The following is a 120,000-nucleotide window of genomic DNA, read 5'->3' on the forward strand; positions in this document are numbered from 1 at the left end:
CACTTTTCCCTGGCGATTTATTTTGCACGGTAGCCTATAATTTAATGCAAACTATTCCAGTATTAAAACGACATAAATAACACATAAGAGAATGTTAAAGGTGTAACAAGGAAAACAAATCGCCAAGGAGGAGGCTCTACGAAGCTTCCTGTGGCCCTTAGACTACAATGCCTAGCCCAATCTTGCTCAATAGCAACAAAAAACTACTCCTATACAGCTGTCTTAAATCACTTTCAATCCAGCACATTACACTATCCCATTCCATCAAACTACACACAACACTGTACTTTTCGCCCTAAGAGAACGTGTGTGTCAGTGTTTGGCGCATTTTCATTGTAGTGAACGTTAACTTCTCCCAGCTGAGCGAGTTGGACGAATCCCTATGACGTCAGACCCAAATATGTGACATTTACCCTCCACGCCAGATTACCTGTTATACCTCTTGATTCTCTTGGGCACTTCCTGCATCTCAACAATTCGCACTTTGCGATACTCCCGTTGGTGTAGATGATTTTTAATATACATCTCAAAATCTGAACATAAATTGCGCCATTTCATGCGGAAGTGGAGCGTCGTTCGACTGGATTAAATAGCGCTACTTGGTAATTCCCCTCCTTCGCAACTCTCTGGTGAAGGTGCTCGTTTCTTTTTCCATCTTCCAGGTTATTATTCCAAACACCATAAAGTTCCATACAAAAAACAGCAAGCTTACGCTGTCATCAGTTTCCTATAAATGCATGGAAGCAGAACGGTGAAATCTCCGAAACAGATCTAGGTCACAGGCAGTGGAGAAAACATAGGAGCATGAGATTGGCAAACATGTGTGTCGCAAATGTGCCAATGTGTGCAATATGGTGGGAGGAGGTGATGTGTGGGTCACTGAGGTCGAGTGTCCAGTGTGCCGCCTCCCAGTGTCAACCAAATACCCGGAAGTGGATCACCGATACCCCCCTCCCCCCACGTGACAAATGTAGGACTAAAAGATTGCGGCGTGACTCACCTGTCGCCCCTCACCATGGCCCGATATTTTGGTTCTTTTGTGGTGGTTTCGTGAGTGGCACAACACAGCACAACTTAACCAGACTCGGGAGGAGACTACGCCTTGCTCCCCTGACTGGATTTTGTCGGGGAAGTCCGCTGAGGCAGGAGGTGGGGAGGAGGGGAGGGAGGAGGTGCAAACGGGGAATCCCCTTCTGACAAAGTAATAGTCACGTCGCTCTGGTTCCCAATAAGAGTGGGCAAGTCGGCCTTCCTTACACTAAACTTGCGCCAAAAAGCTATAAGCTTATTCACTTGCTACTTTTAGTCATTATATAAGCCGAACAGTTAGTATTCTAATTAGTCTGGAGGCTTTGTATCCTATCTGCGGCATATAACAAATAAATGGGCAGTGCGTAAGAACAGTGGCACAAAACCCCGCCCTACAGAACTGCACAACGTCGCACTGCCAGCCGCACAAACCTCACTGCCATGGCCTTATGACTGTGTTCTATCTGGGTATGGAGATTTTGTAACAATTCTTCCTTGAGGGTTTATTTTGTACATCACACCGCAGTAATCCTCCTGTTGGTTATTGATGCAAACTGTGTCGATATGGAGAGAGCGGAGATAAGCTGCGAAAGAAAATAAGGTCCAAGACGGAAAATAAATCGGTAAGGAAGAGGCACTACCAAGTCTGCAATGCCAGCCAGAATAGAGCCATATAAGTTGCATTCTCGTTGCCATTGAAGATTTCGTGGCACTTCTTCCCAGGAGATTTATTTTGGGTAGAAAACCTTATAACTGACCTACATATTTTTTATACCTTCTTCCTGTCACCATAGTTTGTTGGAGAGGGACGCCTTCATGTGGTGGCACTGATATAACTGTATGCTTAACTGCCTGGTAATACAGACGTCCCTCAGTTACTTCCCTGACCCCAGGAAGGAGGATGGTGAACCGTAGAAGGATAACTTAAGCCTGCAGTCCACCCAGTTCATGTTGCAGATGAAAATTGGGCAACAGCAAGAGGCAAAAAGCTGTGAGGGGTACGTTTTACAGAATCTGCCAAAGCAAAGATACGACTTTATTTCATTTATTTAGTTTTAATCGTCTCAAACTTTACTATACTCTTTTTACTTTAACTTGGCCAAGACTGTCAATCATTTACTCTAAGATCATACTCTGAGATCATTCAGTTCAGTGGAAGAGGAAGAAGAAGAAGAAAAAAAAAAACGCTGCTCTTCATCTTTGCCATAGCACTTCTACGTGACCAGCATCACACAGTATTCTGGTGTTAATCTCATTGCAACTCGGCGGTCAGGATGGAGAGATGGCAATTTTAGGTCAAGCTAGAAAAAAAAAAAAAGTCTCATCATCGAAACGACACCAAAATCAGCTAATCTGTCAGGTCACTATCGCCATTGTATTATCTGTTGCGAGTCCATTGTATAGAAAGATAACGATGATAAGAAAAACTCCATGTCGCGATTTTCATCTGTTAAAGACTAAAGCATCCCAAAATTCTAACTGTACCAATTACACACAAACTACAAACAGAATTTTACGTGATCCTATTTACAGCTGTATTAGCAGAGTTGTGGAAGGCCTCGTAACACCTCTCCCTAAGCGATTGATTCTTCTATATTGCCCATTAACACTCTTTTGTATGCTGTTTATATATCTGTACCATGGACAGATTGCATTACTAACTGTCTATCTGTCAATCTATTGCCAGACGCCTCCATCCTGTTAGGTGTGGCCATAAACAAATCACCTCCATGTCGCTCTGTCCCCCGCCATTTCGCTGGCCTCCCCTCACTTCACACCCGCCTCTCTCATATACCTCTCCATCCCTCCATCTCATCCTCGGCCTCCCCCTTCCTCTCCCCCCCTCCACTTCACTCACATACACTCCTCGTTAGTCTCTGACTCTCTATCCTCTCCATATGGTCAAACCACCTCAATGTATTTCCCCTAACGCCTTCTATCGCTAGCACACGAGGATACTGAAGTGCACTGTCCGGGATAAGTCGCTATGGAGAAGGTGTTAGGGTTAATCAGCTCACCGCCGATGCTACCCTTAGAATCTGATGATGTATTTTGTCTATTATAACGGGTAACTTGTATAATTTTTACTTCCACACCGCCGGGCTATACCTCGTGTTTTGTGGGGGCAGTCAGGGTTATCGGTATCTCCCCAGCACCATTAGTCATTCCCTCCTGCTGCCATCCCCTTGACCCCGTGCATCTATCGAGATCTGGCTACGTCACTGCCTATGACTCATCTCTCAGCTAAATTAAATCGCCTGGCTTTGACTGGAAAAGAATATATAGTTGCCCCGACCATGAGAGGGTTTGCCACTCACATATTTTGTTAAGGTACAGCATGACCCACATCCCCAAAACAGTGACATAATCGTTGCAGTGATACGAACTGGTAATGTCATGCAGTTCTTCCGTTAAGCTTTACTCTTGGACACGCAGGAACGCGCAGTTGTTATCATGCAGGAGTCTGGTATCATATCGCCACGTATTCCCGCTGGCTTTGGGAAATAGCATAAGGCCTTTTCCTTAGCGATTTATTCTGCACGTATACCTAAACATCCTCTTCTGTGTGTGTTCCCTCCATAGTAATATCTATCTATCTGTCTCTATCTATCTGTCTGTCTGTCTGGCTGTCTGTCCGTCTATCTATCTACATATATACAAACAGTTAAGAGCTTGGAGGAAAACTGCAGAACATCAATAGAAGACATAATGTTGCTTTCTTTTACTATGCTACATGGTGGTCGTTCTGACAAGTTCCTGCTAGGTTCGACTGGAGGGTGTGATTGGGGGGGTTGAACTTTCCCGGTTTTCTACCCTTGTCTTTAAGTCACATAATTGTTTTGCAGGTTATAATCTTCCCTATAATAGGCTAAACAGCCATGAAAGGACCAACAGGTCCTCTGTTGTTTGCATATCTTTGTCCTCCTCTGTGTTGCCAATGTATACCAAATCGAGATTTGCAAGATTTAAATGATCTATAGGAGAATATGGAGGTGTAATAAGCATAATAAATCGGTAAGGAAGAGGTGCCACGAAACGTCCCTCTAGAGTTAGACAACACGTGAACGTTCCAGCGATATTCTGTAAAGTCACACGTGTTTCCCGGCCACAGCTCCACCCTTGGATATGCAGGACAAGCCGCTGTTCTCCTGAAATTGCCACATGCACAAACAAGGCATATGATCTACACTCGATGCATAAACAAAGTATACGGTCAACACTATGCACAAAGTAGAAAATCAACATCCGATGCACAAACAAACTCGTATCTGCGACTTATTTTTGCAGGACAAGGAAGCCATCAAAACCGAACTGGCTTACGCCGAACAAACCTTACGACCAAAATAATACACAATAAGTTCCTGTGGCAACTTTAATTTGCTTTTGCAGGAAGAACAAGACATGGGAAGACGCTCCAGTATCCTTCGCTCGTCCTTCCTGCTAAACAAATCATAGTCACGACACGTAGGCTACCTCATGTTAAGTCCGTCAGTGAATCCGGGCCGTGCTGCAGTTCCCTATGTCATACTGGGACGCCCTCTCGTTGGCTTTGGAATTCCGTAACACCTCTTGCTCAGCGATTTGTTTTGTATAGTACACCATGATATCCTTTTGCGAGTCACTGATGTCAACTATGTGTAGCATTATCACTTCACTGCGATGACGTATTTTACAATTCATTCTTGCCATATACAGTAAAGACGATTTTGCTTAGCTTAGGGGACTTTTTGAACTGGTGAACTTGTATACAGGGCCCAAGGCTAAACTAGATATGAGGGCCCCTACCCAGGGTAAGGGGCCCCCATAGAAAGTTTTTAATGATTATCACTGGATGTCATATGATGCCCGCAGCTGTAATTTCCATCATTTATGCATTTATCTTAGATAAGTTTATATATATATATATATATATATATATATATATATATATATACTGTATATATATATAGATAGATAGATAGATAGATTGAGAGAGAGAGAGAGAGAGAGAGAGAGAGAGAGAGAGAGAGACTCTTCAAGGGTGGGGAGCCTAGGCTGCAGCATAGTCAGCAGAGTGGCTAATCCGGCCTTGCTTGAATAGCCTTCACTGACTCCTGCCCTACTTGATGTCCTTGCCAAGATGAATTAACTAGTCAGATGGTAACAAGAATTAATAGGAAAATACGTCACCGGACTGAAAGGGACCAACAAATATAGAGAAGACAGCAAAAGAATACTAAAATATGCTAGAGTCCTCACAGAGAAGACAGCAAAAGAACACTAAAATATGCTAGAGTCCTCACAGATTAGAAAGCAAAAGAATACTAAAATATGCCACAGAGTCCTCTGTGCCTGCAATTTTATTAGTCTATTGCTGCCGTTTTATTAGAAAATAATTTTACCAATATGGTAAACACTGGCATACCCATCCTCACTACCTGTTATATAATACGGACTTGTTACTCACTGCAACCCCTTCCCGTCCCTGTATACTCCCTTGGGAACCCGTTTGTCCTTGCGCCAGGGTTCTGCTATGTTAACAATAATTTCAACTTGTACTTGGCATTTGGTATACCTCTCACACTGCATTCATTCCTGTCTGGCCTTCAGCGACATCACCATCGTCACCACCACCACTACCACCACCATCGTCATCATCACTACCACCATCACCACTATCGTAACCTATATACCGGCCTAAAGACGGGGAGAGGCAGGATGCAGAAACTGGGAAAAAGAAAGTACAGTATGAACGTGGGAGAACTATCCAAAGCATGCCCAGTGAAAAGGTCCATACACGGATTCACAAACCATCCAAGTTCGTGGAATCCTGGCTCCACCTCACAAGCACATATTTTGTTTACTGTATTCTTTATAGATGAACTTCACGTATGTCTGCCAGTGAGTCATTCCTCGATTACCATTTATAATTTGGGGGGAAGCCAACAGTAATCATGTAAATAAAGAGTGCAAATGTAAAAGAGGAAAATAAACAAGGGGGAGTCAATACTAATCATGTAAATAAAGAGCGTAAATACGAAGAAAGGAAAAAAAATACTTTATCTCCGACTCTTACGGCTTACATAATTTGGTGAAGAGCACCCCGACTGGCTAAATGTAGGTGATGCGACGGGAAAAATCAGAGAGGCCATGATAATCGCATCCCGCCCAGCCCTCTGACGTCACAGCGTTCCCCTCCGCGCGCAGGATGAGGCTCGCGTGGCGCAGGTGGCGAATGAAAGTGAAATCCGAGAAAAAATAACAACACAAGGTCGATCGGGCACACAAACGCACTCACGCTCGTCAAAGAATGAGGGAGGGAGGGATGGAGAGAGGAAGGGATGAATCAGATACACAGAATAACTAAATAAAAGAACTTGAGGAAATACTAGCAGGCGGGGGTAAAAACAGTGATTTTAAAAACGTCCCCCCTGAACCTCCTCCTCCCTGCTCCCCCCACTTCCCCCCCAGCCCGCCTTCCACCCGACACATAACAAGTTTGGCGGGGGAAGTTACCTGGGTCACTCTCCTTCCCTCCCCTCCTCCTCCCCCTCCCTCTCTTTCTCTTTTCCCCTTCTTCTTCCTCCTTGACTCGGGCAAAGTCCCTCCTGAAGACGTAAGCACCTGTAATGAGCCGGTTTATGGAATGCGCAGGTTTTCTCCTCTGTCCATGTGACTTGGGGCCGTGTTCTGGGTGGCAATGGAGGCTTAGTAGCATCTTTTCTTTTTTCTTTAGCGATTTAGTTTTCATACTACAAGTAGACAGTTGTTTGTGACTATATATCTCGTTTTAAAGAGGCTAGGGATCGCCGTCAGGTAAAATAAATAAATAAATAAAAATAAAAGAAAAAAAGTTGTAACAATCCGAAGGTAAAAAATGATTCCCACATTTACGGGATCTCTTCTTCGGTTACAGAAACGTAAACAGAAAACCGTACTGTCCTTAGGTATCAAATTATGTATGGATTATAATGTGTGTACGTCTTGGTGTGGTGAATGAATGTGTGTGTGTGTGTGTGTGTGTGTGTGTGTGTGTGTGTGTGTGTGTGTGTGTGTGTGTTGTTGCTTTAAAGGTCATTCACATTATCCTACACGCGCACCAACACCCCTCTTAGTGGCTGTGTTAATGTATATACAAAGATGCACGCCTTCCTTTTGACAACCCCCTTATTCTACAGTGACCTTGTCCTTTCTTAATATATATGTTGTCAGAGTGGCAATGTTTACCTTGATTGCATAATGTTTTTTTGTGGAAAAGTGTCTGAATTGACTGGGATTAACCGGTTATCTCCCCACTCTCTCTCTCTCTCTCTCTCTCTCTCTCTCACACACACACACACACACACACACACACACACACACACACACACACATTTTTTCTGTAGCGCCATTGAAGGCTTCGTGGCACTATTTTTTTCGTGATTTATTAGGCTAGGCAGATTACACCCTGATATTTTTGTTTGCGTTATTCATGTACGAGTATTTTTAGCATCGACATAGCTTTCCATTGCAACGAAGAACAGGATAACACGGTATAATTTGCAAAAATAAATCACTAGGGAAGAGTTGCTACAAACCTCCTATATGCCACCAGGAATACGTTAAATTCTACTCAGGCGCCCAAAACACAATGTATTGATGGGTAAATAATCATGTTGAAATACTGTGAATATCTGTTTTGTCTCTACGTCACACCATCTCAACTTCCTTCCATCAATCTGCACTGTTATCCCTTCAGCTCACGTCCCTTCCTATCATTTAAAAAAAAAGTATTAAAACCTTGATAACATTGCTCTCCCCCTCGTCCCATATCCTGTCGTCTATACATCCTGTCCCATACACTCACAGTCCCTACGTCCTGCCATACCATACCCTCTCCCCTACACTTCCTCCCCTCCCCTTTTATCTCTCACACACCCCGCTACACTGTTTCCCCTCCTAAACGCCCCTCCCCCCTCCTACCCCTTCCTCTTCTCCATATCCTCTCCCTCCCTCCTCTCTCTCTCTCTCTCTCTCTCTCTCTCTCACACACACACACACACACACACACACACACACACACACATCACTGCCCTATACCATCTTCCTATTTTTTCTTATTGGTGACAGGAGGAAAGAAGACAAGAGGATTGGATGAGTCTGAAGTCTTTGGTGTAAGCTTTCTGTGTATTTAGTACGGTGTTTGACTTGTTAACACTCCCCACTTCCTCCCCCCACCTTCCCCCTCTCCCCTACACCCTACACACACCCATCCCCCTTCGCAACCACACCCTGTATCCCCCCACACACACCGCTTCCCCCCTCATCCCCACCTCATCGCACACACCCTTACCTAGGCCCCTACCCCATCGCAACCACACCCGCTACCCTCTTGCACACCCCTGCCTCCTCCTCCGTTCCCCTCCCCTACATTCTCCCTCCCCTTCCACTTCCCCTACGCCGTGACGTCACAAGGCAGGAAAACTTTCGCGTACGCCATCCAGAACTTCCCCTTTACTTTGGCTAATTTTTTACATGTCTTTTATTGCAGTTTTTGCCACGTCCACTGGCCACCCCTCCTCCCCCAGCTCTAGCACAACCTTGCATCCCGTTACATGTTAGTCCTCTCAATCCAATGACGTATTTTCTAGTTTTCTCTTGCTACTTTCAGGCAATTTTTATTTAATTTTGGAAGGATCTCGATTTCCAGGGGTTAATGATGGCTGTATTTAACCCCCTCCAATTCCAAAGGTCTCTCATTAAAATCGCTCGAAAGTAGAGAGGATTACTTTTAAAAATACGTCTAGGGGTTAACTTGATTCTTGGGGTTAATTTGATTCCTGGTGTTAATTTGATTCCAGGGGTTAATCTGATCCTTGAGGATTAATTTGATTCCAAGAGGTTAATTCTTTCAGTCCTCGTCCCTGTCCACCCAGCCGCACGGTTGGGGACCCGGGCATGATACTGAAGTAGTAAAAAATAAATGTTTAAAAAAATGGAAAGGAGAGAAAGAGAATGACAAGAATAGTGTAGTTGTTATCGTAGAAAATTCTGAAATACACCTTCACTACACTCACACCTTGAATCCTGTAGTAGCCATTTTTCGCTTCGTACTTGTATATTCTCCTGCCCCATTCCCTCACCACAATTCCAGCTCATTTCTACCCATTTCTCTGTCCCGTCAGATAAAAACAAATCAACTATAAGGCTACGTACAACACAGGCTGGAAAGTCCTGGACTGAGAGGAAGCTGGCAACGTACGAGATGTTAGCCATATGTCATTACCCTTTCCCTAGTTCTCATGGTTCTCAATTCTCTACCTCCCCCTCTGCGACTGCGGCACGGACACGGATTGAAACGTACGGCAGGATGGGGAGGATGAAGAGGGATCCGTTCTCATGTATCACGTACTGTACCAAAATAGTGATGATGACGAGTGGCCAGTGCAGACAGTCTTGAGAAGTCACATCCGACGTCCCGGCTGATACGTTTGGCGACACTCACTTCCTTGCTCCCAGACTTACTTACTCGACCGTTCTTGCTCTTGCCCGCTCACCCACTCTTACGCTCACACACTTACCCACTCACTCACTCGCTCACCCACTCATTCACCCACTCTTACACTCATTCAGTCACTCACTCGCCCACTCTTACACTCACTCACTCACTCGCTCACCTGCAACCAACCATTTCGTCATGGCCAAGAGTTGTTTGACTTTTTACAGTACTTAATTCCACAAAGTCAGCAGTATATCGCCTTTGACCTATTGCATAATTCTGGCGTAGGGCTGCCTCCCTTCTTTTTATATAAGGCCAAAACTGAGGGGCTTCCTTTCAAAAGCCAGTACACAAGTTTGATGTGTCATTCTGGATCACAATATGGGTAGCCTACACTTTGCCACGATGAATTTTTGAACTAACAATATATTTTACTTCATTTATTTATTTATTTTGCTTCCTACAGATCGACAGCTTAACGGAAGGTGGGGAGGAGGGGCTGGAGGGGTCAAAGGGCGTCCTGGGTCAATGTCATCTTTTGGCGGGAAATGTTTAAAGTGGGACAGGAGGATGAAGGCGGGGTTCCAGTGCGAGTAGGAAGCTTACTATCACCTCTTCCTTGCTGGTTTATTTCTGATTCTGCTCCGTTACTATATATTTGTGTGTTATTAGTGCAATCTATGTCCACATTAAAAAGATATGAGAAACAAAAAAGTGAACATTAATGAGCAGTTTGGAAAATAAATCGCTAAGGAAAACGTGCTAGGGAGCCTCCTTACCCCACGAAAATGCAGGCTTTAGAATTAACAGTTTTCTACCCATTTACATCCTATCTATCTATCCATCTATCTAGTTATCCATCTATCTATCAGTCTATCTATATATGTTTGTTATTAATACCGTTCTAGTAAATAATATATAAGAGGATACTGAGGTGTAATGTGCAAAATAAATCGATAAAGTACAGGCGTTACGAAATCTCCAGAATCATATTTGCATCTGCCATTCCAGTCATGATTTTTTTTCCATACGACGACCAACCTTTATTTATTCCTGACCTAACACACTACCCTGACCTACCCTGACCCCAAATGACCAACTAAATCTAACCTATACGATCCTGGGAACGAAAATGAGGGCAGATTGACTACAACTGTGTGTGTGTGTGTGTGAGGGCAAATTAACTACAACCGTGTGTATGTGTGTGTGTGTGTGTGTGTGTGTGTGTGTGTGTGTGTGTGTCCGGCCCCGGTGTGGGAAGGGCCGTCGGGGGAGAAAAGCAGCCCAAACGGGGAAACTCCTGTCTTGCTTTTTTTTTTTTTTTTTTTTTTTTTTTAACAGCCTACTGATACTTCCAATTACCACTCCTCGACCCGTATTCCCGTCGGTTAAGGAAGTCCCCTAACACATTTTCCTAAGCGATTCATTTTGTTTATTACACCTTACTGTCCAATTCTGTGCTATACAAATTCTTCTAATATCGCCATACTGTTCATACATAACGTGCAAAAGGAATATTAACCACTCATATCTAAAAATAAATCGCTAAGGAAAGGGTGTTAGGAAGCGTCGATTATTACACCATGCTGTCCTATTCTGTGCTAGACATTTTCTTCTAATATCGCCATACTCTGCATAAATAACGTACAAAAGGAATATTAACCAGCCATATCAAAAAATAAATCGCTAAGGAGGGGGTGTTAGGGAGCTTCTTTAACTGTCGAGCATACGGGTTTTTGGTTTCATAACTGACCGAAAAAAAAAACAGCATCATATTTATTCATTTATTTTTTATTTTTTTATTTGTTATTCATTATTTACTTGTTATTTATTTATTTATTTTTATTTACTGTTATTTATTATTTCCTGATTTATTTATACTTATTATTTATTTATTTATTTATTTATTTATTTATTTATAGAATCTTGTAAAAAGCGATTCTCTTCATCCTTTACTTAAAACGGCGCTACTTATTTTACTTGTTTATCTATGTATCTTTTTATTGAGGAGGGTTCAGGACAGTCTGCTAAACACTTCACAGCAAATTGAAGTGACTATACACCCCCTCTTGCTCGGAACAACTCTAGACATCCATTCACCTAACGTTCAATTTATTCTTGTGAGTCAGAGGTGCCTGGGTGAGAGGAAGTTAAAAAAATGTAGGGAAAAAAATGGAATGGTGATTTTGGAGATTGTAGGGAAGGAGATGCGATGGAATAATGAGGAAAAATAGCAGGAAAACAGACAAGGAGAAAAGGAGAGGTATTTGGTTTAAAATACTGAAACTGTAGGAATGAATCGCATGGCAGGATGTGTTGGGGAATGCAGAGTGAGAGAGAGAGAGAGAGAGAGAGAGAGAGAGAGAGAGAGAGAGAGAGAGAGAGAGATAATTAGTCTGCTTTAACAATTTCGTTCGAATATTGTTTCATTATTTACCTGATGATGATGATGGTGATGATGATGATGACGATGGTGGTGATGATGACGGTGATAATGATGATGGTGATAATGATGATGGTGATAATGATGATGGTGATGATGATGATTTGCGGAGGAGAAGAAGAGAATGTATGGAAATGAGGGAACACGGGGCAGAGGTGGAAAGAAAAGGATGAGAGACAGTGGAGATAAAGGAATGAAAACCTGATAAGGGTGGGAAGCAGAATGTGTGTTTGGTGGAGAGAGAGAGAGAGAGAGAGAGAGAGAGAGAGACACACACACACACACACACACACACACACACACACACACACACATACCAGCAAGCAGCCTACACTACAGCAAGCCACAACACACACACACACACACACACACACACACACACACACATACACACACACACATACCAGCAAGTTAGCCTACACTACAGCAAGCCACAACACACACACACACACACACACACACACACACACACACCAGCAAGCAGCCTACACTACAGCAAGCCACAACACACACACACACACACACACACACACCAGCAAGCAGCCTACACTACAGCAAGCCACAACACACACACTCACACACACACACACACACACACACACACACACACACACCAGCAAGCAGCCTACACTACAGCAAGCCACAACACACACACACACACACACACACACACACACACACACACCAGCAAGCAGCCTACACTACAGCAAGCCACAACACACACACACACACACACACACACACACACACCAGCAAGCAGCCTACATTTCAGCAGGCCACACTTTGTTCAGGCAGCAGTCAACTTCCATGCACAGAGACCCTTTGTTTCAGTACCTTGGATTCCCAGTCAGTGCCACAAGTGACGCTTCAGTTTGGGAAGAATGAAGGTGTCAAGAGTGGTCAGAGCTTGCCACCCACAGCAGCAGGACTCCATTTAGGGTAAAAAGATTATAGTTATCATCATCATCACTCTGACCCCTTTTTTCCCTCTTAAAATGGGAAGAGGTAAGACCCAGAAACAAGGACAGAGAAACTATGAGGGTGAAAAAACTGTGGGAACTGGGCTATAGAACAGTCACTTTGTTTTCATCCGACGGAACTGGGTGTCTCTCACAATTAGAATACTACGTTGCGATTGCATGAAAATCAGAGAGACATATTTATAAGGAAGGATTGATTTTCCTTGGTTACTAGTTAAATCATCCCTTTAATCTGACCAACATTAGGCCATCAACCAGGCCGAGAGAGGTCAGGGATTTTTGTCAGGCCGAGGGTCTGAAATTAGAGGACTTTTTCACATTTAGAACAGGAACAATAAGAGAGCTGCTTTAAAATATACAAGCTGGGGTCACAACGAACAATTAAAAAAAAAATCTGTAAGTGGGGGTCACAACGAACAATAAAAAACATCTATAAGCGGGGGTCACAACGAACATTATAAAATAGTCTTCTAACAGAGAGTATGGAAGATTGGAACAAGCTGGCAGTGGAGGCGGTTACAGCCAGATCAGTGCATGGGCAGGTTCAAAGCACATATACGAGTAGATCCATTGTTCAGGCACTAGGAAGAGCACACAGATCCATCGTTCAGGCACTAGGAAGGGCACACAAATCCATTGTTCAGGCACTTAGAGGGGCACACACAGATTCACTGTTCAGGCACTTGGAAGGGTACATATAGAGCCATTGTTCAGGCACTTGGAGGGGCACATATAGAGCCATTGTTCAAGCACTTACAGGGGCAGGTAATGAGCCAACGTCGACTTACTGCTCTAGTAATCCTTAACCCACCGTCCTACTAACCAGTGAGGCGGCACAGGTAAGAATAACTGCAAAAATAACTGAAAAGAAAACTACACACTGCCATCCACATCTTCCATGCCTGAGGAAAAACAAACATGTCCCTGTTCTCACCATATTAATAGGCTTTCTTGCAGCTCTTCGTAAACCACTGGGGTATCTTGTAAACTACCCTATAATAGTATACTTTGCGCTATTTGTATCGTTTTGCTCTCAACAGCGATTGTTTAAATAGCTATACAGAATTAAACTGCTATGGAAAACTTGCTACGTAGCCTCCTTGACCGATACGTGTAAGGTAGCGTTTCTTAACCTTTTCCGTCCTTAGCACCGCCCTGTAATAAGGTCCCAGTCCAGCACCCCTTTACATCTGGTTACTGGGACTACAGTTGCTACACTACTGCAGGGTTAAAGCAAAGGGAAGTGACGTACCGCCTAACAGCTTATTTTATACATTCTGAAAAAATCAAAGATGCCAAAACTAAGCAAAACCAATAAGAAAAAAAAACAATAATGCAGCATTTTCCAGCACCCCCTAAAATGATTTCAGCACCCCTGGGGGTGCTAGCACCCCAGGTTAAGAAACGCTGGTGTAAGGGATGTAATTAAAACACTAAATCTAACATGTTACGTGAAAAATTTGCAGCTACGGAACAAGTCTTTTGTTTCCACTGAAAAGAAAGAGAGACAGAATTGCGTAGTCAGACTAGCGCAGATGATTACAAGGTTTTTAAACCAGCAACAAAAGATATTAAGTGTGTGAGGTGGTGCGTGGGTGAGTTCGAGGATGAGTGAGGGTGAGTATGAAGGTGAGGGTGAGGGTGTGAGAGGCTCAGTTAAAGATGCCCCGTACCAGCGACGAGTGCCGGTCCGTTTTTTGGATGGTTTGGAGGGCTTCCATGAGGTCATCCATGGTGAGGGGGCGCAGTTCCTTATCGGGGCGCTGTTCGGGACCTGCGCTGCTCTCGGCCATGTAGTCCACCAGTCGGCGGACACTGGCGCAGCGACACACCTCCTGTAGGTCAGATCCGCTCATGCCCTCGGTTAGTTCGGCCAGCTCCTCTACATCCACATCTTGGGCCAGCTGTGTGTCCCGCAGGTGGATGAGCAGGATCTGTCGCCGATCAGCTGCGCTGGGTTTGGGGATCTTGAACTTGACGGGCAGGCGGCGAAGCACGGCGGGGTCGACGGCGTCCATTCTGTTGGTGGCGGCCAGAACCAACACCCGCGCCTCCAGGTCCGTCATGAGGCCGTCCCACTGCTGCAGGAAGATGGCCTTGAGGGCGGCGTGGGTGGCGTGGTCGTGCTCTTCGCGTATGGAGAGGAAGGAGTCCACCTCGTCCAGGAAGATGATGCATGGCTCCAGTTTGTGTGCCAGAGTGAACACCGCCCTGGCCAGCTTCTCCGTCTCTCCCTGCCACATGTTTCGAACCAGCGAGATGTCCAGGTTCAAGAAATTCGCCTGAACCTCCGTGGCGATGGCCTTGGCTAGCATGGTCTTTCCACACCCCGGGGGCCCGTAGAACAGCACTCCCTTGGGGGGCGCCAGTAGGGGACCCAGCCTGAAAGGGTGGAGTGCGGCGTATGACAGAGGGTAGACGATTTGGCGTCGCACCCCATCCAAAACGTCCTGGCACCCACCCACGTCTTCCCAGCGAACCCCCAGGAGTTTATGGGGCACGAGGAAGGCCAGCAGGCGTTTTTCGTGACTGTCCAGCCGACGCCTCTCAATGCCAAGTGGGTCCTCGGGCTCCCAGCTGCCCCCCTGGGTGAAGGGCGTAAAGATGCTAGACAGGGGTGGGGCGGCCATGTGGTAATGGAGGAAGGCCAGGCTCCCCCACAGCCCCACCATTGTGGTCAGGAAGCAGGTCGCTCCCATCACCAGACCCACCCCGATTCCCAGCCCTATCTACCCAATCGCTTTCATTAACCAAAATTTACTACTAAAATATTATAATTACAAACTTTATAAATAATTCAGGTGTATATTTACATTTATATATATATCAGATATGGGAGATAACACGGATGAAAATACCTACATGATGACAGTGGTTACAATAAAAACAAAAACAAAATGGACCTTCTTTTCTTTAGGCTGCCAAGTACTATTCTGGTTTGTAGAGGGCATTACTGAACTTCAAGACCTGGATGGCAGTTTTACTTGAATTACATCATCATCATCACCATCATCCCAGTCTTAGTTTCCACTTGAGAGTTGGTGTGAGGTAGTACTGAGAAATGAAGAAAGAAAGAAAGAAAGAAAAAGCATAGACACCATACTTTTTTTTTTTTTTTTTTTATAAATAACAGAACGGAGGAAGGAAAAACAAATGGGTAAAAAAAATAATAATCCATACACCAGATTACTGGTGTCCTCTGTTCATAAAATATCTGTAACAATTAGACTTGAACAGTTGTGGGTTGAAATTTGGAGGAAAACAACTCTGGGGAAGCGAGTTCCAGAGAGATAGTGTTCGGGGAATGAAAGAATTCTGATAGGCAGAAGTTCTGCAATATGGTTGAGTGACATTCCAGTCATGAGCGCTACCAGATGCCCGTGTAGCACGAGGGAAGGCATAGAGAGGTGGCACCATGGACGCAACTTCGTCTGAGCATTTGCCAAAAAAATATCTGTAAAATAATGCAAGGGAGGCAACATTCCTTCTTACTTGCAGGGGAGGTAGTTTATATGTAATGGCAGGGTTGTTAATGATTCTAACAGCTTTATTCTGAATTTTGTCTAGTTGTCTTAATGCAACCTCACCACAACCATTCCACAAGGGTGAGCAATATTCAAGCTGAGAGCGCACATGACTCTTATAAATTATAGCTAACTGCTCATCGGCGAAGAAGTTACGGACTCTGTACAATAATCCAAGTTTCTTTGAGGCGGTTTTAGCAAGTGATCTGACATGAGAGGTCCAGCTGAGGGCACTGTTAAGTGAGACACCAAGAATTTCAATACTTTTGGAGATGGGAATATTAGTAGCATTGAAGGTAATGTACGAATCTGGCAATATCTGTCTATTAGTAAACTGTATATATTTAGTTTTACTAGCATTAAAAGAGACAAGGTTGTTTTGTCCCCATTCACTGATTGTAGATAGATCTTGATTTATGGAGATGGCTGTACTGAGTTGAGAGGTAGAGATATTAGACTTTGTAAATGGATGTCTGAGTGTGAATGAACTATGTAGTGTTGAGTCATCTGCATATGAGTGAATGGAATTGTGAGTGACAGATAAGAGATCATTAATATGAACCAGAAATAGGGTTGGCGCCAGAACTGAGCCCTGCGGCACGCCGGCGTTAATTGAGTGGAAATTCAAATATACATCATCTACTTTTACTCTTATTTTCCTGTCACTAAGATAAGAAGAAATCAAAGGAACAAAAGACGTTAATCCATAGCAAGGGAGTTTGGACAGCAGGGAACGGTGCCATACTCTGTCGAAAGGTTTAGAGATATCAAGAGCTACTGCATGAGTTTCTCCAAAGAGATCAATAGATTGATGGATGGTATGAGTTAAGAGATTGAGTATGTCAATGGTGGATCTTTCGTGGCGAAAACCGTATTGTCTATCACTAATTAAGTTGTTGGATTCAAGATGTTTAACAATATGCTTATTAATTAAAGTTTCAAATACCTTACCAAGAGAAGATGTGACAGCTATTGGTCTGTAATTGGAGGGGTCAGACGAACTTCCTTTCTTCGGAACTGGGTGGATATTGGCTTCTTTCCATGAATTTGGGAATAAAGAAATACGTATGCATAGTCTGAATAATTTAGCTAGGACAGAGGCAAGTTCAGGGGAACACTTTTTCAAAACAATTGGCGGAATTCCATCTGGGCCTGGAGCTTTGTTGGTAGGTAAATTGTCTAGGATGGATTTTACATATCTTGTCTGTATTTTAAGTGGGGCAATTTCGGGAGAATCAAGTTCCAGTACTGAGACATTCTGGCTGGTATCATCTATGGTAGAGTTTCTGGCAAAGGTACTAGCAAAGATATCTGCTTTCCCACGTGGGTCATTTGTAATATTGCCATCTGAAGATTTTAGTGGTGGAATGGAAGATGACTTGTTAAAGTTATTATTGAAAGAATTAAGAGTTGACCAGAATATTCTATTGTCATTAGGGTTGTTAAGTAGTTTTGATGCTTGCTTTTGAAGAAAGTTTGATTTAGATAGATTTATTACAGCTTTTGCATGATTTCTAGCAATTTTAAATTGTGAGAGTGATTCAGATGTTTTTGATTTTAAGTAAGAGTTATATGCTAATGACTTTTGGGCTGTTGCTCTGGCACAATTGCCATCAAACCATTTTGGAGAGTTTGATCTTTTAGTGAATTGTTGACTTGGTATGAATAAGTCCATACCAGCTAGTATTAAGTCGCAGATGTGGGACTGGGTAGAATTGGGATCACTAGAGAAGAAAGACTGCCATGGAATATCAGCAAGATAATTTCTAAATCCATCCCAGTCTGCCCTGTCAAAGTGCCATCGGGTCACCCTGACAGGTTCAGAATGGGGAGGTGTAGGAGGGTTAACTAATGAGGCTTTGATGAGATTGTGGTCAGAGGATCCAAGTGGTGACAGTACCTCTATCCTGTATTGATCTGGATTATTTGTCAAGAATAAATCCAAGAGATGGGCATTATGGTCAGGATTATCAGGTATTCTGGTTGGTTGCTTTACCAACTGGGTGAGATTAAACGATTCCGCAAACAGCTCGCATTCTAGACCAGTGTCGTCAGTCCGGGCAGAATGCAATAACCATTCAACACTGTGTATGTTAAAATCACCCAAAATGGAAATTTCATTGTCAAGGGCAAGGTCAAGGTTACTCAACTGAGTGGATATGGAATCAAATACACTGGGTTCCGAAGAAGCATTGGGGGAACGATAAACTACACAGATATATTTGGTAATGTTTTGACAATTTAATTTATATAATGAGTAATCAAAACTGGATGAAGTGAAGTTTAAAATAGTGTCAACTGCATATTGGGATTTGATATAACAACAGGTGCCGCCCTTGTTACGAAAGTTTGTAAGGAGATGGTAACCGGGAAAACAAAATGGAGATATATTGGTAGAGGGCGAGATTTGTGGTTCTGTGAGGAAAAGGGCCAAAGGGGATATGGACTGAAGGAAAAAATGAACCGAGTTTAAATTTGTGGTAAGGCCGCGGATGTTGGTAAAGAATAAGGCCGCATCGTCACCTCCTCGCCGACGAGCATTCCCGGAAATACTCGTAGCAACAGTCGCTGCCGGCACAGTCGCTTGATGGCGACCGGGAGGACCCTGTGCCTCCAGCCCTACCCTGCCGGTGGTGGCAATCCGAGGTACCACCTCATTTGATATTAAGATTGCAGCGGCCATTACTAAAGATGTGAATAGAAGGTGTGATATGTTATGCGCATGTAGTGTGGTGTAGACAGTTGAAGGTAGAGGTATTATGTGAGCATGCTGGCCTACTCTCTGTGTAAATGAATGCACTGAAAATGTTCAGAAAAGGGAGATGGTCAGGATCAAGTCCTGAGGGCTGGTGAAACGGGAGCTCCAGCGCTCCCTATCACCAGCTTGCCATCAACCTCGGGAGTACTGCCCTGTTCGACTGGTGCTACAGTCTACTCCTCCATGATAGTTCCACACATCTTCCTCCTCCACATCCTTCTCCTCCTCTTCTTCCTCTTCCTCCTCCCCCTCCTCCTCCTCCTCGTCATCATCATCATCATCAACACCATCATAATCACTAATACCACACCCTCAGTTCAATCTAAGCATGAAGGTGACAGTTCTGTCTTATTCTATTCATAATTCTGACAGACTAATTGAACTTAAGAGAGATTTTTTTTTCCACGTAGCAGAGGGACGCCTTCACGTGGTGGCACCGATATAACTGGGCGGTGGACGCGTTAGCAGGTTATACGAAAGTCCCTCAACTCCCTCTCTGTCCCTGAACTCCCTCACTGTCCCTCAATTCGCTCTCTGTCCATCAACTTGCTCTTTGTCCCTGAACTCCCTCCCTGTCCCTGAACTCCCTTTCTGTCCCTGAACTCCCTCTCTGTCCCTGAACTCCCTCTCTGTCCCTGAACTCCCTCTCTGCCCCTCAACTCCCTCCCTGCCCCACAACTCCCTCCCTGTCCACGGAAGGAGGACTATCTCGTCAGGTAAGGAGGTCCCCTAACACCTCTTCTTTAACGATTTATGTTCAGAACAACCCATTTATATCCTCTTTTCTGCTTCTTATATCTTTTTAAAGCTCTAGTTACCATCTGACCGCATGACGCTACCAAAAATAAAAAAGAAAAGCTAAACACAAACGTTAGCTATCAGAAATCAGGAAATGTTCAAAGCAGGAAAAAAAAAAGAAAAAAAAGCCCAGGAAATCATAAGTCACTAGGACCTAAAATGCAGGGGAAAAACAACAACACTGAAAGGGGCGAACGTGAAAATATTTACCCCTTCTCTGAGCAGAATCGCCTTGGAGTGGCAAAATGAAAACAAAGGAAAGAAAGAAAGAAAATTAAAGAAAAAGGAAAGAAAATGGTGTACAATAAAGCAAAAGAAAGCACACACACACACACACACACACACACACACACACACACACACACAAGACCTCAAGGCACTGCATGGTTAAAGGCAAGTTATTTTAAATCCCTCCCAATAAAGATGCTTCCCTTACGGTAAGGAAAATCGCCTGACAAAAGCAGTAAATAAATAAATAATTAAATAAATAAATAAAATCGACGTCACAGTAGTAAAGAGGAAAAAAGATATTATTCCTAACCCTTTCACTATTGAGTTTTTTTTCATAATTAATCAAATGTGGTGATGGGAAGAAAATATATGTAATCACACTGACAAGGCCAAGAACGTGAGAAAACTATGAAGATAAATAAACTGCTGAGAAGTTATGAAGGTCTGATGTCTTTGTGTGTGTGTGTGTGTGTGTGTGTGTGTGTGTGTGTGTGTGTTTTGATTTAGTCTTTCCTGCCAGCTTTGAGAAATTTCGCCTTTTGCTTATCTCATCAACCCAAGAACGTCTTTCATATCATATCGTTGCTACCATCAAGTAATTTTATTCAGCACGGCATTCTTTCCATCATTTTTTATTTTCTCGTTACTATCACCATTTGTTAGTGTTAATTTCTTGTTACAGCTCAGTATTCAAGATGGAAAGACGGTAAGGCCAAGTGAAAGTGGACTGAGTATAGTGGTGGATGAGACTTGAGATTGGCGTGTCACATAACTTTTATAATTTTTAGCACTGGTAAGGGTTATATGCGGGTTTAGTCCTGATTAACTCCTTCACTATTAGCGTCTTCCCAAACTGAGATACCGTGATCGACCAGTTCCGCCTGTTGCTCTAAGCTCTCTCTTCTTCCCTCTCTCATCATTCTGCCTATTTTCCTATTCATTCCCACCCTCAGGCCCAGGCTCCTTTCCTGACTTCCCCACAGCTTGTGTTTGACAAAAAAAAAAAAAAAAATGTTTCCGGTTAGCCTACGGTATTAATGCTTATGTATAAATCTCACTGTAACTTGCTGAATGTACATTTTTGACTTCTTGGTTTATGTCTTTAACCATGTCACATCTCGTTAGCCGTCCAGCCAAGAGCCAAAACGTGCCGCGGGTGACCGCCAGAGGGAACTCACGTGCACACACCATGCACACCCTACTATACTGATGTTGTAGCCCCTGGTTCATCTGAAAACGTGAACCCAGTGGGCTGACTGCTGAAGCTGCCCTTCCTCCGTAGTCTACCATTCTCCATCGGTGGCATCACATGGCGTCCTTCTCTAGCACCTAACATAATGTAGTCTATGGACAGTACAATTATTCGGCATTACATGTTTCAGTGTCTGAACGACGATGTCTTGAAAGCAAATAGAACCGTAACTGTTTATACAGAAAGTGACTGAGTTTTGCTGTTGAATGTAGACACTGAAATTGGTGAAAGAGTTCAAGCACCTTGGTGCAGTGCCAAGCATGAGGGGCAAACGCGTAAAAGGAGTGGACAGTACTGCTGTTGGTGCCATGAAAGTCTTGATAATTATGCAACAGAGGTCTGAGTACTGAGGCTGCAGGAAGACTGTATGAAGGCCACATTAACGTACGGGTGCGAAAATTTAGTAAGGGATGAGCATGAAAAAATCAAGAGTGTGTGCGGGGACATGGGATTGTTGAACGTTGTATAGTACACACACACACACACACACACACACACACACACACACAATGACCTTCGACTTGCTTCTACCTGGCAAATCGTCAGCGCACACGTGCACACACACACATACATACGCAGTCAGTTACGCACACATACACACACAATGACTCAAGTTGCTTTATCTCGCACACATACAGTACATGCGTATACACACACACACACACACACACACACACACACACACACACACACACACACACACACACACACACACACAGACGGAAGGACAATGTGCTCTTCTCGCCTCGCCCTTCCTACGAACATCTTAGATACGACACGAAAATTGTCTTAAAGTTAATGCGTGAATCCGACACAGACATACCCAGTTCAAGTCACGCATTAGGGGTACCCAGTTTAAGGACATTTAAGAGGCACCCATTTTAAGGGATAGATCACATCTACCCAATTTAAGGGACATGCAAGAGGTACCCAAATTAAGGTACAAACCACATCTACCAAGTTTAAAGGACATGTAAGTGGTACCCATTTTAAGGAACATTTAGAGCTACCCAATTTTAGGATTATCACAACTACTGTATACCCAATTTAAGGAATATTTAAGAGTTACCAAACATAAACGATTTAGTTAACTAATTTAAAGGACATGTTAAGAAGCATCCAATTTCACGAACATATAAGATCTACCCAATTTAAGGGAAATATATCAATCTACCCAATTATGACGACATCTCAGAGACAACCTAAGTGACGTGACGCAAAGATTGACGCATTTCACGTTCTCAGAAAAAGAAAGAGAGTTTGGACATTGTGACGGCTGTGGCAAAAACTTCCTACTATGTGACGTGGCTGAGGTGTGTGTGGGTGGTGGAGGGGGGAAGGGGAGCGCCACACTTCCTTCCTACTATTATACTTCAACTCCACACTTCACACTTCCTTCCTTCCTACTTCCACCATCATCATCACTGCCGCGCTTTTACAGACTATCAGACACTACTACCGCCACTACCACTACCACCTGACACATCCTTCCAGTCACCACACACACACACACACACACACACACACACACACACACACACACACACACACACACACACACACTTCCTACCACCACCACCATCGCTCACTACAACTACCACCATTAAGCATCACCACCACCATCACCACATACCAGTACACCCCATCAACACCACCACCACACATCAGTACACACTTCCTACCACCATCGCACACTACAACCACCACCATCAGGCATCAACACCATCATCACGCAGCAGTACACACCATCAACATCACCACCAACACCACCACACACCAGTACACACTCCCACACACCTCTAACACACACACCAGCATCTCTGTCACACATCACCACCACAGCCACCACCACCACCACGACGTTACTCCTCATGCGGCAACACACACACACATACAGCACCTCAAACTCTTCCCTAAATAACGGTCCTGCCAACATTTTCTACCTCCTAGTATAATATCTGCATCAGGTAAGATAAAACAAGTGCTAGTATGTGAAAGTCTGCTGATCCACTGGTCCAAATCACTTGTCCGGGTGAAGGTCAAGTGTTGTGAGCTTCATTCAGAATAGCTAAGAGGTGCCTTCTGTTTTTTATTTTTCTATAAGAGGAGTAGGTCAGTCACCTGCCCTTGAATGTTCTGGACTACAGCAACCTACCATCGGACAATTATATATTGTACGTGGAATTATCTCACTCAATATTCATGCCTCAAACTTTAAATTTCATTCCAAAGTCAGCGATGTACACCAACATGTCCTTTCCATGATTAAGTCGCTCTCGCAATGCTTGTGAGGTAGACTCCAGTCCATCGGCTGCTAACTCCAAAACAACGGTGAGTAGAGAGCACAGCGACACTGGGCCTTGAACTTCCGTGACCTTGCCTTCCAGTCGATCGGTACCTAAAAGGAATGACTTCTTTCCATTCTCACACGCAATGTATGAGCCAACTCTGATCCAAACAGGATCAGGCATTCATGAGATAACACCGCGCTTCCACCTTGGCCCATTACCCTGAACTTTGATCGATCTGTACAGAAATCAAAATTTCTTCCCAGATGCGAACACAATGTATGTACCAATATGTATTCGAATCGGATCAGGCATTCATGAGTTATACTGTTAAGATACATTCACAAACAGATGTATTCAGAGAAAAGAATTCGGTCACAATAGCTTCGCTTCCGACGTTGCTAAAAGAAAAAAAAAAAAAAAAATGGACGCAACTAATTTGTCACGTGCATTTCCATACTGTACATATTTCATTCATCCATTTCTATCCATCATCAGTCCTATTGTTGCCTCATCTCATTCATTCACTTCCCATGCCTGATAATCTTGTCTTTTCACGCTTCCTTCCGCCCTCATTCTCATACCAACTCATCACCATAAAATGGCCTATACTCTGTGGGACCAAACCATCCAAACACACTCTTCTACACTTTCACGAATCCTGCCGTGTGTATCTTACCCTTTGTAGTCTACATAACCCACAGAGAATCCTTAACCTCTTTAGCCCGCGGACTTTTTTTTTTTTTTCTCTACACTGCATTTTACTCAGAATTAAATATACTTTGTTTAACTGCATGGGTTAAATGCAAACGTCATTAATTCCTCCATTGCTTCGTGGCTCTTTTCCTATAAGCTGGATGTATTAGTGTAGCCATAGCAAGAACTAAACACGAAAGAGAACTCAGGGACAGTGCAACATTCACGCCCTACAGATGGTCAAGGACGCTCCAGCACTTCTTCCTGACTAGCATAACTTTGCACATGCCACAATAATACTGCCTTGTGGGATATTCAGGCAGTAAATAAAGTAGTGCATTATAAAGAATAAAGTCACCTGGATTTAGAAAAAGTGAGAGAGAGAGAGAGAGAGAGAGAGAGAGAGAGAGAGAGAGAGAGAGAGAGAGAGAGAGAGAGAGAATGGCAACAAACAAAAGATACTGTTGGACAAGGTGCTGACACGAAGACCTTGCATCACAACACACACACACACACACACACACACACACATTTTCGGACAGATCCCGATAATTTTTCCCCGCGTGAGTAGGATTTGTTTTTTGCGGAAAGAATAAGGGATGGAAAGAGTCCCCTTGTCCTTCCTGCAAAATGAGGAAGAAAAAGAAGATGAAGAAGAAAAAAGAAGACTAAGAAGAATAAAAAGAAGAAGAAGAAGAAGAACAGAAGAAGAAGAAAGGAAGAAAAAAGAAAAATAATGGGATAAACTCACGAACAAAATCTTACGCTCATTTCCCTTTCATAGCTCGATTTTTTTTTTTTTTTGGGGGGGGGAACAAAAGTATGAATCAGCGCTTTTTCTTGTTCTTGCAGTCACTAATAATAATGATAATAATAATAATAATAATAATAATAATAATAACAATTTTCCTCTGAGAATAAACTTCCAGGAATATTAAAGAAAGATGAATACGCATTTTTTCTTATTTTTAATTCTTCCCGCAAAAATCAGTTCTGAAATACGAGACGGCATTAAGTTTCTTTGTGAATTCCGATCCTGTACTTACGATAGGAGTTCGTTGTAAGTATGTTCGTGAGTCTCTTGTAACTGCACTCGTGAATCCCAACCCAGAGAGAGAGAGAGAGAGAGAGAGAGAGAGAGAGATCGCAACAGCACCTGACAGCGATAGAGATACGCTACAGTGACAGGCAAGATATGGCGGGAAATAAAAAGCGACTTCATCTCTGGGTAAAACTAACTGCTGGAGTGACTCAGGAATTACAGGAATGGTTCACGCCTTCGGTAGGATGTCATAATTCTTTTCCTTTTTATTTCCTTCAGCCCGAGGACGTCACCCTACTGAAGGTGTTCATAGGGATTACATATAACACCCATGACGATGAAAGACCTCTTAAAAGAGAAAAAAATCTGCCAGGAAAGTAGTAGCAGTAGTTGTAACCCTCGGTACACCTGAAGTACGAACCCAGTACACTGCAAGCCGAAGCAGTCCCCCTTCCTGCATCCATTTTCCTCCTTTCAGGGGATAGGGACGGGGATGAGGGGCCTTTGCATAACCAGGCAGCGGAGCCACCCAGCTATGTCAGTGCCACCGAGCGTGGGCACCCCTCTCCCGCACCAGTCATTGTAATGAACATTATAAATGAGAGAGAGAGAGAGAGAGAGAGAGAGAGAGAGAGAGAGAGAGAGAGAGAGAGAGAGAGAGAGGCGGGAAGTCCCCCTGGCAGAAGAATAGTCACGGCGTCAATAGGAAGGTGGCGCTCAACCCCGCACCCCCGTGACTCATTTCAGACCCGTGCTTTCTTCACGTTAATTTCACGCACTCTTTTCCTAGGCATAAATGACCCTGCTTTATTCCTTTGTGTTGAATAATCCCAACTCTCACCTTTTTTTTTTTTCCTACAAGAGGCTAACAGGACAAACTTAAAATATTTTTTACCGTTTCAAATTACAATATTTTCCTCAATACCTGAAATTACTCCACTTTCATCCCAATATCTGATGAATATTTGTTACTCACGCTTTTTTTTTCTGTATGTAACTTAAATGACTACTTCCTTTCTAATATCGTATGAATGATCCCTACGTTTACATTTTTTCCCCTGTATGTAAATGGCCCTACTCTGATCCTAGTATGTAAAAAATAATCACAGCTAACAATTCCTGTTTTTGTGCTGCTTGTACTCCCTCCTCCTCCTCCTCTCTCTCTCTCTCTCTGCAATGGCCTTAACTGCTCTCGACGGGCTAATTCGCTACTTCATATTATTTTTATTTATTTATTTTTTACTTCGCATTATCTGCTAGGTTGCTCTATATCTTTCCCACCCAACACCTCGCTCGGAGTGGACAAGATGGACCTTTCTTTTTTTCGGGAGTGGGAGGAGGAGGAGGAGGAAGAGGAGGAGGTTCTAAGCTAAAGAATTGTCATAGTAACCGGGAGAGTTACAGAAAAACGTTTTAGGGCTAACTATGGTATGATTCAATCTTCGCACTCAGGTTTCACAGTCTCCTGCTGTGGCTTGAAGTTTTCTCGTTCTTGTTCCATCTCTAAGTAAACTCTCTCATGGTGGGGACAACTCTAGTACTCCATCCCAGCTAACGCCAAAGGTGAATTACGGGAGGGTGAATCATGGGAGCTGAGGGTGAATCATGGGAGCTGAGGGTGAATCATGGGAGCTGAGGGTGAATCATGGGAGCTGAGGATGAATCATGGAAGCTGAGGGTGAATCATGGAAACTGAAGGTGAATCATGGGAGCTGAGGATGAATCATGGGAGCTGAGGGTGAATCATGGGAGCTGAGGGTGAATCATGGGGGCTGAGGGTGAATCATGGGAGCTTGGATGTCAATATTACAGGGCGTTTATTTCCCCCTGACCAAGATTCCTAATTTCAGCTTAGTTGGTGGCCAGATGTAGTCAGATCGGAGAGAAAATTTGACTAGTAACCAAGGAGACTCATTCCTACCTCCACGACTTAGTATCTTTGGGAGTGACCTAGTTCCATCAGATAAAAATAAAAAAGGTTATAGTAGCATTATCCCCTCATGATTAGTACAACTCTATTCTACTCCCGCTATTATTATTATTATTATTATTATTTAACATACAGCAATTGATCATCTTTTATTTTACCTCTGTCAAGTGTGTGTGTGTGTATGTGTGTGTGTGTGTGTTTAATTACTCCTTTACAAATCTGGAAAGCAAAATCCATGAAGCGAAATTCTAACGCTTCCGGAAATGTTTGGCTACCTATAAGCAAGGTCTAGAGAGAGAGAGAGAGAGAGAGAGAGGTTACGTGTTTCATAAAGTGTTAATAATTTAAAGAAAACAAAACAAAATAGTAAGAAAAGACGGGGCATTGCTATCATGACTCACTGCTGCACACACACACACACACACACACACACACACACACACACACCATCTACCTGCCTATATCTATCTGTCTATATGTATGTATGTATGTATCTGTCTATCTATCCAGCTATTTGTCCATCTATGTATCTACACATTCTCTCTCTCCCTCTCTATATACGTATCTATCTATTTTCTCATCTGTCTGTCTGTCTGTCTGTCTCTCTCTCTCTCTCTCTCTCTCTCTCTTCCAGCCACACTCAGCCAAGCATAATGCAGCAATATTCCTCAGCAGCGGCCAGAGCAGACCCGGGAAGACCCATATCCTGGTACACACACTCGCATATAACTGTTGTCTCCAAGGAAAATGAAAAAGGAAGTGAAAAAAACAAAAATAAGAAAAGTTGCATGTGATGTACTCATGGCAAGGTTACATGGGTTATTCAATGTGCGTGTGTGTGTGTGTGTGTGTGTGTGTGTGTGTGTGTGTGTGTGTGTGTGTGTGTTGATGCTGACGGCTTTGTGTTTGCGGAATATTGTGTGCTTACTGGTATGGATGAGTGGTGATACATACACAAATAAACACACGCTCCCACAGTTATATAAATAGAAATGTGGTACATACGAGTAGTAGTACAAACATACATGCAAGTAAAACGTGAAAATAATATATATATATATATATATATATATATATATATATATATATATTATCTTCTTTTCCCCTACTTCCCCGGAGCTGCCTCAGTTCAAATAATCACAGCCAGGGAGTAAAAGGCCAGTATAAAAAAAACCGGATGCATCCCCCATTGACGTCACAAGTACGTCACACGGAGGGAGGGGGAGTGTAAGATGCGTACATGACAGCTTTTTTGTTGATTGCTGCTGCCGCCGGGTGATTATACCGGGCATAGGTAAGGGGCCGGGGTGGCAGCAAATACGGGTTACCTTCCTTGCCATATTACTTATCTTTGTTTAGTCTTGATACCGTTACACGATTTAGCCAAATTACTACGATGATGCATGTTTTCTTGCAATCAACCGTCGATCTCATGGATCTATAGTTGACAGTTCGAACTAGTGGAGTGAGATGCAACCTTCACTATCCTCTTCGCAGTACTAGAGCTGTTATCGGTTGGGACGAAATTCTCACACATACTGTATTACCATCGATTCCCAGTCGTAACTTACATATGTTTTTTACAGGAAGAACTAAATAAGGGAAACTTTTACACCCGTTTCCTTGATCTTCCTGCAGAAAATTGTTAAAATCTGCTGTAGTTCCGTGCCATAACTTAAGCATTCCAGAAGTTAGGCCAGGACAAAGAGGAAGATTCTGCAGCCTCCTTGTCCCTCCTGCATACCAAAACCTGAGTAACGACAGGGAATGGGTCGTAGGTGGGTTTGTGTATCCCGATCCCGTATAAAATCGTCTGCTGCGGGCAAGTATAAACTCCTCAAATAAGTCATCCGTCTGAGAAGTTAACAGGGTGGGAAGTGTGGGTAAGGAATGTGGGCGGTGAGTGTGGGTGGAGAGTGAGAAGTGTGATTACCTACCATGACATCCTTGTGTTTATTGATGGATACTGTTTATTTCCTTTTGTAGAGAGGGGCGGTTTAGTTGTGTGTGCATGTGCGTGTATATATATATATATATATATATATATATATATATATATATATATATATATATATAGATATAGAGATTTTGTATAATACCATGTCCTCTCTCCCTTTCTCTCTCTCTCTCTCTCTCTCACACACACACACACACACAGGAGAGAGAGAGAGAGAGAGAGAGAGAGAGAGAGAGAGAGAGAGAGAGAGAGAGAGAGAGAGAGAGAGAGAGAGAGAGAGAAAATTAGTATTGCTACGCTGATTATCAAACTTAGCAGAAGAAGGCAGGTCACTACAAGAGGAAGACTTTTTTTTTTTTTTTCCTACCATGGGCTGCATTTAATCGGCTCAAAAGTGGGGTGGGGGTGACACGTGTAAGGTTCTGCATCTTAACTTTTTTTTTTTTTTTTTCCAATACTAATGCTACTGTTAGATAATTTTAGATCAGGTTTAGACAAGGTTTAGAGGGCAGGTGTTACACTTTTTTACTACCGTACGTATGATGGCGTCCTTTTTTTCATTCTTGTTGCTGCCCGATGACTGAAGTGGCTTAGGACAAGAGGGGTGAAAACCGGCATTAGATTTGCCACACTAGCGACAGAAAAAAAAAAAGTAAAAGTATAAAAATACAAATACTCGTGCCATATACCCTCCTACCTATCTACAGTATATGTACAGTACAGTATATCTATCTGCAGTATATATATATATATATATATATATATATATATATATATATATATATATATATATATATATATATATATGAATTTCCAAACCAAAACGTTTGAGATTTTTCCCGGATGGGTGATTCTACAATCATTCCTCATTATAATCAAGGCGTTGCTTTCAAAATATCACAGCTTTTTTCAACACTACTGAACTGGCACCATTAATCTGGGAAACTGGCAAAGCATCTTCAGGCACAAAAATGGCACTTTAATCCCAGGAGCAGGTGACGCATCCTGCTCGTTTATTCTTCCTGTCACCACTCGGTTTTATCCCTCCAGCGGGACAAATTTTGCAGTGAAGGTCGGTGAAAGATGGGTCAACTCCCACACCGCAGTTCCAGAAATATATTCAAAAGTGAAAAAAAAAAAAAATCGCGTGGACTTTCTATATGTTTGTCTATAGCCAGACACCTTATTGCCGCAAGGGGAGGCCACAAACAAAACACCTCCATGTCGTCCCGTCCCCTGCCATTTCGTAAGGTGTGGACGTCGCAAGAATGAATTAAAGATGAGGACAGTTACCCAAATATTTTACTAGTCTTATCACACAAACCTGATCTTAAACTGCCATCTCTTCATCTTAAATGCGAAGGTGTAATGAGAGAGTAACACTTTAACATGATGCAAGTCACGAGGGAATGCAATGCAAAGCATTTAGAGGCGCGTATTGTCTTATTCTGCCACTGATCTACGTGAAATAAGCTACAAAAGGACGAAAATATGGGCCAGGCCAAAGGGGTAAGGGCTACAGTGCCGCTTGCTAATGACGTATCGTGTACCAGGTTAAGTTCAGCCTTTCAGTCCGGTGACGTGCTTTCCATTTTTCTTCCCGCTATCTCCAGACAATTTTATTCAGCTTTCTGGAGAAGCTTTTCGTACTACAGAAGTTAGGTGCGGCGGCCTCAATCAATTCTTTCAGTGCTAGAGCCGCAAAATAATCACTGGAGAAAATCACCTGAAGGAAGCAAGAGTAAGTCCAAATAACGTCACTGGAGTAAATTACGTCTGAATGACAAATTTTGGTTATGTTGTTATTTTCCTGCTATGCTACGTTGCTATGTTGTTATTTTGCTGTTACACGCCATGTTACTTTGCCGTTATGTTGCTATGTTTTGCTGTTACGTTGCTGCGTTATTCTGCTGTTACCTTGCTATATTATTTTACTGTTATGTTTCGCCTGCCGGTTTAATGGGTATGGCGCTCCAACCGGATTGAGCCTGTAAGTTCTCTATTCGAAGGGTAGTTAGAATTTATTGCTCATATAATGCTGGTCACCCCCACCTTAAATGTCGGGACTGAGTAGCCTAGCCCCGGACTCCTGCGCTCCTGACTGGACAAAAAGAACTGGATGATGGCTAGATGGATGGATATAATTCTTTAACTTTAATTTGGCCCAGATTTTCGTCCAATCGCAGTTTATTTTATATCGCTGTGTCGGAAAATGACAATGCAGTGGCTTTACACGTTTTCCATATTACTTCTTCGTGACTAGTAATATATTCTAGTGTTAATCTGCTCTTTTAACTCAGAATTCAAGATGTAGAGATGTCAATTTTCGACCAGATTAGAGTAACAAAAGTATAGGTTTATTAGGTTAAATCATGTTAAATATGTCGTTAGGTTTGGCCACAGTTTATCAGCTATGTACAGTATATGGGCCAGAACATGCTTAGATATTAAGATCATGTTAGAGCAATTGGGTTAGGTTAGATCCTGTTAGTTCTGTTAAATTAGTGTTGAATGCTACCCAGGGAAGGCACCCGAAAATGATTGGGAACTTCAAACAGTCGGGTTACAGGAAGCACGTCATGATAGGCTGTTTTATTTTATTTATTTATTTATTTATTTATTTTTAGCTAATCGCACTAACTTCCGTGAGGCGGCGATGTATTTGCACTCATTGAAAACCTTCTTTCTGGTAACGAAATTCTTATTTTACTCTACCACCAGAAATTATTATTATTATTATCATCATCATCATCGCTACTACTATACTACTACTACTACTACTTCTACTTCTATTACAACTGGAGGTGTTAAACATAGCCTTCACGAACCCCTTTATATCTCTACTTAACTCAGGGATGTACAGCTGACCAAAACTATCAACGCACACGTTGCCTAAAAAGTCTCACCACATAGGATGGCTATTGTGAAATCCCAGATGATGCTACCCCTCGTTAATAAACTTGGCTCTCGGATGTCATATATATCGCTTGCTTGACATTTCCGAGTAAGTACTGCTAACATATGCTTATTCAGATGATAATAGCTTAAACGGTCTGGAACATCACGAGCATTGACCATTTCGAATACCATTGGACCCCTTAGCCGTTATAATTTTTTTTTTTTTTTTTTTTTTTTTTTTACCTTATCTTGGCACCAGGGACGAATCCTTCCTTTGCCAACCTTCATGTACAGTTTTAATATATATATATATATATATATATATATATATATATATATATATATATATATATATATACTGTATATATAATTAATCTTCAGGAGTATAGGGGCGCGCAGGAAAGGTTACTTTAGTACTGACATCTAATTAGGTGACGGAGGCCGAGCAATAAACACACAACCACTCCTCGGGCTTCAGCTTTTATGGACCATATCTGGTATGAGCACCTTCACCCACTAGACTACCAGGCGCTCATCTGGTTATATGGTTCATTTAGCTTGTCACTAACAGAAGTATCACCTGAACGTAACACTAAATCAAATGAGTGGATGTTGGGCGTCCGAATCTACTACAAGTCCATTTTCAAACAGATATTAGAGTACTACTATAATAAACAATCAATTAAAGAAGTAAAGTCCATAACCTTTTGTGTTTTATAATTACGATATAGTTGCAGTAAGAAAATGCAGTCATATTACCACCATCATCGTAAAACCACTCATACAGTACGGTATGTATAGTTATCATCAGGGGTAAAAAAAAAAAAAAAAATCACATCGTTAATTCAGTAGTCATGGCGGTACAACAGGTCAATGCTTACACAAACCGTGGACTTCACATTTGTGGGATGCCACATCTGAGCGACAATTGACTTCTGAAGTACTGGGGGAAAATGTGAAGCATATGAAGGTTCTTCAAAATCGTTCCAAGACAAAAGTAATATAATTAAATACTCGTTTCTCGTGAAAACTTTACTACACGGGCGCGGATGTCTTCTTACATTCTCACGTTCTTAAGGAAATTAATTTTAGAACAGTGTGCTGCACAGATATGTAACTGTTTATTGATTTTAGACTACAAAACGTAAAGAGAACAAACTAATTTTACCTAGTTTAGGGGGACGCTGGTTGGATGCCCGCAGCAGCTCCATACTGGCGATCTCGTCAACCTCCTGTGATTTTAATCATCTAGGATTGCCACTAAACCTAACGTTGGGAGCCCCCAATTATTCTTATCTGACCAAAACTTGTAACCCAACATCCTGATCAGCCTGAGAAAGACCCATCTGAATAGGAAATTCGGAAGACCTGCACCCGTGTGGTAATTAATGACCACTCTTAATTCTTACCTGTCACGCTTACTATATCCCATACCGACAAACTGTGAAATCCATTCCTGGAACAAGCCGACTGCACAACTGGGACGTTACTTTTTTTTTTTTAAGCGTATGACCACAAAGTTTAGTGCAAAGTGTGACTTTTCTGTATCTTTTTACCGTACAGCAGTTGCATGGACCACCATTCATAAATATGAGTTTCTAAAAAAATCACGATACATTTATAGGGTCAAACATACACAACTCAAAATTACCATACACTGGACCTTGATACTGTTACAAACACCATTATTTTATAATTATTGAATAAAACATTACTTACTTATACAGTATATGGAGTCACAGGGTAGGAGGGATTATTCCCCCGGGCTAGACCAGTAGCCTTGCTAGGGTTACACAGAGTGCTACCTCTCCCAGCAAAGGCAGCTACCTGGGCGAGGCGCATACGCTCGACCTCGCGATCTCGAGTCACACGCTCAACCACTGAGCCAGCCCGCTCCCCATCTCACAGTGTACTGTGAATAAGACTTAAAGTGCCAGTTGCATGAACTTCCATCCCCTTTTCCGTGTGCACGGAAAACAGACGTCAACAAACTTCCGTAACCTCGCATTTCGAATTAATTTTTAACAAATATTTATTTTTCGTTTGTGAATTTTATATTACCAGTAAAAAAAAAAAAAAAAACTATATTAACCGTAGGTTGTAAGAATCTAAATATTTTTTCATACTTTGACAAATTGAAAAAGTTTGAAAACTTGTATTCTCAGGATTTCATCTCTCCAGAGGACACCCAGGCCCCCTTCTACTTCCTAAGCTCATGACGCTGTCTAACACCAACAAGAATAAACTAAAAAAGACGTCCCCGAATGGAAGGGGTAATGATTGTGTAGGATGAAGCAGATTGTACGGGCTATTAAGTGACAGTGTGCTTAGGTCAGGTGAAACCTTGGATGGCTGAGAGGCTGTAGCTGTAAACCTATACTGTAGCCTACTCAGGTGAAATGAAATGAGCTGTCTGACGGTTAAGGATGAAAGACATAACACGTACACACACATGGGTGTAACAAGGATCTCTGCAACTTTGCTAAAAGGGATTCATTACAGGCTGATAAACGTACTACCCCTAAAACGATGAAAAATGACTGCAGAATGGCCACGGCAAATGCTCGTAAAACATGTAGTCTGGAGAGTTTGTCAATAACGTAATATTGTGAATAGGTGGTAGGTGGTGGCGACCATCATCCACTCACTTCATGTAGTGTTCCCCACTTCTTCCTTCACCTTCGTCATTCTTTTTCTGTCTGCCCTCCTCTCTTCCTGTTTCTCCCATCTTTCCTGTCACTTTTCGTTACTCCTCTTTCCTTTTCAGGTAGCATTACATTGAATGACAAGCTTTATGGTTACTTGTAAGCCAGGAAACCATTTACAGCATCGGGTGGTAACCGTAAAACCAACCCATACGTGTTCCCTACGTGTGAACAAGCAGTTTGGAGGAGGGTTAGTGTCCCTACCTGTAAAACAACTAACTTAAAGACAAACGGCCACCCATTACGGGAATATGACGTCTGGCTATATATAAATAGAATACACGTCCATCCATCACCCGATCCTACGTTGCCCCATGAGGAGCGTAGGAACCCGGGGATAGGCAGTTGGTCCCGACATACACGTATTGTGAATTAATTTTAGTGGTTGGATTGTCCGGTGGTAGTGCGGGTGTCACACAATCAGAAAATTTAAGAATGCATGTACATTTTGCTATTTAACTCTAGTTCCGCTGCTCTACCAGCTGTCCTCACTTTCAGCTCATTTTCTATGCCAAAATCACAACGTAACACAATAACGTGCCCTTATCGTTCACCTGCATTGCTATAGTATGCTAAAATGGTCATTAAATTTCTTTAACACCATGATATCTGCACAGCAGTCCTCATACATGAATTTTGATGTTCTTGAACTCTCTCCTCCACCAAATAGGCTAATTGTTTGCCTAACCAGTCCACCCTCATCACAAGCCTTCTCCAAATCCATATATGCAATATACAACTTCTCAACTATTGCCCTCAATGTAAACTATCTGATCTAGCATATACACCCTCTATCCTTTCCAACCCTACTCTGTTCTATCTATCTATCTATTGCCAGACGCCTCAATCCCGTTTGGGGTGGCCACAAACAAATCGCCTCCAAGTCACCCTGTCCCCCGCCATTTCACTCCCCTGCTCCCAACTCACACCCCCCTCTCTCATATACCTCTCCACCCCATCTCTCCATCTCATCCTCGGCCTCCCCCTCCCTCTTTCCCCCTCCACCTCACTCACATACACTCTCTTCGTCAGTCTTTCACCCTCCATCCTCTCCACATGGCCAAACCACCTCAGTGTGTTCCTCATAACGCTTCCTATCACATCCACATCCACACCACAACGCTCCTTTATATCCTCATTCGTCAGCCTGTCTCTCCATGTGACTCCACAGGCTCCTCTTAAATAACTCATTTCCACTGCTCTCACTCTTGACTTGTGTCCTTCCAACAACGTCCAAGCTTCACTTCCATACGTTAGAGCTGGTATCACAATACTGTCATGTAGTAACTTTTTCACTTCCATGCTCACTTCCCTGTTTCTTATCACTGCTTTCAAAGAACCAGCAACCTTTCTTCCCTGCTGTACCCTTTCAAGCACTTCACCCTCCAAACCTCCATCCTTACTCATCACACTACCCAAGTACTTAAACGTACTCACATTTTCCAATTCCTCACCATCCAACCTCGCTGTACATTCACTGACTTCACCTCTCTCAAAGACCATCACTTTACTCTTCCCTACATTCACCTTTAGATTCCGTTTCTTACACACTCTCTCAAACTCATCCACCAAGCCTTGCAGCTCCCCTTCGTCTTCACTCAACAACACGGTATCATCTGCAAACAACAGTACAGGGAGTTTCCAAACACTATCCTCTCTCACCAGGGCCACTCCAACATCCACTACCCTACCTTGTACCTCTTTTATTACCCCATCCATGTACAGATTGAACAACCATGGAGACATGACACATCCCTGTTTCAACCCAACTTTCAAAGAGAAAAATTCACTTAGTTCACCATCCACACGCACTGCAGCCTTCGCACCATCGTACATACTCCTCACAGCATTCAACAACTTCCCATCTATTCCATATATTCTTTAACACTTTCCACAATCCTAGTCTATCCACCCTGTCATATGCTTTCTCCAAATCCATGAAAGCCGCATACAACTTCTTTCCCTTCTCTAGAAACTTTTCCACTAAAGATCTGAGAATGAATATCTGATCTACACAACCTCTGTTACTCATACATATTATCTTCTGTCATGCTCGAACCTTCTTCATATATAAGCTACTATACACCTTACCTAGTATGTTTAATAAACCAGTCCCTGCATAATACTTGTACTCTTGCTTACTATCTTTTCTTCTGTACAAAGGAAATATTACTGCTTTTTCTCCATCCAATCCCTGCATAACTCTTACACTCTTCTTTATTTTCTTTTGTACAAAGGAACCATTACTGCCTTTTCTCAATCTTCTGAAACCTCACCACTTCTTCCCTAACCTCACCCACTTGTGTCGTCTTTTACGAAGTTTCATTAATTGCTGTACAATAAGTGCTTCCCTTCTGCAGATTGTTTCTGATACCATTGCTTTGCCATCAGCCTTCTCCATGCACCAGAAGGTAACTACTGTACAGTCTTTTTCTTATCAACTAGTCACTGATTAAAATGATCTAATTATCTATTGGCAACGTCTTCAAACCTATAGAACACAACCACGTAAACTTCAAACATTTTCCCCACCTCTTCTTTTGTACATATAGCTCTCTTATCTCAGCATCAAGGTACATGAACTCCCTCGCCAGTTCAAGTTCCTTGTCATTCATCAGCATCACAGCGAGTTGTCTTCTCTCACAACAACCATCACTTTATTCTCACCTGAATTTACAGTCAAGGAAAAGTGCTCACACACATCAGCATGGCTCTGCACCAATCTGCACAGCTCCTCTTCATTTACCACCGAGTAGCACAGCATCACCTCCATGCATCAGATTTGAGACGCTCCACCCTTAACTTTTCATCGCAATAGTGTACAGTACTAAACACATCCCTTTCTACATACAGGGTTTAGGTAAATACTGTAGTTCTCCACTCAATTAAACAAACTAAAACTATGCAACAAAATATGTAGAAAGGAATGACAAAAAAGAAAGAAAAAAAAAAGATTATTTGTGATTTATTTCAACATATACTGCTGCATTATTTTCACATGGGAACATAATTACTTTTCGGTTATTCTTTACATCCAAACTAAAGAGCAGTCATGGTACAAACTTTCCAGTTCAATCCCTTACATTACATTGTACGTGACGAATTTGTACACACAGTCCCTCAGGCTACTGCTAAATAATCTACCTTAATATTACTTCATGATTACTATTACTCTTAAAGCAAATGCATAGTATAGTGTGCTGTTTAGTACAATCCAAACTGTAAAACTGAGTGAGATCCAGTTTCATCTTTGTATATAATCATAACCCTGTTTCCCACTGACATGGGGTAGGGAGATCTGATGCAAAGTTCCTTATCTCTTCAGGGATACATGTCACAAGAGAAGAAGGCCCCAGTTCCATCTCCACTGTACAGACAGCCACTGTGTTATGTCCTGAGGATGTGTTCCTTCGTATCGCAACTTTATATACAACTGGGACAGTACACCAAGGAAAACTGGTAAATCAAACTCAGAGGCAGCACCGGAACATAAAAGGGCATTTTTTTCTCTTATTCATTCAGGACTTGTATGACAAAAGGGAACATGAAAAAAAATTTGACAATGAGGACCTACTGAACACTGATGTTAGTGACAAGGGTATTTGTGCCTGAAGTAGTGGGTGGTGAGGCAGCTACAATATACAGAGGCCAAACTTCTGCACTGACCTCCTTTAGTCATCTTTCACAACATACAAGGAACAAAAATATTAATATTACTCCCCTGGTCATTGGGTGTTAAACGGAAGTTATTATTTGATGTAACTAGAGTGGGGCTAAAACTTTCCCCTCAAAGTGACCATCACTGTACCGAACAGTGCCCTAATAATGCCAGCCAATATTTACAAACCCAACACAGCAATATCATTCACACTTCTGTCTAAAGTTATTTTAATACTGTGTATACCAAAGGAATACAAAGAATGGTGCTTTTAACAAAACGTAATTAAGCAGGTGCCTCCCAAATCGTACAAAGTTGGATGTTTCACTTTACAAGAACTCCAATTGCAAAATAAATTACACTATTTAGGATTTTGACACAACATTTGTTTACATCCAATCAACTTTGTTGTAACAATACTAGTAACTAGCCAGTGTTTACATGCGTGACAAGTACATAACATTACCGACCCCTCCATTATCAGTAAAAGGTTGCCAACAAAATTTCTTTCTAAGGGTGCCTACACAGTATAACATATATAATTAGATATGTATCAAACAAATTACACAGCAGTGTTTAAACATTCTTGGTTTCTACAATGTTAATGCTACAATATCATGAACTGCAATACAAACACATCAATATCTACACACTGCACCCAAGGTTAACTGGACCTTGTGATCTTATACAACTGATACAACCATGATTAATACAGCAGCATTAACAGCTGACATATATATATATATATATATATATATATATATATATATATATATATATATATATATATATATATATATAATATTTATTTATTTCTCCTTGCACATGATACACAACTGAATTACAGTCCACACAATAGCAATTACTGTATTTCAATACACTACCAATGTGAATTAACACTGGGTGCAACAAAAATATGTGCAATGATAGAGGCACAGGACAGATGATCGTAGGTTTACATTTTAAAACACTTTTCAAATGACAGACATCTCACCTAATGTATTACAATAAAGAATAGTAACTCTGGAATGTACACAAGGCAATTAATACACAAGGGGCAAATTTCATTAACTTTCTTAGCTGGTATAACTAGAATATATAGGTAACATATTATTCCCCTTGTAACCTGAAAAGGTTAAGACACCCAAACTGTGTACTGCAATTCCAATGATAATTATACAGGTCAGACCTGATACAAGTTAAGAGCACTGAATACCATCAGACTGCATAAGCTTTGTGACGTTGGTTAGTAGAGACAGTGCTGCCTAAGATCACCAAGCACAGCAATACACCAACCCCATCACATTCAGCGGAACCCATCAGTGATCTCTCCATTTTCAGGGCTGCCCTCCCTGAAAATACAACTACAGGATTAGTGCTGAAAAGTGGCTAATGAAGATATATTAATTCGCATAATTTTCCTGCCCTAGGATAAGGTCTGGTAAGGTCTACGAAACAAGGAAAAGGAAGCACTCTAGAGGGAAAAATACCAAGAGTATGGCCAGTGATGGTCCATGACATTCACTCACCATTCAAGGAAATCCTGACTCTACCTCACAGGTTTAAGCATCTGCACACACAGTATTCAAATATACAGAAGTCAAGTCAACTGAACAAAAAAAAAAACTTTGCATCACTAACTGGCTGCTGATCCTCATTACTAATACTTGCATACTTAAAATGTGGTTTATATTATGCCTGTTCTACTTTCCAAGCTAAATCCTTAACCCTCTTAACTATACAGTAACCCCTCCATTTGCGCAAATTCCATGTGAGTTATTTACCATTTGACTGGATGGACGAACCCTACCCAGATTCAGGTGAGGGGAAAAAAAATAAATAAATAAAAAGTGCAAGAAATTCCTGAAACTGGCTTCCAGAACACTGGCCACTGGGTGCTGACATTCAAAGTCCCTTGTGGTGATGTATGTCAACATAGCCAGAGATATTTAAACTGATTCTGCTACTCTCAGTCATGAACAGGTGACCCACTTCTCTCATATTTATCATATCTAGACAACCAGCATTCTTAACAATATAGTTCTATCAGAGAATTCAAAATTCTCACAATAAACCACTCCTAACCACTAATTTCTGTTCTTGTGAACAGGACACTTTTCATAAAATTCCTTGTTGTTTTAGTCAGGTTTAACCTTAAATAATTCTATGACCACTTTACTTAAATCTTAATTACTACCACAGTCAGATTAAAAGCTTCCTAAAATCATTGGTATCTACTGGGGCACTTCATAGGTGAGTGTGAAATGCATAAAGCATTATTACATTTTGAGATTGTACGTGTGTGTATGTCAGTCGTTGTGGGGAACATTATTACCTGGTAACTGATAAATAACCAGTGACCTACTGCACCGGCTGCCCGTATGTTCACGGATACTGTTGCTCATCCATCTGGTTGGATTGGTGTATTAACAGCTACCGTACTGTATTTGGGAGTATTCAAAGCAGTAAGACATTTGTATTGTGCTGAAAACAAAAACAATAATGCAGGTTAGTTGTTTATTGTGGTGTTAAATGCACTGCAACTTGTGCAATGGCTTCTGCCCAATCTACTGTGGCTACTAGTGGAGATAGAACAGACCTCAGCGAGTTCCCATGTTATTCCATTCCCTTATGGTGATTACCACTTATTTACCACCTTGTACACTCTAATTAACCCTTTTTATGCCCAGTGATGTTCTCTGAGGCTGCATATTTACTACACAGAATGCTAGGTATGACTGGGGGAAGGGAGGGGAGGGGGTTGTCAAAAATTTTCTATTTATCTGTCTATAGCCAAACACCAAAATGCTACAAGGGGTGGCCATTTGTCTCTGAAATGGTCGTTTTCCAAGGAAGGGCACTAACTCTCCACCAACCCACTTGCTGACTTGTAGGGAACATGCATGGGTTGTATACATTAAATATTTGGTGATAATGGATGCTTATGCAAGAGGTGGAGTCAGGATTCTGGAAATTTGAGTGATGAATGAGTAAGTGTCCCATTTCAATGGAAATACAGTCAAACCTCCAACTTCCCTGCACCTTGCCATGGGAAGGATCCTAGTTCAACCACAGTGAGGCACAATCTACCACGAAAGGGCACCAGTTCCCTACATGGTGTATGTACTGTACTGTATGCAGGTCCTCTGAAGCAGTTACTTACCTATGGGCAGTGGGTCTCCCCAACCAGGGGTAAACAACCACCACCAAATATAATACATTTACCACCATTTTTCTCAACCATTTCCATTAATCTACGATTACTACTACTACTATTATTGCCAGACGCCTCAATCCCGTATGGGGTGGCCACAAACAAATCGCCTCCACGTCGCCCTGTCCCCTGCCATTTCACTGCCCTGCTCCCAACTCACACCCCCCTCTCTCATATACCTCTCCACCCCAGCCCTCCATCTCATCCTCAGCCTCCCCCTCCCTCTCCCCCCTTCCACCTCGCTCACATACACTCTCCTCGTCAGTCTCTCATCATCCATTAATCAAATTTTAAATTTATTCTTTATATCTGCCTTAAGACAGGGTAAGATATGTTTATAAATTATCCTCTCTGATGCCTTGTTCTCTCCTGGAACCCCTTAGAGAGTAGGGGATGGTTATGACAGAACTGCCCTTGCATACCTCTAACTCTCTTAAACACTCCTCTTTACTTCCTTCTCCCCCACCAGTATGCTTTGCCATGATCTACTAACATTACCCCCAGTATCACTTCCACTAACTTTCTTTGGCACCTTATCAATGAGCATTCTTGTACTGTACAGTATATGACCATACCATATACTGGTATAAGTCCATATCCCCTCAATGTACTTTTTTACTTCCACTCATTAATCCCACATCTCACAGCTGTTGCTCTTCTTCTATTCTCTAATACTCAAATTTCACTGTTACATCATCCACTCTTCTTATGCCTAAAGCTCTTCTGGGAAAGGTAATCTCTACAGCATGCAACCCATCACATACAGCCCAGATTTCACTTCCATACGAATGTCAGCAACCCTATCCTTCCACACCAGGCTCTCTTAATACCCACACTAACCATCCTAACCTTTAAAAATACAACCAAGTTCCCCAATTATCCTTCCCCACTGAAGTAATCTCTCCTTAACCTAACACTCCATTTTGCCATATTTACCCTACATCCTCCCAGATAGTTAAAATTCAGCCTCCTCAAGCATTTGTCCACCCATCCGAGTCCTGCAATCCACTGTGTTTCTTCTCTCAACCCTGTACTGCTGGCCAAAACTACCATGTCATATTCCTTAATTTCATACACCTTGATATAATTATTTTTCACATTCACTTTTTTCTTTCCATACCATCTCCATCAAACACTTATAATGCTACCGTACTTCCCACAGATGGTTGTCCGTAAGGTTGTGGTAGGATTCCAAGACAGACAATGTCTGAACGAATCCATGACCAATGTTCACTGGGAAAGCTCCTGACAGTTCTTCTACTCTCATTTCTTCCCTTCATTTGTAAATCCTATCTCTCCCTATTCTTTACATGCAGGTAAGGGTCTGGGATGATATATCAACACTAACAATGAACTGCTTTCTCAAACATCTACTCACTCTTATACTAGCTTTGCTCCTACCACAGAAGCACCTCACATCATTCATCATACTGCACTTTATTTAGTACCATCCATACAAATTTCAAATTCAAATAAACCTTGTACCTACCTGGCCTCAATCTTGATTTCTGATACAGAAGCAGCTGTGGCAGGATCTGGACATGGATGTTTTCTGTCCTCGCTTCGTAATGTCCTGTCACGCTCCCTCTCTTTATCACGGGAGGGCGATCGCTCCTCCTCCCGCGACCGAGATTTGCGTGAGTGTCGGTATCGCTCGTGACTCCTCCTTCAAGGTGTTCAGCCAGATTAGGTGTGACAAACTTAGTGTGTAATGAATCACCACCTTCACAATAATGATGCCATGTGGTTGAGGAAGCACTATGACCAAACAGCAAACAAAATTGATTTGACATAAGTTATCGAGTGTTCACTACCAATCTTCTAAAACTACTAACTGTGTAACCCCTCTCATCTCCCAAAGTTATCTTGCCATTCTTTGCGATACAAACCAACTTAGATTAAGAAACTGGAATTATGAATATTTTATTGACTGCATGAACTTAAGGACCTTCTGCATAACAACGCCCTTTTAATATGCTAAGGTTAATGTTAAACAATGCAGTTTTATTCAAAGGAAACAGCTACCAGAAAAAACAAGTCATTTTCTTCACTGAAAACATTCAACTTTCTAATACTAAAATGAACCTCTCAAACTTCTACCTATAACCAAACTAGGCACAAGCAACATTATCATTAATGACTAGAAGACAGAAACTATAACACAATTTTTTGATTGTTGCCTCCTTGTCTTAGGCCTGGTGTTTACTGCATCAATTTTCAAACTTCTGCAAGCCGCTATGTCAAGAGCATCTGCTTATCATCCCAACCTGAACCTCCACTTTGAGATTATGCCTCTGTTTACACTAATGTACTGATATAAAAGTTAAACTAATCTTTCAAAATCGTAACCAAGTTCTATACTTATGTCAGTGCTGTATATATAGTATTTAAATGACCTACCATGATGTCAACCCAAAGTACAGTACAGTCAGCTCTCCTAATACACGCAAGATCCTTGCTCAGGTCCTCAGAACTACTGCAACACAGACCGTGGGCTTAAATATGGGATTATGTCACTCCATGGACATATTTCCCACTGCACAGGCCACATGACTGCTCAGAGGCTCACAAGTGTGGTGCAGTGTGATGGCCTATGTGACTGTGATCTAACCCCCCCCCCTTTTTTTTAACTGTTCATCACTGTTTTGGCACATTTAACCCATTAACTGCGCATTAGGTTTCGGGGTCGATCCCCCCCCATGCACAAAAAAACAGGATTTTTTTTTCCTCAAAAATTATTTTTGCTCTTATAAGCTAAATGAAAGAGTGCATGGAAAAGAATAGGAAAACCAGATATGAGTTCATTATTTACCATAGTTTGGCCGTTGTACGCTATTTGTGGACATTTGGGTATAAAAAAAAAAAAAAAAAAAAAAAAAAAAAAAAAAAAGATCACATGATGTAGGTAGCAGTTGCATGCTATTCTTCAAATGATGTAAGTAACAGCTATTGGATTAAGGCCAGTATGAGGTTGGCAGGGTAGGCTCTGTGAGGTCATTAGGGATGATTCATGGAAGGGGCCTGACTATAAGTCGTTTCCATTGGCTCTACAGTTCCCAGTTCGCACATTTCTATACCACTGTTAAAGTTACTGACAAATTACCTGCATTATTGGTGAGCTGACTGTACTACTGTAGCAATGCACTGCAACAGTGTATCTAAGCTAGTTTGAAGTGCATTCTGTCTTGGAAGCTGACTCTAATTACTGAATGTAGGTTTGGTACTGTACTAACTTATGAATTAGAAGAGTAGGGTGAATGATAATGAGCTCTGCACATCAACAATAACCTCTGATGATGACAAAAGTAAGCCAAGCAAAAGTGTCATACTTCATGGGAGCTGATGTGCACCACTTACCCAATAATATAAATGCATCTCTAAATTTATTTTAAAGGATATTCTAAAACTCACTCTTGGTCTACTATGTTTTTATTAATGAATAACACTTTCGCATAAATACATGTGTCTTCATCAGATTAGCTTTTTACAAGTAGAAGTTTCCTGTTAAACAGGAAGTACTCGTAAAATTTAGGTCAAAACAGTAAAATCTAATAACAACAAACTAAAAAAAAAAAAATAAAATAATAAAAAAAAAAAGAAAGAAAAAAAAAAAAATCTAAGTGGAAGTGCAAGTTGTGATAAAGTAGGGCAAAAGAACAAGCTGCACTTACAGGGAAATGAAAAAGGACTGGTAGATTGGGTGATATGGGAAAACAATTTAAATGACAAAAGAATTGTACAGACAATTATAGTGATTTTCCTGTCTTGCCTTACACTGGCAAACCAGCTTTAATATTCACTGGCTTAGCATTATGGTATCTAAGGAGCTATAAATACACGGGACAGCACTTGTTAGGTCTGAACAGTTTGTGTTTACTGCTACTTAAAAATCTGTGTCATTACTGGTACTGAACAAGCCAACTGTTATCATTACCACAATATCAAGGTTCTTTCTTATACTGTACTTACGGCAGTGGCAATAATGAGTTCCATTTACTGAAACCACAACAGCTGCATGGGGGTTAAACTCATCAGTACCATCTTACTGAAAACACATCTCTGTGATAACTAGAATAACAGACCTTGAAAAGTCCAACATTTATTAGTTTACCTTCGATCACGTGACCTTGACCTTGAGCGTGACCTGTAATAGCGATCACGTGACCTGGAACGATGGCGGCGTCTCTCACGTGATCGTGAACGAGACCGTGACCTGCGGCGCCGCTTGTTCTCCCCGCTGCTGCCTTCACGGTACCGGTCACGACGATCCCGATCACTACTTGCATTCTCTCGGTATCGGTCTCGTTCACTTCGATCATGGTCCCTGGTCAAAAAATGAGTTAAAAAACTTACAAATACCCAACCAAAGATTCCACTGCTATTTTGCAAAGTCCATGTATATGAGATACTAGTAAGGAACAAATGAACCTTATGACCAAAGTAAATCTCCCTTGATCAAAACTACAGCCATACAAAAACGATAGTAACCCGTGCAATATGACCTGCAATTGAATGGGGCAAATCATCAATACTGTAAAACGAACATAATATCAGCTTCCACCATCTTACATGCTATTCATGAACATAAAAGTCAAGTGGTATGAAGGAAAATTAAACTACTGATGGAAAATAAAGGATAAGGAATAATGTGATTCATGAAAGATGTGGGGCAAGGCAGTGTGGGGACACCAGTGTCAATGTGTGCTTTGATGGCGTGGTCATGTGGAAAGAACCGGTGTGAACAGTGATGAAAAGGATATAGCCTAACAAGTCTGAAGGTGGGAGGAGATCTGAGATGCCAGAAAAGAGGACACAAAGCTATGGAAAATGGATGTGTGAGAAAGAGAGGTAAGGTGATATCACTAAGGAACAGACATGCAATCAAGATGGAAGGATGAATTTTGTATGCAAGTGTATGACCAGGATTTGGTCCCCCTCCCCTTTGATTTGACAGTCGCTGGACTGACTTTCACATAAGCTCACATGTAAACAATGGTTTAAGTAACTGCTGCAGGACCACAACCTGGGAAACTGTTGTGTGTTAAATTGTAATATGTGGTTCCTGTTAGGCAGCTTCTCTGTCCTGTATCATTGATACCTAAATAAATAAAATGTAAAGCAAAGTATTTATACTATCATCTTGCACCTTGCAAAGTATTTTATTCCCCATCCCATTCCAGATCCTTCTTGTCATGAGTCAAACTAAGTTCATCAACAATTCTGACTCATTACACCAACTGTTAAGAAAGAAGAGTAACACTTAGCACAGTGTATGTCATGATCAGCACAGACACCTTGGACAGTGTACAATACAGTGTGAAATTTCCAAGTTCATTCATTCATTCATTCATTGCCAGACGCAATGTATCCCAAACGGGGTGGCCAAGAGCTTAGAGTTAATTGTTTTACATGGAGGGGCACTAATCCTCCACCAACCCCACTTGACACGTGCTAATTATTAATACTAAAATTTCTTAATGATATTTCAAGAAGAGCATACTTGCATTACTGAATGTAAGAGGAAAGTCAAGCAGACACTTATACAAAGCAGAAAGACAAGTTGTAGGTACGGAAAACAAGGTTCCTTTTGTCCTAGTATAAAATTAATACATAAACCAGAGATCGGGTATGCCACTGCTTTCCCTGTTTGTTGCAGTAACTACTGTGATGGACTCTGCTAGAGGCAGGTGAAAAAGTAATGGAATAAGCCATCAGCATGTACATGGATACTCTTAAATGTATGCAGTAGATGGTGCAAAAGGAACTGCCAATTACATACGGATGATGTAACAGGTACCTGGGGAATATGAAATCATTTTGGAGTTTAATGGAATACCTGAAAAAATGGTTGGATGGTAGGTCTAATCCGCATCATATGTGTGAAAGAACATTACTGTTGATGAAAGAACGTTATTGTTGATATTGGAGAAAAGTGTAGAAACTGTAAAACTCTTCCTTTTTATGGACAATGCTATTTCTGACTTCTCTGACTGATATACACCCAGAAATGAAAATTGTGTTTTTGCCAACCAATATATCATCAGTGCAACCATTCTACTTATAAATTATCTCTAACATCCTGAATTATTGTCGGGAGTTTCAGATATCTCTGTGATAGGTGGGGGCGCTAACCATCTACTCACTTGATGTGGTGCTGCTTTCAGGTGTCAGCCCTTTCCTCTCTTCCTTCCTTCTTTCCTCTTGTCTTACTTTTCTTCATTCTTTCCTCTTCCTTCTGCCTACGGGTGACTTTACATTCCCCTACTGTCTTTCTTTCTTTCATTCTTTCTGCCTATGGGTGACTCAACACTGAATGACATGCCAAATGGTTTCCTGTACACCAGGAAACCATTTATTACACTGGGTGGTAACCATATAACCAAATTATGGTGCCTGGCGGTTTAGTGGGTAATTAAGGAGCTTCAATCGGAATGAGCCTGTGCACATTTATATCCAAGGGATAGTTGGGGTTTATTGCTCATGTAATACTATTCAGGGATGTGTGAGGTTGGTCACTCTCATCTTAAGTGCCAGGACCAACTTGCCTAGCCACGGGTTCCTATGCTCCTCATGGGGAAACACAGGATTAGATGATGATGATGATGACTTTTTAGATATCTACACATTACCATATGCTGCTAAATGTCAAAACAGAGAGTAAAGTTAAAAAGACATCATTCCAGGGGAGAATACCTGGTGAACCTGGCAATCTTCTGAAGACTGGTTTAAAGGTAAGATGAAAGCTATCTTTCACTTGCATGTGTACTTCATCAAAAACTTACAAGAGTATCAAAAGATAGTGTTTAAAATAAAGACCACACACGCAATGACCTCCACTCTGTATGTCTCACCTAGTCACATCATAGTCAGCAATTTCACCAAAGCGTGCAGTCCTCTCCAGCTCTCTCTCTTCCCGACGCTTCTCACGACGACTCTCCACAGTTTTCTGTTGGAATTATTGAGCTGTCATTCAAAGGAAGTTTGCAGTCTTGTCTATGCATGACTAATACACTGAGCAGTAAAAGTATCATTACAAGGATGTTACTTCCACCATCTTTCATCTGGCAGCTCTGTATCAGCAGCAGACTGACTATAATTACCAATATATTCAGCCACAATTAAAACAATAATTTCTTGGTAAGAAAGCAGCAAAGTTCAAAGGCATCAAAACACTTTCAAACTGTTTCCATGCATGAAGAAATGGAAACAAACACATTTGCTAAGAAAAAATGATTCAAGAATTACACCTTGAGTAGACAATATCTTGCTGTCACAAAAAAAAAAAAAAAAAAAAAAAAAAAAAAAAAAAATCCATACACCAGATTACAAGTGTCCTCCATTAAAAAAAATCTGCAACAGTTGGACTTGAACAGCCATAGGCTGAAGTTTGGGGAGAAACCACAAGTCTGCCATATGATGGTTGTGATATGAAATCAGTGTTTCATGAGGCATACTCTTCATCATACACACAATACCACAGTTGCATCCATTAACTACTGCCTTCAGCATCTGGGGTGTTTTGAATGCAACAGTCAGACCTTCGTTCATACAAATAATAGCATTTGCATCAATTAAGCCAATACAAATATACCTATACGTAACAAAATGTAATTGCATCTCAGAAAATCTTCCTACAGGTTCTCCACCAGCATTCATTATTTACCTTGAGTTCTTCCAGCTTCTCACGGATTTTGATGAAACCAAGATGGAGCTTGCCACCAAAATGGTCTGCCAGACGCCGGTCATTGTCATGAATACCCAGATAGGCAGAACAGACCTCACACACACGCAGCTTCTGTTGTTGATAACTGGAAGCTGGCATGGAGTTGCGGTATTCCTGCTCTGCTGAAGCCTTCCTCTTCCGTAGGTCTTCCACTTCTTCCATGAGCTTCATGCTTTCCTGTTATGGAAAAAGATTTCAGTTATAAAATGAGGGAGGAAATGTCAAAAATTTTATACAACTAACATCATCCTAACTCAGTTTTTAAAGATCTTATGGAATCAAAACATCCCGAGCAACCCTTTGACTATATGAAAAAAATCAAAGAAAAAAAGGTCCAGGTGCAGTTTCTCTCATTTTCCAGTACGAGGTGAATAATGCATTTCCTTCCATATAATGTACACCCCTGATTTGGGAGGGGAATTAATTTTTTTTTTGGAAAAAAAAAAAAAAAACTAATTATTCACATTCAATATTCACCCATTTGCAAGGGAAAGCAATTTTACATTAAATTATTTAATATGGGGCCTGGTGTTAAGTGGGTAATTAAGGTGTTCCAATTAAATTTAGCCTGTGTAAGCTTATATCCAAGGAGTGGTTGGGGTTTTCGCTCATATAATGCCACTCAGTGATGAGTGAGTGGTCACTCTCATCTTAAATGTCAGGACCACCTTGCCTTGCCCTAGCTCCTACGCTCCTCATGGGGCAACGTAGGATTGGATGATGGATGGATGGATGGATATATACATATCTGAATAAAAAAATAAATAAATAAATAAATTAATAAAAATAAAAATGCTCACAGCTCTTGTACCTTGGAAAGTAAATATTAAACCTAAGTCATACCATTGGTGGAACACTGCCTGTGTGTGTGTGTGTATTTACCTATATGTAGTATACAGGAATTGAGCAATGCTCGTGTTGTCCTGTCTCCATATCCACATTTATCAAGTCTACCTTTACACACATGAATTTTTTCTCAGGCACCACCTCTTTGTCTAAGTCATTCCAAATATTTAAGTATTTACCTAATATACCTAATTGTGATATACACAGAATGTACTATGCTCGTGGGTTTCCGTCGCTGTTTCTCAGTAAGTCAAATTTAGCTTTAAACTCGTTTAAGTTTTTAGACTGGACGATCTCTTTGTCCAGGCTATTCCTTAAGTCTATACTTCTGTAAGGAAAGCTATATTTCTTGATATCCTTCAAGCAGCTTGACTTTTTCAATTTCATTCCGTGTCCTCTTGTTGCTCTCTTATCCCATACAAACAGATTTTCTTTGTCAATTTTATCTACTCCCACCATAGTCCTGAACACTGCAATCATGTCTCCCCTCTTTCTCCTTTCCTCTAAGGAAGGCAAATCCAGCTTTTCCAGCCTCTCTCTGTATGACAGGTCTGCCAGACTGGGGACCATCTTGGTTGCTGTTCTTTGTATTCTCTCAATCTTGTTTATATCTTTTTTTTTTTGTGTGGGGACCACACTACCGCTGCATATTCTAACCTGGGGCGGATCATGGCCACTATCAATTTTTTCATCATCTCCTCATCCATATAATGAAATGCTACTCTTATGTTAGTCAAGAGTTTATAAGTCTCTCCAACTATCTTATTAATGTGCTTTTCTGGTGACAAACTATCTTGGACCAGCACTCCCAAATCTTTCTCTTCTCTCCTTTTTGTGATTAATTCATTACCCAACAAATAATTCAGTGATGGTCTCTTGGTACTTTTACCCATTTCCTATATTTTACATTTCTTTACATTAAATTTCATTTCCCACGTCCGGCTCCAATCGTGTATCCTATCCAAATCCTCCTGCAGTATTTTACAATCCTCCTCAACCTCTACCTTCCTCAAGATCTTTACATCATCAGCAAACAGACTTGCATAACTGTTCACTCCATCTACCATATCATTTACGTAAATCAGGAACATTACTGGCGCCAACACCGAGCCTTGAGGGACTCCACTTGTTACTTCCCTCCATCCAGACATCCTATCCTTTATTACTGTCCTCATTTGTCTCTCTCAAAAAGTCTCTCATCCATTCCAGAAGTTTCCTCTTCAGTCCTCCTATATATTCTAGTTTCCACATTAGTCTCTTATGAGGTACCTTGTCAAAGGCCTTCTCTAAGTCTAAGTACACACAATCCACCCAACCATCTCTCTCCTGTACCACGTCAATCGCTCTTGAGTAAAAGCTCAACAAGTTAGAAACACATGACCTTCCACTTCTGAATCCAAACTGACATTCAGCCAAACTATTCATCTCTTCCAGATATTTTATCCATCTATCTTTCAGGATTCTCTCACACAATTTTGCGACCATGCTGGTTAGAGACACTGGTCTATAATTCAGGGGTTCTTCCCTGTTTCCTCCCTTATAAATTGGTACCACATTTGCCCTCTCCCATTCTTGTGTGTGTGTGTGTGTGTGTGTGTGTGTGTGTGTGTGTGTGTGTGTGTGTGTGTGTGTGTGTGTGCATACCGTCTGACTCGCATGTTTAGACCTGTCTGCCACAGCTCCATGAGAAACACTGTTATGTAGGTATTTTTCATGTTTCTTTCTAACCATGGTGATATAATATATTCTAAATATTCCGTATTTTTTAGTTCATCTATTTCACCATTTACAAGTCAATAAAATCTGGGATATGACCATATCTTTGAAAAATAATTACAGCCTTAGTTCATGCCTAAAATGGTGCAGAAATAAGTGTAGGGTCACTGGATCATTGGGTAAAACAAACGTCTATATATTTTTCATAATTATACAGTCGATTCCGATTACTGGATAATTTTTACCCTCCAATACTGATACTGAAACTGGCTTTTGCTTGCTGATTTACGGCACCAGATATGAGTAAAACTGAAGGCAAGCAACTAGCTACGTACGTTTACAAAGGAGATGGCCTGGCGTCATGCATCTGTGCGCATGTTTACATAAAGATTTTATTTTCCTCACGAGTTACAGGCCCAAAGAATATATTCTTATTTATGGTACTAAAAGTGAGAGTGGGATGCATGGATATGAGGAGAACAAAGAGCAGGTGACTAGGCACTTAAGTTACAAAATACTGCAGACAACCTGGCACCATGCATCTGCCTGAATATTTAAGTACCACACACATTTTATTATTTTCCTCACAAAGAGCTACAGACTCTAAGAATATTTTACTATTTATTAAAAGTGACAGTGAGATGTGTAGATGGATATGAGTTTAACCGAAAGCAGGCGAAAGCTACGTAAGTTACATAAGACAAAGGGGGCAGCCAGGTGGTATCACCCTGGCAACGTCTGCATGCATATTTACAGAAACATTTAATTTTTCACAGATGGAACAACAGGTACTAAGAGTATTTTATTTATTAAAAGTGAGAGTGATACACCATTCCCCCACACCCATGCATTGCTCCATCCCCAGTCATAGTAAATGATCGCCATTTATTTACCATTTTGTACACTCTAATTAATCCTTTTTTGTGCCCAGTGATGTCCCTAGAGGTTCTATGTTTACCACAATAAAAATTAGGAATGATCTTGGGGGAGGGATTTTTTTCAAGAGGGCAAAAAGGAGGACCTATCGATGAACATGGTTTATCGTAGTTTACCACTGTTCAACGTTGCCGCCGATATTAATAAACGTAGCCGAGGGGTTTGATTAGGCAGAAAGACTGTAGGTGTACTGCAGATTAATGGCTTCCCCTCTATCACCAGTGGAGTGTAACGTGGGCCGCTGCTAAGTAAAATTGTATTTTGTCGAGAAAAGTGAATTGATAGCTCTCTCTCTTTCTCACATTCCCCCTTTGTGTATCGTAAGTAAGGTGAGTTACAGAGTTTACTGTACACAGCTATATCAAAGTGCTGTGTGGGTGGTGGCGACCATCATCCACTCAATTGATGTAGTGCTGCCTACTTTTTCCTTAGCCTTTATCATTCTTTTTCTGTGCCTGTCCTCCTCTCTTCCTACTTCTCCCATCTTTCTTGTCACTTCCAATTGCTGTTCTTTCCTGTACAGGTGGCTTTACATTGAGTCACAAGCCAAATGGTTTCCTGTAAGCCAGGAAACCATTTACAAAGCTAGGTGGTAACCATATAACCAAACCATATGTGCTCTACGTGTCAACAAGTGGGTTGGTGAAGGGTTAGTGCCCCTCCCCGTAAAACAAATAACTCATAGTTAGGTGGCCACCCCTTACGGGATTATGGCGTCTGGCAATAGACAGACAGATAGATGACTGACAGCTTAACGTAGAGTGATGGCAAACCTCCCAGATGACCCTATCTCCTGCCTTCTGCCCTCGACTGTATTCTTGGGCTCTCTCTAACCCCTTCTCTCTGGCTCTCTCTCTGGTTCTCTAAGCCTCCTACATGTGATTTCGGACTTATATCCCCCTCTGGCTTCCGGCTAAAGTGTGTGGGTGTAAGTGTGCATGTGTATGTGTCGGTCATATATCCGGCACCTGATTAGAGGGGTTTGGCATTCTTGATTAGCCTAGACCAGGGGATGTGTTGCTGTTGCTTCCTGGAGGACTCAGACATAACTACCTGTTTCACATATTGTTACCTATAGCTATCTAGTTATACAGTTACATATTAACACCTGTTACTGTCAAAGATGAGGGAGAGTGGCCATGTGCAGTTTGCCACAAGGGCGTGGGAAGTAATTCCATCTTGTGCGGCGTGTGTGATAAATGGGTGCATAAGAGATGTAGTGGTATCAGAGGTAGACTGCGAGATAATGCTAATTTTATGTGTACGGAGTGAGCAGGTGGAGATTGTCAGCCGTGAAAGGATTGAACTTGCTGGTGAATCTCTTGAGTGTGTGGAAGAGTTTTGTTACTTAGAAGACATGTTGTGTGCTGGAGGTGGGGCTAGAGCTAGCTCTGTGGCTAGAAAGAGAAGTGGTTGGAAGAAGTTCAGGGAGCTCTTGCCTCTCCTGACATTGAGAGGACTCTCCTTACATGCTAAGGGGTCTTTGTATGCAGCATGTGTTAGGAGTGTAATGCTGTATGGTAGTGAGACCTGGGCAGTGAAGAAGGAAGATATTCGCCGGCTCAGACGTACAGAAATGACAATGATTAGGTGGATGTGTAGTGCGTCCCTGCGTCCAAGACCTAGAGGGGCTGGGTTTACGATGGAAGAGTTGAGAGGTAGGATGGGACTGGAGTGTATTGGTGTTGTGATGAGGAGAGGTAGATTGAGATGGTTTGGACATGTGGAGAGGATGGGGGATGATAATTGGGTGAGGAAGGTGAGAAGTGTTAATACTGGGGGTGGGGTTATTAGGGGTAGACCGAGAAAGACATTGGACGAGGTCATTACGTGTGACCTCAGGGTTATGGGACTGAACAGGGAGGCTGCAATGGATCGTGCAGCGTGGAGCGCCGCCATTAGGTGACCAAGGCCGACACATGCAAGCATGTTGGAGCCTTTAAAAACGAAAACGAAACATAACACTGTTGTAACATATTATGCCTACAGACTTTGGGAAAATCTTTTGGATTTCACCCTACCAATTAGCCTTATAACATGGGCTTCTATGGTACCATTTGTGTGAATTCCATTTCCACGGAACAATTCAATGGTACAGTAAGCAACAATAACCGTGTCGTGAAATTTGGTGAAAACATATGCTAATGGGCTAAGCGTCTGGTACATTCCGTCGTCTTTCATACAGACGGTTCATAATGTTTCACGAGTTACATTTAATCTTCGGACAAAACCACGACACGACTATTGTTGCTCACTGTATTGAGCCACATAACTGAAGGGGTTATTGTACACATTAACTATAACCATCTAACTTCTCAGTTTATAACACCACCTCCTAATTTCAAAATCACAAACACTCTTTCACCACTCTATCTCATACATGCTTAGTTAACTTTGCAAGGTATCACAGGGGTTGTCACAGAAGCTACAAAGCTGAAGGTGTGGACTGGGAGTTCTCCAATCCTCTAAATCTACCTTGCAATGATCTAAATGACCCTTTTATGACATGCAGGGAACTCATGTAAATATACCCTTTAACAGTCCCATTACTACTGGTCTCACTCTTGACTTTCACTTTCATGTCATTCCAGTCATACACCTGTATGTTAATGTCACTCACATACAATCTTCTTGCAGTTTCCATTCACAGTCCACTGCTTTGTATCAAGCCCTTCACAGCACCCACCAGCCATCTTCCTTGAACCACTCTGTTCTCTCCTTAACCTTATATACCATGCCGTACCAACCTCAACCATTCCATCAGCTCCAAGGGACTCTGCACGAGCCAACTTCTTGCCTATTTGCTCTGCCAGGTCATGAACTTTGTTGGCCTTAGCCGCCACCTCCGCACTCAGCTCCTCCTGCGTCTCAGCCAACCGCTTCTTGGCAGACTCTGTTCGTCTATCACAGTCCGTGATGAAAGACTGCAGGTGTTCCATAGCCTGTAGTTGAAAGAATATTTCAAGAGAATATTATGAGGTAAGATACAAAATAGTGGCCAACTACAAATACTGAATTTCTGTCTTTCTTATAAATGCCAAATACATAAAATAATTTCTTTAACCCCTAAAGACCTATGGCTGTCAAACGACAGTTATGGAAAATGTAGCATACAGTCCTATGGCTGTCGATGGTACAGAGGCAGTAGGTAGCACCGCCTCTTTTATGACATACATGGGACCTGGGCAATAGGAACTATGAGATCAGGTGGTGGGAGTTATGATCTGACCCCCTCCCAGGGTGTGGTGACCCCCCCCAGGTGGTGGGAGTTATGATCTGACCCCCTCCCAGGGTGTGGGGACCCCCCCAGGTGGTGGGAGGCATGATCCAAAACCCTCCCAGGATGTGGGGACACCCCCCCTCCCCAGGCCATCTCTCCACCTCCCTTTGTCCTAATGGATCCTGTACAGTCGCTACTCGTTATACGTTGATCTGGTATACAATATTTCGCTACAACGATAACAGAAAAGTTCCACCCCAAAATCCGATTTGCGATGAATTTCCTGCTATAACGATATCGCCCTTGGAAAATTTCGTACAAAGTGCCAGGCACATGCAAGGCGACTGTTGCTTGTCTCAGGCAAGATAGCAGCCCCACCATGCAGAGCATTGTTTTGGTTCAGTTGCGGTCCCCCCACCCTTTCAAAACCCTGTCTTTTCCACTCGTTCACGTGTGTCCCCGTTATCGTCACCTCTTAGCCAAGCATCGTGCTACAGTAGGCCTATACATTGCGTAGCACCAGGCCAACCTTACGCGTGTGACTGTTGTGTTGTTGCAACGATTAACTGTATGTGAGTAACGCTGCCTGTATTGATGTGGGAGTGTTTGTTTTGGTCGTGGAGATGACTTGGACCGACAGGAGGTGATTAAGGTGGGCTGTCATTTTTGTTTTGGGGAAGGTGGCTTTGGGAAGTTGAGTTGATGCAACCCCCCTTTTATAATGTATTTCAATCATCCAATTAATGATAAACTCATTATACATTAAGGTATGACCTGACGTAACCCCACCATATAATGAGTAGTGACTGTATTCTGTCTTCTCTCACTCAAACTACCCCCCCATACCCCCTCCAGACCATATTGGGTGTGTGTGACAGACATTCCCCCCCTTTCCCCCCCTCCTGATGTCCTGATGCCTCCCCACACTCCCTCCACCTTCCTATTCCCCCTTATTTCTCAATGACATCTCATTCTTGCTCAAAGTCAGGAGTGACTTTTTTTTTTTTTTTTTTGACAGTCGATTGTGCAGTAACCATTAGACATATGTGAGTGAAATATACATTTTCTGGTGTGTAAAATCATGCTCTTCAAATCTGTAAGACCAAAATTTACTTTGGTGCATTTTTTTTTTCTCTCTCTCTCTCTCTCTCTACATTATATACAAGGGATAAAAATTTTTATTACTGACATTCTTTGAAGGTTGATATTGCGGTAACCGTATGTCACATGAGTGAAACATACGTTTTCAGGTGAGTAAATTCAAGCTCATGAAACCTGTAAGAACAAATTTATACCTTGGTGAAAGTTCAAAATCGAACCCTTTTTTGCGATTTTGGGGATAGGGGAGCTGGGAGATTTATGGTCTTTAGGGGTTAAACAAGAGTATTATAACATGCTACCAGTACCAAATTCTGGTTACTGTACCTACATCAATATCATAGAAGTAATCCTTCATCGCAGAAGCCTGCTCGTAGTCAGCTCGCAGGGCCAGGTCATGGACTTTGGGGCATTCACCCAGGTCCATTCGCTGTAATTAGAAAGTGTTAAATTAGTTACTGAAATGGATTACGCAAATGCATGGGAATCTATAAGTAACATAAATGTTCTGCTAAACAACACACCACTGTCATAAAATTATCCCTGCTAATATGATTACCAGTACATCAGTCCTGAATGACACACCTACCATATACAAGGTCTGTCTAAAAGAAACCAAACTTTCTGAATATTGCACCAACTAACCAGCTTAGTGTGATCACAATGGGAGTGCTGCGTAGCGGCAACACTAGCCACATCATGCCATGTCACTTAGTCATCGAGATACAAGCACTTGAACGAACATACTTAACCGGCACCGTCCTGGCGACGTGAATTAACGTCTGCACATGATGTGCACTCATGTCCCAGTGACGTGAATTAACGCGGCAACATTGCAAGGTCCCTAATTTGCACAATTTTCAATTTTCGCAAGTGATTTTTGGCACATATACACGGGACACCTTCCTCTATTCCTCTACAAGATGCCAAGCAGGAATAATGCCTTACACCGCATAACCTCCCCCCCTCCCCTGTACGCCATTGTCTCGGCAATTCACCTGTTACCAGTGACCTGGCCAATAAAGACATTCAGGGGCAGAGTGATTCCCCAATCGATGACAATGTGGAGGACAAAGTTTACATAGCATTAGAGGAAGAAACAGTCAGAAATGATGATCAGGTAATGTGGAAAAAAAAAGGTCATGAATGGTGAGGAGTTAGTGAGTGAAACAATGCTTATAATGCCTATATTACTGTTTGAAAACCAATATACTCTTGTACTACATATAAATTCGTACCAAGTAAATAAATAAATACTGTTTATGAGTGGATAAAATAGTTACCCTCCCATAGAACTCGTTTTCTTTGGTGCCAGCCTGTTAGAAAACCCAGTCAGGTAAGGAAGTACTCGTACCTAAATCGAGTATTTTAAACCTCAGGTGAGCGATTTCTCTATGAATTTTCAGTGTTTCTCACCAAAAGCAGATGTTTGAGCACCCAAAAAAAAAAAAAAAAAAAAAAAAAAAAAAAAAAAGGTCCAAAAATGTCGGGACTGGGGCGTACCACTGCCCAGAAAACGTCGGGATGGGGCGGGTTAATGCACTTAGCAATTTGTTGCAAGCTGAATAATGAAGGACTTTGATGACCAACATGTATGCATGAAATTCTGTTTCAAATTGGGAAGAACTTTTATGAAGACTATTCAAATGTTGCAACAGGCTTACAGGGAGGGTTGTTTGAGCAGTAAGTGTACTTGGCAATGTGTTGCAAGCTGAACAATGAAGGACTTTGAAGATCAACATGTATGCATGAAATTCTGTTTCAAATTGGAAGAACTTTTATTGAGACCATTCAAATGTTGCAACAGGCTTAAGGGGAAGATTGTTTGAGTTGTACGCAATGTCACAAGTGGTTACAGTGGTTCAGATCAGGAAGAACATCCACCAAAGACAATCCCAAATCTAGATGGCCTTGCAGGTCAATAAACGATGATCATGCTGAGAAAGAATGTGCTGTGATCTGTGAAAATTGTCAGTTGGCTGTCCGTGAAGTTTCCAAAGAAGTAAGCTCCACACGATTTTAACCAAAAACCTGAAGATACATTGTGCTGGTGCAAAATTTGTGCCACATCCGCCGGCAGATGAGCAAAAAGAGAACAGTGTCAGTTAGGAGCTAAATGTCGTACAAGGTGATGAAATGTGGGTGAACGGCTACGATGCTGAAACAAAATGGCAACTGTTGCAGCGGGTTGGAACATCATCACTATGACACTCACACACAAAGTCACGCCAATGTGAAGGTGATGTTAATCATCTTTTCTGACTGGAGGGGAATTGTTCATCATCAGTCTGTTCCACATGGATGCCCTAAAGTATATCCGGGAGGCAATGCAAAAGAAGAAGCCTGAGGTGTGGACAAACAAAAACCAGGATGCTGCACCACAACAATGTACCTGTTAACGAGTCACTCCTTATCCGTGACTTTTTTGGCGAAGCATGAGACAACTATTGTCCACCAGTCACCCTACTCTCTGGATCTGGCCCCTGTGGACTCCCCCCCATCCCCCACCCCACCCTGCTGAAATCCATTCCAAAAGGTCACCAACTTCAGACAATAAAGAAGATAGAAGAAAATTCACCAAGTGCACCAAACACATGTTCACAGCACTTTAGTGTTAACATTACGGTACCCACCGTTGATGAAAGGATTTCATGGGGGCAGCAGGTGAGAAGGAAGCTCTTGCACACCTTAGGGTCAGTGAACTTGAGGCGGTAACGTGTGTCGTCACCTACGGAAGAGATTGTTAGCAATGCATCAGAAACGGAATGCCTTGACATGCAGCCAGATATCGGTGCACAAAATTATATATACGATATAAGGCTGATTGAAGGCATAGCTTATGGTGATATGAAGTGTTATTATCTGATTTTAATGAAATTTTCAATTAAATGCATAAAATGGAGCTACAACCCAATTACTATATGACTATTGTACTTGATTTTCCTATTACATTTTTTCTTAAATTCCATCTGTATATATGCAACACAAAAACTATAGGACACTTTCCCATCCAGTCATACTACCTGAACTTCAACATCAACCTACGATACTGAATGTATTCTGCTATGCACTATTTGAATCTGCATATTTGTCCCAAACAAACTCTGAGTGCTTTTTTCTGAAAGTTCAAGGAAGGCTCAAGTATGCAATGCACTGTTACCTTTTAGTAAATTTTTCTTAGCCTGGTGCTGTAGTGGGCTCAGGTGCTTTAAGGCACTCTCATAGTAAGGCAAAGAATGAATAACACACAGAAAAGTATGTCTCTTAGCCACAAACTTGGTCTGAATTCTATTTGATACTACTCCCAACCCTTTAAAAATGATCCAAGTAAACTCCTTGCTTTGGACTGATTCAGCAACTGTAAACATCCCTACCAAGCTTTTATAGCACTGATTAACACGTTCGCCGCGTTTAGCAACCCTGCACTCTCGCCCTCCCAGCGTCAACTTCACTTCACTCCCCTGCCAGTGTCCGTTGGACTTTCGGAGGGAGAGGAGGTATGATTCACTCTTAGAGGGTGGTGCATTGGTTAGAGCCGTAAAAGTCGTGGTACATATGTATACCGAATCGCCGACCACTAATATATTTTTCTCCCCTCGCGTATTGGTGCATCGATGTACCGAGGTTGCCTCGGTGCATCTGGGTACCAAAACGCGACCTGCTGATGATATCTTGTTGCTCTGCGAATTGGTGCATTGATGTACCATTTCATTACTTTAGAAAAATGTGCATTTTCTAATGTATATACCTATTAGTACCTATAAAATATGTCTTATTATTTCAATAAGCTGCACATCTCTCTCTCTCTCTTTCTCTCTCTCTCCAAGGAGAGTATCAACCTTCTGTGTTGGGTGTGATGGACAACCCCACCTTTGTATTTCATGTTTCAATGAAAAGCATGCAGCTTCATACTAATAGGTTATATAATACAAGGCAAAAATTAGATATTTGGATATTCAGTTTTGCAAATTACGAGTCATATAGTGTAATAGTTAATTATTTTTGTATGTTTTATATAACCTTCATTTATCATAAGATTTAAAATTTTTAGATTTTTTTTAAATTTAGCAGTATTTTCCTTTACAGTTACTTACTGTTACATTATGTAATTCATTTACTTTGTTTATAAATTGTTACCAGGCTTCTTGTGCATCTTGGAACTATGTTTTATATTATAAAATATTATCTCAATTTTTTAAAAACAGAGTGTTGATTTTTTACTCTTTATACAAGAAATGCATTCATAAGTGTTATATTTGATACCTGCCTTTCTATGATATTGATTATAATGCATTTGAGCTAACTGTATTGTGTGAAAACTGATTTTGTATAAAAAATGATGAACGAAAAACAAATGAATTTTTAGCTGACTATTAATCAATAACTTACCTATGTATAAGTATTTTTGTATTAAATAATACCATTGCAGCACATCTGTAGCTTTAATAAATGCAAATGGAAATAAATATTGATTATATACTCACGTTTTCAAAAGTTTTTGAAAAGGGACATTCGGGTCAAGGATGTACCAATACGCTGAGGGGGAAACATCTGCTCGGTACATCGATGGCCCGATAAGCGGTGAATGTGTTAATGGCTGTATATGCAAAGTGTTGGTAGCTACTGCTTAACAATCTGAGATGGCTTTTTCTCTCATAAGAGTCACAATTTTGCTAAAAATTTATACACAAACAAATTTGCATTTAAGGGCTATACCAGAGGACTATTGAAATTTCCTCTTGGCCATCACTTCAAGGTTATGCCTTAGAAAACCGAAGTCACCGACAGACCGGAATGATGATCAAACTGAAATTAGTTGTCTATAAAATTTTGGGTATATATACATTGCCAAGGCTGCTCTGTTTTCCAACTCCCACTAAGTGATGCAATATACAGTATAAGTAGCATATGCACTTATGTTTCAAATTCATGTAATTATGAAGGAGAATAAATAACAATAAAATTCAGTGTCACCAGAACCTGCAAACTGGATGGGAAAAATATAACTTAGACACTCTGCAACGAAATAAAGGAAATGAATCCCCCCTACAATTATCTTGAGAAGTCTACAGTAAAACCAGACACTGGTATCCCAGGTATCCCTAAACTACACCTTAACCAATGCCTAAATTTAAAAAACTGTCAAAACAATCAAGATTTCTTTGTATGTGTTACATCTACAAAAACATTATTAAGAGTGAGCATAGCCGAATTTCAAATTGCTTGAGAGCAGGGCATGATATCTGGCCGCACATTAAATAATAATCCATCAGTTCAGCTATTCTAAACCCTTATCTGTTACAGAGTGAAGCAAGACCGTGCAGAGTACAGCATTCAGTATAAATTATGAACAGCTTTGAAAAATCAATGAAAGCAACAATAAATCTAAAATACTGTTCAATATCTAAAAATACATGATGAGAATGATTTTTTTTTATATATGTGCAGGGTCTTGATCACACTAGGTCACATCTCTCCCTGAACTAACACTTAGCATGTGAGGGTGTAACCTGAGGTGCTAATAAAACTTGCACTCACAACTCATCATTCACTTGAAATTGTATTCTGGGAAGCTTAGGAGGTTTTCAACTACAGTACCTCTTCCTTAACACTTTTTTTTGGCTAATAATACACCTTAATTTTATCTTGCGTTGTGACTAAATTTGGGTAATGCAGACACAGACTGTATAAATAATATGTAAGAGAATATAAGTCATATACACTAATATGCTGGTAAGGAAGACATGCTAAAAAGCCTCCTTAACCTACAAGAATACAGGCCTTGCATACAGGTAAATGACAACACTTACTCACTTCCAGTACTTCCCAACACACAGGTTACACCACACCCTAAACATTAGTGACTTCTTTAAAACTTCAAGATATTATTATTATTAAAAGACATAGGGCTACAAGATATGGACATTACGCATCTACAACTCACAACCGGACACCCCGACTGGCCGAAAGCCGTAAGATATCTTCTCGGCCGCTGGATAAAGCCTGGAAAGTATGCCCAAATTCTGAGCATTATTGGAAGACAGGGTTAGAGGATCTTGTTAAATGCACTATGCAATTTTGCTGTGTACCATTTTCATACAACTTTTCACAAATAAAAAAAAAAAAAAATTGCTTAAGAAAATATGACATTAAATTATCTTGTGAAGCTCAGACTGGCTACTGTTTACATTACATGGCCAATCTCTTTGTGTTCCTACTAAAGTTAAACAACAATATGAATTCTACAATACCATTCTGGCAAAATGTCAGAAAAAAGATAGTGAGATCAACTGCAAAACTTTGTAAACAAGATGAGAGGACAAATGGACACTTTGGCGAGAGAAAAATAGGTTTATACACACGTGGTCGCAGTGATTTCCACCATGTCAAGTTAAAGCTTTGTGGCGATCTTTGCTCCACCCTAGAAGAAATTAGGATTATCTCGTCAATAAACAGTCTGCAACACCAGGAAAGTCGTGCATCATTTTCCTAATGTATTCACCTGAAATCCTAAAAACTGGCAGTTCTAATAACACTCTTAAAGAAACATACTTCATGTATCTCTTATAATTTTCAGTTCTCCTGCCTATTAATACTGACCAACATTATAAAACAAAACTGTCATGGAATGTTGCAGGTACAACATTAGGATTCCAATTCAGTAAGTAACCATAAATAATATACTCCTCAAGATAAAATCTGCAAAATCAATTTTGCTGTTGTTCAAAAAAAAAAAAAAAAAAAAAAAAAAAAAAAAAATGAATGCACTCACCTCTCATGAATACCTAAATCAATATGAAAACGAAACCAGAGTTAGCATAAACTGCTGACCATAAAATGACTGGGACTATATTACACGTGAAATAATACAGTATCTTGGGTAAGTGGCTTAGTTATGAAAAATTAAACATTATCTATGTATCAGCAAAAAAATAAAGTAATACAAAAATTACCAGTACCTGTTTCAAAGTACTGAGCAAGTACGATAAAACTTGGTTGTATACCACTGAAAGTGTACTATTCAGTGAATTATGATGGTCACCTAGAGAGAGTGAAGCTTATTCATTTGTATACAGTACTCCCTGACATTCTGGTGATAAATTATCTTACTTTGGTCTGGTATACTGCATGAGGCCCCATGTTTCCTATGAAAATTTTGTAGGCTTACAAATATAGACAAAACTGAGTGGCATAGTGCACTGGTAACTCTCGCTCCTCAATTTACAAAATGCTAATACAGTACCCTTGATATAACGAACCCCAGTATTGCGAATTTCAGATACCGTATAGTTAACAGCCAAATTGTGACCGAACTTCCCCTGAATTTTGCAAACAAAGGTCACTAAACGTGGGGAAGTTCGTGAATCAGACCACGGTGACAACAGCATCCCTTCCTGGCACAGTAAGTGTACTATAACAGTACTACCAGTACATTATACTGTATTCTTATTATAGGTCTTGCATTTATATGTACAACTTCATACAGTATTGTATTTACACGTACAATTTCATAAACCATTGAATTCTCCAAGTAAAACTTCTTAGAGTTAGTTTAGTTTACGTTAGAGCACGTAGGAATGAAAGACTCCCCTTTGGTAATGAACTGAGTTCAGTAATCCCACGGAAATACCAAACCCTTCATGTATGGTGAACTTTCAGGTATAGCGACCCATCCCTCCCCCCAGTTAGTTCTTTAAATCGAGGGTTCACTATACAGTAATACAAAACTATCAAGCATGCGAATGAGCTAAATACTGTACATGAGCAACCAATGAGCAGGGGTACTAACAACTGGTACTGATAAACTGAGAAAATTGTACAGTACGTAGATTTATGCTAGCTATTTGATATTTTGAGTAATATGGTCAACTTGTAGAATACAAGGATGGCTTCAAATACGAAAAGCATGGAAAGTACTGTTATGAGTTACCAGGTATTTTAAATTTTGGTAACTAATAAATTAACAGCAGTACAACATTAATGCTTACCTTTAAACAGTCCATTCACCAAATGACACAAATAGGATCAACCTGGTCATGCAGGTACATCACAAAATTGAAGGGCAATTTCCCTGTACGGAAGTGATATCTGGTAATGCAATCATTAATTAGAACTATCCTTCATGTCCCACAGAGCTTGTGAGCTTGCTTCAACTATTATGAGGTTACATATGCTTATTTTTCTTACACTTATTATATCTTGTTGAACATTTCTTTTCACAAAACAACTGCTTGCCTTGTATCTACCATGGTGACATAAGCTACTGGTAACTATTGACAAACCCTTTCCTATCTGTATAGGAAACACTTTCATCAAAGGCATCTTTAGTTTTCTATATAAGCATTTCCTTGCCAGGGGAACTGCAAACAGAGAAATAGCAATTTTTCCCCTCAAAAATGTCTGCACTGGAAGGAACTGGCACTCGCACTCTTGCTGTTTAAGAGTTACCCAAGCACTGGCCATGTATCCTACTGTAATATGTATTTAATTATAATGAAGTTCTTTATACTGCTTAACCCCTTGGGGTTGGGCATTGTTTATAAAACTGACTGTCAGGACTGGTCATTTTTTGCAAAAATTAGGTGATTTTTCAAAAATTGTTCCTATGAAAACAATTAAGCCTACCATAAAAATCTTTATACCCAGCAATGTATAACTCTTTAGCTTCAAAGTAAGTGTTGTTCCAATATCTTATGATTATTATAGAGCAGTGGCTGAGGACGTAAGAATGTCTAAACGTTCTGGAACGGGGACTGATGTCCCCACAACATGTTCCAGAACAGGGACCAACCTTCAGGGGTCAAGAAGTTAAGAGTTACACAAGCCATGCATCCAAGGCAGGTTAACATTTATTACTAGTCTACTTATGCCAACTGGTGACCCATACAGTATTGCTCTTTAGTGTCCCACACAATATCCAGACCAATAACCTGAATTTTATTATCCTTAGCAACTTGACAATGACTTGCAATAACAGTAACAGCTCTGGCTGTCTTGGTTCCAAGAGTTAAATCTTTTGCATACAGTACTATAAACGCCAAACAGTACTGTACTGTTTCTGTCTCATCATAAATTGTATCTATGCAGCAGCTAAAACTGCAGTTACTTTTAATTCAAATCAGTGTTAGTACTACACAGTACATATCTATTACTCATATGAAATTCAACATGTGATACAAAATGTAGCTATTGCACCTCTGCCTAAATAACATCTTTTGTTAGAAAGTTACTTAGGACTTCACTGATTTTGAATTTTATCTATCAATATACAGTATGGAGAAATAAAACAGGAGGGTATTATGGTCATATACAATATATATATTACGTAGGTGGTGGCGACCATCATCCACTCACTTGATGTAGTGCTGCCTACTTCTTCCTTAGCCTTTATCATTCTTTTTCTGTGCCTGCCCTCCTCTCTTCCTATTTCTCCCATCTTTCCTGTCACTTCTTATTGCTTTTCTTTCCTTTACAGGTGGCTTTACATTGAGTGACAAGCCAAATGGTTTCCTGTAAGCCAAGAAACCATTTACAACACTGGGTGGTAACCACATAACCAAACCATACGTGCTCCCTACGTGTCAACCAGTGGGTTGGTGGAGGGTTAGTGCCCTTCCCCGTAAAACAAATAACTCAAAGTCAAATGGCCACCCCTTAAGGGATTATGGCATCTGGCAATGGATGGATGGATAATATATACCAGTATATTATATATAATTATTCATCACACCCCCCCTTCCTCACTTCTGCTGCTATACACAGCATGGTAACCAATGAAACACCATCCAATACATACTATAATATACAATATTCACTAAAAAGGCATGGAAGGATGACCATCTATGACTGCCACTCACCCAAAACACTGTAAAGTAACTACCACCTATTTATCCAAACCATCATGTCCTACAAGTTCCCAGTGCTGGCACCAACCTCAGTTCCAGGTATTCAAAGGTTGATACAGGTGCATCAATATTTAATTCCTACAATGTGATGATGCATATTTTTTTTCTTGCTACATCCAGACAGCTTAACTCACTTTCAGAACATCTAACTCAAGGGGTTAGTGAAGATAATATCTAAGTCATGTAGTTCACTCTTCCAAAAGTTGCATACAAACGTCAGGAGGTATCAGGAAGCAATATAAAAGACATCAGTGTACTGAAAGTGTTAAGGATAGGTGGTAATATATGAGCTCTGTCAATGAATTATGTCCCTTGTTGTATATAATGGTTGTGATGAACACTGGTGCTTATTTATTACAGGCAAACCTTGTTTTACGATTAACTGACTAATATGATCTCATGATTTTAGGACCATTTTCCAATGAACTATATGAGCGCTATTTTTGCTTGTACGATCCCCTACAAAGCCAAAGCAGTCTCCAACAAGCAAGCCTACAGTCATCAGTCTGTGCCAAGATGGCCTTCTTATTAAGTCACTCTCAGGTGTGTCAGCATCAGTTATTGAACCCAACAGTGTGGTTCTGAGTTAAGTAGCATGTGAAATGCAGTAAAGCACTAGTTTGGGCAAGTTGGAAAACTTCCTGTTGTGTAGACGACCATTTCCAAATACACATTTCTACTGAACCTGTTATAATGTGTTTGATTTACGATTATTATCCTACCGATCCCAATCGTAAAACGAGGTTTGTCTATACTGTACAGTAGAACTCCATTTAACCGGCATTCAAACGACCAGCAGATTCAAGAGGACATTCTTCCAGTGAGTTTTTGTCTGAATACAGTACATTTTGACTAGACCATATTTATCACGGCTCTCAACCAACTTTAGGTGTAAACAATGAGTTATGAATATTCTTTTGGTTATACATTCTTTCACTTTCATACTAGCTACAGTATTTCATATGCCCTACTGTCAAGAAGATTTGTAAATGTCATACAGTATGTAGCAGTCCTGCCACTGTATTAAAAGAAATATGATACTGTATTTGATTAACAGGAAAATGTGTAGGGTAAACCCTTGATATGTCAACGCTGCAGAAGGCAAAATTTCAGGTAAGTCAAATTCTGACTGAGGTATGACAGTGTTTATTCAAAGGGTTACATTTTAGCTTCTTATATTCCATGTGCAACATTTTAGTTTATTATACTGGTATTCCAAATGTTACATTTTAGTTTAACGGACTGTACAGTGAGGTAAATAAGTGCAGAATCTTATGTAATTATGTGACTGTTGCACCTCTCCATCTATGCAACCTCCTATCCTAGCCTAGTCTATGACATGGATCAAAACATTTTTACTGCTTTGTAAATGCTTCTATAGTTTAGTGTTACTACACAAGTAATCACATATAATTTGTGATTATTGGGGGGGAGGGTAATACTGCATAGTAGTTTCTTTTGCAATTATTTCCAGTTAGAAAATTCAGTGTTGAACTACCCTAGAGACCCATATAGTTCAACTTATCAAGGGTTTACTGTACGATTATCTAAAGTGTCTACAACAACCAGGGGCAGTTAGGTCCATTTTAGAGTTCACACTGCTACTCCTGCCCCATGCACTGACATAAAAGCATCTCAACCCACATGTTTATGTGCCACTGTACAGCAATCGGACAAGAGCATTTCGTAAACAGCCAACAATGTCGTTGACAGATTCCAAGAAGCAGGAGTGTGTGATAATGTTATGTTTGAGATTTGTAAGCCAAGGAGTGAAAATAACAACTAGATACAGTAACCCGTAGCACAGCCTTGTCTCAGGAGTATCACATGGTCATCGTTATTTACCAATTCTATTACATCATTGAGGAGCCACGCTGACAAAGCGCCTACATGTGGTGGCGTTGTGCACCCTGGGTGGAGCTAATTTGGTGCAGTGTTCACTCAGCAGCTAAATCTTATACTTCCCTGTACCTTGTTGTGGGGAAGGACCTTGGTCCAACCCTAGTGAGGTGCTGGTTATCACAAGGATATGCCATTTTTCTGCACAGTGAATGCACTATACCATAACTGTAGGACAGCCCCACAGAAGCAGTTGCTTACTTGTGATCAATAAGTCTGCTTGGCCAGACAGACTGTGATTATGCAACAACAAACACTGTGTTGCCACAACACCTTCACAGCAACTTAGTTCCATGAAGGTCAGTGTAATGGGTTGGACAGTGCAATACAAAATAGTATAAAGTAATGCTAGTTCTGATGTCCTTACAGTTTAAAGTATTCAGTAGTAAGGTAAATTACCCAAAAAAGTGAACAGTATATCACATAACTGGAAATCTTTATTCAGTACTTTGTAATTCCCCAACTGCCGGTTAACAGGTTCTACTGTATTCATACATTGAAAAATACTTTAACCAAAATGCTCCAATATTTAATATAAATGTACTGTAGTTTTTTTAGTATGGACAATTTTACAACTCTGAGCCAGTAGCTATAACTGGAAAAATCAACTGAAGCTAAAGCAAAAGAATGACCTTCTTCCCCTGGATACAGTTTGAGCTAAAACCATCCTGATTATGCATCAATGATATGCTTTTTTATGCAGACTTTGCTGCCAGGAAATTAATGTATGTAACCTAACCCATTACCAATGTGGGTCTTGGCAGGGGGCGTAAATGAGATAAAAAAAAAGGGGCTTCTGAAAAAATTGCGATAAACCTGAAAACATCAGAACTACAAAGAAATGACTTTAAAATCAAACTGCATCTTTCTGTACATTTATCATATTCTGACCAAAACAAAGACATCTGTTTCTAATTTCTATTTATTGCCAACATGTTCTTAGTGTTGGCATTTTGTCTGTAACCTGGGTAATGGAGTATTAACCCCATGACAGGAGCTTGTGGTCCTTCCTTGTTTACACTGGGTTCTCATGACCACATTTTTCTCCTATGAGGCTTATATTAATGTAAAGTATATCTACAGTACACCAAAATTAAAATATTAGAGTAATTTTGTTAGGTAGCTTTCAACATAAGGATAAAATTTGTGTTGTTTTTAGGCAAGGAGTAAATTAGGCTGATCTGCATCTGATAACCTCACTTCCTACATATGACTTACCCTACCATAATCATTCAATCAATCTGCCTATCATAAAGTATCATTAATGTTTGGTGTACTAGCCTAAACATCACCAAAGGCGAGTATCACGCTACCTACGGTACTGCCTAACTTTGGTTTGGTTGCAAATGGTTGACATACGATGGTAACCTAAGCTGAAATACACCAATACTCAGCCATCGATCGTGTGTAGAGGGAAAATTCCAGCACCATGTTTGGCAAAAACTCGTAAGACAATGAAAAAAAAATTGGGGCAAAAAACGCAACTGAAAAATCCAGTGGGAGGAAATTCACTCACACACGGATCGCCATTGTTAACAATCCCTTCCAGCGCTGCTTCACCAACTTTCTACCTGTCCCTCTTAACCTGTGAACAAAACCACGGACGGATAATAACAACTCACCATTCCTGGAAGTGCCCATAAGCTGGTCCAACATGGCACGCATCTGATCGTGGGCGGACATGATGGCTTTTATGGGCTAAGGCGAGACAAAATACGCCACACTCTCACTCCCTCCCTCACTCGTGTTATGTGGCTTCTACGTTCTCCGCTGAGTCGGCTCGGTGTCCGCTCTCCTCTCTCCAGTCTGCCTCCCCCTCCCTAGCCCTCCTTGGTCCCTCCCTCTCCTCGCCACCTTCTCCTCGTCACCCTGGCTACAACAGTCAATCTCTATCTTGGGTTGTGTGCGTGTTGTATTCAAGGGGCTATTTTATTATTCATAGCTTATTGAAAGAGACATATGTGGAATCAGTAATGTATAAATTAATCAAATGGTACCGCCTAAAATAATAATTTCGTCACATTCGGACAGCCCTTAATGATGCGAAATATATTTCATTCAATTGATCAACACGTATTTTTTGAATTTCCAAATCCGTTGCACCAAATTAAGATCATGCAGACAAACAAAAGGAAAATAATTGTTATATTTTTAGAATCATGATTCAGTCCCAAGGTGAAGATGGTAATGCATACTTCCTCTTCACCCAACGCTTCGATCGCTGCTCCCACACTGCATCACCAACGTTAGGCGAGCATCGCAGCCCGCATTATAGTATGTTCATTTCTAAAGCCCGAGTACAGAGTACATAATACAACAAGAGGTGGTGGGCCTGTAACTTAATTTTGCTGCGCGTTACACAGATTTCAAACTCATACTGGGTAATGATTTTTTTTTTTTTTATAGAGCAGGCATCGTCTGTATGGCATTACTTATACGTGGCCTATGTTTATGGGTTATTATTGTTATTGCTTTAATTATCATCACTAATTATTATTATTATTATTATTATTATCTAATCCTGTGTTACCCCGTGAAGAGCGTAGGAGCCCGGGGCTAGGAGAGTTGATTCGGACATTTAAGGTGACCCACCACCTTCTTTTGTTGTATTAGCAATCTGTACCTTTTACAACAATAAATATTTCAATTCAATTCATTTAAGATGAGAGTGACCAGCCTCACTCATCCCTGAGTGGCATTACGTGAGCAAGAAACCCCAACCATCCCTTGGATATAAACCTGCAACGGCTCAACCACCAAGCGCCATAATTTAGTAATATGGTTACCACCCAGCGTAGTAAATGGCTTCCTGGTGTACAGGAGACCATTTGGCTTGTCACTCAGTGTAAAGTCACCCTTAGACGGACAGAAGAGGAAGGAATGAAAGGAAGAAAGACAGAAGAGGAAGGATGGACAGAAGGAAGAGAGGAAAAGGCAGGTACCAGAGAGCAGCACTACATTTATTATTATTATTATTATTATTGTTATTATTATTATTATTTCACTCTCATCTTAAATGCCAGGACCAACTGCATAGCCTCGGGCTCCTACGCTCCTCATGGGGCAACGTAAGATTAAATGATGGATGGATGGATGGATTTTTAAGGCGGACAATTAACCCTCCGCAAACTCTCTTCGTCACTTACACGATCCTTGCGGAAACGTAGGTATATGGTTATTAGACGGAAAATAGCTTATTGTCCTACCTATTTAGTACTATGATAGCAAGTGTAGGAGTTTAAAGGCTGAAGTGCAAGAAAGGGTACGAGAGGGAAGGAGGGCTTCAGGGAAGCACGGAGGTAAGGAAAAAAAAAAAGTTCTATCAATAGCCAGACCAGATGGCGCACAAACGAATCACCATTTCATTCTGTTCTCCGTTATCAGGCTGCGCTTCCTCTAACATAAGAACATAAGAAGAGAGGATAACTGCAGTAGGCCGGTTGGTCCATGCTAGGCAGCTCTAGAAGAGTAACTGAACTTCGATCTCTCTTTCCTTTCCTTCTCCATCACTCACACTCCTAGTCAATCTCTCATTCTTCATATTTCGCAAATAGCCATCTCAAGGCACTTCCAGTATATGCAGATGAACACTCTAATGCTCCTTCACTTCCTTATTAGCCTGTGTCATTCCACGAAACTCCACATGCTCCTCTCTCTCTCTCTCTCTCTCTCTCTCTCTCTCTCTCTCTCTTATATTTTCGAGAGTCCAGGCTTCATTTCCGTTTGTTGGAGTAGGAGTACAATAACGTCACGCAGCTACGTTTTTACTTCATAACTTCCCTAGTCTATATCACTGTTCTCGGTGCCGGAATCTGCAACATTTCTTCCCTTCTCTACCATTTCATGCACTTTATCCTCCAAACTTCCATTCTTGCTCATCACCCTCTCCATTAACTCATTATCTGAAGGCATCCACATTCTCCATTTCCTAACCACTCAGTCTCACTATGCATTCATGACCTCGATCCTCTCAAACTGTACCGGACTGGGCATTTTTTCATTCATATTGGTTCACACTTTCAAACGGTGAAAAACTGTGCGTGAGTGACTTTGTGGGGATGAATGAGATTGTGACTGAATGAATGAGTGAATACTGTATTGAATGTGCTGAGTCTTAATGAGTAGTATAAGGCTGCTTGGAGAGGTACAGCAGGATTTAAAAACATTCAGTGATGTGTTGAGAGGGTTGTTTATATCCAGTTTCTTGGTGGTGCGGATCATGCAACACACTGCTTTACGGATGGGTTGGATGCTGTGTTGAAGTGTTGTGTTCCCCGTACGTTCATGTGATCCATAACTACGATTACTTTTGTTTCTTGGTGAAGATCTGTACTTGTGGCCTTTGAACAGCCTGTGACGATGCTTTTTGTTATAATAATAGGTGTGAAACTCATCCAAAGTGTGACAGGTGTGGTATTGGCTGTCTCTCTCCGCACCCTCTCCTGCCTCCTCTCCCCCTCTCCTGCCTCCTCTCCAACCTCTCCTTAGTGGATTTTAAACAAACAGTGTAGAAAAATACTAGGGAAGACAGAGAAGGGCAAGAAGTTGCTTCACCTCATACGCAACAACCCATGGCCTGCCATGATGTATGGTCTCCCTAAAACACACAAGCCTGGCATTCCCATGCGACCAATCACTTCGGGAATCGGCAGTGCACCACACCAACTGGCTGGGAGACTGGCCAAAATGCTTTCTGCTAAACCTGGAACAATAAGCAAGGCACATCTCAAACACTTTGGTGACCTTAAGATGAAAATAAAAGACATTAACGTCAAAAACAGGAAACTGGCCAGTCTTGATGTGAAATCCCTGTTCACAAAAGTGCCCACGGATAAAGTAATACTCCTACTGCATGAAATGATAAGTGATAATGAAACTGACCTGCCCGTACCGAAAAACGATTTCCTAAAATGGGTCGAAATGTGCATATACCTTAATTAGTTTAAGTTTCAGGATACCTTCTACAAGCAAAGTTTTGGAATGACAATGGAGTAACCGCTGAGTACTGTGTTAGCTAACCTCTTCATGGAATCGCTCGAGTCTGGTCCCTACAAACGGTTCGTCCCGAATACCGTCACGTGGCTGCGGTATGTTGACAACATCTTGGTCATTTCACCCAGAGGTTTCGACATAGACAATCTGTGGGACAAAGTTAATGAAGTGGAACCGTCAGTTCAGTATTCCATTGAAGAAGCTGACGGTTGCTTGCCCTTCCTTGATACACATCTCATTAGGACCGACAATAAGTTAACATTTAAAGTGTATAGGAATGCCACAAATAGGGATGACCTTATTCACTATTATTCCAGCCATAACGTTAGGATAAAGAAAATGTATTAACAGGCTTCTACCTCAGAGCCTTGAGGATTTGCAGTGAAGATCATTTGAAACAGGAATTCCAGTATACAGATAGCACATTTTCTACACTGAAGTATCCAAAACACATGTTATCCAGGGCCAGAAAACATGCCAGGGCTATCAGGGAACGGGCAAAGGCTGAGAAATCCAGTGATGAGACACGTATAATCCTGCCCAATAACAGTACGAGCAATAACAGTGCTTGGTTTTAAAGAAATTCAGGAAATGAGGTAGCTTTTAAGACATCGCAGACAGTGGGTGATCTGGTCAGACACAAGCAACACCGGCGTGAGAGGTGTTTACCCCACTCCATGTACAGTATGTGATGAGGTCTACATAGGTGAAACACGGCGTGATTTGGAAGAGAGAATAAAAGAACACAAGTATGCAATGAGTCGGTACAACACCAACAACGCATGTGTAGCTCACAGATTAACTACAGGTCACGTAATGAAACGGGAAAACGCAAAAATTTTGTACAAGGAAGCAAACTTAAAAAGACGCAAATGTCTGGAGACAGCTGTTATAGTATGTTCCAATACCACTGAACAGAACAGCGGATCTTATCACCTATCGAATTCTGTGGCCAAATATATTGCCAATAGGACAGCCTCCCCACACCACCACCCCTAAACTCAAAACATCACCCCTCTTTCCTTCCCATCCATCCTCATCCCCTCTCATCACCCAGCTGCTTGCCCACATATGCAACACTGGTGCACACACACACACACACACACACACACACACACACACACACACACACACCTGTGCTGGGATCGGTAATCCCTTTCCCCTTGTGACCTGTATTTCCTTACCCAACATTCCTTCCCTCTCCCTATGGATTTCCCACTTCACTTGTTCCTTGTTTCTCTCCCTCCTTGTGCCGTGATCTGTAATCCATTTCTCCTGGACCTCATCTTCCTTGTCCTACTGGCCGCCCCTACCTCCCCTAGCCAATACCTCACCCCTCCTCACACACCCACTGCCTTCTGCTATATATACAGGAAATGTGGTGTATATTCAGCAACTGTATTCTGAGGAAGCCATGAGGCGAAACGTCATTACACACTAAGTCCCACATCGTGTTTCTTTCTCCAATTTGTCAACAAAAAGTGAATCAATGATAAGTGAGATGGTATTGTGGGCCACTGAAGCCAAAGGAAAGGGTTTTGTACGAGTAGCTATCTCCAGTCACCAGGTAGCGTAGAGTGATGGCCAACCTCAACCCAGGTGACAATGACTTCCTCCAGGTGTCCTGCTTCTTAATACGGGAACCAACCCTTTCCAGCAGTTCCATGAACATGTTGTCATCCACTCGAAGAAAATTCCTGAAGCTATGGAAGTCCTCTAATTTCAACTCTTCAATAAGTTTCTCGTACTGGCCGTACATAGGACATCGCAGCAGCCATAACCTACTCCAAAGGGTTTTTTGCTTCCTTTTCCTCTTCTCAGTTAACAGCCAACATATTGCCACACTGATGTCGGCCGCATCACATGCCAAATCGACCTGCAGCTTCAGTAGCTTCAATTTGCGGGCACCTCCGGCCATGGTCGTTGAGGATACATAGGTCTATGCTGAATGCAGGCTCGCTGTTGAATGAGTAGTCCACCTGCATCACATCCTTCATATATATAGATAGATAGATATATATATATATATATATATATATATATATATATATATATATATATAAGTTAACATTTAAAGTTTTTTTTTTTAGTCGTGGTGACGATGTTCCACCCCACTGCGACGACTGACTTTTTGCTTCGATATCATAGCCATACACCCACGTTTCACCATCTGAAATTTTTCAGAAAGTTATCGTCAGCATCTGAATAATCAAATATCTCCTGACTGACTGTGACATGATTCTCTTTTTGCTCATCTGTCAGTAGACGCAAAACAATTTTGCGGCAACACGATGCATCTTCAGTTTTTCGGTTAAATCATTTGGCTCGAACTTTTACATATACCTACTTCTTTGGAAACTTCACGGACAATCAGGCGACGATTTTCTCGGATCGCAGTATGCACTTTCTCAACGTGATCATCGTCGGTTGACGTGGAAAGCTGTCCAGATTTGGGATCGTCTTCGGTTGATGTTCTTCCCTATCTGAACCGCTGGAAGTACTTGTGACATTAGGCTACATACGGCTCAAGCAATTCTCTCCAAAAGCCTGTTGCAACATTTGAAAAGTCTGTAAAAGTTTTTCCAGTCTGAAACAGCTTCTTCATTTTTCAATTTGCAACAAGTCACCAAGTACGCTAAACACACGTTCACTCAGGCGCATGTACCTCGATGATTAAGTGACCTGGAGTGATGTGACTGATGTTAGACTAAACTCAAAGTCGCTGCTACACAGAGATCCCGTCGCAAGCATGCTATACCGGCTCGTTGGTGAGCTATTAGGTTTCTTTTTGGACAGACCTCGTGTAATTCACCGGGTCGGTCAGGATCACTTGATGGTCGTGATCGTCAGCTTTTACCCTCCCGGAAGGGAGCTGAGAGCTCATATAGTCCGATCTAAGTGTGTGTGTATATATATATATATATATATATATATATATATGTCTGTGATAATTTAACTGTTTTGCCTAATATCTGCTATGCCCATGTTTTGACACGTAGGCCTACTGTTTCATTCTCTGTCAGTAAAATATATCTGTGAGGGAAACTGGGGGATTGTATTATTTTGTTTTAGTCGCAAAATATCAGAACCTTATAACATTAGCCCTGGGCACCGGCCCTGCTATGGTAGATATCAATCTGCTGTCTGTCTAAATTTGTACATTGTTAAATAAGTCCACTTGATTCAAGTACTTCACTACTTTTTATACCCCTGAACTTTGCTTTCCCAGTTTTATGATGAGCTAATCCTCTATTTTTTAAAGGACTTTATAATCTTATAGGTTATTTCTATAAATTTCGATCCACTGAAGATAAAAGAGGTGAATAAGTGGAAATGTCTGGACACAATAAAGATGCTGTTTGTGGCCACTTTTGCTTTATTTTTCCTCTGCAAGATGTGGTTCCCTCAGATCTATCTCAAAAATAAAAATGTCTAAGGACACTTCAGTTTCTTGAAAGTGACAGAATGAGCTGGTGAATACAACCCGTATGATGCGCGTTTCTGCGTGTAACAAATGAGCGAGTTTTTGTAATTGTTTTCCCTTAACAGTGGTATGGTGCAATAATGGTTTCATGAATCATGAAATACAAACGTGAGTTGGTTGACATAGCATCAAAAAAAAAAAAAAAAAAAAAAATCACTGTTCAAGCTTCATTAGGTAAAAAAAAAAATTATTAGCCTCTGAAAAGCGCATTGGTTGAGTCAGACCTGGTATTCTCGGTCTTTCACATCGGTATTCTCAGTCCTTCACGTTGGCAAGTGGCCCAGTGTCTAAACAACACCCAGTAAACTGAATATAATCTTGTTTCCCTCGAACTTACTTCAACTTGAGGATATCCTTATTATTATTATTATTATTTTGGCGACAGCAATTTTTTTTTTTTAATATGGTTTAAGGGAGACATTTTGTTGTGAAAGGGCTAATGAACTCTACGTATAAGCTCTCTGTTTTGACAGGTCTCTCAAACTATAATAAAATCTATTGAATGCGGAAAGAAAACAAAGCAAAACAAAATCATCCCCTGAATATAAAGGCACTGAAAATACTGATGTGGCGGACAAGTATAGGTCAAATAAGAGTGCATGTATTCTTCATATTTTATTTACAGTTTGTACAAATGCACAGAGACGCTACGGCCAGCCAACAGTTGTGTGGCGTTCCTCTGTGTCCACTGCAACACAAGAGAACTACTGACACACACACACACACACCAGGGACACTAATGTACAGGATAATTCATATATTGGCCACCTCTTGACACTAGATGGAGAATTCTTGTGTGTTGCTAGAACGGCTCATTTTTCGTTACCAGTGTCTACCCTGCATCATATTCTACTCCCCATAACCCCTTTCCTCTATAGATGCTAGCAGTTTATACCTCCACCGATTTCACTGTTATTTATAGAAGTCATGAAGCAAACAAAATGCCTGCGTTCCCCACAGCAGCAGACTGAGCCGTACCCGCAACACATAGGGGAACACAATATAGGCCTCATCCCCTACTTCTTCCCCGAGGGTGGAATGTGTGCCAAAAGTCTCTCATTTCTCCCACGTCCTTTGAATATGGCAGACGAGTGCACTGGTGGAGGATAACAGACATAAGTAGTTTATATAATATGTACACGCTGAGAAATAATCTGTATATGATATTGAGTACTCGTTATTACTTCCACTGGTGAGGTTTAACTTCTGAATGCCTCTATAATGTAATGCATATGGTTATTATTTGTGTGTGTGTGTGTGTGTGTGTGTGTGTGTGTGTGATCACCCTAGCAACGAGTGTAATCTAGTAGAGTGAGAAACAGGCAGTAGGTCTAAAAGTTACCATAGTTAGGAAAGGGAAAACAATGCTAATTAAAGATCATAGACTCTCTCTCTCATACGCGTAACAGAAACACGTAAGCTCTCGCGATCCATTCAATTATATAAGTGCATTAAATATAAATAATACACAGTTGAATCAAAGGTGAGAGGTTTGTTACAAGGAAGGGAAGCCAGGACCGTTCTCGGATACTGTACTTCAAAGAGGTTAGTGTCAAGAAGGGAGGAATGTAAGGAAGATCTAATACGAGGGAGTAATGGAGAGATACCTAGTTTGTTCTGGATACATGGGCGTGAAATATGTCGAGAGTGAGAGGGTTTAGGGGTAAGAGTATAATCCCAACGTATCCTGGAACGTTGGTGTGCTTAGGCGCGAAAGACGTCAAGAGCTATGAGTGTTGATTCACATGAAAGATGAAGAACGAGTGTGGAAAATGGAGGAATCCGGGACCGTTCATGTATATTTAGGCGGGAAAGACTGGAACCGACCGAGCGACAGTCGGTAGTGTATCGTAACATTATGTATTTCCTTCACAACAATGTCCTTACACTCTTGCCTTACGTAAGCTGCAGTCTTACCCAGACAAGAAATCTCATCCGAGACATAAACCTGAAGCACATCAGTTCGAGTAAATGAAATTTCAAATTAGTGTCATCGAGATAATTATGATAAGGCATAATTTCTCTTTCCTGGCTGCATTTAAACTGAATGACTTAATACATGTGACAATCTTCTGCACAGTTTTAATTAGACTGATTTTTGCTTCCTGAAGGAATTTTTTCGCAATAGGAAACGTAAAGATTTAGATTAACTGAGAGAGAGAAGGCATTCCTGTGTGAAAAAGTCGGGCAGAATTTGACTCTAAAAACGATGTGGAATTATTGGTATTACTGACTCTGTGATATGGACCACCAGTGACCTCGTAACAGCAAATTGTTATACCTAACATTTCAACATACTTTACTGAACATCAAATATAAACACAACAACGACCCTGTGTGACATTCATTGTGACATCCGTCAGCTGTGACTCTCGGTTAATATTTTGCCGACGTCGTTTTGCAACCAGATATTCCAAACTCATTACTTCTAAAAACTATAAATTTTTTGTGACTTACAAATATCCCGTACGGTCGGCATCTAAAGTCCCGTTGCCTCCCCTGTTTTTTTCTCCATGAAGTTTGAAAATTAGTTTTGTGAACCCACAGCAAGCGACACTAATAACAATGATCTGTGCCCCCCCTCCCCCCACCAAAAAAATATATATATATATATATATATATATATATATATATATATCAGTGTCGCCTGCTTCATAATTATCACCCACACCTACTTTTGAAACGTATAGAAATAAAAGCTGGAGACGACGACAGGGCTTTTGATGGCGACAATACAACATAGCTTCTTAATGTACTATATTAAATAATAGACACATAAATGATAGCCTGTATGCTCACCAGACATCCACTCTTACCACTCATGTCACAGCCTCCCGGATCCGAAGCATCCAGTGAGCTGCCCCAGCCCTCTTACGTGACTAATATTGTATGAGATGAACACATGCCGTCGACGCAGCTGAGTGAAGGCGTTATAAACCAATCATCATCCACCGTGAAGAGTGCAAGAAATAAACCACCGCCCTGGAGGGATTCACAAACGTATTTACGACCAAATCCCTCTCGTAACTAGTATTTGTTTTGTTTTGGTTTTCCGAGAAAGACATTAGGAGTGTATCATCTTGTGTCTTTTTTGTTTTCTTAAAACAAACAAACAAACAGATTTTTAGTTACTAGACGGAAATTATCATAAGCTTCTTTTCTTTCTTCTTTTCCAGAAAGAACAAGAGAGTACAAAAACTTCCTTTGTCTCTTGTTCCCCCTGCAAATTCAAACCAGCTATACGAAAGGGAGCTAATCGTAAATATGCACAAGTTTCCCACCCCTGACTCAGACCAACGTATCCACCTCCCAGCATCTCTCACGGACTTTCACTTCATATCCCCCCCCTTTATTTTGACCTTTTAGTGGAAAAATAAAGCTTACAAATGGATACATCCGCGTTATTTTGGCAACGGTTCTTTGGCAGATAATATTAACTCCTTATGCAATGTTCAAACTGCACATACGCACAGTGCCTTATAATAATTGTAATAATATCTGTAGTTTAACCAGAATAACATTGCAAATATATGTAAATACATTTGATAAATCCATTAACAGTAACCCGTTTGTGGCATGGTAAGTAGGTACAATATAGCTAAGTTTTTCGCAATATAAAAACTATAGATAAAGGTACTGACATTGTTTAAAACAGTCTACGGTACCGAATCAGTAGCCTACGCCGAGTGGACTTTTTGTAACCAAAAGCTAACACTCTGGACAGTCGATACTTAACATTACCTTGCTGTTTTGTTTAATTTACCGCGGCAGGAAGGTTCTGACTGGAAACCTAGGACACATCAAGACATGGCCCGGTATTATCATGGGCCAGAGAGGCTCCCTGACACCTCTGCCTAACCTGTGAATTTCTGTCTACTGTATACCACCTTAATACCTCCACCTACAGTTATTATTGTTGTTGTTGCTGCTGAGTCACCCCGGTCTGTTTGGCCGAGAAGACCCATCAACCGTAGCAAGCAACTGCCCCTGCATGACCGCCCCAAGCAGCGGGTCGATGTTTCTTTGCTGCAGACAGCACCATGCCACAGCGAGAAGCGGGGAAGGGTATGGAGGTTTGGCTCCCGAATGGACGTTGCATTTGCGTCTCCCCATCCAGCTAACAGGGGCACCGTAGTCGACTCCACGTTTTTGGTGTAGCGATAAGTGCAGCTGTCTTCAACATGGTAGGCCCGAGACTGACTAATATCTCCTTGACAGTCAAAGTTGTAATTCATACAAAAGATAGCACTTTAGTGGGATGTGCAAAATAAATGGGTAAGGAAGAGGTGTTAGGAAGCCTTCTTTGGTGAAGAAACTGCCGACCATGATGTTGGTGTTGCATCCTCCCTAACAGTGTAGCACCAAGAATGACAACCGGGCAGGAAGTGTGAAGTTACCCTAGCATACCTGCGCCAGGAGGCACTAACAAAGTACCATCAACTCCCTCCCGTAACCATGTTTTTTCTCTTTTCTGCAGGAAAGACATGAACACTGTACAGTTTGAAAAAATGGACGAAGTATTTGCAAAGTCACCAGAAACTTTTCAAGAATGTGTATGTCTACTGTTTTTCTTTGATATAAATACGGCTAAGCAGGGAAATTTATTTACCATATGAAAGCAGTATCTGTTCATAAATATATGCCTTAAGAATCAATGGGAACCTTGACAAATTCCAATGTGAAACCGTAGTGGCCGAGGTGATAATGGCTACCCTTATTATATGCCTGACTCCCTAAATATCTGTGGGAATATCCCTGCATCCCCAGAAGCTGTTTTCTTCAGGCCATCTCATAGTTCGTTTGTCCATTCCTTGGCCACCCCATTTTGTAAGTTCCGGCCACGATCACCTGCCTGGAGATGCATTTTTGATCCAGTGTACTGCACAACATTTCCAGGTCTCTTGTGCTAACTGAAAAAGCAATCTTAGTTGCGTGACGAGAATGTGCATGAGTTTTCTACATCTGAAGGAATTACATAGAATAGAGGGTGCCGAGTATTGCCCCGTCCCCTGTTCTTGCTGAAAAAATGGATCTTGAGTTACGTGAGGGAGCTGAATGTAAGTTTGTTAGCAAGTCCTGGCAGTAACACTGACGCTTAGGTCTACTTGTACAGCACATACCTGACGCAACAACACACACATGATGACTGAATCGCATAAGAAAAGTAACATCACAACGCTCCTCATTACACATCATCATCACTTAGATTATTAAATTCAGTACAATCGTCTCCGCATACAAGTTCCACAAAGGGTGCTGTGCTGGAGGTCGATATGGCACCAATATATCTGTTTACGTCGCAAGTCTACTGAACAAGATTAAACACGACGACCCTTAGCTCTAAAATGGTGTTGGAAGCCGTCTACTCGGAGGTAAAAATAAATATCAACCCCCAATACACCAAACTTTGTCGTAATTGTAAGTGAAGGCGATGTTACATACAAAACCATAGCTTATATTATGATCCTTACGTAACAAAACCCGAAGCAGATCAATATGACCTAAAATATATAACCTTTTTCATCACCCACCTGAATTATAGAACCTTCATCACCCACAGTCAACAGAGAATCTAATTCGGGAGCTATTTCCCCAATGTATACACAGAACTTCATATCAAACTTAAGTCTGTCATCACTGGAATTCATTTATGATAAGAAAATGAAATTAACTCCAAAACTAAGCCACATATAAGAAACACGCAGTCACCACCATCATTCTCCTTGTACAAAATGCAGTTGGAATAATATATGCCCATGACACATTATATATTAAAAAAAAGTCCGGGCAAGTTTCAGGATAAGCCAAATTGACTCCTTATAGATGACACGGGCACGTATTCTTGTAAATTAAGGAGGCCATCTTGCACTTCTTCCTTACTATACTTCCTTCACCTTAACCCGGCCTGAGTCTTCGTCCTTTTGCAGCTTATTTCACGAGGTTCAGCGACAGAAAGAGACAATGCTACGGCTCTACATCCTTTCTGTGGCACTTCTTCGTGACGAGCATCATATTCTAGTGTTACTCTCTTGGTGTAACTCAGTATTCAAGAAGGAAAGACGGCAATTCTAGGCCAAATTAGAGTAAAAGAAGTATCATTTTTTTTTCTCCTGGGTTATTAAAATCGTGTGTGTCTACATGGAAAAATATTTAAAAATATAAGTAAAAAATAGATGTAATATGGGAGGTGGAGAGAAGGAGTGGAAAGGTGTGTGAATGAGGGTGATCTGGGTTGAAGGGAAGGTAACCTGACAGCAGAGGACAGTGGCACATGAAGGCGATTTGTGCGTGGACACCCCCTTCAAGATATAGGTGTCTGGCAGTATTTAGACAGACTGATAGATAGATGGATAGATAGCATGGTAAGTAGACGTTATAGATAGACAGATGCCATAGGTAAGTAGGTAGGTAGGTAGGTAGGTAGGCAGACATATGCCTGTACATAGATAAATACGGTAGATAGATAGCCAGACAGACAAAGAGACAGAAAGAATCCGAGAGATAAATCGTTAAGGAAGAGGTGACAAGCTACTCCTTAACTCACCCCAATACGTCCCGTTGTGTTAAGTCCCTCACTCAGCGGGAATTCACTCGCCTCTCAACCACCTCGCTACCCACACCTACTTACACATCATGAAAAAAATAGATATGCGTATAAAACTGACTAGGCCTATGTATAAACTGAGGAATGTGTGCTTTTCAGGAGATCAAATGGGCAGTGTCCCTTTTTTTTAAGAGGTATTTTCTGTTTTCTAAGTCGTTTTCTTTGCGTTTGGAAATAGCACTGCCTTATCTCCATTTTCTTTTTTTCATAGCGAACGTTAGCCATATTAAACGCAGTGATTAGGTATTTATGGATATTTTTTCATCATTACCTGCACCTAATCACATATTATTTGTCCGAACCCGGGATATTTTTCATCATGACTTCCACTTAATCACGTATTATTTGTCTAATGCATCACATACGTTCCCTTCATCTTTCGTGGGGAGCAACTTATTATTCTCCGGGATAATGGCATGCTTTAGGGGTCGCTCTAGTGTGTAAGACCCCTTGCTCAGACTTTTCACTAAGATATTATGGTCTCTTAATGAGTAAGGCATGTTCCTGTGAATGATAGTGAAGTACAACCAGGGACGTGAAGTTCGCCTACTATTCCACTGCGTCTACTCCAACATTAGGGCATGTCTGTCACTTTCCTCCCTGACGCGTCATGTCAAGGAGAATCATCTATGGACAGGGAAACATACCAGGCTTCTCCCAGCATAGGAATACCTGACAAATGAGGGAAATGAGACGTAGAAGAGATCAAATACTAGGCGAACTTTTGTCCCTAAATATACAGAGTGTTTTTGGTGACACATGTACTCGTCTTCTTATTCATGGGCACATCTGGACATAGCTTTACCTTGCTTCTAGCAGGCAAGGTCAATTATATGGCCATCATTCAATCCCCCTATTCCAGAACGGAGGTTTAGGAATTTTGATGTGGCGTGTTCTGCTTGCATCCACTTCACTTTGCGTTTTCACAATCTTTCCTTTCTGTATCTTGCATTTGTACCCGAATCATACTTTTATTTCATCTTTGCAGAATAGACATGATATTGCTTTTAACACCTTGAATCCGATGAGATCCTTCTAATTTTATTCTTGGTACCATCAGATCATTTGAATAATCTTAAGAGAGGCGTCTGACAGCGTGTGTAGAATAAACTCCACCATCATCTTTGCTGCGAGAAATTCACCCTAAGCTGAAGAAAAAAACATCCGTGGTAACATGAATAAAAATGAAAAGAAACCATCGCATTTTAAGGGTTAATTTGCCCTTTGTTTGCCATCGTCATCATCATAGTTTTCAGTGTATCTTTCTTTTTCCATGTTGCAAGTCCAGCACGCCATCTACCCAGGTGCCCGTGATTGACCCCCACACACCATCACTCTCCCTCATATGGTCCACACCTGAACTTTCTCGGCCACCACACACCAGTTGGCGTGGTCGTAGTAGGATGAAATGATGTGCAGGTTGTGGACATACTTCTCGATCAGCTGGTCCAGTTCACCCTCCCTAAACACATGGTAGTATCTGTGCAAGGTTGGTGCCCCACCTATGTCACTCTGAAGGGAGTCCTGAGAGGTGGATATGTCACGACTCAGGCGTCCATTCTCGTCCCTCTGGCTCCTCTCGGCCTTCTCCAGGTCAAGGGAGCCACTGCGGATCAGAGGAGGGGTTGATTTGGACGTCTGAGCTTCCTTCTCCTTTGCGGAATCGAGGGAGCCCTGTGACCTCAACTCACCTCTAACGTACCCATCTCCTCTGCTCTGACCATTACGCTCCTGTCCGCCTGTGTCCGTCTGTCTCTGCTTTTCTTGTCTGCTTGAAGTCAGGAGGGATGTGAGTTGCTCTTGCTTCTTCCTTTGCTGCCTCTTGTCGTTTTCCCGCGCACACAGTCGACACTTACGCTTTCCACCGCCAGCCTCGTCCTCTTTCTGTTGCAGGCTTTTGGTGTCCTCAATACGAACTTTAAGAGATCCAGCATGTGACCGTTTAGGTTTGGTGGGAGCAGTGCTTGATTTCTCATCTTTACCCGTGCTTGTCTTATCATCCTCCGTAACAGGTGAAGCCTGAGACGTTTTTTGCTTATCACCCTCTTTCCCTGTTTCCTCAGTTGCTTCAGCTTTTGCCTTGCTTGTTTTTTTAGGTTCCTTGAGAGCCAGAGGTTTTACTGGCTCTTTAAATGTTCCATGGTTGGCCTGTGTCTCCTCTGGACTAAGTAGGGGTATACTGCTCTCACTACGGTTCATCTTAAACACGTCCAGAGAGAAGGGACCACCATCACGAAACAGAGACATAGCAATATGTGGCTCAGATCTGGACTCCCCACTGCTGGTGGAAGGTGTAGGGGAACTGAGGAGTGGACTGCGGGTGCCTGGGTCTTCCCTCCCAGGCAGATCAGCGCGAGTAATGGATGGGGAGGTGGAGGACACACTGCTGCTGGGGGAGAGAGCCGACCGACAGGGGGTACCAAAAGGCAGATCTAGCCCACCCTTTCTGACATCCTGGGTCTTCTTTTGCATTTGAGTATTGTCAAAATCTCCAATTCCCTTCAGCACACTTTCCGGGGAGTATTTTGCCCGCCAGGAGGACCCAGATGGTGGCATACTGACGGTCTCAGTAAGAGGTTTTATGGCCATCTCGGCCCAAGGTTTCATATCTCCGCGACCCATGGCCTCCATGGGAGACAAGGCCTTGCTCTGCTGAATGCGACCCCTCAGTCCCTGCCGCTCCAGTAGAGGTTCGGGGCTCCTGGTGTGCCTCCTGGAATCTGGCCTGTGGTCCGCTGCAGGCTGGGTTGGCAGCGGCTGATCCAGGTGAGCAATGGTCAGCTTTCGTCTGCCTTTTGGGCTGCGCTTGGTGACCACTTCTGATGTAGAGTCCAGAGATGACGATGATGGGGACAGAGCCATGGCAGAAGAAAGCAGCAGTGAGGAAGACGAAGACGAGGATAACGATGAATATGAAGCCATGAGGGATGAGGCAGAGGTTGATGATGAGAGCTGTGACCTCCTCTCGCCCTCACTGACACCACTCATGCTGACAGATCGCTGCTTCAAGGCGTCCACCTCACGCCTCAGCCCGCCTGCAAACCAATACATCATTAGATTTCACCAACACAAAATGGTAAATAATTCAACTGTGTGCAGATTCCTGTCTCCATAGTCAATATATTCCTGTACAATACATATTATTCATTCCAATATTAACACTCCAAATTCTTGTTACTGGTCTCAGTGCCCCTGCATTTATTTTTCCTTGTTGCACCACTCATGTAACTTGCTGCCCTGAGTACTGCCATGGTCTTTTAAATGATAATAACACTCTTTCATCACTTTAATCTCATCTGCACAATAGTCATATTCATTATCAGTGGCGTAGGAACCGAAGAACACAGACCCCTTTAATGATTTTGCATGAGGACTAAACTAAGCTCGCGTCCCTACATTATTTTCACAAGATATTCTACTAACACAGTACTTAAAATGGCTTAATGTGTCCTAAACAACATTAACAATACTTAATACATGACGCTGATTTTATTTATTTGATAATACTCATGCATCATGGCACAGTTATTAAGTGTGATCTATTATGATTTAAATGTCTGTGTTTCTATTGTCAGACGCCTTATTCCGGTAAGGGGGCGGCAACAAACAAATCACCCTTCTGAAAAAAATTTGCCCTGTTCTCTCCCTTATTACTCACTGTTCTTTGTATATACCCTACACACCTGCCCAGCACTACACAGAGCATCTCAGCAACATTCCCTCTCGTCCATCCAACACCACACTTCACAAACACGTTCATAAACAGTCACCACAGCCATGCAAAACCCTAGAACAAACTGTATCCTTCACGGGCCTCCACCAGACATGCACCCATCAGAAACAACCCTACCCAGAGAAACACGAGTACACCCAGCCAGACTGCGATGCGGCCACCACTCTTCCCTGTTACAGTACCAACACGAAATACAAATCACATGCAATCCACTATGCCCACATCGCAGTGCAGCCTACCACACCATACCACATTCACCACACTTGTACAGTCGGCCTAAGAAGTGACGGCGGAGTATCCAGAAGTTTTCGGTCAGCGATGGTGCACATACTCTTGCTTATATCTCTAAGAGGTGAAACCTAATACGTAAAATTTACAAAAAACTATAAATCAATGCTAAAGTATCTGTATATTTCAAAACTGTGGGAAGCAGTTAGTTAGTTACGATAATAGGATTTCACAACTATCGCTCAGGGACAGTCAGGAATAATTTGTGGAGTTCAAGTCTAATATGGTAACGCGCAATAATTTCATAGTAGGGTAAGAATGAACAAAAGGGTGCTTCAATAAACAATTAAAATTAATAATTATTGTTTATAAAATAATTTCCCTTACAATACTAGGGAATAATTTAGTCATTTATTTCCGTTTCCAATGTCTCCATGGACGACGACAGAAAGCGGGAAGGCGGCGCAAGCCAGTAAGCTATTTTAAATGTTTTGAATAACACGCACGAAAGGAGATAACATTTACTCAAAGATATGAAGTTATTACACTGCCTTTGGCCAGTTTTCCATCAAAAAAAATTCTGGATTATTTAATATATGCCAGAGGGCTATCGGTGAATGAAGTATAAAAAAAAGAACCTCGAAAGTTGCCTAGAGTCGAAGCTCCTTGGAGAATGCCAACTTTTGTCATAGTCTGATATCCTCAGTGCATAATCGATTAGCAAGAGTAATAAAATGCAGAGGGTCATAAACAAATCATTGAGTTCAAAACTTCCAAATCTTCATTTTCTGTTCAGCAGGACATTACAGTTTATTTAAAAAGACAGATATTAAGGTTAAAAGATGGAGTTGAGTGCGTGCTTTTGCAATGCAAAAGTTTATGAACTCATGTTTTGGTCCTGTTTATTGCCTAGTGTAAGAAAAAAAGGCAGAATCTGTCATACCTCCTTACAAGTAAAAATAATTTTGCATCAGTTGGGAATAAAGTTGCTAATTATAATTATTATTGGCGAGAGAAAGACGGAAAAAAAGGCTGTACGGTCTTGCTGCTACCGCAGGTAGGGCATCATTACGAATAATAATTTCATTGTTATGGCATCCTTATTGTTGCTGTTTCATCACCATAGCATTTGAAAATAAGGCAGTGTATTGCAGTCACAAGAATTTTCCTTAACTGGTCTTCAAAACTAGAGCATCTGTATTTGAAAACATGGGAAACAAATAAATCAGGAACACGGAGTTATAGGCCTAATGCCCACCGTGCGCGGAGTAATACATTTCACATTCATTCAAATCGGGAAAGCTAACTATATAAGTGTTAACTTCTAATATATCACTGCCTCCTGTTATTCATTTTACATCATTCTTGGCATGATATAATATCCATTTTATTTGATATGAAGTGATGAAGGCATTGAATGTTTACCTTATATTCACTTTCATTGAACGTATGGCACTGCAGAGTGACCGAAGCAATCTGAAACTCTGCCATCACTTCTTATCTTGGGGCGACTGTACCATCACGGACAGTCCTTCACCATAACCTCAACAAAAGACCACTCATTTAAGTGGTCAGTTCCCAGCAATCTACTGGGGTCATGAACAGATGAGCCTGGGGTTGCAAAAAAAAAAAAAAAAAAAAAAAAAACTATGTCTATCTGTCTGTCTATCTATCTGTCTTTCTCACCCGTGGCCGTCTGCTCCACATACGCCCTGGCGGTAGTGGCAGTGGTGGAGGGGGGTCGGGGGAGAGACACCGACGCCAGCGAGGTCCCTTCACGCCTTCCGCTGTTCACATCAGACCCTGCAGTTGAAGCGTTAAAAAAAAAACAATAATAATAATACAGATTATAACAACCTAAGCTGTCTAACCTGCCAGATAATTTTTTGTGCAATGAACAACAATGACAACAGCAAAGAAGTTTGTGCTCCGCTCTCATGTTGTTGTTGAAAAACCTTGGTATGTTTGGCCGAGCAGACCCATCAACCGCAGGCATGCAGTCATCCTTGCAGGACTGTCCCGCTCAGTGAACTGATGCTCCATTGTGGAAGACAGTGCCTCGCCACAGCAAGGCACAGGGAAGAGTGTAGAGGTTTTGTTCCCGGATGGATGTTATATTTGTGTCGCTCCACCCAGTTAATAGGGGAACCATAGTAGGCTCCACATCAACCCCTTATTTGATTATAAATAAAACAGCAAAAAAGTAAGTACACCACTCTCATGTACCTTGCGTCATACGCCCTAGGGGATATAAATAATCAACCATACTTTGTTGCACTTCCAACCTTTGCTCCTGACATGTACAGTATGTGGCATCATCATCGTAAATGCCGGGACTCCTCCTCCTCAGGGCTCAGTGGGAATTTCCATATAGTTGGAATGGTTATGATGTCAGTTGTGCAACATTTAATTAGCCTCTTGAAGCCAAGGTGTTATATTTTATCTCATTGTTGTTAGCTCAAGATGATTGTATTCAGAACATTGTAGCAGTGAAGGGGTTAAAAAAGATAATAGCTAACCAATCCAGTTCGAAAAGTCTGTTTCAGGGTACACAAAGTCGTCCACAGGTAACAAGAATAGATAAGAAAATTCTTCACAAGACTGAAGGGGTTAAACATATTATACATCATGCATTTGTTAACGCTTGGTAATGAAGTATATATATACCTGAGTTTTCGTGTGCATCCTCGCTGATTGTGTCCATGCGGTGCACGTCCTCCACCAGCGATAGTTTGGGCATGTCTGGCGGAGAGGGAGGCGGCCCCCCTCGATCCCCTTGCCCCCCCACACCTCCACCTCCTCCACCCACCACACCACCACCACCACTCGGAGAAGAAGCTGATCGGCGTCTCTCCTCCTCTTCCTCTCTCCTCTTGATCTCACGGTCTAGCTCCTCAATGTCTCTCTCTGTTGGCCATCCCTTCTCTATCACAGAACTGCCAGAGTTGGGTGATGAACTGGCGGATGAGTCGCTGTCCAGATCGTCCGTTTCAGGGTTAAACACATCAAAAGTGAGAAACCTCGGCACTGTCTTCCGCACGATCTGAACGTTCCGCCCGACGCCATTGCCCTTCTTGCGTATGATCTCTACGTTTTCCCCCAGCAAGAGTGAGGACAACTGCTGAGTGAAACTGGTGTCCCGCTTCACTACCTGTGGTTCGTATTTGGGGATGGATTTTAATGATGATGTACTGGTGGTGGTGGTGGCGGTAATGGGTGTGGTGGTATGACAGGTGGTTTTACTGGTAGTGGTGGTGATGGTAGCAGCTCTAGTGGAAGCAGTTTGTGGAGGCACCTGGATGGTTGTTGTTGTAGTAATGGTTGTGAATGTTGTAGGAATGAATGGCTCACCAGAGACTGGTTTACTCAGCTGGGGTGGCGGTGGCTGTGGCTGTGGCTGAGGCTGTGGCTTTGGAGGTAGTTCTCTGGTGGCCGGCAGGGGATGTGAGAAGTATGAGCCATCTGAGATTTTGGTGGGGGGAGGCGTGGCAGGAGGAGTTGACCCAGAATGACTTAGAACCCTGGCCAGACTGCTGCCGTCCCCCATCCGTATACCTCCACCTCGGCCCATCCCCACCGCTGCAGGAGGTCTGGAGGAACCCTTTGCGATGGTGCGTATGGCCGGCACATCCCTGGCCGTCACACCCTCACTCCAGGTCCTCTCAAGCACAGGCACAGAACTGGCGGTCGTGACTGGACTCTCCTCTGCAGTGTCAGCTGAAGGTGGACTGATTCGTCTTTGTTGCTGTTGTTGTGGCTGCTGAGTGTCGGGTTTACTCACGCCCCCCAGAACCTGGGTGCCCATTTTTGGACCTGTTTTTACTCCAGGTTTGGCCCCGAGGAACCTAGTTGGGGCAAAGTACCTGTTGCCTCCAGCCGCCGCTCCCCCTGGACCTGGGGATTTGGGAGATTTTGGAGACCTCGGTGACTTTGGGGAGTGTTGCTTGTCCGACCCCTCAGATGATTCAGATGACACAGACCGGTTCCTCTCTTTATCAGACCCGTTCGGTCCTGCCTGACCAGGCTTGGGTATGAATATCACAGAAACACAACTGTCCTCAGAGTCCAAGCTTGTGTCACTTTGGAAGCTATTTTCTTTGGAGCTGTCTGAACTCTCTTCTCTGGAGGGTTTTCGTTCACTTTGCTCCCTTCCCAACAGTTTCTTCTCCAAGCTACCAGCACTGACCCCTCCCATAGCCCCGCCACACGTCCTTTCCCCCTCATCTATGCTACCCTCACCTCTCCCAAACTGACACAAACTCTGAGCTCTTAATCTCATAGTGTCAGCATGTTTCCTGCCGTCCGCATGAGAGTCGTCAGTGCCTCTACCTCTACCCTCTGAATCGCCTTCTCTTCCAGACTCTCCTGTACCAAAAAACCCAGAAGCACCACTAGGCTGGGAGTCCTTTGTTACGAGTATTTCACTTTTCCAAGACTGCAGAAGCTTGAAAAGGCTTTTCTTAAAGCTTGAGTCAGATTTCTCTCTTTCGAACCTGTCCAGGCTAGCTGATCGCAGTCTCTGGAAGCTCTCGCGGATATTTTGCAGTCTACGGAACTGCGCGGCAAACAGAGACTCCCTCAGACTCTCCTTCCTTCCGCCCCTGTTCCCGTAAATAAGATCTTCATTTAGTGAGCTCTGCTTCTGAATGCTTTGCTTAAGCTTTTCTTTCTCCAAGAACCTGTCAATACAGATTATTTCATCGTTAAGGGAACTTTGCTTGAAAATGCCCAGACCCTTTGGAATACTTAAGTGATCCTTGTCATCGCCTTCTTCCTCCTCCTCCTCCTCGTTATCATCACCCAGAGGCACTATATTCGAGTGGGAGGTCCTGAATGCGGCCGGCACTCTACTGATCTCTATAACAATCGTGGGTTCCTGAGTTTCACTACCACCACTACTTGAAGGTTCACCCTCTTGTATTGAGGCTTTTTGCTTCCTCAAGGCAGGTCTTTTCCTACTGGAGCTAGGACTCATCCTGCCTCCCCCACTATCACTTTCTCCCACACTTGTACCTCCACTACTTCCACTCTTTTCACTACTTTCTCCATATAAACTCTCCCCCAGCTTCCCCACCAATCCACTTGCCATTTTCAATCCATCGGTTCCTATCAAGCCACTCAATCCCGTTGATGCTTTTTTACTACTGTCACCTTTAACACCTTCACTGTGACTCTGCATCTTTTTCAACGCGCCTGACAGGAGAGAACTTTCAGAAGAGAGCTCGTGGGTAGACAGGGATAAGCCGGAAGAGCTGGATTTCGACCTCAACACACTGGCTGCTGCCTCGCAGAATGAACTGGAATCCAAACCCTCTCGACTCACGGACTTCTCCCGCGATGTGTGTTCGTGGGAAGGTGGTGAATCTTGCACAAGATCTGTCAGACTTTTAGACTTTGCTTTCCCCTCATGGTCACTCGCAGCACTAGAAGTTGCAGCAGCTGCCGTGGTGCTCTGCTGCTGGTGAGGCTGTGGCTGTGGCAGGGCTGGTAAAGGGGACAGTGGGATGTCAAGCAGGGATGGGTCGTCTGGTTCCAGGTGGCGCAGCTCGATAGGCACGTCATCCAAGTTGTCTTGGGAATCGAGTGAACCATCATTGCTGACTGAGGGCCGGTGGGCGTGGTCGTCTGCGAGAGAGGGGCGAGGCTCACAGCTGCCCCCGCCCTCACTCGAGAAGGGGGAGTGGCTGTCAGACTTGAAGGGTCCCAGGCTTCCTCCATGCATGAACCAGGACTTGCCAGAGCTGGAGGAACCACGCCGGCTGCTGGTCAACTTCTGCCGGACAGCGTGGGAATGTAGGGGCGAGAGAAACACAACAAGGTGGAAACAACATCAACAGGTATTGTGAACTGAGTGATAACAAATTACATTAGACTTCAGATCAAGGTCTAAGTACTCATATCTTCACTAAGTTATTTTTTGTACAACATTACTATCAAGTATGCACTCTTATCGTTTACTGTAGCAACAGCTATCGATTTAATGAAAAGAAATTTATCCAGAAACGTTACTGACTGTAAAACTGATGTCTGTTCTCTGGCAAGATATCAGACATGGATGTGATATGTATATTTGGAGATTATACAGTATATCATATATACATTTGTTGGTTTATATTTAGCAAAAGCTCGTAATTATTAAGAAATATGTCAAAACAATATGATCTACATAAAAATTCATCCATTAATACATCCACAAAGTGAAGAACAGTGCAACTAGAGGAGGGAGTCACGTGAAGAGTCATGCAGTTACGTCATGCACAGATGGAGAGATAGTAGAGTCAGGCAGGCAGGCAGGACGGGAGGCAGGCAGGCTTAAAAAAATATAGGAGAAATATAAAAAAAGGGGCAAATAATATGATATCTACGAGTTCACCAAGATGCTCGCTATCCACCAAGGTACAGGCAATGGTCGTGTGTGTGTGTGTGTGTGTGTGTGTGTGTGTGTGTGTGTGTGCAAAAAAAGCCAACTAATGGACACACACTCTCTCTCTCTCTTCTTGCAAACCCCTGACCATTTTCCTGAAACGTAAAGGAGATTTCAATAATGACGGGAACATGTGTGTAAGGGGACAGAGCTTATGGAGAGGTGATGTGTGGAAATGACAAGGGGACGGTGGAGAGGTGATGTGTGGAAATGACAAGGGGACGGTGGAGAGGTGATGTGTGGAAATGACAAGGGGACGGTGGAGAGGTGATGTGTGGAAATGACAAGGGGACGGTGGAGAGGTGATGTGTGGAAATGGGGACGGAGAGGTGGAGGGGTGTGGACATGAGGGGAAGTTGGAGAAGTGAAGACATCTGCATATGGGGAGGGAGAGGTGGAGAAGTATGGTGAGAGTTTGTTCATCTTAACTTGGCAGAGATTTTTGTGTTTTTGCAGCTTAATTCATGCGGCTCAGTGACAGAATAAGTAAGTACTACGCCTTACATCCTTTACGTAGCACTTCTTCGTGACTTGCATCATATTCTAATGTTTTGTTACAGTTCAGCACTGAAGATGGAATTATGACAATTTTAGGTCAAGTTATTGTGAAGTGGACTAAGTATAGGCTGAAGGGCAGTGAGGAACAAGGTTATAATTCGTCTAAAACTTGCAGTCAGCCCCTTCTCTTACAGCTATTATTTGTTTCTCATGGAAAAGCAAGAGATACGAGAAGATTCTACATTTCCCTCTCCTTGCCCATCTTACGATAAAAAAATAAATAAACAAATAAATGAAATAACGGGGCAGTGACTGAAATTTTGTGAATCAGAGCCCAGGGTAAGCAAAGATAATTAAACCTGGAGACTGCTGTAGACAGACCTCCAATTCTTAACGTTATTATCGAGACTCATGACGGAAAACATAAACAAGCTCGACATCTTAATGGAGGATATAAACAAAACTTGAATTTCTGCCTCCTTGTTGACTGCGTTACGTAAGACTGGAGGCTGTTTAACAGTTTGTATCCTCGAGGGCGAAGGAAGAGTGACTGGCATAAATATAGGGGCATGTCTGGACCTGCACCCTCTGTTTTAATAAAATGATCGTAAACTTGTGGAGCTGATGGGAATGTAGATATACCAACAAATGAACACAAAATTACTCAACGACTGGCGGAATAATATAATGAAAAGTGTTGTGAAGCATTTCTGAATTCACATCTAAAAATATCCTGATGTACTATTATTAAAATGTACCTGTGTTAACTCAGCTTGTGAACTAATCCACGAACAGTGAAGAGGTCCATATGTTGCAGCTGAAACCCTGATTAGTTTAAAACCAGTTCTATTGAGTCTAACCTATAGGGTAATTTACTACCCTAAGCTCCCAGAATATTAATTTTTTTCTTCAATAATAAACCATTTAAAATGAAATTTGGTACCTGCTTTTTGGGACTCCATTACAATTTATCCATAGTTATAAAAAATTTTCAGTGCAGTGTCCTTCAGCATTTAGGTATAATAATATTAACCCTGATGTTCCACACTAGCGAATTCTTGGTGTCGACTGGGATAGCTGCATTCCCCTTCATAATGCCATCTTTAAGCTTAACCCTTTATAATTTCCTTTTTTAAGTGGATGCCACAACCAAAAAACAAACAAACGAAGAGTTAGATCTGGAAAATTAAAAATACGCGATCAGTTACCACATATTAGGTCACCTAGGTCATGGGGTTAAAGATAAGGTCATATGGGGTCAACTTACTTTATACTTGTAGGTGCGATATCACCTGAGCCCCTCTACGGATATTGACCAAACTTTTGTCAGTGATACAGTATGAAGGAATGATTAACTGATTAGCTTAGCAAGGTTAAGGGGTCAAAGGTCGAGGTAATTCAAATTAGTGTATTCTTGTGGGTGTGATGTTCCCTGAACCCTTCGATAGACTTCAACCGAACTTTGGTCAGTGGTACAGTATGAAGAGAAGATGAAGCGACTATGTCAGCAAGGTCAAGGAGTCAAGGTCAAGGTCATACGGGTGTGGGCACTGTATCTCCTGAACCCCTCGACGGATTTCGACCAAACCTTTGTCAGTGGTGCAGTATGAAAAGACGATAAAGTGATTAGGTCGGCAAGGTTAAAGGATCAAAGGTCAAGGTCATATGGGTGTGTGTGAGTGATATTTCCTGAACTCCTCAACGGATTTCGACCAAACTTTTGTCAGTGATGCAGTATGAAAAAACAATAAACTGATTAGGTAAGCAAGATTGGGTTCAAAGGTGACAGGTGACATGGGTGTGGGCACGATATCTCCTGAACACCTCAATGGATTTCGACCAAAGTTTTGTCAGTGATAACAGTATGAATGGATGGCGAACTGATTAGGTCAGCAAGGTCAAGGGGGCAAAGGTCAAGGGGGCAAAGGTCAAGGTCATATGGGGTTGACTTAGTTTACCTTTAGTTTCATTTTAACTAACTTTTCTTCTCACCTCCCTCCTTCCTGTCACCCCCCTGTTTCCCTCCACCTCTCCTCCCTCTATATGGATGTGGGCTGATGCTGTATCCCAGGAGTGGCAGCCCAGGAATCACTGACCTTCTCTCTGTCTTCTCTCTTTCTCTCGTGTGTGTGTGTGTGTGTGTGTGTGTGTGTGTGTGTGTGTGTGTGTGTGTGTGTGTGTGTGTGTGTGTGTGTGTGTGTGTGTGTGTGTGTGTGTGTGTGTGTGTGTGTGTGTGTGTGTGTGTGTGTGTGTGTGTGTGTGTGTGTGTGTGTGTGTGTGTGTGAGACCTGTATTCTCATTTGGTTTAGGGACTCACTAGCACCTCTCCTCTAATTGTTTATTTTCCATAATACACCTATATAAAGCTTAGGTGCCAATATGTATAAATAATGTGGCAAGAGGGAGCAAAGAAAATTTGAGCTAATGATGTACACGGGGTTGTGGGAGAAGGTAAAGGGCTGGGAGAAGGGGAGGGGAGGGGAGGGGAGGGGTGGGCAAGGGTTTAGATAAGGGCAGAGCATCCATCCCCGGTCGAGATTTTGGGGGTTGGCCTGCCAGTGGGGCAATCTGTTTCCCTATCTAGGCCCCAGGTCATTACTTTTTTCTCTTCCTCCCAGCTTTTTACCTTTCTGTTCCCCCACCTGGCCAGCTCCAGTGGGTTTCCCCCCAGTCCAAAACCCCCACAAGAATGATCTAACTCAGTCCCTCCCCCAGCCAAGACGGTGGTGGTGGGACTGACGGATTGGGTCAGCAAGGTTATGGAGGTTGTAGGGTGAGTCTTTGTGCACAGCTTGGCAGAGGCATACTGAGCAATGCTTTGCACCGGCAGCTCAGGGCCCGAATTCTTGGCATTTCGTTGTTATTATCATGCATGTTTATACTCAGAATTACAATCTTTTTAAGGTTATATCTCGGTAATGTATCAAGAACATAGTTTATGTACCAGTACAGTTTAATCTACTGCCACCTGTAACTGCAATTGATCTCAGTTAAAACCATCCGATATAAATTGTCATATATGAAAGATGCTTAGGAAGAAACTCATGTTGAAATTAAGACAGTGATGTTAGTTTTGCCGATGATGGGTTGCACTCTGCTCTGACATTGTCTTACAAGTCACCTGCTGAATGCTGCAGCATAATCCATTATAGCAATGTTAAAAGGTGCTCTTTATCTTTGATACTTTATGTTGTTGGTGGCCTCACTGATTCACAATACATATTACTGAACTTTTCCTTAATTGATAAAACTGTAGATATTGTGAATTTTACATACGTATATCCATGTATATGTATGTATGAAATCTTATGCATGGGCTACATGATCTGACCATTGTATGTAACGAGTAGCCATCATTTCAACTTTAACAAAGCAACAGTCATACTGAATGCACTGGCCAAGCCATGAGTACGTGAAGCAGCACCAGGATTACACGGCAGTTGGAGTGACAGGAGCCCTTCCCTGAGAGCAGGCAGGTATGATGCACACACCATAACCACAGAGCCTGATGTACCACTATAGACAGATACAGCACTGAGTCGTCATGCCACCACCAGTCCGCTGACTTTCTACTGTAAACTAAACAATTCCCTTTTCAGTCTCTCTTGACGGCATATCCACAGCCACCTGTCACCCTTTGTCCAGCACCTAATTGCCATCTGTCAGCTTCATCCAACCTCCTCCCCATCCCTCCACAAAGATGACAGAGTTCTTTCCCCTACCCAGTCGCCCCACAGCTCTCCCGTTGTTCCTATCCCCTTTAGTGCCTCCTTCACTGAACTCCAGAATGCACCTGGTTGCAGCAACAGGGTACGTGTGCACAGTCAACCCTGAGGGATCACTGAGCAATACCACAGTGTAGTCTATGGTCTGTATACCTTACAGTACAGTATAAGAGGCAATATCCAATGACCAGTCATAAGCACGTCAGTGGGTGCCTGGTATGTGGAGGACGACACAGCAAGTGCCTGTTTGGAGCATGTAGAGAGAACTAGTGCATCCAGAGAACTAGTGCCTGATGCACGGTTACCACACTCTAACGAGGACTGGCACAATGGTTAGTGCACTGTGCGGTACACAAATACATCCAAAAACAAAGTTACACCATATTCATTACTTCTCACCCTAGTCATCACTAAATCAACCAGTTTCCCCCCCCCCCTTTTTTTATTGCCTTCACATCTCTTTATCATCACCCTCCATGTCTTAGGTAAACTACCCTTCATATGTGTCCAAGTTTACAGAATAACTTAGATTTCTTCCCCGTGCACTAATGTCGCCCGCTGGCGTGATTTACCCTATACCTTTGTGCCGCCAGTCAGTGTTCCGTTACCTACCACCTGCATACTGCACTACCCCCACACACTCAGCTGCCAACTACCCAAGAACTCATACCCTGTTACTGGTCATTCTTCTCTCTGAGTTCCTCAATTTCTCTCTCTGTTATTGTAATAAAATGTTTTTAATAACGGAGCTCCCTACCCCCTTGTTCTGTTGTGCTTCCTACCATTATCCCATGCATATACAGGACATTGATATGTTGTAATCCAGGAGTCGCTCACTGGCACCGACCACTTTCTTTTCACTCTTATCCCCCCTCTTCTCTTTTTCCCTCCCCTCTTCTTAACCATATTGCAGGCTCTGTTTTATATCTTATCCACATCACAGAGTCTGCTTTTATGTAGGCATTCCTCTAATACCTCAGATATCATCTTGTGCCATGGTTATGAGACTTTTTTTTTTTTTTTTTTTTTTTTTTTTTTTTTTAGCGTGCATGAGTGTGTTAGGTCTGCAGTAGGCTACATCCGAAACACTGTGATATCCTGCTCCTGTTGCAACTCGCAAGTGTTCCACCCCATATTGACACACACAAGAACCACACCTCAGGTCTCACTGCCTACATCTACTGATTCATGGCAGCAGATGTCGAACCTCAAGATCACACCCAAGACTTGAACAGAGACCACATTATGCTGCGTAAACTAATCCAACAAACAATATTTATTATTCATGTGCTCCCGTTGCAAAAGACTAAAAGCATATCCTATCAAGAAGTACAACACACACGTAGTTATCACTGAATCCCTACCGTCATTTGAAATCCTGAGAGCAACTACAAACAGAGTAAGACTTGAAATTTATCATCTTTCACATATCAAAGTTCTGCTTATTTCTGAGGAATACTGAACATACGGTTGAGGAATTAATCAGTATGAGACTCTAAGACTGTAACCTTCATTCTATGTGGCTTACTCTGGACCTGGTATGTAATGGAAAGAATAACTGTGGATTGAAGGATGGGTAATGGCGAGGGAAGAGAGAAGAAACGAGACTGGGGAAGATGGAAAACTTTGGGAGAAGAGGAAAGAGAGGGAACAGAAAAGACAGTTACAACCAGTGAAGAGAGGGAGGGAACGAAACCCATACGGTCAGAACGCGAGCAGAAAAACATAGGGGAATGAAAATTAGGTTGAGACAGACGCCAAAGGATGATGGACGATAGGATGAACACGGATACAGGGATAGATGGAGAGCTGAGGGTGAGGGGGGGGGGTACAAATGAGAGGATTGGTAGACCCACGGATCAGGGATGGGAAGGGAAAGGAGGGGAGGGATGCAAGGAGGGAGGTCACTACCTGCTGGATCTAAAGGTGTAGAAATAAGTGATGGGGATACAAATATTTTCAAGTCTTACAATATCCACGTACAAAATATATGTTCTAGAAATTCTAATGTATAATTGTGCAGCAGTATTGGCTAGTGTATGTGAAGGAACCAAGCAATGATCTCTTTAGGTTCTTAATATTTATAAATCTGCTTTAGTATGTATTGAACTACTGCACGTCATAAAGTACCAAATTGACGTTAACAGGAATAATGTGAGACTTAGGAAAAGGCTCTATGAACTACCCTGTATATATCCATCTACAAAAATAGAAAATAAAGCGAATGGGGGAAGTAAGCAGTGCGTCCTTAATTCTAAACACGAAACACATGCAGTGCAGGAGAATGAGTGGCTTACAGCAGTTGTTATGAATGTCGACTAGTAGGTAGGGAAAAATTCATGGATTATTTCAGCTAGCGTTGAAAAACACTACTAAGTCATTTTCGCTATAGATGTATATGGCAACAAGAGACTGTAAGACTATGAGAAAATTCAGCAAGTGTTGGCAAGATCGAATTGACGGTGACCAAAAAATGCAAGAATGGGGCCATCACACAAGATAAACAGTGCCATCTTACATTTCATTATTTATTATTATTTACCTGCAATATCAGTGAATCAGCTAGAAATTACGGCCATTGTTAGTTACTGCAAGAATATTAATTACAAAAAACGGCAAGTTATTACATTAAATCGCCCGTAAAGAAAGGATGGCCACAAACTTAACAGAGGAAAATGTACCGAGAAAAATAGAGAACTTCAGAAAACGTAAAAAAAATAATAAAATCACGAGAATTTCAAGGAGAGACAATTTTCAAAAAATCACGGTAAGAAGAGGGAGGGGGGAAGAAAATCAAGAACTAGAGAGAATTTTTTAAAAGATAATAGGAACAACAAACACTGCTCTATTCGCCTCAATCAACCTGCTTGCTATTGTCGGAGGCTACCTGTAGGGCCCGTCGCACGAAGCTGTAGCAGGACTCGTTTGGGCTACTGAGATCGGAGGAACTCTGCGAGGACGAGGCCGCGCCCACTGGGTCTATGGCACGAGACCGAGTGCGGCGGCGACCATTTTTTCGGCTCCCGTACCTGTGTGGGATGATGAGGGTTTAGTGATGAGGATTTACTTCTTATATTAGTCTCTTATTTCTAATTAATTTATTGTCTGATTTTGGGTATAGGCTCGTGGAGGATGAGTCAAGGTTTTAACAGATTGTTAAAATGTTCCTTGCCGCAGCCTGGTGTCGAACTCGCGTTCTTTCAAACAGACAATTTCCTTAACCATTTAATCTCTCTCTCTCTCTCTCTCTCTCTCTCTCTCTCTCTCTCTCTCTCAAGTACACTAACGTCCATCAGTCTTCATTTTAACTTTTTCATCTTCATTGTGGCATAAGATCTAGAGCAGAGTTTACCATTTTCACTTTCACAACGTCAGTTATAGAAAGGCGTCCCATCCTCATCCAGAGAGAGAGAGAGAGAGAGAGAGAGAGATTGAATCCTTTATTTTCTCTAACGTTTCGGGCAACAGAGAACCCACCTTCAAGGGGGAATATACGAAAAAATTTACACACAATACACCCAGACAGTTCTCAGACACCACCAGAGCCACATAAACATTTTTAAATCCAAACAGCCACCACTCAGACCAAAATAATATCTGGCACAGTAGTTTTATTTCACGTAACTTTAATCTTGCCTAATTAAACTTAAGCCAACTCAATAACCTAATATGACGACTTAACCAAACCTAACCAAACTAAACCCAGTCTACCAAAACCTATGCCAACCAAACCTAACTAAACCTGATCTACTCAAACAACCACTTCTATATAAAACCTAACCCAGCAAAACCTAAACTGATCTAACCTAACCAAACTAAGTCTAACTAAGCCTTATTTTATCTAACCTAACCTAATTTAATCACATATCCCCTCCTTAAACCAAAATCTAACCTAACTCAACCAAACCTAACCAAACCAAATCAAACCAAAGATCTAACCTACCCTAACCTACCGGATACCAAACTTAATTTAATCAGAATAACATAATCAAAACAAACAACCTAACCTAACCCAACCCAACCAAACCAATTATTCCCCATACCAAGACATGTCCTTCCTTGTTTTCTGCTTGCATTTTGGCGTACCTATGGGAAGGGCAGGAGTCGGAGTCACTGTGGTTGTGGGCGTGGTAGTGGAGGAGGTCGTCATCGTCAGTGGTGGTGGAGTTGAGGTCCCGCTCTATGCTGGAGGTCTTGTCGTCGCTGGAGGAGTGGTCAGGACGGTGCCACGGGACTAACACATCCTGGGACTCAAACTGTAAATGGACGAAAACATGGAGTGGGGAGGATAATGCTGGTGATGACAGGTATAAAGGGTATTTCAAAAAGATACTGTGATATGCAATCGTCTATTATTCTATTCTAGGAGCTTACGGAAAATTAATTATGCTCGTGGCCATTTGTAACAGTGTACCTCAAAATCAATGGTATAAACTAAAAGGATTACTAAAATTTCATCCTAAGAAAACATTTGTTACCGAGCAACTATATTAAATTATCTGTACATGTCTAAGTATTTCGCTGGCCACACCGTTCGCTCTTATGCCTGAATAAATGGAGAGGCTGGCTGACCTTTCTATGCCTCTGCTCCATGGCCCAGACGGTGATCATGAGCCGGCCGCCTATCTTGAGGACCCTGGCAAGCTCCCGCAGTGCCCTGACGCGGCGCTCGGTGGTGGCCAAATGGTGGATGACGGCGATGCTGAGGGCGGCGTCCACACACTCGTCTCGGAAGGGCAGGGCCAGGGTGTCACTCAGAGTCACCTCGTGGCCACGCTCCCGGGCCGTGGTGGCCAGGTTCAGGCAACGGTCCACCCCGACCTTCACTATCTGGTTGTTGATGTGCAGGTACTTCCCGTTGCCGCACCCTACGGAGTACAAGAAACTACAGTAAATTGTATACCTCAGTGTGGTTACCCTCACTCACTCACTCAGTCGTTTACAACAACAGCAGTGATGCCAGTGCAATGGCAAGCTTGGCAACAGATAATGATGGAGTGGAAGATGATGTATCCAGGAGACAAATAAGTTTGGAACGGAAAGGACCGTTTCTAATATTGTTGATCATTCAGTGCGATCATATATAAAAATTACTGTACACGCCTACCATTTCACGACCGTTTCCGTACAATGCATATCTAATGTTTAAAATTAAGCTATTTTGCAGCAAAAGAGCTAATTATAATAAAAAATAGTAGTAAATTCAGAATGTCTCAGTAATGATCGTACTTCAGTGAATGTTACTGCACTTGCCCACTAAACAAGTAGTACATAATGTGGAAAGTTCTATCTATCTACCTATCTATCTATTGCCAGACGCCTTAATCCCTTAAGGGGTGGCCAATTGACTCTGAGTTACTTGTTTTACGGGGAGGGGCACTAACCCTCCACCAACCCACTTGTTGACACGTAGGGAGCACGTATGGTATAGTTATATGTTTACCACCCAGCTTTGCAAATGGTTTCTTGGGTTACAGGAAACCATTTGGCTTGTCACTCAATGTAAAGCCACCTGTAAAGGAAAGAAAAGCAATAAGAAGTGACGGGAAAGATGGGAGAAATAGGAAGAGAGGAGGGCAGGCACAGAAAAAGAATGATAAAGGCTGAGGAAGAAGTAGGCAGCACTACATCAAGGGAGTGGATGATGGTCGCCACCACTCTGGCTAAAAATAGCTGACGTTCGTTAAACAGACACAGCTTCACAGAACATAAAGCCAATATGCGTGCCACATAAGCTCTGTACATCCGCCCATACTGCAGTGCATTACCCCACACCAGGCCGTACTTAGTGTCATGGTGATCACACTCCAGCGCCATCACATAAACACTGGACCTAAGAGTGTCATTTAGTTGGGAATGACACCCAGGAATGTACATGCCCGGGGGAAGGGAGGCAGGGACGGGTGTTGGCTGAAAGATGTATGTCGGGGGGAAAAAGCCGTGTATTCGTGGCTCATACACACATGTACATAAATATACACATGGAGCTAAGTACTTCGTCCGTATTTTCGTCGGTAAAGGATGCTCCCTAACACCTCTACTTAGCGATTTATTTTGGGATATGGCTGGTTAATATCAATTTGTATGTTAATTATGATGAGTATTTTGATATCTGAATTATTTAAACGGTAGAACAGGAAAGTAAGGAGTATTAAGCAAAGTATATCGCTTATGAAGAGTTGTTAGGGAGCTTAATGGACGAGAATAGGGGCCCTTGAGCTACGAAAAAAAGAAAAAAAGGTCTGATAGGACAGTTATTGAGAGAAGGACGCTTGGGTATGTTTGTGACACGGAAGTTGAAAGAGAAAGTTAAGATTGCATGATTATAGAATGCGTGGTGGACATGAGAGGAGCATGGATGAAAATAGAGATATGGCTACTCGGAATAAAAGTGGAAGTACTGTGAAGCGAAGAGGTAGAGGATGGATATGGTGAAAAGTTCGAAGAAATACTAGTGTCAATGAACTGGGGAGCCGATGGATTTAATAATGTTGTGGAATGCATATAAAGTGTTTGAATAGGAATAAAGGTAAGTGCGTGATGTAATGCTGGCACATGACAAACAAACCGCGTGGTGTTATAACTATGGAAGTATGAATGAGAGGTGGAGCACTAAAGGAAGAAGTGATTAGGGGTCTGAAAGACAGTTTATACGAGAGAATGAAAGAATATTTTGAAAGCAAGGGGATTGTTGTGAAAGTAGTCAAAATACAGGACGGAGATCTGGATGGTAAATAAGTTCGAATCTTGTTGAAAAAGGGAAACTGTTTTATTAAATATTATAGAAATGAGTGTGGGATAAAGATGGAAAACTTGAAAAAGAGAAGAGCAAAAATTCCCACAAATAATGACAGATATATAGATTATTTTAAAAAGGTGACGAATGTGAACAGCGAGAGCAGAGTAATGGTTAATGTGACTGACTGTACACAATGAAGGAAAGTAGTACCAAGAAATTACCAATTGCGTTAGTGTGTAAAGCTGTGAAATGAAAGAATGAGAAGGCAGCAGGTAATGATTATGTATACGCAGAAATAATGCGATGTAGTGCAGAGAGTACACTGACTTTTTTTTCCCCCCTTAGAAATGTCAAAATATCTGGATGAGTGGAGTTGTACAAGATGAGTGAAAAAGGTTGTCACTGTACAGTACATTTAGGCAACTGTACAAGCGATTAAAGTGAGCATAAAATCAATCGTTGAGTTAGTTTATCGACTGATGTGGGGAGGGTTTACTGAAGAATGGGGATTGAAAATGTACACCAGATTTAGGCAAGTTTCTAAAATGCAGTACAAAAAAAAAAAAAAAAAAAAAATACAGGCACACGGGTGATAAGAGGTACGCATAAGCTGTAACTGCATACCACACAGCCGTACACAGAAATCAAAGCCCTCCTTCACCCCCCTCCCCAACACACACACACACGTACCGACATCAGCCACGAAGGAGCCCGGTTCGAGGTCAGCGAGGAACTGCCTGACTCTTGGCCACGCCCGGTACCGCGCCCCTGAGAAGTGCACCGAGATCTGGAGGTGGGAAGCAGGTAGGAAGAAACTTTAGTCATTTTTACCCATAACAATTCTCCTCACGCTAGCAGTTAAGATTTCAGGCACCATTTTGCTTTGTAATTTTCACACTAATATTGACTCTAAGTTGACTGTGAGGTGCTCGGTAGCTGGAAATATAAGTAATCTACCTTATACGTAAACTAACCTGAAAAAAAGTGACCTGGCCGTATACACATGCAATCCCAGCCACCACTTAGACTCAAGGGAAAAATACGAAAAAATACGAACCCAAAATACGAAAAAAATACGAACCTTGATCATATTAATTAGTTATCCTATTCCCACTTTAAGAAACTAAGTCTAACACAAAATTTAAGCTCAAGATGGAAGCAAGCATTTTCTCTCTACAACTTAAAGCTCACAAATGTTTACGAAATGGGAACCTGATCATAAACCCAATGGACACAAGCTCATGAATAAAGGTAAAAGCAGAATCCAGCAATTTTCCACACAACTTAAGCTGAGAAAAAAAAAAATGCGAATATTTCGAAATGCTGAACCTAATCGTAAACATCACTCGAAGGCCTGCGAGTAGTATAAATGAAAATCTTATTCTATACTCCTTCTACTCTAACTTGGCCTAAAATTCCCATTGCCCCATCTTGAATACTAATTTGTAAGTGGAGACTGACACTAGATTATGAGGCTAGTCACAAAGAAGTGCTATGGAAAGTGTGTGGAGCTGCAGCACTGTCTTTTTCTAATATTGTCCTACGTGAAATAAGCTGTAAAAGGACGAAATCTGGGCCAAGCCAGAGCAAAAAAAAAAAAAAAAAAAAAAAAGTACAGAAATTAGACTAAAAATACACAACTTAGACTGAGGAATATAGAACCTGGGCAAAAAAAAAAATCTTTAGGTAAACAAAAACAAACACAATTTATGCTTAAATATACACACACAGCTTAGACTCGGGACAACAAAACTAAAAAATACACACCATAGGCAAAGTAATAATAATAACAATAATAATGATAACAATAATAATAATAGAAATAATAAAATAATAATAATAATCCATCGTATAGACTTCACTGTACCTGGTCGTAAACATCGTGGACATAGGCTCGCTCCAGGGCCACCGAGCGGGCCTCCCTCTCTTTGCGGCTGTCTTCGGGGCTCATGTCGCCTCACCCCCTGCTGCCTCCCGCCCGCCCGCCCTCATCCGGCTGTCGGGGCGAAGAATGCATTAGTAGGGGCTCCGTTTGGGGCTCTATTTGGGGTTCTATTTGATATTCTAGCAGGGGGTCTATTTGGGGCTCTATTTGGGGCTCTATTTGGGGCTGTTTGGGGTTCTAGTTGGGGTTATTTGGGCTTTATTTGGGGCTCTATTTTGGGTTTTACTTGGGGCTCTGTTTGCGTTCTATTTGGGGCTCTATCTGGGGCTCTATTTGAGGCTCTACTTCGGGCTCTACGTGGGGCTATATGGGGCTCTACTTGGGGCTCCATTTGGGGCTCTAGTAGGGGCTCTATTTGGGACTCTATAAGGCGAGGCAAACTAACTATCTCAACCCCTCCAATACAATGACACACTTTTTAAAATTCAGCTTAGGAGAGATGTTTCTAATGGGATGGATTAAAAATAGTCTTCATTAGTTTTATCTCTACCAGGAAGCTCTCTTAAGCTCCATGGAATTGCCTGCCAGCCTTAAAGATAGGATAAAAGTGGCGTACTGGGACTGAAGGGGTTAAAGAGGTGACCTACGTGTGTGAAAAAAAAATAGAAGAGGTGAAAAAGAATCACACATCCCTCCCACACCTCCCTCCACCAGAATAGCAGAGTGGATAGGACACACACACACACACACACACACACACACACACACACACACACACACACACACACACACACACACACACACACACACACACTATGACTGACGGCAACGACTAACACTGAAGTTTTACTAGCAAGGAAGAAGAGGAATTATTAGGATCCTCTCTCTCTCTCTCTCTCTCTCTCTCTCTCTCTCTCCCTTACAGTTTGTGAGGAGGACGACATCACAAAAAATAAAAGTCTCTAATGGTGGAGAAACAAAATCATTTCTTGAATAATACTGCCACAGACCACCCATTAACCCTTTCACTATTTTTTTTCATTTCATTCTTGTGTACCATAAAAAATAACTAAGCAAAAGATACACCTTTCGTAATGAGGTTAAAAATACTTCCCTCTGACCTGCTCACTGCTATTACTTTATTCTGTTTTATTTTTCTCAATCCAACACGACTTTACACCACTGAGTTCATTTTTTTTTTCCCTGTGTCTTCATCCTAGCGATTTATAAATAACAAAAGGCATTATACTATACTCCTTTTGCTTCAACTTGGTCTAAAATTGCATCTCTCCATTTTGAACGCTGAAGTATAATAATAGATCAGCACTAGAATATGATACTAGTCACGAAGAAGTGCATTAGACGGGATGTAGAACCGTAGCAGTCTTTTCTGAAACTAAGCTACGTGAAATTAACTAGCACTGTCTTTTTCTGGCACTAAGGTACGTGAAATTATCTGCCAAAGGACGACAATCTAGGCCAGGTGAGGTAAGTAAAGTCCAGGTAAATGCATGCGAGTACAGTGCATATCCGTGTAATATATAGAAAGTTCTTTACGCTAGCATTCACTTGTGCTACAGAAAGTGTACGCGCATTATTATTCCGCTGTATGGACCATCATTATCACCATCATCGTCATCGTCACCTTGTTTTCCAGTGATATAACGGGTGAGAAACTATTTTCTTTTACTATTACTGCAACAATAAAAAGAAAAAAAAAAAAAGAGAAATATCCAGCACGATGTGAAGGAAAACTGAAGCCAACAATAGCGTGGGGAAGGTAAACACAGAGCCATAAGGGCAACCCAAGGCCAAAAATACACTCGGCAACACCACTACCTACAACTCTCGCACACACTGGGGAAAAAGACACCGAAATCTGGGTAGCGGGGCCTGTAGAGTTTCTGCAACTCTCAAACTTTGCCTCTCTCTCTTTCTCTCTTCCTCCCCTCCCCCCCTCCCTCTCCCTCCCTCCTTCCTGTCCTCTTCACTCTCCCTCTCCCTCTCCCCCTCCCCTCCCTCTCCCTTCCCACTCCCCCTCTCCTCTCTCTACACGAGTATATACATACATACATACGTATATATATATATATATATATATATATATATATATATATATATATATATATATATATATATATATATATAACTCACTCTCATTTCCTCCCCTCGTTCCCTCGTCTTACTACATTCCCACACCCGCTTTCATGTGTGTGTGTGTGTGTGTGTGTGTGTGTGTGTGTGTGTGTGTGTGTGTGTGTGTGTGTGTGTGTGTGTAAGAGAGAGAGAGAGAGAGAGAGAGAGTGGAACTGAACAAGATGAATAAGATGGGAAAAAGAAACAAAGAGGATTAAACGTATTTTTTCCCCGCAGTCACTAGAAGAGCGCGCGCGTGCGTGCGTGCGTGCGTGCGTGTGTGTGTGTGTGTGTGTGTGTGTGTGTGTGTGTGTGTGTGTGTGTGTGTGTGTGTGTGTGTGTGTGTGTGTTTACCTAGAACGGCCTCCTTCACAGAGAAAAGATTAACCGTAATAAGAAGAGTAAAGTTAGTAAAACCTCTACTGACCTGAATAAAATCGTCTGGCGGGGGGAAGGATTTAACCTCTTTACTGCCATTACGCTTTTTTTTTTTTTTTTAATTCATTTTATTTTTTGTCAAATATTGATGATGGAATTGTTATAACAGAAAAAGAGGTAAATGTGCAAAGGAACTGGAGAGTGAAATGGCACAGGGAAGAAGAGTGGCTGGTGCTATGAGGGCCTTGATACGAAACAGAGGTCTGAGGATGGAGGCTGCGAGAGAAGTGTGTGGTGTGTTAGTGCCCAAAGATGATAAAACTTTCAGTCTTGTGCTGCGTGAGTGTGAAAAGTCAACAGCTGGAGCAGAAGAAATTGGATTACTGAGGAAATGTATGTGGAGTGCGTCGGGTGGATGGGATAAGAACTCTGATTTGCGATGGATGTGGAGTAGGGATGCCTGTTGATATGAGAATTGAAAAGAGTGTGGACAGATGGTAGGGACTTTTAGAGAGAATGGAGAGATAGGGTTGTGGGAAGGGTATAGGTGAGCGAGAAAGTGGGAAGAGGTGTGGCAGGCCAAGATGACTGACAGATGTGGTAAATGAGTGTGCAAGAAAGCGAGGTAGAGAAATCTGTGAAGTAGGGAATTGCCAGAGGATCAAATTGGTTGGATGAAGTGTGTGCAGAAAACATGAAACGAGACTTGACAATTTATTCTTTCTTTTTTTCTTTTTTTTTAACTTAATGGTCAATGGAATTACTTTATCTTGTAGGTGTGTGTGAAGCGCGTCTATAAGGTAGAATGGAAAGTAAAAATAAGTGCAAACTGCCACGGTTATAAGGTAGAACCAGGATTTCATGGCCTTTATTGATGAGTGAATGAGTGTGTGGCCCATTTCACAGAGCATGATATTTACAGAAGTCCTAATTTCGTAGCTTCTCTTGCCTTATTTCTGGATCCTGCCTCAACCCGTCTTGAGCTGGGAAAATAGGTTAGGATGATGGTGATGATGGTGGTGGTGATGATGATGATGATGATGGTAGTGATGATGGTAAATGTGATAATGATGATGATGATGGTAATGATGATGATGGTTATTTTTATTATTATCTGCATATGCTAAATACCTCTATATCAGAATTTTAATCTTTTCAATACGAGGACGTCATTTTATTTCTTAGTATCTTCTGATTTTTTTTCATTATAGGAAACACTGCTCTGACTGGAGGGGTTAGACACACTTATTAACCGAATGCCACAAGTCGTTTTCCTAAGCTTGAATAAAATCGTCTCGTAGTGGAAAGAATACAGTGATGTACAAGGCGTTCTCGGGCTGATAGGGTCACTCATATATGCTTTAAAAAATACTACATATTTCCCAAAGCGAAACGAAAATCATATTTTATAAGAGCCAAATTGTACAAAATAAAAAGAATAAATAAATGAAATGAAACGAGTCAACTAATTCGAGTCTTCTTTTTAAAATACCAGACGTCACAAGATGTAAACATTCTCCTCAATTTTTACGAGAGCTAAAAATAAAACAGAAGGAGGACGGGAGGGCAACATAAGAAGACAGGGAAAAAAGGATCTGCGAGGGATGGGGAAATAAGGGGAAGGGAAATTTGAGGAGGAAAGTGGATGATAAATAAGGGGACGTCTGCTAGCCCACGAGCCTCGCGTCAGGGCGGAGGAACACTTGGCCTGGAAACTGGAGCCAAAACAACATAATATTAAGCCCCAAGACGCCGAGACTCCAGCAGTGGCCGCCAAGAGGGGGAGGGAGGGGAGTGATAGAGACAATATTGACATCTGGGACGGGACGGCTGGTACAGACGACAGCTGAAACAAAGACCAACCACAATGAGGAATAAGACGATTTTTAAAGTTAATTTTTTTTGGTCATTTTTCTAGTACAGCCACCACCAATTCCCTAAATTTTCGTTTCATGAATGCGTTCGAAACAATAATTTTGCATCATATGGAGAATTTAAAGTGTTATATAATTCGGAACATCAATTTTGGATCATGTGAAGGATCCAAGACATTGAAATATATATTTTAAAAAATGTGGCACCGATTAAGGAATTAGCCAAATTTACGTAAAAAATTAGGACAGCATTAGTGGACGAGATTTTTTTTTTTTTTTTTTAAGATTCAATTAATGTCCTCTAAGCTTGTGGAGATGGAGCCAGGATTCCGGGGGCCTATGTGATGAGTGGATGATTATGTGACTCATTTAACTGGGCATGATGTTATTTTACCATTTTTGTTATTCTGTCCTTAACTGTAAATCATACCTTCTCCCGTCTTCACGAAGGATAGATGATGATGATGATGATGATGATGATGATGATGATGATAGTGGTGGTGGTGGCGATAATGATGTTTGTGGCGATAATGATGATGGTGGCGATAGTGATGTTGATGGTGGCGATAGTGATGTTGATGGTGGCGATAGTGATGTTGATGGTGGCGATAGTGATGTTGATGGTGGCGATAATGATGATGATGGTGGCGATAATGATGTTGATGGTGGCGATAATGATGATGATGGTGATGATGATTGATGATGATGGTGATGATGATTGATGATGATGATGATGATGGTGATGGTGGTGGCGATGATGATAATGATGATGATGACGATGTTAAACAGATTCGTAAGTCAGTATGCTATTAAATCTCACCACTTCTTGTCTTTCCCAACTAGCTAAACTCCATCATAGAAAAAGGGGGGGGGGGCACATCAAATTTCAGGCCAAAATCTATAAAAATGAAGAAGGCGTCATGAGGGTCGAGAGTTGAATATCTAACCATAACTAAGTGATTCAAATTAACCAAGTCGGAAATAAAAAAATCAGTGCTCCTGTCTATAATGTTGATACACAATAAATGAGAGAGAGAGAGAGAGAGAGAGAGAGAGAGAGAGAGAGAGAGAGAGAGAGAGAGAGGAGAAAAATCTGAAATAGTATGATAGCCGGGACAATATGATAGCTAAATTAACAATATTACTGGAGCTGACGCCTGGTGGTTTAGTGGGTTACGTCGTTCCAGTGTATCGCAGATGGGTTTATATCCAAGGGCTGGTTGGGGTTTACTGCTTTTAGTGCTACTCATGGAAGAGCCACTGGCATCGTCCTCTTAAGTCTCTGGCATAAGTAACCTAGCCTCGGGCCCTTACGCCCCTAAAAGTGTAAGAAAGGATTGAATTATAGATTTTTTTTTTTTATTGTGCGAGTGGAGTAACGAAGATATAGAGTGGTCCAAAGGGGAGATACAAGACAGGTGGACGGGAGAGGTGGGGCAGGACAGGTGGGGCAGGACAGGTGGGGTAGGACAGGTGGGGCAGGACAGGTGGGCCAAACAAGGGGGCTCAGCAGCAGCGTGGCCTCATCTCCTTGAAATATTGATTCAGTTTCGCGAGACACCAAAACCAACAGGATGAGTGGACCGGGGTAGATGGACGGGGGGTAGATGGTCCAGGAGTAGATGGTCCAGGGGTAGATGGTTCAGGAGTAGATGGTCCAGGGGTAGATGGTCCAGGGGTAGATGGTCCAGAGGTAGATAGTTCAAGGGTATAAGGTCCAGGAGGTAAATGGTCCGGGGGTATATATTTCAAGGTTATATGGACCGCCTATGGACCGCCTATGGACCGGGACAGATGAACCAGGGAGTGTCGTTATTTACACACACATTCTTTCATCCTTTTTTGTTATTTCTCATTTAATTTCACTCGATTTAATTTAGTTAGGTTTAGTTTTTGTTTTCTGTGTTGTTTTCTTTTTTGTTTTTTGCTTTTTGTTTTGTTTTGCTTTGTTTTTTTGTTTTTGTTGTTTGTTTTGCTTTTGTTTTGTTTGATTTTTTGTTGCTGTTTTGTTTTGCTTTGTTTTGTTTTTTGTTTAGTTTTGCTTTTTTGTTTTGTTGTTTTGTTTGGTTTGGTTTTCTTTTGTTTTGTTTCATTTTTGTTTTTTGTTTTGTTTTGTTTTATCGTTTTTTTTTTTGCGGTTTTATGCCTTACTTCATTATCTCTTCACTACAATGACGTCTCTTCATTTTAGCCATACATACATTTCTCCTCAGTTATTCTCTTCAGCTGTCATAATGAAGGGGTTGATTTTTTAACGCCGTCGTTCCAAAATTTCTTCTAAGCAAGCCCAAAATCGACTGAACGTAGGAGAGAGAGAGAGAGAGAGAGAGAGAGAGAGAGAGAGAGAGAGAGTCAAGCCTCCTTCACTATCCTCTCGTTCACAAATTGCCGCTTAGTCTCTCTCTCTCTCTCTGTAGTTACCTTAAGCTATTTCCTCCCTTTATACCCTTCCTCATCTTCCTCCTCCTCTCCTCCTCAGTCTCTCCGTCTTCTTTTAGTCAGATTTATTTCTCCTCCACCCTCTTCTCCTCATTCCCCCGCCCTCCCCCTCATTTCTTGCCCTCCCACCCCTCTCCCCCACCTCTCTCCCACCCTCACCTCCCTGTCGAACAACCCTCCCCTCCAAGTTACCCCCAGCATCCCATCCTCTCTTCCCCTTCCTCCCCTCCCCTCTCCCCCACCCTTCCCATCACCTCTCCTCTCTCTCCCATCCTCCCCATCCTTCCCCCTCACGCTCTCTTTCCCTCCTCCTCCTCCTCCTACTCTCTTTCACCACTCCTTCCCTCTCACTCCCTCCTCTCTTCTCTCCCATCCTCTCCTCCCCCACATCCACCCCCTCCCAATCCCTCTTCTTTAACAGACTTTTATCCTCATTATTTTTCAGTTTCCCCTCCAGCCTCTTCTTTTATAGTGGCCCCTATGGTCTGTGAACCCCCCCCCCCAAAAAAAAAATGAGGAAGGAGGCTTAGTGGAGAGAGGGATTAGACTCTCTCTCCCTCTCTCTCTCTCACTCTCTTCCCATTCCCCCCCCCCCTTCTCCGTTCTCTCTCCCCACCCTTTCATCCTTCCTCCACCCTCTAACCCCTCCCTCACACCCACACACCCTCACCCTTACCCTCACCCCACCCTCACATCCTCACACCCTCTCCCCACCCTCTCACCTTCACTCCAACTCACCCCTCCTCTACTCCCAACTCTACCCCTACCCTACCATCTCACCCCTATCCTCCTCTCATCCCCCGTCACTTTCACATCACACTCCCAAACTCACTTCCTCCTCTCCCCATCTCCGCTCCCCACCCTTATCCCATCTCTCTTTCACCTCATCCCCATTCCTCCACCCCAACTTCACTTCCCACCCCTATCTCGCTTCTCATAGCCCTCAGATCTTTAGGCTTGAACGAATGCATTGTCCGATATTCAACCGCCTTGTTACACTCCAGTATCTCTCCTTTTTTATAAATTTCACCAATGGAGGGAAAAAACGCGGAGGAATAAAGCTCAGTGAAAGAATGAGAAATAAGGAGAAAGGATACGCACAAAAGGATCAGGTTTAAGAATGGGCGCGAATCTTTGTTTACGTCGCTTACATTCCAATCCGAGGTGAAAAAACGTCGCTCCTTTGTTTAGCATATCCCCTGTGGAAAACAACACATACGTACGTTATCCCTCGCAGGCGCAAACATGTGCGATATTTGTATATCCCTGGTCCGCCTCGTAACATTTCTGGAGGAAATATTTATCGAAAATTGCACTCGTCTCAGCAACATCGCGAACCACTCCAGAAATTAGTTACACCACTCAATTTACTTCCTTGTCAGTGGTGGCACATGTCTCGGAATTTAATGAAGTAATTTCAGCATGGCAGTTAACATTTGACGGCATGGAAGTTGAGGCATTGTGATATCGTCCTTGCGTTGATAGTGAGTGACAGGAGTGAGACGTGGTGTATGTTGGGGGGACACAAGGCAAGAATATCAGCTATGTAAACGACCTGCTTTAATGAATGAAACATGGGGAGGGGGGGAGACGAGATATTTTAAGTATATGAGGGACGTGAAGTGTGAAAGAATGGCAACAATAAGGATATGAAGGCAAAATAAAAAGAGTAAGAGATATAAAATACGAAATACAGGAACATGATCGGAAGACAGCTCATCAAATCAGGGGAAAGGGATGCAATAGAGGACTGTAAACACCCTCACTATGATGACGTCGTTTTTAGTTTGTTCTTGCGTTCTTGGACAGTTTTATATAACTTAGAAAGAACCTCTAGTCGTGTAGGGGTTAATGAAGGCTATACTTAACTCCTACACTGCAGAAAATCCACCTAATCATGGTAAAACCCTCTAAAGGCAGCAATAAAATAAATAAAGTATCGTGGAAGTTAAGGAGTTAGGATGCACTGTGTAGGTCATTGCTAGTGTCTGTCTGCCTGGCCTCCCGGTGTAGGAAATAGAGGGATATTTTAAATAATTTCTCCTCATTCTAAAGGCCTTATTTTTGATGGATTATGAGGTTCTGGTGCTGATGAGGAACGCTTTCTCGCGGTGGCACCAATATGGCCGGGCAACTCCCCTGCCTGGTTATACAAACATCCCTCAACTCCCTCCTCATCCCCCTGAAAGGACGATGGTGGACTAGAGGAAAAGGGCAATTTCAGCCTGTAGTCCAGATGAGCCCGGGATTCCAGCTACCACTACTACTGCACTCCATTCATTTTTTCGTGGTCTAAAATTGCCATCCCTCCATCTTGAATACTGGGTTATAAGAACAGATAAACACCAAAATAGGATGCTAGTCACGAAGAAGTGCTACAGAAAGGATGAAGAGCCACAGATTTGTCTTTTGTTTCTGCCACTGAACTACGTGAAATAAGGTGCATAGAGGCTGAAACTCTGGGTCAAGTTAAAGTGAATCGACCGTAGTATTTCTGGCTATTTATTTCTCTTCACTTTAACCGCAAATATTCTCTTGCATCTTGGTAATCATGTGGAGAGGATGGATAGTGAGAGACTAACTAGGAGTGTATGCGAATGAGGTGGGAGGCAGGGGGACGGAGAAACCGTTGATGAGATGGAGGGATGGAGTGGAGAGGTATAAGGAGAAGGAGGTGTAAGTTGAGGGAAGGGCGGCTAAATGGCAGAGGACAGGGCGACATGGAGGCGATTTGTTTGTGGCCACCCGTTAAGTGACTGAGGTTTCTGGTTTTAAATATATAGACAGATCTTGATAATACATTTTTCACTAAAGGAGTGGTTTGCATAAATGATACACACCAAAAAATTAACCCTTAATGGATGGAAAGTAACTCCTCACCTAAATAAATTCGCCTGGATGTGCCAAGATTACATACCATGTCACACGTCCTGATGATATTTGGGTAAAGGAAGCTCCCTAACACCTCTTCCTTGGCGATTTATTTTTGGGTACGATCGGTTCATATCAATCTGTATGCCATTTATGCTGAGTATGACTGGAAATCAGGTATAATTGTTCCTTTATACAAAGGAAAAGGAGAGAGAGAAGTATGTGGTAACCATAGGGGTATTTGCCTACTGAGTGTGACTGGTAAAATATATGGTAGAATACTCATTGATAGGGTTAGGCATATGACAGAGGAGCTAGTTGGAGAAGAACAAGGGGGATTTAGGAAGGGAAAAAGGTGTGTAGATCAGATATTTGTTCTAAGATGATTAGTGGAGAAGTATCTAGAGAAGGGGAGGAAAGTGTATGCTGCCTCCATGGACTTGGAGAAAGCTTATGACAGAATAGATAGGCAAGGTATGTGGAAGGTATTAAGAATATATGGAGTGGAGGGGAAATTGTTGAGTGCTGTGAAGAGTATGTACGAGGGAGCTAGGGTTACGGTGCGAGTGGATGGTGAGCTGAGTGAGTTCTTTGATCTCAATGTAGGACTGAAACAGGGTTGTGTGATGTCTCCATGGCTGTTTAATATATACATGGATGGGGTTGTAAAGGAGGTGCAGGGTAGGGCAGTGGATGTGGGGGTGGCTCTAATGAATGAGGGTGAGATTTGGAAGCTTCCGGTGTTGCTGTTTGCTGATGATACAGTACTTTTGAGTGGAGATGAATGGGAGTTGCAAGGTTTGGTGAATGAATTTGGGACAGTGTGTAGGAGGAGGAAGCTGAAAGTTAATGTAAACAAAAGTAAAGTTATGGTGTTTGAGAGGAATGAAGTCACAGAGTGTGCAGTGAGGTTGGATGGTGAGGATATGGAGATATGGAGAATGTGGGTGCATTCAAGTACTTGGGTAGTGTGATGAGTAAGGATGGAACTTTGGGGGATGAAGTGCGTGAAAGGGTACAGCAGGGAAGGAAGGTTGTTGGTACACTGAAAGCAGTGATGAGAAATAGGGAGGTGAGTATGGAAGTTAAGAAGTCACTGTATGATAGTATTGTGATCCCTACCCTGACGTATGGAAGCGAGGCATGGGCCTTGCAAGAGGGGAACAAGTCAAGAGTGAGAGCAGTGGAAATGAGTTACTTGAGAGGAGCATGTGGAGTGACGTGGAGGGACAGGTTGACGAATGAAGAAGTGAAGGAACGCTGTGGGGTGGATGTGGTTGAGAAGATTAGGAGAAATACACTGAGGTGGTCTGGGTATGTGAAGAGAATGGAGAATGAAAGACTGACTAAGAGGGTGTATGTAGGTGAGGTGGAGGGAGGGAGAGGGAGAGGTAGACCGAGGATGAGGTGGAGGGATGGAGTTGAGAGGTATATGAGGGAGGGGGGGGTGAGTTGGGGGGAGGGTAGTCAAATGGTGGGTGACAGAGCGACTTGGAGGCGTTTTGTCTGCGGCCACCTTTTGCGGGATTAGGGCGTCGGGCTATAGATAGATAGATAGATGGTGGTATTTGAATGAACTGAATTACAAAGAGGGACAGTCTGGAGTAATAAATCGCTGAGGAAGAGGTGTTATGGAGCCTCCTTAACTGACGAGTATATGTGCCTAAGAGACTTCCTAGAGACTTCTAAACTGACAAAAAAAAAAAAAAAAAAAAAAAATCGGCTGGTGGAGACAAAAAAAACAAAGTCCTGAAAAATGTTCTTTCCAAAATACTACTACTACTACCACTACTATTACAACAACAACAACAACAACTACTACTACTACTACTACTGCTGCTACTACTACTACTACTACTACTACTACTACTAATAATAATATGACAAGAGACCAAAATCTCATCACCTCAGAAATCCCTTCAGTATCTTTGCCCTGACTGTTTATAATCGTATGTGGTTCGCCAGAGTGCTCTTGGTATTTATTTTCATTCATTTTTATTTATTTTTTTAAGACCTTGTCAATACAGTAATTTGGCTGAAGGTACGTATGCAGGTAATGGGAGCAGCTAAAGTATCCGCTGGGCAAGATATCCTAACCTTTCTTCCGTATAAGGTGGAAACACTGATATTGAGATGATGTGTGTGTGTGTGTGTGTGTGTGTGTGTGTGTGTGTGTGTGTGTGTGTGTGTGTGTGTGTGTGTGTGTGTGTGTGTGTGTGTGTGTGTGTGTGTGTGTGTGTGTGTGTGTGTGTGTGTGTGTGTGTGTGTGTGTGTGTGTGTGTGTGTGTGTGTGTGTGTGTGTGTGTGTGTGTGTGTGTGTGTGTGTGTGTGTGTGTGTGTGTGTGTGTGTGTGTGTGTGTGTGTGTGTGTGTGTGTGTGTGTGTGTGTGTGTGTGTGTGTGTGTGTGTGTGTGTGTGTGTGTGTGTGTGTGTGTGTGTGTGTGTGTGTGTGTGTGTGTGTGTGTTTAAGCAATTCTTCACGGTGTTGTTTAGCAATATAACACTTCAACCCTTAAAAACTCACACTCTGTTACTGATATATTATTACGTAAAAAAAAAAAATAAGCTTTAATTCAGTACCTCTTTGTTACATGCGCCTTTCTCTAAAATAATCCTCTGAAGTATTAGTTAACACTTTAAACTTAAAGACAATCAAAATTTTCCTTGTGTTTTCTTTACTCCTGTTGTTTGCGTAGCGAGTTTTAGGGTTATTCCTTTATTATATTTAATTCAGACACCTAAGATTCTTGGAAGAGATATAAGACGTAAAATGTTTGGATGCAGTTG

The 120,000-nt window shown here is 41.9% G+C and overlaps 2 protein-coding genes and 1 pseudogene across 3 annotated transcripts; all 3 read right to left on the reverse strand.

The window, feature by feature from the left end:
- Positions 1-14,562: 14,562 nt before the first annotated feature.
- Positions 14,563-15,582, reverse strand: LOC145400989 (outer mitochondrial transmembrane helix translocase pseudogene; annotated as a pseudogene).
- Positions 15,583-37,958: 22,376 nt separating this feature from the next.
- Positions 37,959-71,036, reverse strand: LOC145401008 (putative RNA-binding protein Luc7-like 1). Of its 2 annotated transcripts, XM_080273373.1 has the most exons (10): positions 70,827-70,961; positions 63,763-63,821; positions 60,034-60,128; positions 57,732-57,830; positions 55,830-56,024; positions 49,525-49,761; positions 48,713-48,807; positions 45,973-46,185; positions 43,351-43,527; positions 37,959-39,999 (listed from the first exon to the last, which is right to left on the reverse strand). In XM_080273373.1, exons 4-10 carry the CDS (start codon positions 57,825-57,827, stop codon positions 39,954-39,956), a joined length of 1,059 nt encoding a protein of 352 aa, XP_080129499.1. In that variant the 5' UTR covers positions 57,828-57,830; positions 60,034-60,128; positions 63,763-63,821; positions 70,827-70,961; the 3' UTR covers positions 37,959-39,953. The 2 variants fall into 2 exon arrangements, with proteins under 2 accessions (XP_080129499.1, XP_080129498.1); XM_080273372.1 differs by lacking the exon at positions 63,763-63,821 and having other exon boundaries at positions 70,827-71,036.
- A 14,574-nt stretch (positions 71,037-85,610) lies between these two features.
- Positions 85,611-107,582, reverse strand: fid (class I SAM-dependent methyltransferase fire dancer). Its single transcript, XM_080273284.1, has 9 exons — positions 107,499-107,582; positions 106,322-106,418; positions 103,465-103,760; positions 102,979-103,148; positions 101,756-101,921; positions 91,063-94,018; positions 90,913-91,020; positions 89,932-90,048; positions 85,611-87,319 (listed from the first exon to the last, which is right to left on the reverse strand). The coding sequence occupies exons 1-9, from the start codon at positions 107,580-107,582 to the stop codon at positions 85,626-85,628; spliced, it is 5,688 nt and encodes a 1,895-aa protein (XP_080129410.1). The 3' UTR covers positions 85,611-85,625.
- Positions 107,583-120,000: the final 12,418 nt, after the last annotated feature.

The sequence above is a fragment of the Coenobita brevimanus genome, chromosome 54 (assembly GCF_032717465.1).
Source record: "Coenobita brevimanus isolate Jiangsu-jjx chromosome 54, ASM3271746v2, whole genome shotgun sequence".
NCBI lineage: Eukaryota > Metazoa > Arthropoda > Malacostraca > Decapoda > Coenobitidae > Coenobita > Coenobita brevimanus.

Bases quoted from the DNA above. Each gene is read 5' to 3' on its own strand.
- LOC145401008 (XM_080273372.1), bottom strand. From the start codon at position 70,887: ATGTCCGCCCACGATCAGATGCGTGCCATGTTGGACCAGCTTATGGGC. The intron at 49,762-55,829 runs GTTGGTACGGCA...TTTCCATAACAG, and splicing joins GAGCTGATGGAATGGTTGAG to GAAAGCATGAAGCTCATGGA. The intron at 40,000-43,350 runs GTAGGTACAAGG...TTGTATTTTCAG, and splicing joins GAAATCAAGATTGAGGCCAG to GGAGGGCAGCCCTGAAAATG.
- fid (XM_080273284.1), bottom strand. From the start codon at position 107,582: ATGAGCCCCGAAGACAGCCGCAAAGAGAGGGAGGCCCGCTCGGTGGCC. The intron at 106,419-107,498 runs GTACAGTGAAGT...TCCCACCTCCAG, and splicing joins TCCACGATGTTTACGACCAG to ATCTCGGTGCACTTCTCAGG. The intron at 91,021-91,062 runs GTGGTGTGGTGG...TGGGGGGGCAAG, and splicing joins TTCTTCTCCGAGTGGTGGTG to GGGATCGAGGGGGGCCGCCT.